At 36.2% G+C, this 105,154-nt stretch overlaps 1 protein-coding gene across 2 annotated transcripts; it reads right to left on the bottom strand.

Moving 5' to 3' along the window:
• Positions 1-4,674: 4,674 nt before the first annotated feature.
• Positions 4,675-99,714, bottom strand: TTC27 (tetratricopeptide repeat domain 27). 2 transcript variants are annotated; one of them, XM_072333146.1, is made up of 20 exons: positions 99,452-99,714; positions 96,887-97,064; positions 92,515-92,644; positions 91,058-91,198; positions 88,346-88,448; positions 85,037-85,201; positions 80,991-81,127; positions 78,454-78,566; positions 73,808-73,874; positions 54,318-54,431; positions 37,151-37,246; positions 34,852-34,974; positions 27,748-27,975; positions 23,859-23,957; positions 22,734-22,786; positions 18,762-18,927; positions 13,104-13,301; positions 9,216-9,327; positions 8,457-8,557; positions 4,675-5,385 (listed from the first exon to the last, which is right to left on the bottom strand). In XM_072333146.1, the coding sequence occupies exons 1-20, from the start codon at positions 99,537-99,539 to the stop codon at positions 5,263-5,265; spliced, it is 2,535 nt and encodes an 844-aa protein (XP_072189247.1). In that variant the 5' UTR covers positions 99,540-99,714; the 3' UTR covers positions 4,675-5,262. The 2 variants fall into 2 exon arrangements, with proteins under 2 accessions (XP_072189247.1, XP_072189246.1); XM_072333145.1 differs by having other exon boundaries at positions 99,122-99,500.
• Between the last annotated feature and the right edge of the window lie 5,440 nt (positions 99,715-105,154).

Below are 105,154 nucleotides of genomic sequence, written 5' to 3'. Positions count from 1 at the left end.
GACAAGTGGCTCAGAGGTGGATGAAAGGACAGCACTTAAGATGGAAAGAGCATGCTGCTCATTTAGGGATGGCAGAGAAAATGATCTGAATTGTAGAGTTAACTTCTAAATGTGACTTGCAAAACTTTTTGCTTCAGCAAATTTGCTTCAGCAGTGATGTCACAAACAAGCTAACTTTCCATCCTGAAGAATCTCATGCCGTTAATCCCAATTTTCTACTGCATAGCTCTTGGCTTGTATCATGATGTGTTAATTAAATTCATTTTTGGCCAGGAACTGTTGCAGTTGACTCACAGGTCACTGGGGTTTAAAATAAACAGACGAGGAAAAAAAGAAAATAAGAAGAAAAAGGGATATGTGACATCACTGGTGACTAAAAGGTTCTTGGTGTGTTCTGTAAAAACAGTCTGAGCAGAGTAAGCTGGAAACAGACAAAAGGACTTTCATGCTTGTGTCACCTTGGAAAACAGCACTACGCACAAAGCAGTTAATCACCACAGCTTTCCAAACCCAAGCCTTCCTGTTGTTGCAGAGACCCAGCTTAGGTTTGAATCAGTACTAGTGGGTTAAAATTGTAATTGGTCTTTTATTTGCCCCAGTAGGGCAGAGCCCTGACTCCCTCATGTGTCTCATCCCTACCCAGCATTCTCCTCTTGCTCAGTGAAGCCAGAACTCACTTTCATTGCCTTAAACAATGAAATCCAAAGTGTGGAAGAAGTGAGTAAAAGGGCAAACGGTATGAAGATAATAGAAACAAACAAGAACACCCAAGCCCATGTTGGGCTTTTTTGTTTGTTTTTTTGAAGAAACAAATGTGCTGAATATGCAACAAATGTTATCAACTGTTCCTAAGAGTAAGAGCGACTCCATTTTCAGCAGGCAAATCTAACTAAAAATGCTCCCAGGGTAACAAAGTTTCTATTTATTTGCAGAAAACCAAACACGGTCACTAATAATGATCTCTCCATTGATGAATGTTAACAGTTAAAAGAAAAACCAACAAAAAAACCCCACACAACCTCTGCCACTGCTTTCAGCCTATAAAGGATTACTCTTTTATTAGTGTAGCTGAGGGATTAGTAGAAATATTTAATGAATGCAGCTACTATATTTGAGCACATCCCTGACTAAGCTACTTGTTGACTGAAACCTATCTATTTATAAGTGCTTCTGAACGATGCAATAAAAACCATCAGTATTGCAGTACTACAACAGCTTACAGCATAACAGTAAATATTCTCTTGCCATTCGCACTGTGCAAGTCATAAACAAATCAAGCCAGTTTTATTTCAGAGTCCAATCATGTAAAATGTATCAGATGGGCTTGCCTACATCTGGCTTGATTTGTTTATGACTTCTGACCTCAAAAGAAGTAACTGTTAGTGGTCTGGCAGCTCTCAGCAGGGTACTGGCACACCTTTCAGATGCACCTGTGTATGCAGAAGACCCTCAGGGAACATCAATCAAAGCTATCCTTAAATTAATCGCTATCCGTGTCTGTGTTAATCCATAGTAACCACCAGTTTTTTACCATTAAAAAACCGACTGATTTATAATGTTCCAACCTGCCCTTTCTTGAGCTCTGATACAAAGTCCATTCTATTAACATTTGCATTTGAATGATCCATAACTGGACAAAACCAGTTTTGCAACAGCAATGGAAACCTCTACTGTGAACATAAAAATAAAAACAACACTAGTTAAATTATGTTTGTTTACATATTTTAAACCTACCCATGAGGGCAGCAACAGAAGGCTTTACAGAAATCAGAGGCGAAACAAAGACATCAGCCAAGTTCAGATTTAAGGCTTATAGTGTTAAATGCATCAAATTTATGACAGCAAAGCTTTTTATCACTGCATTACAGGAAACATTTACAAATTCTCTAGTTATTGTCCATTAATAACCAATTCAGATGAGCCATATTCAGACTGACATTAAAGCCTACCTCTGTCAGATTTGAATAGGGACTTTGTAAGGGGAATCTATGTACATTTAACGGAGAAACAGAAATGCACTGATTTTCTGAGAGCGCTTAGCACACGCTTCAAAGGTCAAACGCCTTTAAGTGCTTCTTCAACAACACGAGCAAACAAGTAGTCATTTCTGAACATGAAGAATATAAGTGCCATGTAGCCATCCCTTAGACTAGTGACAAGCATCTATTAATACAGAGGTGGGAGGCTGACCTACGTTCCTGTCTCTGTATTGAATACTACTTTCAAGAGACTTACCTTCCTGTAAAGGTGCGTTGCTCTCACATCTTCAGAATCAACATCTGCATGACACATGCATGCAATATAAATGTGTGGCTTTGGGTATGTATACATTCTTAAATATAAACAAAAATCACCAAATTGGTTTTACAAAAGCAATTCTGAAACATGAGCCACTTAAACTTAAGTAATCACAGAAAAAGTAATTATATAGATTTTCCTCCAAGCTCCAATTCAAGCACAGAGACCTCAAGCTGTACACTATTAACTGGAAGAAAAGTTAAATACTCATATACTATTTCAATTATCATTAATATGGAAATAGCAGGGTGGTTGTGGTTTTTCTTTTTCTTTTTTTTTGTTCCTTTGGGCAGTAATGTTCCAAAGCAGGATGAAATTAATACCTATTTTCCTACCATATTTATTTTGGTAATAACTGTAAGAACAGTTTTAACCAAATGTACATACATAGTCTGAAGATAACTTTGTGAATGCACCCTCTCTATTTGCATACAGGTTGTACACCATTTTTAGACACAAAAAAATATTCCAGGCCCTGTTTCATTTCAAGGGATGTTTGGTAAAGAGCTCTGCATGAATGCTGGGATGAAAGCCACTCACCCTTCTGAACAGACAGTTCAGTGTGGCAGAAGGAAAATGGAGGACAATGGGACATGGCACACATCTCTGACTCATTCAGGGAGACCTGTCTGACTCAGCATGGCCTCACTGGCCCTAAAAGAACATTCCTGTTGCTCATGAGTAGTGATATCTCAGCCCATGAAAAGCTTTTAGCACCACACCCTACTGCAATACTCTGTGCTGACACAGCCCTCTGAATGAATCAGATCATCCCTGGTTTCGGAATACCAGTGGTTGAAAATACATTGTAGGTTGAGCCATGTTAGTTCAAAGAGACGTAAAACAAACCCTCTTCAGCCATGCAAGTAAATTCTCCTTCATACATCACAGTTCTTTCATGCTTTACCAGCTTTATACTCAGCTTCAAAACCCTGAGACAGTTTCTTCTTGGGTAGGCAGAAGATGAAAAATTCTACACTTGCTCTTTTTCCCTCTGCTTCACACCAGATCAGCTCTAATGGCAGATAAATGACAAGGAGAAAAAACGAGACTGAGAGTACATGAAGTTCTAATATATAAGCAACTCCTGTGAAATACTGCTTAATCTGGTACATGCTAAACTATGTAATTTTTCTCAGTTGGCTGTGAACAGAACACTTGAAAAATAACAGACATTAGAGGTGTTTGTAGGTATGACTGCTACATTGGGAAAGGTCTATACAGCTTTGCTAAACCCACAAGGATTCCTTCCTCAGTTGTCATGGGACTGGTTTAAGTGAAAAATCATTTCCATGTTACAAGACAGATGCTCCTTGTGGGATGAAGATCTGGAAAGACTATATTGTGCTTGGGAAATGTTCTTTTTTCTTTCCATACTAAAAAGCTTTTTGACAGCAAGAGCTTTTGCAGTAACAGTCATTCTTGGTCTCACAGAGCTAAATGCTCTTGGCATGAGTGCAGAACATGAGTATCATACAATACACTGAGGTGGCTTTTATTTCAAACGTCCTCTGTGACAAACTTCTTCTCAAAGTAATCTCTAACCTTGCATCTGAGAGAGATGAAAACATCACTAATATAATATATTAGTAATAATATAAAGTAAGAGGTAGCAAGAATGTACCTGGAAAGACTTACATCTGGTGTTTGGTCTCATGGATGAAGTGACTGAGATCTCCTGAGATGGTGATCTGTTTTGAAGAGCCAGTGTCTCCTGAAATGGTGATCCAGCTCCTGCTTGTCCATCCTCCACTACATTTATGCTGTCTGTACATATTTAAGTTGTATTTCTCCACTTTTTTTTTTCTAAGTCTGTACAGACACTGCCCTTGCAAGCCACTAAATATGACAGTACAAACTGGTGTGCTGCCATGACACTATCCATTCCACTCTTCAGCTACGTACCATGAATAGCAGGCTTTCCCTGTATTAGATGAAAGACAAAGTTGTTTGTAATCCACAGAGCAGCAAGGAGAGGAATGCTCAAATGAGGAAAAATCTGTGCTGATAAAACATGAAATACCACAGAAGAGATGCTCTAGAGGAGCAGAATGACTTCCTCATATGACCACTTGCTTAAGAATTGGATATAATTGCTGCTTAAATTTTGCTGTAAGATCTAGGGAGGACTGGGATGGTTTCTGCCACCAAATCATTCCACGCCTAAACCCTTCCCAAGAAAAATTAACCCTGGGAGCAATAAATTCGTTTTGAAGATTTTTCATCTCTGTGAGTAAGCAAAGTCATATGGAAACATCATTATCAAACAACAGCAGAGCCGCGATTCCCTCAAAAGCAATGGTCCATTTTGTGTTTAATTCATGGAGGCCTTTCACTACATAAGTATGAGAAAAATGGAAATATCTCCGGCAAATTCATTCTGTGAAAACTTTAATGTCTCTCCCTTAATGGGTCATTTCTACAAAACAAGCGTTGTGGCCCCTCACAAGCAGGTTCACCCTTTGTAAAAACAATAATTTTGTGGGAGCCTCACATAGTAATCCTGGCAAGTAAACAATTTATTCTCCATTCTCAGCATCTTTACAAGGATACAAAGCTTTACAAAGATGTCAAGACGCATTCACCTTTAAACACTGATAGGTGGGAGGTGTCAGCTCCTGCCTCCTCCGGGTGGTCTTCCAGCTCCTCCACCTTGGTACCTTTTGCGTGCCGAAGTTCATATTACTTATGAATACAATCAGAGCTTGCTGCCAGAAAATCTGGGCTCGAGGAGGCAGATGCACAACTTCGTAACGCTGTGAGAACAGATAAGGATCTTAAGAGGACTATTATCTGTAAGCGGACTGTTATCTGAAGAAAGCCGACCACAAGAATAGCGTTGCTCAGAAAAAAATATTTATTGAGGCTGTAGTTGCTTGAGAATTGTTACCATTTCATCAGTAAAAGTTGTAACAAAACAAATATGTCATCCTTGTTCCCCAGTCACGAAATCTGGTCTGTGTTTCAGCCCTGGTCCCTCAGCTGGTTGCTCAGTTCCTGGAGTTCAGCGATCAAGTTGTCCATAGTTGTCACCTCATCAGCGATCTCACTGCAAATCTCATGGCTTCCTACATCTACAAAGCGTTGCTGTGTGACAGAGAGAAACGTTAGTTTAAACCACATTTAAAGTTCCTCTATTTCGGGGGAATGAGCTCAGGAGCCTCCCCACCACTACTCTGCTGCCTTTCATACCGTTAGCACTCACAGTTGTCTCCTCGTAGTCCACCACGTGACTAACAAACTGAAGGTGTGTCAAAGGGACCGAATCCCTGAGAGGAAGGGAAGGTTGGGTCTCTGCTCTGACTGCACTGCACACACTGCCTCCCGACTGCATGGAGTGCTATGGACTTTGCTGTGAAACTCAAAACTGAAACAACATCTCATACTGACAACTACAGCTTACCGATTCGCCTGCTGATAAAATACTAGCTGTGGATTTTAGTGGCCATCTTCTCAGTGTCTCATACTGTTGTGTCAAGTTCTCCAAAACCCAAATAAAACTTGTGCATTTGGTGTCAAGGCACGTGTGGGCTGAGATGTGCATCTGTGCATAATTATGTCATGTAATAGAAGACAAAATACTGAAACAATGAAAACAGTTTGTTCTTAAACTGAGACAATAACAAACACAAACAGCACCTAACTCAGAAGCAATCATAAAATTCACATCTTTAAAGGAAAACCAAGGGGAAGGTAGTCTGAAGCCTTGAGACACATAAGGTATGAATGAAGATAGACCAGAACAAGTTGCTATTGCAAGACCAGGATCTGTCACTTGAGCAATATGGAGGCTTTGAGAGATATTGCCCAAACATATGTTTCTCCCTTACTATGTAAAAGGGAAGTGAATCACACTTCATCTGTCATAAGAAGTCAACATGTAGAGACAAAAAACAAACCCAGAAAACAAAAGTTGTTGTGGAGTACATCTGTCATCGCTGTAACATCAAAACATAATGGAACAATACAGATATATATTTATATAAGTGCTTTAGAAGCCTGAACCAAAGTTGCCAGTGTGTTTCAGAACGTTTCTTGGTTCAGCGACAGGACTATCTTCCACAAAAATAGGAAGTTTCTGATACAAGAACAGAGGCTTTCAGCCCCCAAACCTCATGTGACAAAGAAGTTCGGTTCTTTCTGGCTAAAATAGAACAGAATGATATAATTATTTATTCTTTTTTCCCCATGCAGTTAAAGAGTTCTATTCAGATAGATGCAGCCTGGGGAGAGTTCATGCACCACTGCTCTTTGGGCTTGTGCCTCATGTTTTCCCGCAACAGTACCCACATTTCATGCATTTACAATACAGCTCCAGGACCTCTCTCCTGTTGGAAGACCCCACCTGACAGATCTGAATGACACATGGCGCCAAGGAGCAGAAGAGGGCCCACTGTGCTATACATCAGAGCATGCGACTGCCCAGACAGCTCTGTTCAGAAAGGAGCCTGTTAACAACACATTTTTCTAGGGGCAGCCTTTTGCAGAGTCTGGCTACGTTATGGGAGTGGCATTAAGCTGGGACTAGTTCCTCCAAGGTGGAAATCTAAGTAGAGGTGGGAAATCTGAGAAGCAGTGTTGTTTCACCAGTCTAAAACTTGCTAATATCATCTGCATGTCCTTACAACAGAATTTTGGACTGTAATTGTTTAAAACCTACTTTCACTGCTCCTTTATTCCTTCTGAAATTATAACAACCGAGTCAGCCCTTAGCCTTTTTTTTTGTGTGTTTTTCTCTCTTGAAAGAAAAAATTAACCACAAAGCAATCACACACTGATGAGGCAGCAACAGACGACTCTGTAGTTGAGTTTGAACACTCCTAAACACTTGCTGAACAGTTCATCTTGCAGAAGATGGCTGAGTTCTCAAACCACAATCAACACACTTTAGAAACTCAATTAGACTTCAGGTTAAAAATGACACATCAGAAAGTATGCAAACACAATTAAGTCATGCCAACGGCCTTATCCTTAACATGGCAGCTTTCTGCAAAATGACATAAAACTCAGAGACACCATTACCTGCCAACAACATAGAAGCACCTTCAGGAATTAAGAAAACAGTGCATTAGATTCAACTGTTCTTCATCTTTCAAGACTGTGTTATTGTAAGATAAACCACCAAAACATGTTTATATCATCTCTGTCAAGTAAACTTGTTTTTTCTACAGTCATCTTCAGGCTCCTTTTTTCTTTTTTTAATAATGTTGTGAATCACAACACAACATAAGAATTGTGACTTTTTTCACTACATTCCTATGACTTACATATGTTAGTATCTGTAAGCACAGTTAGTTATGGATCTCAACTAATGCCTGCTTTACATAGCTTTCTTAGGCTCTTATCCTTAAAATTGCAGGATTTAAAAGAAAGCAAAAGTACAGTTTAACACACTGGTGATGGATCAACACTTTGTAATCCAAGCACATGTTATAAAATTTACACTCTTGTAATTCCCATTTACAAAACCCCACACACAGCCAGGAAGAATAAGATGTTAAGTGCACTTTGAACAAAAACGTATCCTGTATCAGCCCTCAGTTAAAGAACGGCAGTGTCTCATGCTGTGAGATACGCTGTAAAATTAAGATAATAATGGTGGCAGAAACAGGCTCAGGTCTTTGTGTGACTGTCTGTGGAGGCACAAACAACAGCTAGAAAACAGAATGTAATTCAAATACAATAACTTTTTCCAAATAATTACTATCTGAATTGATAAAATATCCATAAAAACCCAATTAAATGAGTTTCTCCCTTAATAAATAACTGTGATGCAAAGTAGTCTGAACACATTTCTCTCCCTCTTACAAGCCATTCCTTCTCAGGCTGCTCCACTCCTCCCCATGATTACTCACACTAAGGGATAAGTCTTCAAAATGACTGATTTCTTCCAAACATTTCCGCCCAACACTAAATAAAATTCTAACTCAGTCTGAAAGATAGCACTGAAATTTTGTAACAGTAGGTTTATTTCAGTTAAATACTTGTGGGAAGAAGGTTAGTAAAAGTCTATGTACAACTGGAATCCTTAGAGTAGAGGTGAACACTTTTCTGATGATTCACCAAGACAGGAAGATATTATTTTGTCTTTAAATGACATAAAACTGAAAACTGGGTGCCAATAACTTAATAAAGATACGTAATTCAAACATTCCTACCTTTGCTTTGGATGACAAGCCACGTAAGTTAAGCCGAGCTGAAGAAAGTATCTGCAAAGCCTCCTGATGACTGGATTTGTTCTTACTGCATTTTATAGCCACTAGAATCCAAACACAGAGGAGAAGGACCCCAAAACAAAAACACATTACCTCAACAGTAATCCTTAAGCAACAGCAGTTGATTAAAAGTACTTTTTTATCAACTATAGTTAATGTTATACTTAATGTTTGAATGCAGTATTGCTTTTTGGGATATTCAAAAAGAATGCCAAGTACTTTTGGGAAAATTCCTCTAAAACCAGTAAGTCTATGACTGATAGAATTCTTCTTAAACACATACTATTGCACAGTTAGTAGTCTTATTGAGTAAAGCATACATACAACTACCTGCCTGGAGATGCTAGCATGGCATTGGCAAATCAAATGCCACAATTAGAGAACTGAAATGAATAACTGATGCATTTACACTTAACTATGAAATTACTGTAAGACCATGAAATACACTGGAAAACATTCAATTACCATTTTACCATTCATGTTTGCTGACATGCCTAACACAATTTCTACCTTACTCCAAGTTTGGAATGTTCTGTGTTAGAAGACTCCAAATAGTAGTAATAAACATAATGAACGAGGCAAAATTTTATTACTTTCCTTAATAAATGTTGTATTATCATGTACATTATTACAATGTACATTGTATTATCATGTACATTATCATGTATCATCACGTATAAGCACTTTTCAGGTAGGACATACCATGTGCAATCTCTATAGCTCCTTGTGCTACTTCCTTAAAAGCAGAAACATCTTTCTCCCAGTCATTTGATTGAATTTCACATTTATGTGCCTTAGTAAGACACTGCAGTGACTGCAAGGAAGGAAAGAAAGGAAGATCAGTATTCATGAAAACCAACTAGGAGACTGATTTAGTTTTAAATGGCTACAAATTTGGTGGTCAGTCAAGAAAATAAACATATCTTTACAGTGCTTGATATTCTGCAAGTTGAAGTAGCAATGGTAAGCACCAGCTGTAACACAGATGTTATTCACCAATACTGCATCTCAAGAATGACAGGCATATAAAGTAACATGTATCTCATTTTTATCTTTTAAAAATCCGTCTAGACTGATGGATGTGACCCATATTTGCTAAGGCATCATAATTGAATGCACATGAAAGGGAAAAATACTTGTACTCACACTGAATAGTAATTTTGTAGCTATTAAATGCAGAACTGAATACATGAAAAGCTTTCTTTCTATATATGTATTATTGGTTCGTACTTTACAGACACAACTATTAGTTGTCATACTGCACTGGTTCTCAGTGTAAATAAAATAAACTGAGAAAGTAAACAATATTACAGGAGGGTTCTCTATTAAGAAAAAGCATCTGACAAGGAGCAGGAAGATGCATGGAGAATAAAAGAAAACAATTGTTTTTTCTGGTGTGAGGACAAGAAAAAAATCCTTCAGTTCATCTCATTATTGTAACCTCTGTTAACTTTGGATAACAAGAGAACAAATCTAGTAACTCTGCACTAGAATTAGTACTTCAGTAGCCAGAAGAGGAAACGACCAGTTCATGAAGTTATATTTGAATGTAGGGAGGTTATAAATCGAACTGAAGTTAGGACATACAGCTACCCCAAAACAATAAGCATAGAGTATTCATAGAAAAATCTAAAACAATTTATTACATTTCTGAGCTTATTTCATAAACACCTACTTAACTAAACTAAAGCACATCAGCAAGAGAAAAAGGTAAGAAACAAATTAATTTTTGCTTTCTTATTTTGCTTTCTTTCTGTAGCGAAAGAAGTACGAGAGACAAATGCATGTGAAAAGATGCATGGCTTAGTTCAGTAACAACTCTTGAATCACTTATTTTTAAAAACTTTAAGTATTATCCAAAGGAAGAAGAAGTTGTCAGTGCAGTACATGTTCCAGAGCACAACAAAGCCTTCTGACTGCTGAACAAGGATGGATGAAATCTGAGGACTGTCAGCCCAGAAGCTTCTGCTTTCTCTCTCCCAGCAAGAGTTCCAACCACTACTGCCCAGGTGACTGAACTGCTCATGCCAAATGGCTGCAAGTGGTAGTAAAGGTGTCTAAAGTCAAATCAGAGCTGATTATTTCTTACTTGGAATAATGTAGGTTACAACTGTTGGTAACAGTAGGCAGCAGAAGGAAAAACTTCCAAGAGAACAGTTTTTACAGTAGCCTGATTTTAATCTTAATGTGTCTCAGTCAGAGCAACAAGCTAGGGCATTTTGTTGTCAGAGAGGGGAAAGAATTCAAAACTTTGTTGGTTCGTTGGTTGCACTTCTGGAACCTAAATTTATCCTGGAAGGAAAAGGCTATGATCTGGGGAAAGTTCAAGGAACAAAAAGTTTTCAGAATCCAAGTAAGCTTCTTAAAGGCTGGAAAGAGTCCTTGGTAGGAAAGGTATGGACTGGGTTTAGGGCAGCAAAGAAAGGAGTTCTCAATGAAGCGGCAAGTCCGCTACAAAAGTCAAGTACTTACAAAGTATAAGACTAAATATATTCCAGGTTAAAAACAAAAATTAATATTTTTCACTCCTAATGCCCATCTAACTGATTCAGCGTATATAAATCACTGCTGTAGACTCAAGTGATTCATGGTGTCAGATATGACAGCAGAACAGAAAGGTAAGCAAACAAACAAAAACCAACAACAACAAAATCTCTACAATAGCCAGACATTTGACATTAGACAGATATTATTTCAAATTAGGTTCTAGGGAAAACATGGGCTAGATATAATTAAATCTGAACTAAATAAGGTATTATGTTATGGAATAAAGTCAAACCCTACATTTGTAAGACAGAACACAATCCTATAATATATATATGATTATAATATATTTTCCCATTGCTCTGTCCTGTGATGCTACAAAATAGTAAATAATACCCTTTCAGAATCGATTGACCTTTTGAACAATAAAAATGGGTTGAAAACTGCAACAATATATCTGGAATTGTTCTACAGATAACTACATTCACTTAATAGCTGACACCACATGATACTTCTGGCAAATAAATATCCATGTTTTTCAAATTTAGATTTCATAATTTGATATCCAAGAAGATACCAGTGACTATATAGTGTATTTAAATTGATTTTTATATTTGCTTGTGCTGTGACTGTAGACCGTTCTGCTCTTTCATGATTCATCTCTGTGCATCACACTAGGAGACTTGGATATACATGGAAACATATCATAAGTATTTATAAACATGACTGCATTTTGTAGGGCAAGCTAGGCCGTATGTTCCATAACAAGTCTGATTAGGAAACTCAGTTAAAGTCATGTCTACTCCACAAATTGAAACCATGTTTATAAGTGGGTTAGTGAAAAATACTGTGATGTAACCAGATTCTGAAGTGATTACATTTATAGTATAGACAGAGCCTCTCCTAGTTTGCATGTCTGAGTAAGAATCTGTGGATATGTTACAGGATATTGCAGAGTCTGTATTTCTGAATTCTGAATAGGCCAAATCCCTTTTATTTTTCAGTAGTAAAGAAAAATTGGGGGGGGGGGGGGGGGGAGTGGGAAAGAAAGAAATGAAGTTATAATGGACTTGAGAAAGGACTAAACAAGGCATTTCACAGGGCGAAACCTGAAAAGAAACACACTGAACAAGGCCCAAATAATTCCAATTTTAACTGCAAAGACATACAACTTGTGGGCCCAACCATATGCGTAATAGACTTAACATCAAGTGACATGCAACCTTTGGGACAGACATTTTTGCCCTGGCCAAAGGCATACCCCGTTAGGAAACAAATACTGACTGCTGACCTGGTGTATTTTCAGCTTCAGTGAAGATCTGATAACCTGTAAATATCTTTGGAGTATGCAAGGCTATTTGAATTTTGGAAATTCAACACCAAATGCAAAGTACTTTCTAGCATACACAAAAGTAAACACTTGGAGCAGCACTGAGTGGTTAATTTTGGAAATGTACACATCTCAATGTTCTGGGAAGTGATAGGAAAAAAAGATGGAAGTTAACACAGCTAAACCACAAAGAGGTAATGAGGGATCCAACAGTTTAACATGTTAAGAATTACAATGCTATATTAATTCCATTTTAAGCTACGTAAGCACAAAGCGCTCTAATGCTGGAGACTGAGTAACAGATGTTCTTAATTTTTTTCTTTGTGGATCCAAAGAAGAATTTAGATGGCTTACAATGCCACTGGATCATGCCATTATGATTTTTTCTTTTTTTTTCCAGAAGGTACCATTATTTCTTTTCAGAATCCAAGATTTCTATTAAAAATAAAAATATAATATATCTATTAGATTGCTGCCAAGAAAAAATTCAGAATATGAATCCAGGACAATGAATGTGTATTGTGTTAGGATGCTTTACAACTAAACCTTGATAAAAGAGATAAATTTTTAAATTAAAAAATGATGTAAAATATCTTGCATTTGTTGGATAATAAAAATGCATGCTGCAGAAATATGAAAAACAAGATAAGCTTATTGAAACACTATAGCAAAACACATCTGGAACAATGGCATGTCTTATTATAGTACTTAACTTGCTGGAAAACAGAAAGTTTGTACAGTGTGTATCCATAGCATAGAAATCAGAATACATTCACCTTTTCCATATCTTCACTGCTATCATTCTGTCCATTTCCATAAAGTTGGGCATAAAGTCTCCAGATTTCCCCATCATTTGTCACCCGCGAAGTCACTCTCCCCAACAGCTCTTTCAGTTTCCCCTTCAATCCACTTGCTGCTTCTCCAGTGCGATCTGCTATTCCATCCACTGCTGCCCTGACCAGAATAGCCAAAACCTTAAATTAAAAGCAACAGGAAAAATGGTTTATTTCAACTCAAATCAACATAAGCATCAGTATAAAAAAACAAATGTAGCACCATATAGCAAATACAGTATTTATTAGGGGAATAAACCAACTAATTTAAACTTCATTTACAAGATTCTACGGTTGGAAAAGATAAGAGGGTGAAAGATCTAAGACACAAATGTCAGGTTACCCTGACAGGCCAGCGTGAAAGAGAATGGCACAGAAAATTATGGCAGCATTACAAAGATGTTTTCACCTTGTAATACGACTGTAAAAAGATCAGTAAACACTCTGAACAGAGTAATGAGGTAATGGAAGACACTGTTCTTCACAGGACCTCTGTGTTTAGTTGCCGTTATAGATATATACCAAATGAGATTGGAAACTGGAAAGCAACTCATGCTGCCCTGGAAATTCTGTTTAATGCATTTCCAATGAAGTCAGTCAGTTCAATGAAGCTTTTTACAAGCACTCATTTAATGACACTACTTTCTGAGTCACTGACTTGAGAATGTGGGCTCTGACCTGAAGAACTGAACACTTGCACCTGCTGGTGAACTGGATGGGAGCTGTGCTTTGCATGTATGAAATGTTGCAGTGTCCCAGAAACAGAAAAATAACAAATCTTTGTGTTTTGAAGAGGTGGACACTCAGAAGACAGTTTCACTGAACTTTAGTTCTCAGGAAAACTGAAACAAGCATGAAGGCACTGAATTAAATCAGAAGAAAATAAAACCCAAGTAAGCTGTGACTTACTGAGAGATACCTTTCTTGTGCAGCCCACAAGAGAGATCAACGAATAAAAATAAATGGAAGTCTCTTAATGCTGGCACTGATAAAAGGTAGGTAAAAAAAAACCACTCATTTCCCAACTTCAATGCTCCAGGATTTTTGTCCACAAATTCATATTTACTATAAAATCACATTAGTAGTAACGTTAATATTAATCAACCAATTTCAAGTCTAAAGCTGGTTTGTGAATAACCTCAAACCACACAAATATACTGCTGCACTAAAAGAAGTAGGGCAGAGGTGCATCCCTGTGAACCAAGACGTAGCTCATTGGCAGAAAGTAAAATAAAAATTAGCTCATCAAAGTATATTACACTTGAAATAAAAACATGTGAAGTTTAATAACTATGATACTTTGTTTTCCTAACACATCTTTTCTTAGAATTACTCAGTTAACACGTATCCTAAGAAATAATTACTGACTATGAAAAACAAACAAGAAAAACATCCTTATCAAATTGAAATAGTTGATAATGTTATGAAATAGATATCTATAACAGAAAGTAAAAAAGCAAAACAAAACAAAAAACCTACAATCACCCCACATATTTCCACAGTTTTTTTTCACAGGCACCAGAAACATCAGAACATCACCTAAATGCAACCCTCGTCCCCAAAACAAAACAGTGTATTCTTCGTAAATAAAGTTTTGAAAATAATATTGCATTTGTGTTTTAGAAAAGAAAGGAATAAAACCTATCATTAAATGAATCTGGTCTTGCTTAAATATTTGCTAGGGAAACACCAGAAAGCATTGATATTTCCATTATTATAACATAGAAGAGGTGTAAGAAGAAACATTAAACTGTGATCTGTTTTGAAAAGGAAGTAAATCTGGCCCTGAGGATTCATATATGTATGTATGACTTCTCAATCATTTTCTCAGTCTACAGTATCAGAATTGTTCTTCTAAATTGTGAAAGTTCAGGTATACATCACCTATAGTTATCAAGAGTTCTATAGACAATAATTTATTTATACATGAAAAAAGTTTCCCCAGTCAGTAGGATTTAGCAACTGAAAAGTAACTCTTATTCCCATAGAGTTCATTATTTGCTTTCTCTTTAATCATAATAATCTTTTTTCTTTTTTTAATTCAGCATACAAGCATTAGCATTACAGCAGTTAAAATAAAGCCAGGGTGAAACACCAAATTAAAGGGTCCATTAAATACTAATTAATGATTAACACTACTTGGCTGTGCCCTATTGTTAAATGAAGCTGTTTAGAATAGCAAGTGAATTGTGCTAATTGTCAAGAAGTATTAGCAGACCAACAGAGCTTTCTATTTTAGACACTAGGCTTAAATGTAAGATGTTAATTTATACCTTTGAGAGAGTTAAACTTCCATATGCACCGAACTAATGAAGCAATACTCTGCTGCCCAGGATCCTACACAAGTAGTACGGTTTGTTTCTTTTGCCTTTGTTAATAAACTATGCTACGCAGGATCAACCATGCAGAATATCTGTGTTTAATATGTCACACTTGTATTCTTCTTGCTCCTTTTCTTTTGTGAATGCTAAAGACCCCATCTGGGCATAGTAACAAATACAATTGTTTTTAAATGCTGAGGCTGGTATCAGTCTTATTTCAAAACTGTTCTCCAAGCTGTTCCATTCATATAAAAAAAATCACTTCATCCAACTACTTCTAGCTTAACTAATGCAAATAAAGATTGACAGCTCTCAATAAGAAAGGAACTCTCAGATATCAGATCCAAAATGACAACTCTGCAGTCACTGAGCTTTCCCCTGTGCCCTCCCAGTCCCCAAACGGAAGATTAATTATAAAGGACAAAGCATCAACTCTTGTTCTCTCTTCTCAGAATCCACCTGGAACACGCTCTTGCAGACTCTTATTAAAAACAGTCTGGCAATATGAACCACTGAAATGAAGACAATATTTGATGGAAAGAGTAACAGAAAAACTTTTTGTCAGTTTCTCAAGAATACGGAGCTGTGGAGAAACCACTTCTCCATACTTCTGAACTCTTTTTTATTTTTTTTTTCACAGTGCAGGACGGATATCTGGTTTCTGCAAGCAATGTAGCAAAACAGCTTTCCCACCTGCAAAACAACTTGGTTATTCACAGAACTTTCCAAGTAATAAATAAATAAATAAATAAAAAAGAAATACTCTTGGCTCTGAGAAAGGGCATGTGGTACAAAGCAATGTCATTAGCAGTTGCAGAAATCTCTCAGCTGTTTTTACAGCCTCTGACTAATAATTCAGAGGTTTAATTGACAGTTACAGCAGGTAAGGCTTTTTCATCAGGTATTTTTCAGTGACTGATCCTCCTCTGCTGAAGCTGCAAATAATTCAGCAGGTCTGTACAGTTTATTGCATAACAATAAAAGTGAAGTCTTTAAGTTATATTTCTCAGTAAGTTCATGAATAAAAAAAAAGTTAAAGAAATTCAAGGAATTTTAAGAACTAACAGGAAAGGAAGGTAAAAAAGCATGCTTTTAATATTATAATGGATTATGAGGAAAAGGGGACTTTTGAAAGTACTTCCTTTGCCATAATCTTTTATTGTATTGGTCATCATTTATATAAATAATGCTTAAGCTTTTCCTTATTAAATTTTGTCTGCAGAATCTGAACACACATACATTTGCTTTCATGATATCCCAATCTTAGAATCTTTGCCACAGCGATAACATTGTTATGAAATAATTACAATAACTTAAAAGTAAAAATTCTTAAAGTTCCTTTCTGAATTCAGAAATTTGGTGGAAAAAAAGAGAGCAATGACCCAACAGAAACCACACAGAAAGACAGAAATGCATTACTTTTAATAAAAGAAATCAGTGATTTACAAATATGATTGCTTTAACTGCACTAACCAAGGACATTTCAAATTATAAATTCAATTGCACACTCTTATTTGATGCATTATGAGTTCAAGAGGAAACCAGTTGAATAAGAGTATTTATGCACTTTCTTTCCAAATTCCAACCTTCTAGTTTACCACTATATAGCTTAATAGCCTCTCACTTAAAATCTATGACTACCATAAATAAGAAGTATAACCCAAGAGAAGACTGTGCCTGTGTTGCATGGAAATTGAAGTGCATGCTTCCACTTACTGAAGTCCCCGATTCTGCTTCATTAAAATACAATTGCACAAGAGAGTGACAACGTATCTCTACTTAGAAAAGGCTAGTTGACAAATGGGAGAGGTTCATAAATTGAGCTTAGTAAACAATCTCAACAGTTTTATGTGCTTCATTTTTGATGTTGCTTTGTTATGGAAACATTCTTCTCTTCCTTGTAAAGGCCACTGATTAAAGCCTTTCTAAAATTCCTTAATCAAGCTGAGCTTTTCCTTGGCCAACAGTAAAATACTTCTACGTGAGTAAAGTGTATTAGGAGTTATGCTGAGAGCCATAAAATGTATTGCGTAACACAAAGTTAAAAACAGGTTGTAACTAAAATATTGTGGTATACATAGCATATTTATAATTCTGGGTAAAAATAATAATGCAAGATTAAAAGTTTTAAGGGAACAAGATGAAAAAGTTATAGAGTAAAACCAGAAATTTACTGGAGGCAATATCCCCAAATACTTTAATACCCAACATAAAACTTGTCAGTAACCAATTTAATCGGAGCATGTATCATTTCCAAATATCTACAATGAGCAGAAACAGGATGTTTGATTCCTACTCAGACATCAATCAGAATAAAGATATAGTAGACCATCTCTAAAAATATTTTTAAATTAGCACATAAGAAAACAAGCCATCTCCCTGAGGCCTCCCAAGCCCATGAACAAATGACACGTTTCCACAACCATAACTAATCTGTTCCCTCTTCTCAACACTGAACTCAACCACCCAAGATTTACAAATGCTCCTTTAAATCATTTTATGGAATAAGAAGAGAGACATACCCCTGATTTCAAAGACCAGCTACAGCTGGATCCCCTCACCGTGGCACTACAGACAAAATCCCTAAGCGCTCATACGCAGTTCGCTGATAATTCTGCTGAAGGGACTCTCCAGGTTTCAGATGCACCTTGCTATTTTCACTGATTGCACAGTGAAACCTGCTTAGATCAGAATCCAGTTTTAGGCAAGGTAATATCTCATTAGCAACTGTTAAATAGGCTTTCTGGATTTTACCTAAAGCATTCATTTACAAACAGAGAAATTAACTGAACTAAAAGTGAAAGATGAGCAAATTGCTTCCAGTGTTTTCCTTTGTTCCACATTATTAAGAATCAATGTTCTAACTAACGCATTCAATCCATGAAACATAACTCATTTTTCAAGAGATCTTCTGTGGAATTTTCAGACACGTGGGAAAAGCTTGCCTTTTTGTAAGCTTAATAATGTATGCTGTTTTTGATACCATCATATGCAAGAACAATGTGGAAAGATGATGCCTTTTGTTTAGAAATAGACCTGAAAACTGCCAGTTTCATAGTTATCCTTCTGTAAAACCTGAGGCAGTCTGAGGATGAAAAGGCTTGCCTGTTCATTTTTATTTTAAATACTTAAGTCTTATAGTGCAGATAAAATAAAATGGCTTGGCTACATAACTTCACTGGTATGTGCACTATCATTACTGATACCAGTATCAGCAGTAATCTCTCTCTGTCTCACAAGAAAAAACATACAGAATGACTTAGCATGAAAACTTCCCCACCTGTGTGTCCTTGTACTTTTCTCTCAAGTCCATGAGCCGATGATAAGCTTTAATTGCTTCTGAAAACTCTCCAACATCTGTACTTGTGAGAAGATAATTCTCCCAAATCTGCCAGTGCTCATAGTTGCACTTGAGCGCTTCCTGGAGGGTTCGAAATGCTTTGATTCTAAATAAAAAAAGAAGAATGAATACAAATATATTAACAACAGCTGGCATTGCATCAACTAAAAGGCTGTCTATTTTTAAGAAAAACCTGTATAAAACCCAGTGTAAAAGTTAGAATGAATAATTTATGATATTGATACTTCCTCGTTTTCTCTTACCAATTACCTCCTGTCCTTACACTCCTCAGTATGCTGAAGTTATCTTTATGTCAGCTCTCAATTACATTTTGGCAAAGTTACATATTACATAACACAAAAACTTAGTAAAATCATGCCATCTAAATCAATTTTATTGTATTTTTTTTCTGAATTTTTAACTGGGGACCATGACTAAATAACCCCCAAACAGTGGCAGAATGCATTACAAAGAATTTGAAAAGCCAACTTCAGTATTTTTCTTTTCACAACTGAATTTGAAGCAAGTACAGAATGATACGGACCCATTTCATCATATAAACGCTACTTAAAAACAATAGCTTTTATTTTTTGCACATGGCAAATATAAGTTACTCACCACACAGAATCCCAGTGTTTTTAATTATCTTTTCTTACATTAGCTGGAAGCTATACTTACGTGCACTGTTTCCTTATGCTGCTAAATGCAGCTGTGACAGTGGCCCCCAAACACTATTAGTATCCTTCACCAAAGGTGCTGCTCTGCTGCTCACAGTAGACTATTTTATAGAGGCAGCACAAACCACTGTGGAATAAAAGTGACCAGAATATTTCATGAAAAGCCAGTGTCAAGTCAGGAAGCATCTTCTGTACGGTTTTTTCCATATGGATCCACTCTAGGCAACTCTTTACCATTCCCCACTCAAGGAGAGAGAAATGACATTTTCTGCTGAGTAAAATAAGGCAGTTTGGCCAAATCAAGTGTCCCAGCAGAAAGCTGCTGACATGCAGTTTACAGAGGTCATGACCTCCTGCAGTACATGTGGCCAATGCTGACAGAGGAGGCAGGAGGAGCTGTAGTACAACCTGCAGCATATGTCAGTATGGTATGTGTGCCCACTGTTCAAGCTTTATATGTATTGCCAAAAGTTTCAATAAATTTGAGATTTTAACAAAACCTCTGCTAGAGACACAGAATGATATGGTTCTTATGCTCTTAACAGATTGAAGCCTTCCAGCTGGGCTGTTGTGAAAAGCAGAGAAAGCACAAAGGAATAATATTCCTGAAATGAAAACCTGAAACAGAGTGAAAAATCTTTGAGGAGGTATGATAGAAATCTCTTCTTAATAAAGATCACATAAAGCTGGCTTATTACCAAAATTTGCCATTTGCTTGTGGTATCAATTAAGTTGCTAAAAGCACTTTCTCTGAAGAAAGACAACTCTGGGCAGCCTGGTCTGGTGGTTGCTGACCCAGCCTGTGGTGTGATGATCATTGTGGTCCTTTTCAACCCAGGCCATTCAATGATTCTATGAAAGAAACTGTTGGATGAGTTTCAAAATGAAGGTCCAGCGAAGTGTAAATATCCCAACCAGGAAAATAGAGCTAACTAATAAGTGGATCATGAAAAGTCTGGAATGGCTGGATCAGGGAAAATTCTAAGTGACAATCTATGAAAAGACTAACTACATAGACCCAAAGAGAGCTGAGTGATAGAGTTGAAGGAAAACAGGTCAATTGGAACAGTTGAGGCAAATTAGTCCACAGGCCAATAAAGTCCTCTATGTTCTGTGCTTAACATAACATATAAGAATGGAATATCTTATATCATATATCTTATATCTTATATAATGGAATATCTTATATCTTATATATCTTATATCAGTGCATCACCTGAACTAGTTCACATCCAAACCAGAGCCAGTAGACAGCACCAGTTACTTGGAAACTGGAAATCTTTCACCCAAATGGCAGAGGGGTAAAACCATTCTGCTTTAAGAAGCATGAGATCTAAATTTCAGAGACCTCCGAGCACTCAGAAAATTTTCTGACGAACTGAATAGTAAAGCCTGCTTTCATCACAATTTTTTTTTCTTCAGGAAATTCAGAATACAGAAAACTTGTGAACTCTTAAAAAGTAAAGAAAACCGAAACACAACAAACCCCCATTCATTTAGGAGTCAGCAACTTGTTTGCATACAGTCTTCAAAAAGACATTTACATTTTATATTTCTCTGTTATATGAGACTCTCTTAAGCCTTACCCAAATGCACAACTCTTGGGTGAGAGTGATACTGACTTAAGAGCCTGGCTGCAGCAAAATAAAGCAATTTGGGTATCTTTGCTCCCCCCCCCCCCCCCCCTCCCCTTTTCTCAGTCTTCTCCTTCACCATATATTTTTTGTTGGTTAGCAGGTTTGAACTATAAAAATCTAAGCTTTTGCCACTACTTGCCCCCTCCAAAACAGATCATACAACAAAAATCCTCTGCTCTCCAATTGGATTAAACTAAATCACGCAGTCTTTATCTGCAAATGATTACACAGTAAGTTTGGCAATGCTACTGCACGGCAAATACAGGCTACACTTCTCTATTAGCATATAATGCTGACTTTACGCATACTTCTCTCCCACATGATTAATGGGAAAAACAAGCTCAAAAGTTACCCTCCTTTACCATTTTAGATAAAATATCAAATAGTTCACAATTTTTTAATGCATTTCTCATGCTAAATCACAAGTAGATTCACAATTATAAGATCAAATTGAAACCAATCTCTCATTAGTTTTATCAACCTCATAGTTGATGAACAGGCAGAAAAGCAATTTGGATTTTATGTACATACTTATTTTATGTATAAGCCAATAACACTTAGCACTTAATTTATCCTTTTGAACTTTATGGGGAAAAAAAAGAAGAAAAAAGAGGAGCAATCTACTACATTCACTCTTAAGAAGCAGCAGCTTTCAGTGAGGAGAGATATTTTGAACTAAGTCATCTTATTTTTATAATCATCTTTTATGTCATCTTATTTTTACGAGGCTACAGATAAATTAAAAAAGGAGACAGTATGATTTAATCCCTCATTCTCTTAAAGCAGAGCTGAAGATGTGAGGAACTACTGAAAAGGTAAAACAAGTTATTGATTTCTACAACTCTTTCTAGTCTTAAGCAGTCATTTAACCTTCACTTTCTCCTCCTTCCTGTTCCATTTACATCTTGAATCATTCACTGAACTTATTCACAATATTAGTTCCTCCGCATGTCCCTTCTATGAAAAATTACTATTCTTTGTTGCTTTCCTATTTTTCCTCATGACTGCATAACTGTATAAACTGTCACCAGCGAGTAAGCTTTTTATCATTTCACTTTTTATTACTTCATTCTCTGGGGATGAGTGTGAAAACTTTTCTTAAATGCTAAGTTATTTCAGGTATTCTGTGTTTATGAGCAACATTAACTATACTGAGTTGAAATACAAAATAAGAAAGGCAGTCCTTTTAGGTAAAAGCTTCTTGTACTAATGGTTGAATTAGCAGGAAAAGAACAAGTGAGCTTTCATGTGTGTAGATCTCCATCTGCTTTCACTACATCAAACTGCCTTTTTCCTTTAACTCCCCTGAGATTAATGTAGTATGAACTGACACATGTATGAATAGATGACCTGTCTGAAATGGATACATCTTCTTAAAACAGGCAAATTAGCTTCCAAATTTAATATAAATGTTTTGCTTTGGTTATAATTACTACATCAGAATACACTGAACAGGAAAAAAAGTGTAAGCTGAGAAGTTGCTACTTTTATAAGGTTTATGGAAGTGCACTTCCTGCAAAATAAACTTATTAATGATTCGACCCAGAATACAGAACTGAAGGGAGAAGAATTATGAAGAATGAGTTTGAAGTACTCACTTCTGCTTTAACCTGATATAAGCAGTTGATAAATTGTTCCAGGCCTCAGCATTCTATAATAAAAAAAAAGAGAAAAAATACCATACTTAACAAATATATGTAAATGAAGTACTTCAAAGTATCAGGCATATTATCATACATTAATGTACCATATGTAATACATGGCAAGAGGCAAATACATTCCTTAAAATAATCATTACATTAAGATGAATAAATAAAACCGATTATCAAATGCTTTGGCTGAAAAGGATTACACAAAGTTCAGTCTTTCTTCTGGTAAGACCAGCAAAGCCACATGCTGATAAATACCTGCCCATCACCTTTCAGTGCTGCCAGTTTAAAGCTGCACTATTGAATTCCAAGAGTAGAATCCAGGTACTGCAGTGAAATGTACTTGTGTTCAAAGGCCATCCTCAGGATTAGGGAGCATTTAAATCATCTTGAGAATGAAAATGGTCATGACGTTGTTGCAGATAACTGTATAGAGATAGGTTTCATCCCCTGTAACTAAGTGCCACCTGAGCATCCTTTAGTCACAAAACCAGCACAAAAGTCAGTAGGCCTCCTCATATCAATGCAATCAAGTACAGGCCCCAGTGACATAACTGAACACAATTAAGGAGTAAATCTATTGTATCGAAACAAAAATGTCAATATATGAAAAAGGCAAATTTCCAGTTTGATACAAGGTTATCTGTTTGCCATTTATTTACTCTCAAGTTCTTCCAATTTTATTAATAACCTACTCTGTCATCATCTGTTGCTCTTTCATTTTTTCCCCCAAGAAAAAAGAATGCCTGCCATATAACCACTTATTTGACTTTTTTTTCTCCCCACAAGAGCATTTGAACACTTATAGGACTGAGTATTTCTATTCAGTATTTTATCTCTTTTCACCTCTCCTTGTGTTCCATTCTCTCCTCTTCTTTAAAAAGAAGGACAAAGTTAAGTATGAGGCAAGAATTTTTATGATGCCTAATGACAAAAATACATCCTTTACGCACATGTTTCTTCAGAGGGCTAAAGTTTAAAGAAGTTTCTCATTATTGCTCTGCTTGTTTATAACGCAAACATCCTTGTTGCTTTTAGATAAGCCATCTGAATTGCTTGTTGAAATGTACATACATCTGGTTCCAATGTCACACAGCGCTGAAATGCTTTGGCAGCACCTTCATAGCCTTCTAAAGCAATGTATGCACAGCCCAAGGAAAACCATACACCTAGCTGGAGAGAAAAATGGATGATTACATATACACGTATTTCTGCACGAAATGAAACACATTGCCTTGATGCCCCAAACCACACTATTCTTGTTGGTTTTACCTGATTTTCAGTTACAGTATGCTACATCGGAATAAATAACATCCCATACAGAGAATATAGGAAAACCTGAGGTTCCAGCTTTTAATAAATACTGATAAACAAAAATGTTGACTACACTGAGTCCACTTAACCATACATGAAGTGCTTTTTAACAACATATCTGCATTTTAGAGAAGAAAGGAACAGTTATTCAACGGTTTGAATATTTTGCTTTAACTTGTGAAAAATTCCTGATCACATTATAGCATTACTAAGTCAAATGGTAAATACTAGGAAACTTATTTTGAGGAAACCGTATTTTACAAGAAACACTTTGGATGTTTCTGATCAAGCTGTTAGCTCATATGATGGAACAAGGGGGAATGGTTTTAAACTGTGACAAGGGAGGTTTAGGTTGGATATCAGAAGGATGTTTTTCACTTAGAGGGTGGTGACACACTGGAACAGGTTGCCCAAGGAGTTTGGATGCCCCATCCCTGGAGGCATTCAAAGCCAGGCGGGATGTGGCTCTGGGCAGCCTGGTCTGGTGGTTGGCAACCCTGAAAATAGCATTGGGGTTGAAATCAGATGACCGTTGTGGTCCTTTTCAACCCAGGCCATTCTAAGATTCTATGTCTTAAACAGCAAGTCACTGTTTACTTTTACAGACATTTTATGCAACTCTCTCCAAATCTGTCCAATTTTACTGTCTTTCAGCCCCAAGTTAAAATCAGTAAGAACGTCTGATCCAGCTGAATTAATCTGAGTTACCTGCTATGGAATTTATTCTTAATCTGGTTCAATACCTAGCTGAGATCCCGGCATACACATGTATTACATTCATCTGCGCCATGTCTGGCACCCAGCCAGGCAATCTTCAACACATCAAAAAATGAACAAGCCTAGCATTAAACATATTTTTGTATTTGGGAGTATATGTGGGATAGCTGATCCTTGGGTCATGTGGATGCAGAGATGGTTCTGCCAATTATATCTGCTCTGTGCAATCAGGAATATCTACTTTTCAGCGTAGTCTGCCTGTTACTTTTTTTCCACAATCCTTAAACTCATCATTCTGAGAAGAAACTGCATATGGATAAAAAACAAACTGTTTCTCAAATCTTAGGGGGCAAAATAAGCAGGAAATAAAATTAGTCCAACCTCAGTTTTTAGTCTCTTATCAACCCAGTTTCCAAGAGACAGCACTCTCAATAGATGCTACCTGGTTAACTCCCCTCTCTTCTTTCTAGACTGATAACTCTCCGGGCATGAAAAGCAGAGTAAGAGAATAGAATGATCAAAGCAAGGGAGACTAAGGGAAACTTCATCCAAAGATTAAAAAAAAAAAAAAAGTTTTGTCAAGACTTAGGAACTAGGTTAATGTTCTTTTTTGGAATTAAAAAGAAAGTGCTGGCAAAAGGTTCAAATCTCACTTCTGATTGAAAAAACACATGGAAATGATCTGTGAAATTTTCTCCTTTTCAAGGCAGAAGACAGTGACCAGCAGAGGAAGGAAATTTTAGGCTTAGACTCTGTTAAAAGCAGTTACCAGGAACTTCCAGATAAGTTTTTATCAAGTCTGTATGATTATGAAATTAAGTCTCAATACTTCTCTTATATTAGTGGGAACATGGTTCCAAAATAATTAGTTAAAAGTATAACTGAATACTTAAAATACAAAAGCCATTTCTACTATTTAGATAAGGAAAAATACATGCTTTTGTTTTGTTTTGTTTAGAATCTAGTAAGCTCTTTATTGTAATACTTGTGTGTTGATCTTAGTGTTAATTCAGAAACCATTTATCACCTGTAGAGTGAAATCAGTCTTTGGAATTAGTAATTAACATTTTAAGAACTTTACTTGAGCGAAAACCTACCTGAGTACCTTCTTAATTACTCAATTTTGGAACAGTTTATCTGCCTTGTAATTTAGATTGCTTTGAATGCATCATACTGACAGGACATATTACAGTTTAAGAAAGTACAGAGATTTGATTTTATCTTTTCCAATTAGAGATTCTAGCCAACTCTTCTTTATGTTACTTTTAATATTAGAAGAGGAATGAGAAAGAAACTTGTTGTGATTAAGGCTCAGTTTATTGTCCAAAGCTTTAAATACCAGACATAGTTGATGGTAAGCTAATTTCTGAAATACTACTATCTTCCCAAAACTGAGAGAAATCTCTTCTTTTGTCTCGCACCCAGGAAAATTATCCTGAGAATTTATGAGCCAAATAGTCTAAAATAGAATATGATTATTCTCTACATCCAGACTGGAATATAGTGGAAAATAGCATGGGCATAAAAAAGGCACCATGAACATGATTTCCAGAAAATTCAAGAATGAATTGACCTATACAGAAAACCATACATCGTTTATTACAAAATCTAACAAATGTGTAGTTTAACTATTTGTAAGAGTTGTTTTACACAGTCTTTCTTTCACATGTGGAGAACTCACTGCATGAGCTTTTTTATCTCCTTTCCCTTCTCCTTCACTAACCCATTGTCTCAGACCATCCTTGAAAGATGCTCTTAGTGAAAGTGTAAGTGAAATGCAGATGTCACCTATTAGGCACACAGAAACAAATCATTCTGTGAGCAGTAGTGCTAATGAAGATTGGTTTCAGATATATTTGAACAGTGATATTTTAATCCCTTTGTTGATTCTCCAAAGTCTAACATGATAGTTGGCTTACATTGCAGAGACCTACCTCAGAGACCTCCACCAATTTTGGTTATATGAGTCTAAAGGAAGTCTCACAAATTGGTTTTATCCATCAGATATTCCAGGGAATTACTTGCTACAGTTTAAAATGATTTTTTCCAAACAGGTTTCTGATAGCCACTCAAAAGAAAAAGAGTCTTTGTGACACAGAGTCCTTATTTACCTTATAAAGTATTCCCAATTCATTAAACAAATAATGAATGAATTTTCCTAGTGTTTCCTTGTAATGAAGTTCCTGAATTTAGAGTCACCTGCCTTTCTGTTCTTTGTGTATAAAGACATTCCAGAACAGGAATCAACAATTCAAATCTCCAGTGACAGAATATAAACAGACTTTAGAAGACGGTGATATGCCAATTCACACTACTCATTTACTCAACCTATTTGTCTGAAACAATTAATCTGAATCTTCCTGAGTAACAAGAGTACAAAATGTACACTTTTTTTTAATGGACTGGACTATTTGTCTTGCACTGCCTTTCACTTAAAATTTCCTTTGGATAAGACATAAAATTGCATCTCGGCAGAATATTTCTCAGTTTTGAGCCCTGTAGGCCAAATTCTGCAGCCCTTCATTCTCTGGAAGTCATCCTGATTTCAATACGGCTTTTATCTGAGTAATAGCACAGATTTGGTCGGCTTTTGCATTTCTTGAGATATTAAGGGAACTGGAAGATAAAGGAAGAATTTATGTTCATTTTGATATCCATTCTAAAGGTGATTTTGTTATCTGGAGTTCATTGAATACGAACAAGACTGAGACTTATGTGAAGAAAACGTGGAATTTAAATACCAAACAGATTCTGGATATAAAAACTGACTGAAAACCTTTAAAATTTTTCTAAAGTGGGAGTGTAATAATTATGAGGATTACAAAACAGTCACTGTAACATTTCTGCACAGAACTGACTATTTAAAAAAGTGTCATCCTTCAAAACTTAACACACCAACTACAATATAGCCACATTTGTATCATTCCCTGACCTGCATAGGGTTGATCTGCACTGAACGTTCGAAGCACTCTATACATTCCCTGAATTCCCGGTTGCGGAGATGGAGGAGGCCTTTAGAGCGCTGTGCACGGGCACTGCGGTGCCTGGAGAGCTCCCAGGCTTTGTCATAGCATTGGTGGTCTTTAAGAACATCACCAAGCAAACAATATAATCCTGGTGTTTCTTTCTTCTCTAGCTCTCGCCTCAATATTTCTTCTGCCTGTTAAAGAACAAAGATAAATCAGTTAATTGCTGGAGAAATTTATTTTCAGTTAATCACTTATCATAACACATTCTATTTTAGTACCTTGTAATCATTAATTAAAAATTAAGAAATGGGAAAAATTAGGGTACCTTGATTCAACATGGCATTAGAGGAAAAGTCTAGAGAGTATCAAGTTCCAAGCTGTCCTTCAAAAAATATATAACAAACAAAACCACAAACACGAGACTCCTGTATCAACACGATATAGAGGCCTTTGGTTTAATGATAACTCCTAATTTTCTACTTTCTGTATGTATTCTCTCTCAAGACCAAATACCAGTCCAGAGCATCAGATCTATACTCACTTATGACAATGTAGTATCATCATTATTAAAGTACGTGCAATTCTGTTAGTTCATCATTTGCAATTGTCATTGCAGTTTATAATCTGCAAATGTTAATTTCTTAATCTATAATTACTCTTTTCTGAATACAGCTGTTTCCATTCTGCAAGGACTGTTCCAAAAGTAATGCCTCTTTTTTTGTTATGTTGGCCCACACCATCAGGGGCAGATGTTGGTGTTAAGGCAGTAGAAGTTGAAACTTCCAGCCAATACTTCATTATGTTTTATTGTTGATGTAACGGATGGCAGCAGAGAGGTGATCTGACAAAACAGTGTCTGACACTGAATTGCATACAAAGCAAAGATATGGAATTGAATTCCTCCATGAAGAAAAATGGCACTCGTTGACATTCATCCATACTTGCTGAAGGTTCATGGAGCCTAAACAGTGGATGTGAGCGCAATGAGGTGGTGGAGCTTTTCAGCAGAGTTGACAGCAACAGTGAGTCACTTGTCCTAGTACAGATTTTTCTGAGTGTGGCATGCAGGCTTTTGTTCATCACTGCTGAAAATACAGAACTAATGGTGGTGACTGTGTTTAAAAACAGTGTTTTGTAGCTGAGAATTTGCTCTATGAGATAGCATTATTGTGCCCTTTGTATCTGTTGAGTTTCCATGGAAATAAAAGGTGTTACATTTAGGGCAACCTACATATTATGTCTAAAGACGCATCTAACTTTCATACTCTTATATAAATGCTTGAGTTTAAGTATATTCAAAATATGTACAGTATCACTGAACACACAAGCTAGATCTCCCAGACAATTTATTATGGGTCTGTAACAAATTTTCAAAAGCTCTTTATCTCAGTGTTGCTATCTCGCTCTAACAATAAAATTATTGTTTCTCTTTTAAGCAAGAGATAGTATTCTTTCTGTGGCTTTTTGAAACGATAAATATGCTAGACAGATGATCTCTTGTTCAGGCCAACTCTTACCTCACTGCAAAAATGTCACATCCAGCTCAATACAGATTTTCTATTTGAAAAGATCTCTTTGAACCCTCTGAACCAAGAGTTTCAATACAGCCTGTCACTGAATTAGAGTTTGACTTCGTAACATTTGTTATTTTCTATTTATCTAAAAGGAAAACAGTCTTCACCTCTGCATGAAAATTACTCCTTTTCTTGCTTTTATGAGAACTGTTTTATTTCCCACTCAAAGGATATGTCATGACCCAACTAAACGTCTGCTATAGTCTATTACTCCCTCTCCTCCTATCACTAAATAAATTGATCCTGTCTGAAAAATCATCTTTAGAAAAATGACTTCTTCAAACATTTTGTTTTTGAACACTTTAATATATATTAGTGGTAACAACTTCATTGTTACTATATTTTTTATTAACTAGTTCATTAGGAAGAGGCTGCAAATATTTGAAGTGTACAAAAGAAGGATTTGTAAAGGGATCTTTTGCTTGTATTCCATTAAAAAAAAAAATGGAATCACATTAAGAAGATTTTTTTTTTAATGACTTTGGAACAGTTTTCCCAAGAAAAGGAAATTTGATTACTCAAAATTTAGAATTAGCATTAGCAATAGCATTAGACAACCTACCCTTACAGAACTGCACTTGCAGAGAATCTGGTTAAAAGCCAGTTTGCTCCCCCCTCTCTGCCTCCATTAATTGCCATGACAAGAATTAAGGAACTAACAACAGATCTTTAAGACCACCTTTTTCTAGAGTAAACCAGTTTGTTATTTATCATATATTTTGTTATACAGTAATCACATTAAACACCAAAAGGTAAGGGTTTTTATTTCTTCAAATAAAGAAAAAAGATTCCAATTCTACTGTGCGAACAGCAGCTGTGAGGTGAAAAGTGCACTGCACGCTGTTGCTTCAGTAGGGCACTCCCAAATTTAGATTGTTATTCTGTGGCCGTGCCTTGTACTAATCACACACTAGGCTAGTGAGCCAGCCATGCACTAATTGCATTTCACATTTAAGAGCACAAAGACATCGTGTTCTGGTCTAAGCTTACAAGAATTCATTGCCAATGTAAATATTTCAGCGCACAGATAAAACAGAGAATTAAATAAGCAGAAGTCTGATTTTGTCTTCATCTGATTAGCTATCTGATCATCCCTCTGGCACATCACAAACCTTTTTATTACTAAAATCTTTGAAAGCTTATAAAAAGGCTCATAACTGAAAACTAAAAGTACCATATTCTCACAACATTTATCATTTCTCTTCTACAAAAACAGACAATACTTCACGATTTCTCATTTTACAAAGAAAAAATATTCTTTTCTTCTACCTTCATAGTAAACTATTGCAAAAAATGCACTTCTAATCTCTGATAAGACCTCTGCTTTTACAAAGAGCAAGCTTTGTCTTAACAGTGAAGACATGATCAAGGAACCTTCTTCATTGAGAACATGCAACATACGTGAAAGAAATGTAGCCATGAGAGATTCATTTTTACCCATTAAACAGACATAAAGTACTAAATGAGATGCTTAATAATTGAATACCTAAGAAAAAAAAGATCAATTAAAAGTTACTAAAAAAAAAAAAATCAAAAAAGTAAAGCTGCATAGCCCTTGCCAACTGGAAGAGATTTAATTATAATAGCACTGCTGTTTGCAGAACGGTCTACACTGCAATGCATGGAAATGAAAACTTAGTTCTAAAGTCAGAGGATTTACAGATGAGAAAGAGTTATGTTGTTATCTTACTTTCTGGTACTTCAGTATATACAGGAGTTAAATAGGAAATGCTTAAATACAAATCCACAATTAATAAAGAGTGCTCTTGTAAACAAAATATTTGTATCTCTCACTACAGAGTTGCCTGGAAATCAATTTCAAGATTATTCCTACATTTTGCCACCCAACCCTAAACTTCCACATGCCATACCTTCCAGATGTTCCCATTCTTTTTTTTTGTTTGTTTCCTAAGAGCCTCTATTAAGCCTCATTCACTACAAGGATCTACTAGTTCCATTATTTGACAATTCATTCCAAGTACAAATTATGTCTTGTAATGCTTTCATCTTTGCTGCTTGCACAGTCTTTACTAGGCTACCAGAGAAGAAGCATGAAGAGAGAGAACAGATAAGCATGGAAATGAATGGGAAAAGGACTCCTGAGTTTTTATTTTGTCTTTACCGGTAACTTTATGGATGACCTTGAGTGAGCCATTTTTTCCTCTGTTTTGCAGCTACATAGGAGGAACGCTTACCTGCCTTCGAGTTCTGCTATGATACATAATGAAAATCAGTCAGGTTCTTGAACTGTTCTTATGCACTAATCAGCATAGCACTACTTACCTTTGGAAATGGTAAGCATTTCCTGAATTTAAAAGTAAACTTCTAATATTGTATATTGTATAAATATGAAATATTGCATATTTCCTTGCTCGAATGTTTTTAGAAATCTTTCTCATGTTGCGACAAGAAAAATGGCTTTCTGGAAGGTGGATTTCTGGGTATGTTGGTCTCGAAAAAGGCTGGGTACTGCACTGTTTATTCTGATGAGATGATGGGGACAAGGCTGAAAGTGGGGCTGGAAGAACAACAGCTCTCTTGGTTTCATCAAGGGGCAGCAGCTACAGCCCTCTAGAGCTCCTGCAAGGCAGAAAGGCCTCAATTCTACTGAAAGAACTGAAAATTTGCATCTCGAGCTCATCTTTTTCTTTTAGCAGAGATATGAAGCCACTTTTACTGCATTATTCCAGGTGATACTGAAGAGAACTCACCTAGACCAAATAAATTTGTCCAATGTAATACTTTTGAGACTTCCGATTCCCTCTCAGGATAGAGAAAAGAGAGAGAGAAAAAGAAAGAGAGAGGGAGAGAGACAGAGAGAGGTTTTTCAACATCAGTTTTCACTACAAACATGGAGAGTAGTGCCTGATTTTAAGTAGGTTTCTTAAAGGAATACAAGTGAAATTGTAGAAAGACAAGGCTAAAGCAGCCATCAGTGTACACTGCATTTAGATCTTTTAATACCTTTTTTCATTTGTTTTGTTCCCTGCTTTGCTCACAACTTGGCACTCTTTTGACTCATGTTATATATATGTATTTTTTTAAACTAATTATGGAACAAGTGAATATAGAGCCGTATCTAAGAACAATAAAGGATCCACAAAGAAGTTTGCAAAATGTTAGTGAGATTTTTCTCTGCAAAGTTTGTACTGCTCTATTATTCTGTTATAACTCTGAACTATGTATTTCCCCAGTGCATACTGTGCTGCTGTGTATACCCTATCTACATGCTTTACTTGGTTGGGTTTTTTCTTCTTTCAGTGCAAAATTCTGAAGTAGAAGGAAGGAACACACTACATTCAATGCCCAAGTCCTCAGACTTATTGACATTGCTGATTTCTGGCTGTTTTGTTAGGTTTTCCAGTATTTAAAGCTTTCTCTATGAAAGCAGTTGTGAGTGAAAAACATTTGTCTATTTGCATGCCTACATGACTACTTAACAGTTTATTCTTTTAGGCACCTGTTGTTAAAGGACTTAATCATAGAATCATAGAATTACTCAGGTTGGAAAAGACCTTGAAGATCTTTAAGTCCAACCGCAGCCTAATCAGTAGCCTATCTCTTAAAAAACAACCACAAAACAATACCACAACAACAAACCTCTGCTAAATCATATCCCTGAGTACCACATCCAAACGGCTCTTAAACACATCCAGGGATGGCGATTCAACCACCTCCTTGGGGAGCCCATTCCAGTACCTAACCACCCTTTCTGTAAAGAAGTTCTTTCTAATATCCAACCTAAACTTGCCCTGGCGCAACTTGAGGCCATTTCCCCTCGTCCTGTCACAAGTCAGTAGTGAGAAGAGACCTGCCCCACTCTCACTGTAAGAACCTTTCAGGTACTGGAAGACGGCAATAATATACATGTACATCTACTGAATATCTTGCCTCAGTGGATTAACATACATTTCTAAAAGAAAAATTAAGATGTTTAAAAACATAACTGTTTGTATTGATAAATACAAGCAGTTTACACAAAGAAAGCTTTCTAATAAGCAGCACAAATAGTTATTCTCCTTGATGTACATGTAATGTTTCTAAATTTCCAGGTTTTTTTAATCTGAAGCTTTCTTCCTATCACTACTCTTAGAACTTGCATAAGATTTTTTCAAAGCACTGCACAAACCCTCTTTCTGAAAGCATTTCTAAGCAGTTTCCTGTGTCAGATATCCTGTCCTATTCTCCGAGTGCCATTTTCATAACTCCCTAAGGGCAGTTTGTGAATGCAACTGGAACAGAATGCATTTCCAGGAAATGGAAAGTATTGACCTCTACTTCTCCACTGTACTGAAAAAACTGTGATATTAGCATGCTACCCTCAAGGCATGCATAATGTGACATAGAACTGACAGCAAAACATATCTCTTAGTTTATAATGAATGACATTTGGCATTGGTGAATGACAATTGAAAAAAAAAAAAAAACCCACAAAAAAAGTAAATTTGAAAAATTCTGGTTTTTTTTGTTTGTTTGTTTGTTTTGTTAAATTATAGCTCTCTATCCAGTAAGCTTAATTAGTGTAAGCACACATCTTTATAAAGGCATACATACATTTATATATTTAATAATACAATGTGCTAAACAGAAAGAGAACAGAAAGGAAAAGAAACAAGAAAACATTTTGGTTCTCAAGGTGAATATTTCTGAAAGCTATATAAATCCTTAGAACAACACTTGATATTCACAATAGATACAACACTTCCTTTTAATTACAGTTGCTCTGCCCAAGAGATTGTACCAGAAAAAGAATATAGCTAAATTTCCATAAAAATAGGCATTGTTTCCAGGAATCGCTAAAATCTTCCTACCATAGATCCAACTGTAATAGTAAAGCATTCAAAAATAGGAAGGCTGCTAGAGTTCGCATTTTTAAACAATTCTGTCATCTATACATTGAGATGATGGCTTTAAAGTTGTCTTTCCCAGGAGCTGACTCCACGTAGCTGAAGCAGTTTTAAAGAAATGACAGAGAAGTTCAAGAAAATATTAATGTAGACTTAAAAAACATAAGATAAAGCTGTTTAATTTATGTCATGTCTGAGATTCCATCCAGATACAGCCCCCAAAGTCCATTGCAATCGCAGTTATCCTACGTTGTTTTTTTTCCATACCCACATGGCATATTGCTGTGTATCTGTAGTTCTTAACTTAATTTTCCTTTAGTATTTTCAAAAATCACTCTCACAATCTTCTCTCTGAATCTAGACAAGAAACTTTCTTGGCAATTCTTTTAACATGACAGACTTCTTCCTTCCTAAGTTATTTTTTATTCATCCATTTCTATTTCATGTAGTCATTCTCCCAGATCTTCCATTTTAGCAGTCAGAGATAATAACAGATCTGCATATCCTGTGTCCTAAATGGACTTTCCTCACAATACTCCTATAGAAATGCATGTCATCAGTGAATTTACAGGTAAAGTCAGTCTTTCATATTTCAGATCTTACTGTAAGACTAAGGATGCCAGCTGTGAAAAACTGTTTTTCTTACCTTCCCATGCTGTCCTGCTCTTTCATAGCAGATTACTGCATCTTCCCACATTTCCAGCTCCTCATATATCTGTAAGGCAGAGCTGGTGCACCCAAGCTCGAAGAGTAAGCTTGCAAGCTGACGCTGGAAAAATAAGAAATGCCAAAACTGAAAATAGGTGCTTAGTACCCTTTTACGCTTTTATAAGATGTTAGAAGAATTTCTGACACCAACAAGTAGCAGAGAGAACATGAAATTACCCTCTTGAAACCTCTCACTGGAGTCTCAGAAAATTTATGTACCTCAAAAAATAAAAATAAAAAAAATCAATAGAAAAATAATTGCTTTGATTTGCCTCCAGCTCATGCCAGTAACTCAGCTACTTTGAACTGGTTTACAATAATATAAAAATTGAAACACACATGTGAAGGATGAATTGAGAGAGGAGAACTTCCACTCCTTAAGTGAAGCACATGGCCTGTGTGGCTGCAGAGCAGCTGCAGCAGATTGCTGTGAACACTGAGAGTGGAAACAAGGCTAAAGGAAGACATTAAATCTGCATCTAGCAATGCTTGCTATAGTAATCTGTATCTCTGTAAATACAGAGAGGAAAGTTCTAAAACAACTTTGCTACTGGAGATCAGTTCCCCAAAGAGCCACTGCAAATGGGTATTCATTTTCAGTCAAATCAATAATGGATTTTAGTTAGTTGAATTTTTAGTTGAATTTTCCTCACTGATAACCCAGCCTCTTTGTTATTTCAAATCCAGCTATTATTTCAGTGTAGTTATGAAAATACACGAGCAATTCCTTCAACTGAAAAATAAACTAGGTGTGTTTTCGCAACTTTGAAAGTTGCCTTTGGTCTTTCATTTATTTATTTATTTTTAAGAGGAGATTAAGTTTGCATATAGCTTTTCATCTTTGAAGAAAGAATTAATCATTTACTGTGTTGTGTGAGAAAGATACTACTTGGTTTGCAAAAACTAATGGCAGGGTTCTATATAAGGATGCTTGATAATGCTGCGAGATCCCATACAGTGAACCACTGCAGTGCTTTTGGTGACCCTGAATAGATTCCCTTAAGTTGTGCATAGATGTCACAGACTTCTCTTTATATAATTGGTCTCAGTGTCTGTTGCGAATCTGAGGAATAATCCATATGTAAATAAGTTAGTTGTGGGGAAAAAACAAACAAACAAACAAAACTGTTGGCTACAGTTTTTTACAAATAGGTGCATAAACTGTGAAAATTTGAAACAAGGTGATTACGTGTTCACTTGATGCTTCCTACTTTGAAAAATGTTACATTTCCCTCTGCCTGAAATTAAGAATCAGTTTTTATTGAATTTATAAAGAGTAAGACTTGGTAAAAGTTTATACAGATATATACATAGACAATGTCTCTTCTTAACTTAAACTAGAAGATGACAGCCAACTTCCAATCCAAGCCCCTATTTTAATATTTCTATCTTTGGCTTGGAAGATTGGCTTGGGTTGAAAAGTGCCACTTTGACAAGTGGAAATGAGAACCACATTTGCTAGTTTTATTGCAAGTGCTTGTTGAAAGATTGCATGGAATAATTTGAAAATATTAGAAGAAAATATATTTGGTAAGAACAGGATGTGTTTAGATTAGACGTCAAAGTGAAAGCAATAAAATATCATTAAAAATAAAACATGCACACCTTTGAAGATTTGTGATAGTGAATTTAATAACTTAAGAAAACATATGCATCACCAAATAAGACTGGTGTGGGGAATTCTATTCTAGAAAGGAGTTTACTTTCAAGATAAACATTTTAGTTTTGGGGGAAAAAAAAAAAAAAGTCCTTTCAACACTAGTATAAAAGGGCATATCAAGAAAATAAAGACTTTGTCAGCACTTTTGACTCTTATTTGGCTGCTTTGACTAGTCTGCTTCCTGAAAACAACTCAAAGATAATGATCATTACAAGGCAAACAAAGACGCAAGTAATAGTGATCTAAGAGTAATAAATAGTAACACAGTAGAAAACTATTTTTACTTGAAAAATGCTGGAAGCATGAAAATTTGTCCATATTTTAAGGAAGTAAAAATGAAAAAGATGAAGCACGCTACAAGCAATTACTTTCATGCCTGACAGAATAAGATATATGAAAGCAAAATAAAGCAGGACTTGATTTGTTTCCAGAAGAAGCGTTGTTAGGTTATGTCTTATTTCTATCATGTCTCAATGCAAAGTCATAGTATTCTATTCTTGATTTCAAGTCAGGCAGTATCAAAAAACTTAAGAACCACAGACTTTAAAGTAAAGCTTCAAATTAAGTTACTTCACACCTGTATGGCCCAATGTGGAGACACCTGACAACAGTAGAAAATCTTCATACGTTCAGATACTGAAGTATTTGCATCCTCAAATTGGTCTGCAAGTGCCTGTAAATAAAAAGCACATTCGCATTTAGTATTTACTGAAATTCAATCAACCCAAAAAAGATAAATTCAAAGCTCTGAGGAGATTTAAAGTAAACATGAGAGGAATAAGAATCAAATTTACAATTTCAACCTCATCAGTGCACATGAAAATTGTGCCACATGTTAGTGACCTTGCCTAATACATTTAAATTATTTGGCTCTATTTTCATGTTAAACATTGCATTGGTGTGCTTTAAATGTGAAATTTCTTATTAAAAGAGAAAGGAAAACATACTGGGCCATGCTTTTGGAAAGACTTGGAGTGCAATAGAATTTAGGCTTTTCTGTTCTGGTGGAGCTTTAGATTTATGAGGAAGAAATGTTTTCTTCTGAAACCCTTTGAAACATCTTGTATAGCAAAAGTGCAGTAACTTCAGCACGAACTTTTGCTCTGTAAATGCGCTAAGAATTTAATTAAACTAAAATTCAATAGCAAGAAAAAAATGTTAAAACCAGCTGAGGCCAGAAAGTTGGGTAGAAATTTTAAGATAAGCGTAAAGCTCTTTTTCAAAAGCCAGTCATCACAAAAACAGTAAATTTAATGCAAAAAATACAAATAAGGGCATATTTAATCACTTACATCTGTGTGACTCATGCACACAAATCTTGCATATAACTCAAAAATTTATACGAAGACAAATTCTTAGAATTTTCTCATCTTAGAAAGTGGACACAAAAATTATCAAACAAAAGGAAAAATGGGATTGGATATCTCTAAATCAAATCTCTATGAATTCAACCTATATAAGGAATGCAAATAGTAGTCGTGAAAAATTAAAACAATCAGCTATGTGAAATAAAATGCTAAGAATTTTCTAACTGCTATCATTAGCAACATGATTTATTAGGTATTTTCATTGTTTTAGTAAGAAAAATAACAACAGGCATCAGCAATTTAAGGTTTTAAATCTATGCTTAATCTCCCAGTTTTAAATAGGATTATTTTTAATATTTAAACTTATTCACAACGTCTCTCATAGAGTTACCTCCAGAGATCTACCTGTTCCTAGAGATTACACAGATTCCTATCCTAAGAAAACTGGGGGAAGCATATTTGTAAAGAATGGGACAGACTAATAAAAATCACAGTTCTGAGCAGTTGAAAAGGAATCAGACTCAATAAAGCCTTTAAAGAAATGATTCAATTATACCATTTTCTTGACTACGAACTATATAAAAAACAGATTTGTATAAACAAGTTTTCCTATGCACCACTGCAACAAAAATTAAACTGAAAAATTTCTCAGCTAATTATTTTATAAAATCAGACAAAATAGTAAATTACAGTTTAAAATCTTTAAAACAGTAATCATCCCAAGTCTGAACAAAGCCAGAAAATCATGCGACCTGTAAAATAACCTCTTTGAGGAGAACAGGAGATTGAAGGTAAAATATGTTCTAACTCAATCAGAATGTTTTGTTCTTGTTTGAGCTTCTACCCCTCCCCCATTTCCATTGCTCCAGCAAAAATTCAAAGAGAAAGTTTTCAAAAGCAATTGGTTTGGAAAATGTAGCTGTTTCTTCTTTCTAAGCAGAAACACCTAACGTAAATCTGCTCAGAATGCCTACGAAACCTAAAAATATAGAATATAGAGCATAGGAAGACTATATATTCCTTAATAATTAATGAATGCTGAGAATTTAAAATCCATGTTTCATGCATTCATATGCTAAAAGAAAAAAAAAAAAGCTTTGATAATTGTACTTCTTGGTGAAACACAAGAAATCAGTTATTCAAAAATTGCTGAATGTTATGCTTCTGAAATATGCTTGGAAAAAATTAGTTGCGTAACTGCGAGAAAATAAGAAACCCAAGTTTATAGAACAGCTGATGTTTCATCACAGGACTACATATTAAAAAATGAACAAGACACCACCGTCAAGTGAGAATTCTTTCTCATCCATTATCTGTGTGAGCACAGAATCTTTGCAACATAGTAAAAAAAAAAAAAAAGACATAAAACTTAGTGACTTAGTTTGAGGAAAGCATCAAATTCCTGCCCTAAAAGTTTCTAAATAGAACTAAGGCAGAAACCATCTAAAATTCATGTCTCAATGATGTCTTAATTCTTCTATGTGCATCATCTCAAAACCCTAAGCTCAACAGACCAATCCCCATACTATAAAACATACACTTTTACCAAGTCAAAAGACATGGTACAGAAAGATACGCTAATCCAGCCTGCAGACAACAAAAACACAGATGCTTTTGATGGGTTTTTATTTCACTAGAAAAGATTACACCATAGCCACGTGAAAGCAGGACAACACGGCTCTAGTTATCTAGCTCACACCATTTTCATGAGATTTTCTTAATCAAGAGATTAAGAAAGAAGCATCATTGGTAGCCTGTGTCAGATGTGGCCTTGTGACTTCAAAATGATCAAGAGAAGAGTTTTTAATCTGTTTACTAAATCTCAGCCTAATCACTTGAATGATCTTGACTAATTAGAGGGCTGAGAAATCATCAACCAAATTAAGTTTAATGAGATCAAGTGCTGGATTCTACATCTGGGACAAGGCTAGCCTGCATCTCTGTAGACTGGGAGACAAGAAGCTGAAGAGCAGTAATGTGGAAAGGGAGGTTTGGGTTGACAGCTAGTTGAATCTGAGTCAGCAGTGGGTCCTGCTAGCCAAAGCAGCCCACTGTACGCTGGAGTGGAGCAGGCCAGCATTGCTGCCAAGGCTGCTGGTGCGGCCTTACCTCAAGTGCTACGTGCAGATTTGGGCACCATGATGTTAAGATGGACCTCTCTACTAGAGAACATCCAGAGGAAGGCTATAAAGATGGTGAAGTGTCCAGATGGCAAGACATATGAGGAGCAGCTGAGGCCATTAAAAATATTCTTCTTTAGTTCATTGCCACAGCACTCTGTCACACAGAGAAGCAGTTTTTACTACGTAGTGTGTAAAAAAAAGTGGTCTTTTTTTTTTTTTTTTTTTAAAGCAAGTCCTTATGAACTTTCAAAGATTCATCAATAAATTAATTCAAACCTTAATGCAACACCCTCAAGTAACCATTTCAAATAATCTAAAATTCAGTAATCCTATACACATTGAAAAGCAGGTGACAAATCCAAAGAACTAAATATACTGAATTACTACTGCTTTCCATATTTTCTGTCCTGTGAATTAAATAACACACTAAAAAACTTGGAAGAAGTACTTTAGTAGCTTATGGATCCTAATTTCACTGAGTTGTTTTCTTCTTGGTAAACACGCTCTACAAAAGCAACAAAGCAGGTTCACAGTCCAGACAGCAACCTTGATACAACAGCTGGGTGCCAAGCCAAGAGCTCTTGAAACCAAGACCACTGGGACAAACTGAGACATAACCAAACTTCTGAAATTGAATGGTCAAAATAACTTAGTCATTTAGTGAAGTAATGCCAGAAACTATGAAGCAATAAAAACAGATTTCATTTAACAATGCAATGTAGTTCTGTTTAATGGGAGAGACTAATTTCTTGTTGATAAATATGAAAATAACGTGGCAAAAATTCAAACAGTTGATCTTAGACAAAACCTAGAGATGGAGACAATGACCAAATTATTATTATTTTATTGATTGCCAGTTTTATCACTAGATAAAAAGTCATAAGAGCAGTACATATTTACTTACTACTGCATACAGCCATAATTCAGAACAGCACTTTGACATTTAAGACAACATTTTTTTTTGCTTACAAGCTAAAATGACTTAGAGGAAACAACAAGCTATTCTTTCAAAAAAGCTCACAGATTTTTGAATGATATATTTCTGTTAGATGATGGAAATCACTGAACAGTGAAGAACTAACGAAACCGAACACAAAGGGAAAGCTGTTAAGCAAGGATGTATTTCAACATCAGGAAAGAACTCCTCCCCTTATTTATCTAATTTTCTCAAAGGAATTATGACATTACAAACTTAAGGCAAATGTATTACAGGGAATGGTTATAAATTGAGTTATGATTCATGGGAACTCAAAAGACATTCTTAATTGTGTAGAGATGACAAGATCTTCAAACAGAACCACTTAATGGAGCTTTTACATTATTCAAAATTTGCAGAAGAATGAGTACAATCTGTGAGAATTCTACAGAAGATAAATTCCTAAAAAGGCAAGGATCTTACCATATTTTTTGTTCTCCTTCAAATAGAATCATTACAATATGGTAGCTGTAACGACTTTACCATGTCATCCTTTCAACCATTCTTTCAATGCAACTATTGGACTGATCTCATAAACCTCACGCAGAACATGCATTTATGCTGACTGGAAGACTACCCATCAAACTTCTCTGTCATAATGACATTATCTGACAGCTGCTTTAAAATTTCTTAAAGCTAACTTTAAAATGTCTGAAGCTAACCTGAGAATAATGCAGTCCTCTTTCTGAGATCGACCATGCCGGGTTGTTTTTCCCTAAAATGTTTTAAATTTGATGCATTTGACACATCTGCTGTTACTCCCTCTAAAAGCACGAGCAAATGAACTTTTTCTTTTTTAAAGTAAAGCTTGTGTCCAGTTTTCAGAAAAGAAAAATCTTGCCTGTAGCAAGTAAGAAGGGTCTGACTGACTTGAAGCCACATAACATTTATTGTTGTACTATGATTTTTTTCCCCACTGTGTCAGGTATTAAAATAAATTGCTACACAAAATAAACGATGCCAAATGTTTGTGGTTTGTAATGCAGAATAGGTATATTCTTTAACAGATGTAGCTCTTCCATAGCAAAGCCACAAACATAAGATAGCCAAGCAGAACCCTTCAGCTTAATAATGTTTATATGCAGTATTTCATTGTTTATCTATGATACTCAAAAACATACATGCCTCTTCATGAGCCATTTAAACCTACTCTGTCTTCCAATTGGAACGCCCTGTTCAAGAAGAATAATCTACTGGAAACACCCTGTACTTTTTCTCTTGCTGGAAGACTTGAGTTTACCTAACATATACCACACATTTGCTTTTCACTTACCGTAAGTTGCACAAGCAATACAAAAAATAAGTTATTAGTCTGAAGGCAGCAGAAGCCTCATTCAACCTTAAACATAAAATAAGCTATAGCACTTCAAAATAAGCATTTATGTATGTCACAAAAGTTAGAACTTTAATTAAAAAGTTTAGTTAGAACTTAAAAATTGCATGGTAATCTTTGGAGAATGTAAACAACAAATACTCCAAATAAAGCAAGGACTTCCAGGCCAAAACTTAATATGACAATGTTATCAAGTCCAAACATGTAAATATTTTCAGTTTACTTCTACCTAAGGCAGAGACTGTATTCTGTTACACAAGTACAAATCTTGAGGGAAAAAACACACAATTTAATAAAAAAACAAACAAACAAAAACTTGCCACTGTCTATAAATTATTCCATGCAGTTTTTACACTCAGTCTATACAGGTGTAATTCTTTCATATTACTTAAATGTCCTTAGATGTCTGTAACAAGGAAAAAAATATTGTGTCTTATTTTGATATCTAGAACCTATAGATATATTTTTTTAAACCATAAACTGCTCTCTTGCTGAAATCTTTTTCATTTTTTTGTCATTCAGTTGCAAATCTGGAGAACATCTTTAGTTCTTTGGTGAGGGAGGGAGACAGGAATATGACAAGAAACTGATGTTCAGTATCTTCTGTGACAAACTTTATAGAACATTTCACATAACACCTCAGAAAGCTCACTATTTTTCCTTCTTAAATAAAAAAAAAATAAATAAAAAAATCATCTTCCTCAGAAAAGTTTCCCTATAGAATGAAACCTTGACTGATGATACTCAGTAGTTTCTGCTGAAAAACTACTTGGCAGGAAAAACACATTCTTCCAGTAGTTGAGCCTGACCCAGCAACCATAGAGTATATGATGGTAAGTACATTAGAAATATGACACATGGGCAAAGTGTTTAAACTTCAGCTCTCCCAAAGAAATGCAATCACATAAAGAAGTCTGTTTTCAATATATATGTTTTCTTGAAAGACGACCAATCCAGTTTTTCACATATTCCTGGAAAGCTCTCTACACATCAGGGAAAAACAAACAAAACGCCTATCGTTCTGTGTTAATGATTGATCTACTCAACAAAGAGAAAAATAAGCATCCTCAGCAACTGTTGGCTTGAACTCAATTCCATTTCAAGCAAAAATGGAAACACTCTCAGTGCATTAAATATTCCATGCCTGACTGTATGACGCTTTCAAACAGAAGCACATCAAGCTCCCCACAAAAATACAGTTCTTCCCAGAATCATAAAGCAGGGCTGGGCACAGTCTGTTTTGTATGTAATCAATTAAGAAATGAAACCAAAGCAACATTTTCTTTCACCTGGGCAAAGTTTTATGGTCTGTGCTGGTCACTTGCACCAAACAGGTTGAGGGACTGACAGACTGGACACCAACACTTTTGCTGCTGCGGATTCACAGAGCAGCAATAAGAACTAAACGTGGGTTTGAGATACTGCAAACCTTGCCCAATAGAACCAAGGGCTGCAGAAACAGAATGACAACCAGTCAGCACTCTTCATTCTGTTAGTGGCCTTCACGTGCTTAATTAAGGGTAATCACCTGTCAGTTCTAATGGTACTGATCTCACATAGGAGAATTTGTGTTTATGATTTTCAGGAGGAACTAGTGTACTGCTGCCAGAGAGAAGTTAATACACTTTGCTTTCAGCTGCCCCCTTTTACATGAGATACTCTAGGCAGGGCCAGAGGGAGAGGACAGGAGGACAAAAGGGACTTCCTCCAGCAGGTTGCTACTGCCAACTTTCTGGGCAAATAGTGGATGCTCTGTCCCCGGAAACATTCAAGGTCAGGCTGGACATGGCTCTGTGAAACCCAATATAGCTGTGGATGTTCACTGCAGAGGAGTTGGACTAGACCTTGAAGGATCCTTCCCATTAAAACAATCCAATGAAAAACCCAAGAGCAGGAGGCTCCCCTAGCCCTCAGCCTGCACCTTTATCTTGGAACCAAAAGAAGGAAGACAAACTTCGGACCAGGGCAATTATACTGGCAACAAACAGGTCAAGGGTTCCTTAAATGGTTTGGCATTTTCTAACTTCTCAGTGCCTGAATTTGCAACATTAATCCTGACCTTTACTTGTACACATTTTACGCAGGGAAAGATGGGATAAAGGACAGACAGAGTTCTGTGGTAGAATCATTCACTACATTTCTATTTCTGGACAACTTCAGTGTCTGCACAGATTTACATCTGGAAAAATCAGCAGGTATAGCACAGCAATGCACATAATTGTCACAAAGAATATTACTTACACCATTTAAAATCTAGTTTAGGCATGGTAGGTCATATCTCTTACAAAAACAGCTCCACATGTGTCAAAACATACAAATCTTATCACAAAAACACAGTGGTCTAATTTACAATGATCAGACAGTTACAAAGTAATACCATGAAGGAACTGAGAAGCTGCAAAAGCAAATGGAAATGAGGAAACAAGCCAATATCATATCTTCATAGAAATCTCCATATACCAATCCAAATAAGAAAGCCCCTGATATGCTGGAAATTAGTTTTTGGTAGAAACAACTACCTGAAAAAGTACTCATCTCTCTCCACTAGAGAAACACAGTTACAAACTAATTTAAAAGCATGATTATTTTCATTTTGGAGTTACCTCACCTTTTTGTAAATAGCATAACCACCTAAAAAGTTATCATTTTACCTCATTAATTACATAGTAGTCAATCCTTTCTCTGCTTTCTCTTTGTATAGTTTCCTGGAATTATTATATTTTTTCATTATTTCTAAATATATCTCACAAAGATCTGTCACCAGTTCAATAACCTTTCTCAAAAGTCGGTTTCCCCCACTTACTGTCCAATCAGTACTCTCGGTCAGTGATCTCCACTCTGAGATTTACACTGCAGTTTTGCTGCAGAAACTGATCTGCAAAGATCTTACTCTTAAGTGGTGGTTAAGAGCCAAACTGCCTAGAGCATTCTCTGTGATGATCTGTGGTGTTGACCTACATAATAAAAACAAAATGCTTCCAATATAATATTCTAAAATCCTACCCCTGCTTGGCCATACAACTACTATCAGATCTTTGCTTTAAAATTTGAGAGTAATTATTTTCAGCTTTTCTCAGATTTCCTACTGAAAATCTCCTCTGACAATAAATGCATTGGTTTCTATTGAAATTACAGCTTGCGTGCTCTGATGAACCAATAAAGTAAAACATTCTTTTTTCCCACCTTAAATCTTCCCCAAAATAAAAACAGCCTCTTGTCTCTCATTTCCCAAAACAGTTAAAGCTGCAGTAAAATACCTTCTAATGGAAGACATTTTGAGAACAATGCTGGATCGGTTTCAAAAAAGACACAAGCATTTGTCTCATTCTTATTGTTCTTATTCCCCAGCGACACTTTTTGTAGGTCTTAGCTTCATTTCAGTAAATTAATATTTTAAGACTGAATTAATCTTTACGATACTGAAGAACAAAGTTCCCAAATAGTAGCCTATGCTTTAAAGGACTTCGAATCACAGCAAAAACACTCATTCACATGGCAATTTTAGCAGGGGAAGACTGAAGGTATTTTCCTTAGGGAAAGTTTTAGCAGGGCAAAGAGAAATGCCTTATGTATGTTGCTCCAAAAGTAATGCTTCCTATGTCATTCCATGGAAACTACAACAGCTACAAAGAACACAACAACACTATTAGAAACAGCAAGTTCTTAGCTACGTAACTCTACTTTTCAACACAGCACATTAGCTCTGCGTTTTCACCAGCAATGAACAAGAGCCTGCATGCCACAATTGTAAATATCTGCATGGCTGTCCAGAACACCACTTGTCTTTCATATCACTGTCCCACTGTTGAAACGAACCACCCACTGCACTCACATCCACTGTTTGGTCTCAAGAAACATTCAGCAAGTGCTGATGTCAGAGGGTGCTATTTTTCCTGCATGAAGGTATTCAATTCCACCCCTTTGCTCCATATACACTTCTATGCTAGATGTCATTGTGCCAGACATCCCCTCTACTCCCAGTGAATTTCTCTTTAAACTTCAATATCAAATATGTGCTGATAGTATAACAAATACTGATTATAAATGGAAGATTAGTATATTTTGTAATAACAGATCTAAAAATCAATTGGATTTATTAGTTTTCCTCTATCCCTACCTTATGACACAACTATAGGATTTTTAAATGTTGTTTTACAGGTAGTGACTGCATCAAAAGATACCGCATGCATAAAGATTTTAACACTAAATACTCAGCATAGAACAACGCAGCTAAATCTTCAATGTTCAGTAATTGCCCTATACTTCCTACTCCAAAATAGTTTTATCACTTCATGTTATAATTTTATTCCAGAAAACTAGACAGAGCATTTTGATATATTCTGCCACTTACCTTTAGAAGATCTCCTGTCTGTCTAATTCTATGTTCCTTTGAAAGGAATCTATGCAAAATTAGTGTGTAGAACTAAAGGACAACCAATAAGACTTTTTTTTTTTTTTTTTCCCCCCTCACATTAATTCAAATGAACTTTTAAGATACAGGAAGATGTTTACAGTTGTAAGGCAAAGAAATAAGCTGGGGTGGGATTAGGATGCTGGAACTCTGCATGTCTATTTTTCCTAAGATGACTCATATATTAGATCCCTATTATGTTGTGGGTTGTTTTTTTTTTGTTTGTTTTTTGTTTTTTTTTATTCTACCAGAAACAAAACAGTAACTGAAGTTCTCAGTATCAGTCTACTAAAAAAAAATAAAATTCAGGTTCTTTGTAATAGGGTGGGGAGGAAAAGCAGACAAGAGGAAATGAGTCCAACAATCCCAAATGAAATATAAAGCATTTGGTTATCAAAATTAATACAAAAGAGGTCAAGGTCATGAGTAGAAGATAATTGGATTCATAAACATCTGACGTATTATTTCCTTTTTGCTGAATAGTACGCTATGCAATTTAGAGCACCCCCTATGCAACTGTCATATGGGATGTTCTGTTGTAGTCAAATAATACCACCTAAGGAAGTACAGTGAAATCGACGAGGTATTCAATACCACAGTAGCATCACTCACTATCAAAATACAAGCTTATTGGTCTGGACAAATACCGAGCCTAAAGTTGCTGACTGCCAATGCTTAGGGTACAGGTTTCAGTCTTAAAGTCCATCAGTGATTTATGATTCCAGACAAATCCACTTACAGAGGACACAAATGCTTTAGAAAAGTACTACTGGTATTTTTATGTGTATGGCATTTACTTGTAACATCTATAATTTCATAGTTATTTTGCAGTCGTTATCATACAAGGGTGGCTTCTTAAAAGGGATTTTTCCACCTGCCACTAATGTTATTTATTTTTATGACATATTACAAATTTTAAGCAGGACTTCCCCTAAAATCTCTAGAAGTAGATAGACTTGTAAGCTTATTTGTGAAGAATGAATTTACAGTACAGGAGGTGTTGCAATCACAAGTACTCATCCTGCTGGGGGACTATAACCACCCATATATCTGCTAGAAAATTAGCAGTAGGTCCAGGTGAATCTTATGAATCCAAATGCAAGATCTTGCACTTGGGTTGAGGCAACCCTCACTACCAGTACAAGATGGGGGATGAAAGGATTGAGCGCAGCCCTACCAAAAAAGACCTGGAACTACTGGTGGCAGGAAGTTGGACATGAGCCAGCAATGTGGCCTTGCAGCCCAGAAAGCCAACTGCATCCCAGGTTGCATCAAAAGAAGCATGGCCAGCAGGCAGAGGGAGGTGATCCTGCCCCTTCATCCTGTACTGGTGAAGCCTCACCTGGTGTACTGTGTCCAGATGTGAAGTCCTCAGTTCAGGAGAGACACAGACCTGTTGGAGCTCATCCAGAGGATGAGCAAAAGCTTAAGCAGAAAACTGCAAATGCTGTGTGTCCTAGAATCTGTCAATACTGGTATTTTTCTTTGCAACCTGCTGTCATCATTTGGACAATTAAAAAAAAAAAAAAAATTAAAAAAAACATAGTTTTACTCTTCAATATAGCTCAAGGACTATCCTATTTAGCATTATTACTCCTAATACCATCAAGTCATCAGGACAATACGTGAAGAGACCGTAAAGGGAAAAAGGTAAATGCTTTCAGAGCTACAGTTCAGGGGGAAACTTTTCAAAAAATGGGACACTTACAGTTTTTGGCATCGTTTTAGAAAATGGGCAACACAGCAGTAGAACAGTTCAAGATTGAACATAATTCTTAAAGGAGCAAAAAAACTTGTTTTTCAAAGTAGTAACCGAGAAAAATATGAAGAAATTTTAGCACAGAAAGAATAGTTACATTCTTTTCCCCGTACTAGTGAATGCCACCAACCCAAACTGGCAAATACAACAGTATAGTAAATAATTTATAGCCAGAAATCAGTACCTGGAAAATTATACTATTTAATATTCTCTTTTATGCCAGTGCTACAAAAAGAAAAGCTTCAGTTATTCCTGAATAACTCTTGGCAGACTGGGTATGACTTTTGTTCGTCGTTGTTGTTGTTTTTCCAGCAGAAACCATAATTGCACAGTAGAAGAAAAACAGAGAGTGTCAAGCATCACTATGCTAATTATTCTGAAGCATGTTAATGTGCTCAGTGTATCCCCAGGACCACTTGTGCCACGAAACATCTTCAATCTGTCAAATCTGTCATCTGCTTAAGCAAAATAAAATATGATTTGAAAATGTGTGATTTGAAATTGAAATCATAACTATCACCAAGAGGTCAGTCTTCCTTGCAATTGCCTTCTGAAATAATAACATTTATTTCTAGAGTTCTGGAGACTTTCTGATCTTGTCTGGAGCTCATTAAGGAAAGGTTTTACAAGGCACCTGGCTTTTCTCCTCTTTCTAAAAACTTTTTGAAATGTGTTCTGTTAATAAATACAATTCAAAAGAGCTGAGAACAATTAGGATACCCATGTGGGATCACAGGATAGAAGAGAAGGTGTCCCTTCCACTTATTACTCTCCTGAAGAGAGTGAGCTAAATCTCTCTCAGGTCACCAGTGTATTTCTCAAATTCCATGAACTATTGGGTATAAATTTCAACTTTCCATAAAACAAATTTACTGGCTACATTTATCATTCATTTTTTTCCTTTTTCCTCCCTTCTCCCATTCAGAAGACAATGCAATCATTAAAATCTTATGTAATAGAGTACAAGACAGAGCTTGAAGAGGAACTATTAGTATAGTGGGAATAGTTAAACTGAACAGACAAGTGTTGTCTGTCAGACAACCTCAGTCAGACTTAGAAGTCTCCACACCACTCCAACCTTGGTTTTGAGATGTTTGAACAGAAAGATACAGAGATGGGAAAAATCTGAGCCTCAAATCCCTCTAGATTAGACACCTAGAGGGAGTAAGACTACTCCCCTCTCTTTTTTGAACTCTTCCCTTGAAATGCTGAATTGATTCAATGTTAAACAACAGCCAAATAAAGCAAAGCACAGGGAGCAAGTTGGCAAGGAAGGGACAGTTTTGTTTTGAAAGTAAAGAGAATATATTTATATGATAAATCACACAGCGTTCTTGCTAAACTATTTCAAGACCATCAGCGTGAAAGTAATGAAACAGCAAAGTTCTTCCATTTAGGCAGGCTATACCTCACAAAGCACAAAATGCCAGTACTAGATCCATGCTGGCCTTCCTTTCTATAAAGGTACGCTAAAGTCTTTTCAGATTTGAAAATTGAACACCAACTACAACATGCTTCTCATAAGAACAATTTAAACCAAAAACTCACGATTTCTCCTTTTGATACATACAGAAAAACATTAGTTGCTGGAGAAAATGACACTCTGAAGTACTATTTAAGTGAAAACTACAGGGCAGCTGACAGGGAATTCCCAACCACATACATCTGTGTATGACTAAGGATATAAAACAAGCTCTCATGTGACCTTTCAATCTTAGACAAAATGATTGGCCTATAATATTGCTAGTCTGCTCCCTGCACTCCTGAAGTCTTATTAAAAACACCCTTTTCAAGACACATTTCTCTCCCACTAACAGGCAAATTCCTTTGCTGCCAAGAAAAGCAAGAGAACCAGATGAAATATCACCGACATCGTATTGCATGTTGGGAAAACCAAGCCATTGGCTTATGGGCATGTTATCGCCAGGTGCAGCCAGCAGTAGAAAATACAATCAGAAAAGGGGCATGTAACAAGCTGACAAAAGCTCCAGGCATCTAGGTAGCCTGTGTAACCACACAGATTAAGCAGCAGGAAGCAGCTGTAACAAGTCACTGTGGGATAGGCTTTAGTAGGCTACTGGTACACCAGGCACACAGCAGTTTAACCTCTTCTGCTGCCTGAGTAACAAGGCTCTTACTTGCACACCCACCACCCTCTGCATTCAAGCACAGCACTTTAATTCATTTTGCTTCATTCTTAGAAATATTTTAAAATTCATTGAGATGGAAGAGCACTCTTGTTTCAAATATCAAGACACTACAATGGGATATTCTCCTTTACATGGGCTAAGCTTCTTTTTCTTTAAAAATCATCCTCGCTTTTTTCTCCATAACCTCTAGACCACTCAAAACTCCCTTATTCTCCCTCATTCTGTTACTTGAGCTCTGGCTGCACTTTCAGCAGTAATTTGTGGTTTAGCAGCTTATTCCAACCCATTTTCCATTATTAATAGTTTCTGAGTTACTTCCTTACAACAGAAGGTAGCTGAAGATCCCAATGCTGACGCAGATGATGCAGAAATGGCAGAGTCCTACTTATGCAAAGAGCTATTTATCACAACCTAACAGTTTTTCCTTTTGTTTTCTCTTCAGCACCCTTGATCTAGACTTCAATAAGCACCATATTTGTCGTGATTAAATGTTCAAGTGGAATGTAAAAGTACTGTCTAGCTCTTCAATACTGTTCCCTTTTCTTAGAAAAATGGTTGAAAAAAGTACTGACTTGAAAAACTTTTAGCCTTATTTTTGAGGGTATAAGGTTCATTTAGGCAAAAAAAAAAAATTGACAGAGATGACCAATATACCCTCCTTTCAAAAATATCTGCAATTATTTTGAAGTAATTAAAATAAATTAGACAAACATAGCCAGGCCCATGAAACACACACAAAACAAACAAATAAATAAATAATTATTTGGCACATCAACAAATGATGCCTGGCTTGCTTTATGGCTGAGAAGTTGCATATGTCTTACCAGTGATATACACATAAAGATTCATTAGAACAACGCGTAAATCCAGCACAAACAAGAGCTAAAGTAGATGTATGAGGGGCAAAGGGGACAGATGGAAATGAAGAGGGAAAGGAGAATTATGGCAGAAGAGGCCAAGAGGACAGTCCCAGCATCAACAGACAGAGAATATAATGGTCTACACACTCTTTACATGACTCCAACGTTACTAAGAGGACTTTGTTTACCACTTCTTACTGAATCTGTCTTAAAACAACTGCAATAATTATTTCAAAAGATAGATATTTCAAAGAATGAATGAAATGCCAAACTCATGAAGTTCAACACATCCAAGGTGCAAGATCCTGCACCTGGGACAGGGCAGTCCCAAGTACAGATATGCAAAGAGCAGCCCCGAGGAGAAGAAACTATGGGTGCTGGTTGATGAATGACTCACTGTGAGCTGGCAATGAGTGCTTGCAGCCCAGAAGGCCAACTGTATCCCGGTTTGCATCAAGAGAAGCGTGACCAGCAGGTTGATGAAGGTGAGTCCGCCCTTCTACTCTACTCTTTTGAGACCCCACTTGGAGTCCAGTTCTGGAGCCCCAAAACAAGAAGGACGTGGAGCTGTTGGAGTGGGTCCAGAGGAGTTCCATGAAGATGATCAGAGGGCTGGAGCACCTCCCCTATGAGGACAGGTTGAGAGAGTTGGGTCTATTCAGCCTGTAGAAGAAAAGGCTCCAGGGATGGGGTGCAACTGGGACACAACCTTATAGCAACCTGCCAGTACCTGAAGGGGATCTACAGGAAAGCTGGGGAGAGGCTTTTTATAAGGTCATGCAGCAACATGCTATGGGAAAATGGCTTTAAACTGGAACGGGGTAGATATAGATTTAGATTAGATATTAGGAATCAGTTCTTTACTGTGCAGGTGATGAGACACTGAACAGGTTGCCCAGAGAGGCTGTGGATGACCCCTCCCTGGAGGTCTTCTTAAGGCCAGGTGAGATGGTGCTGTGAGCAACCTAATCTTGAGGGAGGTATCCCTGCCTAGAGCAGGGGGTTGGAACTACATGATTTTAAAGGCCCCTTCCAACCCAAATCATTCTATGATTCTATACTCTTAAAAGTAACAGTGTATATGAAATTCCCATGGTTTTAAAACACATATTGCACTGATAAATAGATGCAGAACTGGCAAGCTCCTCAGGCACAACTTATGCATATTTATTAAAATGATGTGTCAAAAAACTTTTGCATTATGAATGAAGAATTCATTCAATAAGAGAATTCAATGGGAATTTCATCAAGCATTAAGCCTATGTTTTTTGATTTCTTAAAAATTCTTTGAACCATTAAAAACTACGATATTAAAGTATTCCAGTCTTACAGAACTCAAGAATGAAAACCATAAATGGAAAGTTATTCAAGTTATTTGATTAATTTAGCACAGATCAATTCTATACAATTTTAACTATTTTTGGATACTGAGCTAAACAGCTTGATATGTTATCAAATAAACACAAATATGTCATGATATTTCAAATATGTAGAAAACTCAGTGAAAGAAATTAAAAACATTGAGATTAAATATGATATTTTAAATCATATATTCAGTGTCTATAGTGAGGTTGCCTTCCAGAATGTCGCAGCGCATGCTAATATAATCTGCATTATGGTGGTTACAACAATGAATATAGATAAATATACATAAATTGATAAGCCCTTCATGAGATTTCCATCATGAGTGTCAAACTGTACTGCATAACAGCATCCAGGACTCAGGTTTATCAAGCTAGACAAAAATGTTGGAATTGCTCCAAATGCTTTACAGATTAGGGCATTGAGAATCCTGAGATCATTTCCCAAATGCCACCAGATGCTACATCTTCTCCCAGACTTGGAATCCTGGCTTCCTTGACATCTCCTATTGACCCTAGGAAATTCCAATACACGAATTCTATGACCTCCTTCAGCAGATGATAAATGCAGCAACACATCCAAACTGTACTTCTTCTAATATTCATGCATTAATAATGATTTGAAATGAAACATCAGCTTCTCAGGATTTAATTGTGGATGACTATAATCATCAATTTTGTACATTCCTGGCTGCTTTAGTCATCAGGATTGCTGCCTGACAGACACAAAGTATTGCCTGCTGTTCATACGACAACAAGACTAAACAGGATGAAGATGACAGATGGCTAACAAAATTCCATCATACGAAGAAAAAGATATCTTTTATAAAGCCTACAGAGTTTTGCTTTGAATTTTTTTTGTCTTAAATAAATCCCACTAACTGATAAATTTCAGATGGATTTTTTTATTGTTAATATTTTTATTTGAAAACTGATGTACACTTGGAGCAAGACTGTTTAATCACTACCTCAAACTTAGGGTGCAAATACTAATCACTGAGTACCACGTGAAAACAGTAAATAAGAAGTGCAGTTTTATTCATAAATGTATTTTCCTGTTCTCAACGCTAGTTACCATTTGCAAGCTTCAGTTTTTTCTACAAATGATTTGTTTCAGTTAAAAATATTTTTAAATAGCAGTAGCAGCTTTACATTCATGAATCCTCACATGAAAAAGCTCCTCAGATATCAAATGCATCCGAAACTAGAGATAAGAAAATGGATTTTTATTTCAATCTTCCAAAGCATTAGTATTTTGGACAAAAAATAACCATTCATTGGTTTACACATATGTGAGTTAGTCCAAGGATCGGCAGGAATGCATCTAATCGAGACATAACTAAAAACTTTGGTTCCCTACAGTTCAGAGAGGAAGATGCTAACTCCTGCTTGTCTCCATTCTATACATAAAGAACCCATATTCATAACTCAGACATCCACATCATGTCAAGGCAGAAACCTTACCTGTGTCTGCTTCATTGCTCGTTCCATTCTACGAGTGCTTCCTTTCTCAATCTTGGTCCGAAGAAGTAAGGCTGAAGTTTGAATGGCCCAGAACTTTGGCTGAGAGAGCAAACACTGTAGAAAAAACAGCAGTTTAAACGATATGAATGTCAAGTTTTTAACACCATTCTCAAGCACAAATTTGGTCTCCTGTTCTGAAAGTAAAATATATGGTTGTATTATTTATTTGATAAAACCAAGGCTGTAAAGAGCACATTTATTAATTTTCAATAGAAAATTAGACCATCAAATCAATTTTCTTCTGCCGCAGCACTCTGTGAACAGGGTATCCACATGGTGCACAATGAACATAAGTATGGATTTAATTGCATAAAGCGGCTATGCACAATTAAAGAAATATAAAGAACTTCATACTGAGAAGTCTGGCTCAGTCTTCTCCACAGCTCACTACTGGAGAGTGTAAGACAGCAGTGAGTCTTCTCCTTAGCTTTTCCTATCTTAAAGTTGAGCAAAACCATTCTCTCAGCCTCTCCTCATACTCCAGGTATTTCAACATTTGCATTAACAGCATCGCTATGTTAAATTAGCTGAACTTGCTTGGAATCTCAAAATTATTAATAAACTTCGAGTTTGCCATGACTTGAGAATAAGAGCAAGCTTTTGATGTGATAGATATACAGTCTAGATAAAAGCTTTGCTAAATATATGGCAAGTTATATCTTTGAATACCCTGCCTTGATGCTCAGAACTTATTATAGTAGTAAATACCCAAAGGCTTCCACAGCATTCTAACTGTGCTAAGGACCTGAAAATACAAGGCAAATGTAATTACAGTATTCTATAATACACAGAATTTAAAGTGCCCTTCTAGAAATTATGATAATATATCTGTTGACTGCTCCAAATCCCTCCTATCTCATCCACAGAAGTCCAAACTCATATTTTGTTTGGTCTTGAGCCAAATCCTCCACTGCGGGAAGCAAGCAAAGCATTCTGACACAGGACTCGGGTTTCTGAACTTATTTTTCAGTGGGTCATTACAGGCAGCTGCTAAAATGAACCTTAAGGGGTTGTTTGGCCAAAGACTTGAACAATGCTTATTTTAACTTTAAAAAAAAAAAAAAAAAAAAAAAAAAGAAAAAAAAAAAAAAAGCTACTTTTGTGAGAAAGCTTAACTTTTCTCCAATACTGATTAATAATTTTGTCAAATTATTGTGTTTTTCACTTAAAGTTTTCCTCTGCTAAATGGTGGTTAGAGCACTGTGTCCTGCCTGCCGAAAGGGTTAACTGCATCCTGGTGTGCAGCAGGGCCCAGCACTGCCACCAGGAGGGGAGGAGTTGCCCTGCTCTGTTCTGTGCAGCCTTATAGTCATTCCTATCCTGACTAAGGATCCAAGGTTGTAAAAGGTATTTATAAAATGAAATGCAAGGTATACCTGCTGTACAATTATGAATGAATGAAATACAGAAAATCTCTAACAATTTTATTATATAAAAAAAGCCTCTGCAATTGCCTATGACAATGAGAAACGAGACTAATTTTCAGTTTTAAAAACCTTGTAATTATACCCACATTAAGTCTGGTCTTACGTCAGAACTCAAATGCTCACATTTTCACAGCATAACTATAAGGTTTAAAACAGCACAGGCACAAAAAAAAAAACAAACAACAAACACCCATACATGTAACAGATACAGAGTATTTATATTTGAGGACTTTCAAAGGATAATTTCAGAACCTGTACCATTAATTAATGAGTTTTCATTTTCCATCCAAGGTCTCCACATTTTCTAGACCACAAATGATTTCCTGACAGTCGCAAAGCTTCATATTTCCACTTAAATCTAAACCTAGACTTTATACTTTTTAAAACACAAGGCAGACAATAACAAAAGCAAGTTTTGTCAACAAATTGAAGTTTATGGTCTCGTATCAAAAACGGATATGAAAATAAATAATAAAAAAATACTACCGAGAATCCTCAAAAGTAGATTTGTTCTTATTTTAAGCAAAATGCAGTGAAATAAAGAAAAGCAACAGCAGAAAAAAATACATGAAGTGAGAAAATAGGAAAGATTTTCTGCACTGAATGGAATGTTTTCACATGGGAAAATTCATAATTCCAATCCTTCCCCACATGTTTTTTCCTACTAAAAAAGAACACATTTACCTTCCTCCCCTGTCATTTCAATGTGTAGAAAGGAGATACTACCAAAATATCATAAAAATCTCTTTCATTCAATGTATCACTCTTATGTGATAAGTGAATGAAACAATACAAACTTCAAAGTCTTATTAACAAAGTAGTTAGCAGTCTATTACTGCATCATCACCTTCCTAATATCCTGATTACCGTGTAAGCAAAAAAACAGCAAGCAGTATCTGAATTGTGAGATAGGTGATAATTACAAATGACATTCAGTTCAAACTCAGTTACAACAGCTTTGCAAAACCTGGGCTAACTCACAGGTACCATTATTTAGCCTCATCCATATTCAGAGTTTAATCTAGGTATGATGCACTCCCTGATAGCTCCCAGAGCTTTCTGTTAAAGAGAAAGAATGGTTGTGGAAATTGCAATATCTGTACAAAACTGAGAGCAAGCTAGCAAGAATCTTCAAGGGAGATTGTGTCACTAGTATGTCATATATATAATATCATATTTAGGCCCTGGAACGCAACCAGAAAAGGGCAACGAAACTGGTGAGGGGTCTGGAAAACAAGTCTTATGAGGAGTGGCTGAGGAAGTTGGGATTGTTTAGTCTGGAGAAGAGAAAGCTTAGGGGAGACTGCATTGCACTCTACAACTTCCTAAAGGGAGGTTGTGATGAGTAGGGTCTTGGCCTCTTCTCCTAGGCAACTAACAGGACCTGAGGAAATGGCCACAAGCCATACCAGAGGAGATTTAGATTAGACATACGGAAGAACTTTTTCTCTCAGAGTGGTCAGGCCTGCTGAGAGAATGGCTTGCCCAGGGAGAAGGTGGAATCACCATCCCTGGCAGTGCTCAAGAGGCGTCTCGATGAGGAGCTACAAGATATAGTTTAGTGTCTTGTGGTAGCAACAGTAATGGGAGGACAGTTGGACTAGATGATCTTGTAGGTCCTTTCCAACCCTGTGATTCTATGATTCTAGAAACAAATGCACACTAGTAATAATTGGAAAGTTAAAATGTTTGATTTTAAGGAAGCTAAAAACAGAGAAAGCCACTTAAAGCTGAAAACCAAGAAAGTAACATGCTTAAGGTGAAACAGAAAAGTAAACCTAAAAACCCTGAGAAAAAGGGGACACACCAAGGAATATCAGTTGTCCATAATACTGTGTGGTCTGTAGTTGACAACCAAACAAAAACAGTCTTTTGACAGGCAGACATCTGTATTAGCCAGTCATAATATACAGAAGATCCAAGTTTTTCAGAGGGACACTTCTGCACGATTCCTCTATTTACAAACACGGGATTTCCTGCAGGAATTCGTTCTGACATCCAAGCCAGGAACAGGCTACATGAGCTTAATAGAAATGTTAGACAAGAAGCTGAAACAACTGAAGTTGATTACTTTGGAACTGCAGTTCTAAACTCTTTAAATAACTTCTGATTTTTCTCATTATTACGAATCTACGCTTTAAGTAAGCCCATTCTACTAGCATTGTAACTTGCTGATAAAACACTGATAAACACCGATAAAAAAATCAGTAGCTTAACAAACTATCACGGTTGCTATGACAGAGCTGTAATTTGAAAACTGGACTTTCAAACTCCAAACACTTAATTGCAACCAGTTGTGGAATTCTCAAGAGTCTGCACACCAGTCCACTGAAGAATCAAAAGCATTCTGCTTATTGCTCAAATTGCGAGGACACATTGAAATAACTTAGTTGAAAGCATAGGTATGAGGCACCCTGTGGGTTACTCCATTTCTTTGCCTTGTCATCTCCTCCAAAGAAATAGCCTCTAGTTTAGATTCACTCGGGTATTTGCTATGATATTTAAAATTACAAGCAAACAGAAAACACTAGGATGGATTTAGAAAAAAAAAAAAAAAAGAAAATGAATCTAATTTCTTTCATTACCCATTTCAGATAACATAACTTGTGAGCTTTATTGATTGCCTTCCCCATACATAGGTTAATTTCCAAATATCTTACATGGAATTAATAATTATTATCAGTAATTTATCCTGTTTCATATACTCAAGGATATTGTTATATCATAATTTTCAAGAAATCATCCGGATAATTAACATTGAAATACTAATCCTGGAATAGAACTAAAGGCAACACAACTTCAAAACTCATTTTATGATTTCCTGGAAGAATAGAAAATATTGTGGTAAGAAGGTTCAGCCTCTACTGCTGTACCACCAACATCCACATCTGATTATGTGGGCCAACATAATACAATAGGGGGCATTACTTTTAGAGCAACACTCATATATAATAATTGAGTGTGTATGTCACATATTATCAAAGACCTGAATTTTCCTCTAGTAGGTCTTCCATTGATTTTACTGAGTTACATCAAAAGAGCATGTTACAGAGTCAACCGTGAGACCACTTCTGATTTTCTTTCTTTTTTTTTTTTTTTTAACGTCTATTAAAATTATCACAGTTTGAATGTTATTTTTGTATACATACTGTGTTTGACATCAGCGAGGTAAATTACAGAGACAGGAAGAAATCCCAAAAGTATTCAAGTGACGGAGGGGACGATTTACTTTCCTGTACTGGCCAAGACATCAACATATGCCCAGTGCCACTTTCCAGCATTACTTTAATATTCCATATATATTTCAGTTGGTTTAGACCACACATTCAATGTATTTTTTCCAAAGTCTAAAGCTCCAGTGCATGACAAGGGTTTATTTTGGTCTACAAAACTAATCCTGGGACTGCACGACTAAAATAGCTTTTCACCAAAACAGGTGTTAGCTGATCATGAGCAGAGCTGGGCTTACAGCTCTTAGCTGCAGCCATTAGAAATACTTTTCAATGTTTAAAAGTCAAGAGCAAGGCCAAAACACCATCACTGATCCATACCAAAGGATCAGTTTAATTAGAACATTATTTTTAACATTTGCTTTGTCTAGTCTTGTCTGGTAGCCTCCACACTAAAGCTGTAACATTATATCACTATAAATACAGAGTACCTTTTGTTTAATTTGACCGACTCCCCCTGAAATTTATCATACCTGAAGGTAGACAGAATAAACACTCCAATACTCCAACATTGTAGAAGGCTAACAATTTCACTCTAACTGCTTATGATTTTTTTACCCTACCTCTACTATAACACTGTTCCGTTGCAAATAGGGAAGATCCTGATAGCATTTACCCAAAGGAATCCTCACATTCCATCCTTCCAGTACTCTAAATATATTTCTCCTTGATGACACTGATTTTAAGCGATAACTTCACCCCTTCTGATATCTACCTTGCAAACAACAGCTATTCTTCTTCTCTCCCTCTGCCCCTTAAACTGATTGGAGGTCAGCTTCTTAACTCTGCTGGTTTTTGTGCCATTTCTGAGGCACATGAATTCATGCAGGAAAGCCTTGAATTTAGCTCTACTAAGTATTTTACATAAGTTTTGGTAAGAGGAAGATTCCTTTAGAAGATCATTTTGAACAAGCATCATTAGGGGCACCCTGAGAAAGCCTCTTACTATGAACAGTGCACAATGCAAGTGTTTACAGACACTGGAAGATCAATTTCAGTATTAAGCAAGTAACAGATTTAAGTGAATATTATTTACTAACCCCATTATTGAAATGAAATGTCTCCTTAAAAAGAGCAAACATCCTAACTGCATACAATCCTTCTTCATTCTGTTAGTAAGACAATCATATTCCTGTAGTCAGACAAAAAAAACCTGAGAGTATTTGCTATGAAAAGACTATACATTGCTGTATAATACATACTGATAATGGAAAGGGATACTGAGAACAGTCATTCCATAAATTTTTTTCTTCAAAATAAACGGATCTGCTACTTGCAGCAAACACTAACAGCTCAGCTCTGCAAAAACACGGCGAAGACTATCATTTGTTAACTGCTCAAAATACTGTTACTTACTCATCAGAAATATCAAGAAATTTCAGCACTTTTCTTCATCTATTTCTCATACGTACCCTTGAAAGAAAGTAATAACAAAGCAAAACACCACAGCTTCTTCCAAGCTATAAAATCAGGCTATTTCTTTTCTTTTGTTAAGTCAATACACAAACATTGCATACTCAAGTTGACAAAACCTCTGGAAGTCCTGATAAGGAAGAAGAATGCTTTCCCAAAAGAGAATATCCCCAAACTTCCAGCTTCATTTTGTTCATCTTGTTTTTCTCTGGAAAAGGGAATATTCAAGTAAAATAAGGCTGTCTTACCTGGTCTTGGTTCTTGCAAGAATCATTAAAGAAAACAACCAACTTCCATTCTGCATGGATCACAGATTCACAGAATGACCCGGGTTGGAAGGGACCTCAAAGATCATGAAGCTCCAACTTCCCTGCCTGGCAGGGACACCAAACTTCCACATTTACTAGATCAGGTTGCCCAGGGCCCCAGCCAACCTGGTCTTGAACACCTCCCAGGACAGGGCATCCACAACCTCCCTGGACAGACTACTCTCATAGTAAAGAACTTCAACTACCATTCAACCTAAATCTTCCCTCTTTTGTTGTATATTTCCCCATGGAAATGGATGTCCCATTTCAACCTGAAGTCATCCCTGGGCTAGCTGAATTTTAATTTTGAACAAAAAGCAACATACAAAAAGCCTTTATCCTCTGTTTTTCCTACCAGATATACATTTAATTCTCTAAAAGGCTGCATCTTTCTTTTTCCCCTCTTGCTTCCACATACACTTATTCAAATGGAGGAATAATATCAAAGAGACTTTCCTCTCAAAATCACTTTTCAGTAGTGTGCAGGGAAATAGTTTAGCACTTGATAGAACAATGTTTACATCCCAAGTTCAGTCCGTACATTTCTTCTTCTTCTCGGTTTCTTTACATCTTCTAATTACACATCAAAAATTTCCTGAGCTTTCTCAGAAGCCAAATGTTTCTATTATTTTTCTTGGAAAATCTCCTGTCTCACTTCATAACCCAGAGACTCAAACATGCAAATATTGTCTGTATTGAGAAAATGAAATTAAGAGAGCTGTTTGATGTAGGCATAGAATCCAATGCATCTAGTCAGAAACAGAAGAAATACAAGGATGTGATGAATGCCATTCTAGCTAGCAGTGAATGCAATTAACAGAACTCATCTGATAAGGCACCAGGCAGAAAGGATTTATGCTACATTCGTGCAGTTAACACTCAGATGGAGTCCCACTATGTTAGAGACTACACTGAAGAAAATGTCAAAGCAAATGAGCATTATAGAAACACTGGCTTGCAAGGGATGCTTCATATGTTCCACAGAAAAAGTTACATGAAAGGAGTACAAGGATTTACACTGAGTGAAGAATTTTCAATGGAAATACTATAAGAATCAAAGTTTTGTCTGAATTTAAATGCAGCAAATATAGGAAAGCAAGCTCAGATTAGCTTGTGGGGATTAAAAGTAAATTGGGAAACACCTGATGAGCTATAACATGCTTCTTAAATCCTGTGTAACAGTCTGACATTGAACTCGTACGCATACAAGTAGTAACATTCAGAAGAGTTTATGGAAGGAACAAAAACCACTCTTTAAAGTCATTTTAGCTATCTGAAAAATCAACTCAAACTGGGTTCTGCCAGAAAAATGTTTTAATGTTTTCATTCTTTTAGGGCCTTCTAATAACAGTTTAGTGTTATTAGCTGAATTCTACTTACACATCCAAGCTACAAGATCATCTATCCCAGGTGACAAGAATTGTTTTAATTTTCTTCTATATTAATAGGCATCAGTGGGCTGATATTTATCAAGTCACCATGAGCTTAACATGTGATTTCCATATTCTAAGCTCTTGCAAAAATTTTAGGCAATCTTTTTTTACACTGTTGCTTAAGCTGTTTTTTGGTTTGCCTTTTGGTCCTTTACGCTTTGAGATACACATTCAAGTTCAGAAAAAAGTTTTCCTTGGAGGATCTTGATTTTATTTAAAAAAAGGAAGGAACTAGGAAAGGAAACATCATGAAGAAAGAAGATACTATTTTATTTAATAGAAACTCCTTGCAATGACTACTGGAGGGTAAGCCACATAAGATGAGGCTCCTAATTTCACTTAGAATGAAGTCCAGCCGTTTTACTGATACTTGCTGTACTGCGCCAAACCTATCACTTACGCTGAAAATAACTTCAGCCAGATTTGACTGTAGTAGCATTGTCTTTTTCAGGTCTGTGGTTTGGACCTACTCCTGAAAAAGCACAAGTACAGACTTCCATGCCACATCATAGTACTGCATTTATTTCCTAAGGCCCAATCTCAATAGCAATAAATTAGGCGCTTGGATTTAAATGGCTAGACCTTTAACTCTTTGGTACCAATGATAAGGGTTTCCTTACATTTAAACAACAGTGAATTGCCCTTATCTATTCGGTTTCTTCTTATTATTATTATTTGCCTCTTTGAGCTGTTCAGGGGAAAAGTTGGCAGTGCTCTGGACCACCAGCAAATCCCTCAGGCTTGACAGAACCTACATCCACCTTATGCAACTGCCCAGAGCAGTGGGACTTGTCTATGCTCCCCCCCACCTACTCATATTCATGAGCTCACCATTCTTCTTTCCATAGCCTGTCAATCATAACTCCTGTTTATTTGGCACTGAAGACCTGGAAGACTACTGCTTTATAAACAACATACATATTCAAACTTTTACCTTTACTTTTTGCAGAGGCAACTTCAGGACAAATATTAATTTGCTACAATTATCCTTAAAATATCCTTGAAAATAAAATACTCAGAAAGTGAGTATCTTTTGCCAGATGGGAAGGTGGGGGTAGGCAAAACTCTAGTTCTCAGATCTCTAGTACAATCATAAAAATGATACAATGCAAGGCAGCCTTAGAAGTTCTTTAGATCCCTCAGTAAAAGGCATACAGTTATCATCATGTAAAGAACAAACTTCCACTATTTCAAAACTTTCAGATTAGCCGATGGCACAGCAGGAATACTTTGATAGTTGCATACAGCTTCTACATTCCAAAAATGTCATTTGTTAAATCACCCTATAATGATAGTAACAAGTCAAAAATCAGCTATTACTTTTTCTCCCTGTGACACAGACAAGAAAACTTAGTAATAATGACTTATTTAATCAGTGATTTACAGTAAGTCTTACACTGACTTTACTATTAAACTATGGCAGAACATTATAAAAAATGTTATATACACACGTGCGTGTATATATATGTATAATCAGTTTGGAAAAACAGCTGTGTGTAGAAGATTGGTGAGGCACAGCAGAGGAAAATCCACATACTGCCAGGTTGGATTCTACAGAGAGCATGCCATATCTGGTTTTCCCATTTTGAATGCCAGCATCCACCACAGGAATTTTGTCTACAACAACCTCTGTAATTCACAGGTCTATGTATCGCAATACTTGGTGTTCACAAATAAGCATAATGTTGAATGCAAGAGGCATGCCTCAATTACTGTTTGGTGGGTTACATGGCTATAGATGAGTCTGGAAGTGACAATTTCAGTGGGTGTTCCAGGTCAGTCTCAGCAGTTTCCCAGAAAAAGAGAATGTTAACAAGTCTCCACATCCATTAAAAATATTTGGGTTCTGATTCCTTCCAGTTCCTGACTTCACCACTAGAAGTGTTCTGTCTCATTAAAGAACTACTGTTCATGTTATGTGCTGTAGGATCAAGCTGCTGGAGGTCATTGGCAGTCTGGCATTAAACTTTATGTGCAAAAATTGGGTATCCCAAAGCAAAGCAAAGTTGCAGCCAACTTCCCCTTTTTGAGTCTGAAGACAAAATGACCCTGAAAATAGACTGACACTTTAAGCAGCAAGAAGAATGAAGGAGAAATAGGGACACGTGAGAAGGAAAGGAATTAGGAATGATGAGAGGAAATGTGAAGGTCAGATAAACAAATGGAAAGTGAGAGCTGACAAAGCTCAACTGAGGGGAATATGGCCTGCTGAAGAAAGTACAGCTAAAGAAAGTGGGAAATTGCCAGTAGCAAACATTAATATGGGAAAAAATGAGTGAGACTGTTGGAAGCATGAAAGAAAAACCTGTCTTAGTGTGTAAAAGTCAGTAACATTCCTAAATCTGACAAGGTTATGTAGGGAGTAGTTGTACTCTAAATATATTTATCTAGAGACCAATGGTAAAGACCACGTCTGGGTTAAGTTTAGACTTGAAAGAAGTAAAAAGCATGAGCTGTAATGGACTGAGATGCAAACGAAGCCTAGTATCTGTTCAGCTGTATTATGCATATAAAACAGTAGTTTATTAAAATAACTCTGATAAGCAAATGAAGAAGCTATGAATGCTTTCTTCAATATGTAAGTCACACCCTTTTCAGTTCAGCACCCCTAAGCTTTGCATTTTCACAGTTCTGTCAAACGTTCAACAGACATAAACATATGACCACTGCTAAGTAGGAGAAAGACAGAAAACAAATGCACTCAATGCAATTCCCAGAGAATAAGCTGCAAGATAAGAAAAAGTCTTATTCCAGCAATTAACCACCTTCCTTGCTTTCTGAGCCTTACTAATGAGCTACTCAACAGCTTAAAATCACTAAAAACAATTTGCTAAGTATTTTTCTTCCCTTTATTCTGAAAGTGGAAGTTCATACTGACACGTATTAAAATAACAAACAAGTGTTCAGTTTTAGCCAATAATAAATACAAACTGAATACAATATTAATTTGGGGGAACGCAAATACATGTGCTGTTTCTCTGTGAATGTTTTAGTTCTGAAATCAAACACCTCATTTGACAGAGCTTCTAGCAGTGAGGGAGCAGAAAGATCTTTCACAGTCCATTTTTAGCTATCTGTAAAAGTTCCCTCTCATCTTTTGTCTAGACTATGATAGAAGTCATTACTGAATGTGTTGGCCAACATAAACTGACAAATGTACTTAAAATCCAACTGACAAGATATGAAGCCTTTCAGGAAAAAATGCCAAAGATCCAACTTAACTAATGCAATAGATGTTTGGGGATTATATAGGCAAGGCAGTGAAGCTTTCCCAAACACATCAGAAACATACCAACTAATATCCAGCTCCATGATTTTTATTTCAGTTCAGAAAAGGTCTCAAATCTCAACTTCACAGATAAAAAGTGTAAATAAGTGATGCATTTAAACATTTTACTGGCACTTATTTGAATAGTCTTCATAACTAACAGCCCCACTTGCCACAATCAAGGCGGCCAATCCAAGCACTTCAGAATTTGTCATAGAATCATATATGCTACTCATATCAACTTTACAGAGTACTTTTTTACAGAGTAAAGTACTTTACACAGTAATAATCAGCAATTCATGAAATACATTGACACTGTTTTTATTTCCTGATGCAATGATCTAATAGGCACTTTATGCAAACTACCTTCTGAAATCTTATTCTTGCATGTGTGCTGTCACAAATCATTTTTCTAAATAACAATTTGCTTATCAGTATGACAGTTACTCTAGTAAAATACATTTGCATTAGAGAAAAAGGGTAGCGAAGCATACTGACAGAGTACAGGCTTTTTTTTTTTCTCCACATAGATTTAAAAGTTCTACTAAATCTAAGCTGTAAGAATTTGTTTAGGAACTTTTTCCTAAAATATATATATAAAAAAAAAGGAGCCTTCCCCTTTAATTCTCCTCTCTTCAACAGACCAATGGACTTGGAACTTAAACATTTTCTTCCCCACAAAATTATTAAATTGCTTCATGAATCCTCACAAGAAGATGCCACCTAAAAATCTTTTCCTGGCACTTGGCTACCTAAAACCTTAGAATATTGAAAGAAAAACAAAAAGGAAAAAACATTCTAGTCATTTTCATACAGAAGCAGACACAGATAGATTTATGCCTTATCTAGTTCTTTTTTTTTTTTTCCCTGAAGCAGTTAAGATGGAAAAATGCATTGACCATATATATATATATATATATATATATATATATATACATACACACACACACACACACACATTGATTTATTTCTCATGGTTAAAACATAACTTATATATATATATATATATATATAAAAAACCAGATCTACACACTCTGGGGGGAAAGAAAAAAAACATATACTTCATGACTGCTATTAAGGGCTATGACTTTCAAATCAAACTTATCCTAAATTGGCTAATATACAAAAAAAATCTGTTACTCTTTCAAGATTTCATTTTAATACAGAACAAAGACTGTCTGCGCATTAATACAAGATGTGTTCTAGCTCAAACTACAGACATGATAGGATCAGAGTAAATTAAACTCTGTTGCTTAGACACAGCAATAACTGTTCAGTGAACAAGAACTCAGACACTGATTTTTCAGATGTTACCAGAACAAGGAAGGTTAGACACATTTGATGTGTTGGGTTAGGAGCAGAACAAAAAACGGGACAATGCCAGAAACAAAGGCAGAGGAGATAAGGGCAAGACACAGGAAAAACTAACAAAGCTTTAAGAATAATTCTTCCTCATACAGCAGAAGAACAAAACCAGGTTTACTTTCAAAAAACAAAGACATGGATTACTCTTTATTTGGTTTCCCTCTTCGCTCTCATTCCAAGCAGGCAGGTCTGTACAGTATACAACATCACCTCAGAAAGAGAAATGAATACCAGCATTGATAACCTCTGAATTGAACTGATTACCAGAATGCTGTCATCAAGGGAAGATAAACTGAACAGAGCAGCAAGAATGTCGCATTCCCTTCAGATAATACACCAAACAGCATTTTCTTGAATGAGGGGTGTAATTTCATAGAATCATAGAATCATAGTTTGGGTTGGGATGGACCTCAGGGATCGTCAAGTTTCAACTTCAGTGCCACAGGGAGGGTTGCCAGCCACCAGATCAAGTACTAGATCAGATCACCCAGGCCACATCCAGCCTGGCCTTGAACACTTCCAGAGATGGGCCATCCTCAGCTTCTCTGGGCAGTCTGTTTCAGTGTCTCACCACCCTCTCAGTGAAAAACTTCCCCTCAATGCCTAACTTCATCTTCTGGATGCAATTAACTCCAAAACCTTTTTTTTTTTTTTTTTTTTTAAAACTAAATTCTAATAGTTACAACTGTTGAAGCACACGAGAGGGGGAAGGGAAGCCTGCAAGACGTCAAACAGCTGTCAGAAGCTGCTAGAAATAATAAGTGAGCTGCTGATAGATAAAGATGAAGGAGAAGAGAGAGAAGAAAGGCTGCTATGGGAAAAAATGTTACTAACTGTCATCAAATTTGCCTGCTTAACTTTGCAAACTCTGAGACAAGCAAATAATCCATTAATATTTAAACATGATTTTCATGTTCTTTTTCTACTGCAGTTTCAGTGAGACAACTGAAATCTATTGCTTGAATAGATCCGTACAAATTGCACAAAAGAGCAGACTATTCTAAAAAGGAAGGACTATTCCAAGTTTCTTCCTGCTCAGAGATGCACAAAATAAATCAGGAATCATCTCCTGTAAGAGATGATGCAAGCAGAGCTGTAGATTCCATGGATTCAGCAAAGAATGCAGACCACAGAGGAGAACAAAGTTGAAGGAGATGAAAGTGTCAATTACGTTGAAATCTGATACTTAGTAAAATAAAACAACTTCAAACAGACTGTCACATAATCCCAGTTTTGGGATGGAATGCAGACTTCCCCCTTGCCCTAGAACACATGCACTACAGCTCCTAGCTATTTCACCCTACAATACCTAAACACACACAATTGAACACAACAAAAATAACTAATAACACTGGGTTATTTTCCTATTCACAGCACATTGTAAACAAAGCACCAGATGCTTTGTGACTCAGCATCCAACAAATCGAGTTGAGCCTCTGCACATGATGCTTTCATGGAAAGGAGCAACTCTCTTTTACTTTATTCAGTCAGATTTCCCAGTAATGCACAATGGATCTGAAAACATACATGCATTAAATTAACAGCATTTGGATCGTGACATTCCTAGAAAATGATTCAGACTTTTGAATAAGAGAGCTTAGAAAACAAAGCAAAACCTAAAGAAAAAGAGTACAATAGCTTTTAGTTCATTAACCTGAAGAAAAGAAGTCTTACTAGCGCTACTACCAAGGCTTTGCAGAGAGAAAGTCTTTGCAGTGAGCGTAATAAACTTGTAACCAACAGAGCCTATTCAAAATGAGCAGCGCTGCTTAGAAAAGAAGTGAAAGAGACTTTTTATAAAGCCACAAAAATTACAGCAGTAGAGACACATGGCAATCTTAATGAGCTTTTCAATACTCTTGCTGGTTATAAAACAAAGAAAACTGCAGCCATTTTCTCAGCAGAGAAAAATGCACTGCTTTTATTTAAGCTATATAAACAACTTCTCTTTAGAAACCAAATTGGCATGTTAGTTTTATAGGGATTTTAATAGGAAGACTTAACGTTAAAAATCTCATGTGCTGTGATTTGATTGCTCCCTAGTTTCACATTAATATTGCAAGTGCAATACAAAAGATGACACAAACAAAGCACTTCCATTTCTAACCTCTCTCCTCCCAAAACTTCTTTCTTAGTGAAAAGCAGAAAAAATATTCATATACACACTCAAGAGTGCACTATTATTCTTAGCCATGATTTTCAAAGGTACCATACACCAACAGTTTCTATTCCACTCAATAAAGGCCCACCTTTGAAAAAAAAAAAAAATCCATCCAACTGTTTCAAATTTCTTAGTTAAAAAAAAATAAAGGCATTCCTTATGGAATTAGTTGCTCAACACAGTGGAAAAACAAAGGAAATTAAGCATTTCCCTCTGGCCCATCTTTGGAATACACTGTATTGCTTGCATTTTGACAGACTACTCCACATTCTTTAGGTCCTTAATCAGACATTCATATTCTTTATGGCATTAAAGGAATAATTTTAGAATGCTCAGGTATTTTTGTTAATTTATGATCTCAGAGTGAAGTAAAAACCATTACACTACCTTTTATTCCTCCTTAAGAAAGACATCCTTGCCTGTTGCAAAACACACAGAAGAGCTGTCAGAACTTCTGACCAGTTTTCAGCATATTAAAAAGAAACCCAGTATTCTACTCTTCATAAACAACAAATCTCAGGAGAATAACAAACTAACACAACTAATTTTTCCATGATCCCCATTCTTTCCCTTCTCGTCTCATATAAAGAACACAAATATGGGGCTAAGACATGAGAAGCATAATGCAAGAGGCTTCTTTCTGCCAGCTTTTCCTCCTCTGTTCCCAATAGCTTAACATGCTGCTACCACACCAAATCACTTGATCATAACACTGAGAAAAAAAAGCCGTATTTTAGTACAATGGGCTAAGCTCATTTCACATTTGCCACACAGCACATCACCCCTGGACAAGGCAAGGTCCAGGACAGATGACAATGGCAATGATAAGGACCAGCTGCAGCTTGTTCATCATGGATGTTCTGCTGGAGCATTTTATCAGATGATGAAACACTAAACTGCTTCTCTTATGTAAACTATAAGCTGTGGTATAAGCTTTATGAACTTGTACTACAGAGTACAGTCTTAAACACTAGGGTTTTGGTTTTTTGAACACTTTTCTCCTTTGTAAGAAAAAAAGAAAAAAGCAACACCAGCTCATAGTTACTCCTTCCCAGAATTGCCAGTGTTCTACAAATAAAATAAGCCAGAAAATCTAAATGTGAAAACATAGGCTTATTATTATTTCTTTGATTACTAGAATCAGATTCTTCCCATTTCCTACACAGAGGGCTCTCGGAAAAGAACAAAAAAAGTTACTGTAAGTAAGACACCAGTAAATCTAACAGAGCAGCACTGGGTTTCAGAACCAAGATAGCGTTTTCCTTTTCCTTCCTCGAAAATTACTTTTTGCGACAACATTCAGTGAACTAAACAGAAATTTTGCCGAGCATCATATGCAAAACTGTGTCTCTGAGTCAGTCATTGTGTGGTATTTGATCTCTAAATACAATTTTTGCTTTCTTCAAAATTCAAGTGCATTATCTCAATTATCTTATTTCATTAAAATCACTATAAATCTTTCTCTAAACCCTTAAATATGAGAACAGTAATTCTCTTTAAAATCCAACATTTAATTGTGTTTATTCTTATGTATGCAAGAGCTCGATTTCTTTTATTGTAAAGATATCAAATTAATGGTTTAAACAGGAAAAAAAAAAAAAAAACACCCTAAATTTAACTAATGCAGATACAGCTTAATGGCTTCAAGCTAAAATGTTAAGCTGATGATGGATGAACAGATTTGAGTAGAACACATCAAGCACTGAAGTTCAAATTGTTTAACTAAAAGCTATCCCAGCAAAAGAGTTTACATATAGAATTAAACAGGTTTTGACACATTCCTATACCTCCTTGTAAAAGTTAGTAACAATAATTCTTAGTTACAGAAGTCAGTTCTGTAGGACATAGCTCCTAAGTGACTTCAACAAAAAAACTGCATTAATGTCATCCTTTTTGTATTTGACTGCAGTCACCAAGCAGCTCTCAATAGCATTATTTTTAAGTCTTCATGTAGTTCAAAGTACATGTATATCTTTAAGGATCTAGTCATTTTCAACTGGTGCTGATATAAAAGGGAGTTCAGAATGCCTGCTTGCTAAACTGCACTGAATATGAGGTAGGAATATATCATCTACTAGAATTCACTTTTACTATCGTTTCCCCCTCGTACTACCTGGAAATTAAATCTCCCTGCTAGAAGGAGTCTGAAGATCACATGCATTTGTTTTGCAATATCCAAAGGAACATGATCTCCTGATGATCCACTGATCTGTTGTAAGTGCCTTAAAATTTCTCAAGAGTCCTAAGTTATCTTGAAATGACTTCCTTTCTTCAGGAAATATAAATTTCAGCAGTTATCAGATGAATGCATGACAACCATCTAACCAGCCTGCAGATTTAGGAATCCACATGTAGGCTGAGAAGATGCCTGCTCACACACGCACAGCAGCTTAAATGATGCTAAAGAAATTACTGTGGGCAGCACTGATATAGGGCTCATTTGCCTGTTTCACTAGGTAATACCAAAGCTAGAAAAATACCTTAAATTCTTCACTGGCACTTATTCAGCTAGCAGACACCACAACAACCAACCTTGTGTTAACACAGATATACATGCAATTATCAAAAAGAACTTACATAAGGTCATATCTGATTTCAGTTCATAGGAAAGATTTGGTGTAACAGTGTTAGAATTCACACATGCTACCTGCATTTAGTAGCACAGACCAGATCAAGAGAAAACTTAAGATTGAACTGCACCACTACAGCTAGATAATGAGCAAAATTTAAGAACAAGATTAAAAGAATGTTATTCTGACACTGAAGTTCATTATTAACTCTAAATTTTTTAGGTTACTAGCTACATCTTTAAGTCACTGCTTTACACTGAATTCTCTGCTATTACAGATCTACATTCTTGTTTATTTTATTTTACAGTTCTTTTTTTGTTGTCGTTGTTGTTTTTTGCTGATCAGAGCACAAAGTGATAGGGAGACCTACAAATATTTCTTGCCTGTGCATCTCTGTAGCTCTGTCCTGACTGCAGTAATTACTAAAGGAATTAATTCATCAGCTCTCCTGATTTTTGAGTAATCAGCCGCTAGATGGCAGAAAAATGCAGTTTAATTTTCTTATTATGGATAATGCACCCAACAAATCTCTTATATCTCATGTGTCAGATAAAAGATCTGAATAAAGCTGATTATCTTTACCTAGTATATGTGCTACCTTGACTTTTGTCCTCTGCTGTAAAACCTGAAGTGTTTTAAATGCTTGAAACACTTAAATTGCGTCAAAGCAAATAGAACTCCTGAATCTCATTATCTTGGAATGTGCATGAGGAGAATAAGAACAATCTTGTTAAATATATTCTGTTATCACAATATCACCCCATTTACTATTAAAAGGATAGATTATGTGAAGAAGTTAATTTAGTGTTCAAGTGTTTTGTGGCCACTTTTCTATTCAAGAGTTAAGCAGTTAAACAGTGGGAAGAATGAAGCAGAGTGTATATATGAAAATTCTAGAGACTTTGGCAGGAAATAAAAAGTCAGAAGTAAAATTTTTAGTTTTCACAGATGACCGACCCTCAACTAAAATCATACATTAAGAAAAGAAAAATCAGCAAGGATTGCCGTAACAAGACTATCTGCAGATTTGGAAAATGTATGCATATGGATAACTTTATTTTTGTTTCAAAATAAATTCACAAAAATTTGCAATAATAGCTTAACCAGTTTTCTCCATTCCCACCATCTTTCCTTTGTATTTCCTAATCTATTTTTTTTTTGAGCTATTTCCATCTTTCTAAAAACTAAAATAAAATGGTTTAAAAATAAAACAGATCAGAAAGTATATTATCAGTAAGTATAATAATTACTGTAGGAAAATATAGAGAAATAATACAAACCAAACTGTTTTACAGTCATTCACTTTGTTTCCTCATTCTGATCTTACATGTTCTATATTTGTATGCGTACCCCTAAACAAGCATTAATTTCAAAATCAACCTAATAAAGATATAAGGATTTTTTTTTCAGACTTATTTTTCGGACCTTAAAAACATTAACATGGTTAAACTTATTTTAGCGTCCTTAATCATTTTACATAACTACGATTTCTAGTCATAAAATTCTAACTCAATTGAAATCTATGGGATTTTTGTTGAGATCCTATTTGCCAACTCTAGCAAGAACTCACTCTTTCAGATGGCACTACTGGAGAAAAAAAGTATAAGACTACAAACTCTGGATAGGAGAAAAAGCACCATATATTCTACATATTGTACAAAAGCTGAAGTCTAGCATAGCACAAAGAAACTAAATAAAGGCAATACAATTACTAGTCTTTTCCCCTCTGTCTCTCAATTAAATTGCTGTTGAAAAACTCAGAAAAACAGAAGAACTGGAGAAAGGAAGGCTTGGTGTATTTTTGTCTTGACACAAAAAATACATTTTAAAAATAGGGAGCTAGAAATCTCAAGTCTTCTTTGGAAATTACAGAATTGTTCTGCAGCAACAGGCAAATTAGCCATCGATCTGGGAAGAAACATGTTTGTGTGGAATATTTGATTCTTAAACTGAATAAATCTGGTAGAAGAAATTTGCAGCTTCTTTGCAACTCCCCTTAAAAAAAAACACTGTTAAAGGAAGAGATCAAGTTTTGAGATGCCAGTCTTGCTCCACATGAGGATGAATCAAAATGGAGTAGAATTTTAGCATCTCTTTAGTTTCTTGAAATAAGAAAAACAAAATATCAAAACAATTGAATACTAAAACAAATTTGCTTCACAGTTTCACAATTAATGTGATAGTCAAGTTACTTCTTGGTACATAATACGTAAGTGAAAACATGCTTAGGAGAAAGCTTCAGATAAGTTACTTACTGAAGTAAAAGCCAAAAGTTCCTCTTCAGTTAATTTGTGCATTGGATTGTTCTTTTGGAAGTCTATACTGCAAAGAAAAGGGAAAAGAATATAAAATAATGCTGATTTATTCTTTAGCACACAACTATGTGGAATACATCTCTCAAACTTGCGGGAATCTAAAGGGTGTTCTAGAAAAGAGTTACAAACAGTAGTGCGTAGTTGTAATGCTATAATGTGATGGAAAGCACAGTAATAATAGCAGAGTAGCAAAGTCCTAGGCTACAGTTAGTGAGAACAAGCCCAAATGCAGCAGCCATAGATATAGAAACAATGGAAAAAAGCTGCTTACTCTTAGAAGGCCTCAAGTAGGCAGAGATCTCCAGCAATATAGCCTTACTTCCACTGCCAACCCTTAAATGAGGCCTGGAAAGGGGAGAATGCTGGCTGCAATCCTTTCCATCATTCAGGTACATTGCATACACCTGAGCTGCCCTGGGTTGGCCCTGCCTTCTCAGCAGGTGCTCAATCACTGGTTCAAGCCATGGCTTAGCATTCCCCCTACAGTACTGTACACATACAGAAGGTGGCCAAGACTTCAGAGCAGTCACAGAAGAAAAGAATCATTCCTTAGGACAAGGATACTTAGTGATGCCTTTCCCAGGCCATATTAACCCGAAATGTCTTACTACATTCACATTTACAGGACTAAATTTTATGTATTCTAAACAGTTTTAAATCCATTCCCTATTTTTTTTATTATTTTTTATTATTATTTTTTTTACAGAGATCTGTTTTCAGTTAAAATTCTATGGCTAACTGAACACAGGCTCTGCAAAGCAAAAACACACTAATGCTCAAAAAGTGATGAAGGGTAATCTCAAACATACACTCCCTGGTCATTCGAGGAGTATAACCACAGGAGTACACCTCTCAACTAACTGACATTACTACTCACTTCTTGTATACCAAGGGGAACCCAGAAGAATACAGAGATGAGAATCAAAATTATTTTTTTCCCCACAGTTGGACATTACTGTATTGATAATAAAGAAATTCAGTTTACAACTCTATATATGCACTGTCTTCTTTGACAGCAGCCCATTAATGTCTACAAATATACCAGGAGACAACTGCCAGTGGTGGAAAGAGAAGCACCAAGGTTACAATTCAAGTTCCTTGTGAAAACAAAAGATGCAAAGTGAAAATACATCCTAAATCGTACTACAGAGTATATGTAATCACCAAACCTATAAAACGGCTACGTACACATGCTTAAAATCAGGATGCTGTTCCTCGTGATACGAAGCTGTTGTGAAGTTTAAGTAAAAATTACCAATGCAGTGTACTAATCGTGATGATGTGTCACAAATTATTCTCCCTTGTTTACATTTTTTGTAGAGAAGACTTTGCTACAATCTAACTTTATTCTTGCTATACAGTTAGTTCTTTATAGATAATTACCACTGCTTACTAATGAGTTTACTCAGTCTCTATACTTAAATATATTTAGCAAGATTATATATAAGTGAGAAAAGAAGACTGGACTGCTCAATGTATTTTATTTATTCCTCTAAAGAAAACGTATGATAAAGTAGTAAGAAGTAATTCTAAGAGAACAAAGTGAAGCATTCGAGATAGAAAAACAATTGATGTCATCCAAGTACTCATATTTTTACCTTCACACGTCTAGAAGAAGAAAATTAATCATATGTGTAGCAGAGAGCCAAAACTGCTTCCTGATGGTATGAGTCTCTTGCACATTTCACCTCCATTTAATGGAGGAGAAAGGAAAAAGTAAAGTACTCATGAAAGTGCTGCTTCAGAATTTCTGAAACTGCTATTCTTTAGGTACCACTAATATACATCCAACTAGAGCAACCTAGAAATGAGTGCAGATGAAGCATCCAGGAAATTAAGCTATCTGAATGAAATACATTTCATTCTGATGAAGTAAATGGCCATTTGTTCATTAGGACTTCAGCCAAATAAAGGTATGCTGACAGACTGCAAAATCATGATTACACCCACTTTGGAGATTCAATTTCCTATTTCTATTAGAAGACAAGACCCTTCTTCTCTCCATCCCTTGCAACTCATTAAATCTATCATTCAGTAGTTCTTTTCTTTTCTTCATGTTTTGTTACTGAACTTAAGCTTGAAAGGGGAGAAGACACAAAATCCTAAAGCAAACTGAAATACATGCTCCACTTTCAAGTTTTTTTTTTAATTTTTTTTTTTTTAATTATTATTATTTTTTTTTTTTTTAATTAGCTATCACAGAATCTAGGTTCTCATTTTGTGGATTAAAACACTAACATCTAAAAGCATTATATAAACTAAAATAGAGAATCTAGAAGGATACCAGGTTTAGAGCTGCTAATTATTCACTCCAGCATGAGCCAAAAGAATGAGCCACTCAAGCTCAAACTGTAATTATCTAACTGCAGTCCTTTAGAGTTGATGATTTCATTAAAATTTCTTTTCTTCTTAGAAACAACAATAGACCTCTGATCAATCAACCAAACAGCTCAATCCTATAACAACACAAGCACCTAATAAAGCACACTGTGTGGAATAGTGAGAGTGAATAGTGAGAGGATGCAGACAGGAAGGTTTCCTTACTCTAGAACAGATTTTTGTCACAGTTTTTGAAGCATATAGTTGGACACCTTCCAGCTCAAAGACAATATCAAATGGTTTTATTTCCATTTCTGCCACACTCATGTTCAATTCTTTAAGACACCCAAGTACAACAGAGCAACCTTGAAAGATATTGTTCTAATGATTTTCCATACCAAATCAAATCTTAAGCTATATTTTACATCTGAATTTATATAGAGTAGAAACATAGTTATGATTTAAGCATTTATGATAATAAGAAATGAACACTCTTTAGGCAGATAAAGAATAACCTTAGAGTAAGTTCTGATCCACAGCAGGAAAAGTATTTGCTCAGCAAATCAGTAAAAGCTAGACTGTCAGTAGTTTGGAGCTTACAACCAATTATTTAATCTGATTAGTCAGATCTACAATAGCAGTATAATGGATAAAATTGAGAAGGTGAGATACTACAGTTTGAATACAAGACAATACTGTGTTAGAAAATGAACTGCACAGGAAAATGTTTTTCATGAAGGAGATTGTTCATCATCTCACTCTTTACCCCTCTTCCTTTTCTCTCCAAATTGGATCTAGATGTGGCTTTGAATAGAAAGAAAGCTTACATCTCTGGAAATAAAGAAAATGGAAATAAAGAAAGTACAAAGTCACAGTACATACTATTGATTTTTTCACTGTAGCGAGTGGGCTGAATGGTTAAAGGGCATAGCTGAAACCAGAGATGCAGAACTTCATGCTTCACTTGAACCTAGCCAAGCAAATGTCTGGGCCTTCATAAAGCTGCCATTTGAGAAATGGGTATAAAAAAGAAAACAACTTCCTCTCCTCTAATAATTTTCACCACACTTTATGAAACAAGAAGGGAAGAAACAGCCAGAAACACTGATAAGTTAGTGAGGAAAGTTGGACAGGCTGGGAAGGTATGAAGATTATAACTTGAGCTACAGAACAAGCAAGAGCCACACACTACAAAGGAAAAGTCTTCAATTTCTGGGTTGCTAGCTTAAGCCACTGAATTCCCTCACTTCCCTTTGGCTTGCCTGTTATTGCTGTCACCTATAACAAAGAACTATATTAAAACATCCATATGCACAGAGAAAACAGGTTTGTCTGAGACTTAGGAGCTTGAAATCTCTCACTGTTCTACTTCCAGCCTTCTTTGGGGCTTGACAAGCTATTTCAGCAGCACTGCAGATTCTATTGTTTTGCAAGTTACAGATTGGAAAATTGCTCTTAGTGGAAAGAATGATGAATACTGTAACTAAGTGACTGTTCTTATTTTGCCACACAAATACTTCTGAAACAATTACACAGAAAGAATATGATAAAAATTTTCTTCAACTTAGCAGACACTTGTTTTTTTTTTTTTTACGGATAAACAACAGGGTATTCACTGACAGCTAGCTTCCTATTTTCAAAGCTCAGATTGCTTTTATTCTTCTGGGTCACTTCTAAAACCACACAATGAAGAACACCTTTAAACCAGGTGAAGAAAATGCCTGTGCAAAACCAGAGGGACTTTGTATTACAGCTTGTAACTAGCAGTAAACATTCTGAATCTGTACATGTACTCCCAGTGCAATGAAAAGAGGGGCAGAGTTCTTCTTGAAAGATACAGATGATTTTCACAGCAAGATAAGCATTACAGACTCCGAAAGATATCTTCAAAATTTAACAAATGTCATCACAATATTTGAAAGATGATTAAGCTCAGGCACAAAGGAAAAAAGACTTTCTCTAGAATAAAAGAATCATAGAATCACAAGGTTGGAAAGGACCTACAAGATCAGCTAGTATTATCTTGTATGAATACAATGATACAGATATAATATAATGATATAGACATTAATGAAACACTGATGAAAATCTGTTCTGGACTATACTGTTTACACTGAAGAAATTGAAAATGTCTCTTTACCCTCTACAAAGAATGGAAAAATAAAAAAAATCCCAGTTCATTATTTCCTTACCACAAAGATTCGTGTGAAGGGAGGCTGGGAGTTATATTTATTTGTTTTTAACATGTAATTAAAGAATTAACTTACCAAATTCCAAGGATTACAGCAAGCTCTTCTGCACACAAATCAGGTACCTGGTACCGATCTGCATCCGCTAATTTTATCTCATTAAGCACTGTATCATCATTTAAATCACAATTCTGTTGAAGGAGAAAAATATTTTTTATACTAAAACCAGTTGTGAAATATGATAAAAAGTAGCATTAAATAAACATGTGCCTTTAAAATGTGAAAAAATAAAAAGGTTTTTGGAAAAATGTAACACAAACATCAGAAAATTACTTAAATAGAAGGCAATTTGTAATCATCTTGAATCCTGCCCCATCATGATTATCCTTCTGACTGAGACAATGGAAGAAAGATTCTTGCTAAATAACAGCTGCAGGAGAATTCACATTTCAAATGATTGCACACAGTATTATTTAGAATCACCTTCTTCTCTATTATACATAATCAGTTCTGTCTTGTCTGTGTGACATTAAAGAATTTCTTAACACACAGGTTTTCAGGCTAGCATTCACAGACTGCACTCTAGGATTCATGGATTTATTTTTAAGTCTCAGCAAACTATAACCAAGTAAAGCACGCCTATTGACAGTAGAATGGAATTCCTTACACAGGGAGCAGTTTCTCCTTTCTTTTTGTTTTTGAAAGAGTATCAAAAATGCAAGAAACACAGACCAAAAAGAAACAACCAACCAACCCACAGAACTAGCACCTTCAGAACCTCCACCTTCTGCTAGTGAGGTCAAAATGAGTCTCCATAGACTATAAGTGAACAGAAAAGTTTTGAAGTGGATTACTTGCATTCAACACCAGGATTTTTATCACTGTATAGATGCAACTAAATCATGATTTGACAGAGAATGGGCAGAAAGTCACTGTTTTATTTATTTTTATCTGCTCCTAGATTAAAAAATGATAATAATTAAAAAATTCTTATCCTAAAAACAATGACAAATCTGAGTAGGGTAAAACTAATCAAATGCTTTTTGTTATTTAAGTACTATCTCATATGAAGCGTCCTTATGCAATACACCTCAAGCCTGAGGTTTTCCTTACACAAAGACACTGTCAGTTTAACTGGATATGCACTTTCAGATCTTAAGAAAGCTGATTTGTGAGCCAAACCTTGAATTTATCATCTCAAGTATTTATTCTGCAACACAATAGTTTTCCTTCTAGTACAGTATGAGATATTTTAGCTGCTTAGCACCAGAGGCAAGAAGAAATTCTTGGACAGACAAGAGTCCAGTAAGTGGTCACATTGCTCTAGTGGTTGCATTTTTGGAGTGCAATTACTGACATTTCAATAGCAAAATAACCTGTTTAGTCATATTCCTGAACATTAACAGAGGAAAAGCTCTATAACAAAGAACTCCATGACAGGAGATAAAAATTAGAAGGTGTGAGCAGCCTCAGTTTGGCCCTTATACAAACTGGCAGGAACAATTCTATAAGGAAATTCTCCACTAATGCAATTCCTATTTTGTAGAAAAATACAATATTTTGCTTTATCCGCAAACAGCACATGTAAATTAAGATTAGTGAAAAGGGAAAGAAAATTCCAATAATTTTTCAGCATTCTACACATCTTCCATAAGCTTTTAAAAGAAAGTCTACAGGGTACACTGAACAACTAGGCTAAAACTGAAGCATGTTGTTGTCACTAGCTTTTGGCAAACACAAAACAGTATCAACTCCAGTTTAGCCAAACAAGACTCCACAGTACTTCCAGAGCAACTAATTTGCAACCAGACAAAAGAAAGGCTAGGGCTCACTGTTATAAAATACTGACAGATTACATGACGTCATACTCTGATACTGAGTTATCAGTAAATACAAGGTAGAAAATGGAAAAGCAAAAACATAAGTTAGTAATTCAAGGCACATATGAACTGGAAAGTCAAGCCTGGTTTCATAGTTCTGACATGACAATGTGTGATATTAATGAAATGCATGAACTTGAAATAACTTAGGTTTTCTTCAAAGCAACACATGGTTCCACTAATGCTACTCTGTAGGACTTTTACAACGTAAACATGCACATAAAAGGTATTGAAAATTTTTTAAAGTAAACTGCAGGAATGGAACATTTACCTTCTTAACAGGCAGCGCAAGTACCTTAAGAGAAAACTTCATGATAGTTTCTCAGATTTGCACAAACTCAACTCCCTTCCAGCAGCCAAGACCACTCAAGTAACATTTAGTGCTGCATTTCTACTTTTCAGAAAGAGAAGATGCACCTAATTAACCTATCTTTTTTTTTTGAACTTCATGTTTTCAGTTTACAAATAGAGACACTGTTAAATCCTTCTGCTTAAGTTTCATGGAAGTCTGTCACGGCATAACCTCTATTTATAAAGACTCTGCAGCTTGAAGAATATAGACACTGTCTCTCATCTTCTTCCAAAAACTTGCAGAAACTGCACATTTCTTCTAGGCACCATTCACTTTCCTCTTGTAAACATCCAAGAAAAGCATAAAAACATTTTCATTTAAAAAGTTCAAAATTCTGAACACATTTTAAGAAATAAGAAAAGCAATTCCTCTCAAATACGTACCATAACTAAGTTTTCTAGAGGAGTAGGTGCTGGGGTTAGCTCACTGTGAGGAGGGATAAATTCATCTGATCTCTGCACATCCAGTATAAGCTGTGCTACATATTTTTCCTGAAATCGTGTTCTCTTTCCCAAAGCACCTACAGAAAATTAATAATAGTTTATAATAGTGACCACTAAAATAAACAGTAATCCCACTGTATCCCCCAAAAAGAAACATATTGTGAACCTGTAATATTTACCAGTGTTTTAAGTCTGCATGATTTGTTTGCAATAAATCATGTGTTCTCACTACTACCCATGATGTATAAAAATACAAGAAATTACAAATATATTAATAAATCTAGATGTGTCCTGCAAATCCAATTTTAGGTAAAGTCTCTGCAACCCACCATGCTAACTCTTGAAAACCCATAGTCATCCAATTTCACCAGTTCCCTACTCTAAAATACTAGCAGTAAACGGCAGACAATTGTTCAATTTGCCTGATAAACATTGCTGACAACACGGAAATATTAAGGAAAATAAAACTCTTGTAACATCTTACAAAAGGACAACATTTCCAAATGGAAACAGTTTAATAGAGTCTGACTGCCTCTGTTGATTTGGAGAACCTTTGGAAAAAATGATCTCAAACTGTATTTTCCAAAGCCCATTAATTTTGTTTCTAGGTCTATGTCAACATTTAAGGACAACACTTAGATGCTTGAACCACATATGATGGACAGAAGAATAAGAGGGAAGGAATCAAACTTAGATTTCTTCTTCAGTTTTGCATCTTTTCCATGTACTTTCCTATCCTTTTCATCTAATGCACTAAAATGTGTCTGGCAAATTTGAGAATAAAATTATTCTGGGAGTTATTGAAAGCAATGAGTTTGAATTTCAGGTGGTACTGTGTGGAGCCAGAAGTTGAACTTGATGATCACTGTGGGTACCTTCTAACACAGGTAGCTTTAGGATAGCTTACAATTTTTTCTTAAGAATTTACATTAGTTGATGTTGTTCACATATCATTTAGAGATACGAATGTAGTTCGGATGGCATTTTCTAAATTAAGCTTTACAGCCACTGGTCATCATTTTAAATATTTCAAATGCACTCTATGAAGGACATCTTAATATATTGATTCTTCAGTTCTTTATTAGACACTCAGGCAACTTTTACTAGCTTTTAGGATGGCAAATGACATTTAATCCAAGTTGAAAAAAAACAACAACAAAACACAGCTGCTCCTCCATTAGAAACCTGCTTCCAAGCTGCAATCAGAGAACTTAAAATCACAAAATCATACACAGAGCTAAAACCTACAAAAATTGGAAGTTTGCTTGTTGACTATTTTACACTGGTCAGGTAATGCAAAACATAAGAAAAGGAGAAGTGAACACTGTCCCACTGTTCTCTTTACAGAGCTGAGTGAGATCAAACTCAAGTTTTAAGTTTCATTACAGTTCTGAAAATTTGCAGAATATTAAAAAGATAATTTACTGTTCATCTGTTTAGTGGATAAAGGCCAGGAGATGAGACCATCATCTGTGAGAATGATCTGGCACAAATGCTGTAATAGCAGTCATCCCTTTTTCTTCCTTGAGGTGAAAAGAGAGCATTAGGGAAATTAGTAATTAAACAGATTACTCCTTTTCTGCCAAAGACTCCTTTTAATGGAAAGCGCTGTGTTAAAAGTTCATGAAGTAATGGAAAAGGTCCAAAAAATATCACCTCCTAATCACATTGTGGGGGGACCAGATGGAAATAGAGAGGCTAGCCAGGAACTCATATTGTTTTTATACAGTAGCACTCAATTCACAATTTTAATAATGCTTGTAAGATATTATGCTGTAATTCACTTCCTATCGTGCCTTACTGTCTAAACCACTAAATAAAACACTCACAAAGCTAGCCATGTTACTATTAAACTTATCACCACCCAGAAGTTGTGATTTTTTAAAATGTTTTTGAGACAGCTACCCCTCCATGTCTTTTTTTTTTTTCTCCCCAAGCAAAGAATTCTTCATTATCACAGGAAAAACATCTATTTTCCAGATTAAAATACCACATATATTTAAGTTGAGGGGAAAAAAAATGTGTTTTCTTTATACTGCCAGACAGAATCAGAAAAAAGAGGGAATTCAAATATGGGACAGTAAAATCTCTGATACTAGATATTCCCACAGATGCATTATAGGGCATGAAAACAACACATGGATTTCAGGCTCTAACACTGTCAGTTTTTCATATTGAATGATCTTCAATTTAATTTGGATTACCAGTCTTCATTTTAGTAAGATTATATGTGAGAAGGATCACAGCCTTCTTTTACTAGGAACATTTTCATGGAGTTATTGATGATAGTGACTGGTGAGGGACAGAAAGATGCTTTTTAATAAATGATGAATATAGGACAGACCTGGATTAATGGTACCAAAAAATACACAAGCCAAAACAAGTCTGATTTCACACATTTTTAAAATAATGTTGGAAAAATATCAATTCTAAATTTTTTAAGAACAGCACAAGTTTCCATGATGTAATAAAATATTACATCCATTAAAGAATAAAATACTCAAAATCTTTTCCTAAAAAGCAAGTTCCTTCCAAAACTCTTAAAGACATCTTTACTATAGGTTTAATTTTCACATTAAAGCAAAGTCTTTTTTTGATGATGTCATATCCCATGCGCTTAGCCAAAACATGCACATCAAATTAATTTGTCTTGAATGCCAGCAATTCCCACATGTTCAGCTCATTTCATTTGCCTTCAGGTTAAACATCCTTCATAATAATTCTAATAGCTTTATGGAGGTAAACCATAGAACTTTTAGGAGTTTCAGAATATTTTTTCCACGACTTGATATCATTGCAATCTTGGTAGAGATATCAAAAATAAAAACATATCCACAGGACTCAGACTTGTTCTTCCCCCCCTAACTCTTCAAACAACAGCTTTTTTTTCCCCCTAGGTTAGATTTAGGGAGATTACTCACCAATAAACTAATTATCTCATTTGAAGAATATATAACTGCAAGTTGAGGAATATCAGTTAATAACCATCTGGCACTTTTACTTTACCTGTTCTTAGTTAACTAAATTTTTATGGTTTGAATATCATGAAAGGCACTGATGTTTTTAATAAAAGTCAAGGAAAATGTGGCTGGTTTTTTTTTTTTTATTTTTCAAGAAATGCTTTATAATATCAATCTTGTAGTACTTGTCACACATGCAGTACATGTTGCATATTGTAAAGAATAGGATCGACTGAAATGGAATTCATTTGAACAACGAGGTGGAAATTACTCCTATATTTTAGGCAGATACCATGAAATATAATCAATTCAATCACAGTTGCACAAAAACAATGTCAGAAGATTTTCATTACAGGTTTTTCAACATTAACCTTTAAGATCTTAGAATAAAAGAACATAAAGTTCTACAACAATTATAATATATGTATTTTTAATTAAAAGTATTAAATTGACAAAAGATCTACACAAGGCTAGGAACAGCCCTAATCTGAGTATGAAGGAACAGTTAGCTTTGTGGTTCAGAAGCCTTGAATTTCAGTTCCTCCTATTAACAAGCCCATTGAACAAGAAAAAAAATGGATACAAAGGTTTTTCCATTTCTTCCCACAAACAGTTGAAGGCCCTCACACCAAAAAATGGTGTGCACTGTGACATTTTGGTTACTTCACAGAACCAGGTAGAACAAACCATCTCTTAGATCTAAGTCATTTTAAATGAAGTTACAAGTGCAGCAATCTAATCTTCTTGACTCCAAATAAGCAATTCCAAAAGGATGATTATTTGGTCCCTATAGTGATACAGCCATATATCTGTTTGTGAGTAACTTGAGTTTTTCTTTCAGGACTGTCGCTATTGCAGGAAATAAGTAGAAACTTTTAAATGTTACTTACACGGAGGTCTAGACGAGTGGCATGGAAGGTGAATGATAGCATCATATCATCATACAGAGGTATTTAAAACCACTTTAAAATCAACAGTAAGTTACATTGGTCCAACCACTTTGATAAACTGCACATACAAACTTACCTGTAAGATTAATCTCCAGTTTTGCTATGTCTTTAGCTGTACTGAAACACTGCTTAGCCTTTTTGTACTCGTAGTAATACAAAAACGTATAGGCACACTCGAGATTGAACTGAACTGCTAAGTGCCAGCTTTCATCACCTGCAAACAAAGCTTCTGCTTCAGTCACTACAAATCAAGAAGAAAAAAAAAAAACAAACTATCAGGACACAAATCCTAGGGAATGATATTTTAAAATTACATTGAAAATTCTTGGAGAGGAAGTCTGTCATGATTAAAGTTAACCTTCATACATTTAAAGATACAGTGTATAAAAGCATGCCCATTAAAAGCATTTTTAAATATCTTGTAAGAAATGAATCTGAAAACCTCAGGAAAGCTAACTTCATGTTTTTTTATCCCTCATAGAATGTAAACACATTAAAAACACACCTAAGTAATGCATCTTCATTAAGAAATCATCTGAGTCTTTAATGGTTTTGTCCATATTTTTTTCTTTGAAGAGATAATGCCCAAGGGACCATAATTCTTTTCCAGGAAAAGCTTTTTTCACTCTTTTAATAAACATATATATTTATTTTATGTATATATAATATATATATATTTCAGTAAATGATTTAGGACATCAGCCATCTTTACATGCTTCCCACACTCTCAAAACACACAGTACCACTCTGATGGTTCTGGTGGAAAAAATAAGTTGTTTTCTATGAGATTTTATAACAAAAAAGCAAAAACAACAACTATGCCATGACAACTAAGACCCAAGAATTCTAACAGCAAAAAATCCACAACCTTACAAACTGTTCAACCTTATTTATCGGTATTTATGATTTTGTATTAAAGTAATGCATTGAGAAGAGGTCTTACACTCCTGATGTAAATACCATGTATTTAGAATGGTAACCAGAAAGCTTGATAGGTTTAGGCATTTAAAACTTCAAAGACCTCTGTAGAAAGCTTCACACCATTACTAAGCTCAAAAGACCGATGTTTCAAACACAGACATCTCTTTGTCATCCCACACCATATTTTCGTAAGGAACACTGATGAACAGAAAGCAGCATTAAGCCCTCCAGGTTTTGCACAACAAATGCTTCAGAACAGGAGGGAATCACCACAGCTGTCTTACATTTAGGTGATGATGCTGAACTTACAGTTGAGAGCAACATCTTAAATAGCTTTCCTCACAAATTTGAACTGTTCTTTTTAAAAAATGAACAAAGTTTCTCAGTCAAGTTGATTCAGCAAATAAGTTTATCAAGCCATAATCAAAGACTATTTTGAAGGCTTCGTAAATTATTTTATGGAATATATAGGCACTTGTTTGAAACCTCGGATGAATTTAATGAATTAGAATGTTAATAAACTGTATCTAGAGGCTATGGGCAGCAAAGCCAGCCTGGAAAACTCACTATACACCCAAATGTACTTTGCATCATCATTCCAGAAAATCAGACACTGGTCACCAGAAACAGCCATCCAGTATTTACGCAGTCTGTATACATATGCAGCATCCTCTACACAGATCAAAGCTGCACTATTTTATTGCTCTACTCTAGCCAGTACTATCTAATCAGGGAATTTAAAGCAACTTTAAGATTATTTATTTTAGTTTCAAGTCTTTCAGTACTCCCAAGAAGGAAACGTAACAATCAAATAACTACCACTGATTAGCCTATGACAGATTCCATTTAATCTGCCACTTAACAGAACCAGAAAATATTTTCACTTCAGCGAAGTTAACGTAAGAAAACAAATGTCTTTGATGCTGGACATCTGAGGACAACAACAACAAAAAAAACTTCTCTGGAAATGAGTAGGATGAGACTATATACAGTCTCTTTGTTAATGTTACAAACATATCTCCTTACTCTTCTTTATCTGAATGAAGCTCATCAGCACCATTTGCTTCATAGTATAGAGTTTATAGATAATTCTATGTAGCTATTCAAAAAATATACATTCTGAACATACCAAGTGATCAAGCCTCAATACAAGAAAACTGATCAACAATTTTGTCTCACCCAGCTCACTCCTAGCCATCCACATAATGTTCTCTGGAACAGTTAACCATCATGATGTAATTACAACTATTGATTATTTTTTAATATATGCATCAACAACACTCCCAGCCTTCCATGAATAAAAATCCCGAAGTTTGACTAAAAAAATTAAGCAGAATTTCATCTCAGATTCTCATACCTATGCTAGATAACACTAGGCATTAGTTCAATATTCTTTAGTTAAGTATAACCAATAAAAAACAAAACAAAAACACAGTTAACATCAACTGAAACAAAACCCTTCCATTCCAGTACTTTCATCATCCACCAAGAGAACTAAGTCAATCCATTCTTTGCTACAAAGGATCCAATAAAACCCACTGCTCCATTCCATTACTGCACCAACAACATTTTAGTTACTTATTTGGAAGTTTTCCAAGGGCTAAAAACCACTTCATATTTTTCGATGTCCATTACACATCTTGAGCCTACGTGTGGTTCAGATGAAAAAAAAGGTGTGGTAGAAGCAGGGAGACATGAAATTTTAGCAATTAAACTTCTTTGCTGAAAGTAAATATATATGGCAACTCATTTCTAAATGCAAAAAATATTTCTCAAAACGCTCTTGGTTGGAAATCTCAGGTTTAGACAGTTAAATTAAAATTTTCAGCTAACAAATTAACTGTTGAGGGGCAAACAAGCAAAAAGCTTTATCATCTGCTGTAGGAAATGATATTAACCTGCCTATACAAGAGTTTGTCCCTCTTAGAAAAACAAGAGTCAAGTGCATATAATTACATTTTACATTTTTATATTCTATTTAATGCATTTGTAAACATCAATATTTATTAGCTAATTTAGTTTTGACATTGTCTGTTTTCTCTACATACAATGACGCATAGTAATAAACCTCCAAATTTAGGTTGAGATGCAGTGAACTGGAAAAAGAATTCTCATGAAAATGCAGAAGAATTAAGGCCTTTCAAAACCAAGTAAGATCAGTTATATAAAGCCATCCCATGCAGTTTTCATTCCTGAAGTTAGTTTGTGAAAAGTTAACAGTGCTGAGCATGGGGAAGGAAAACCTTTGTCTGGAATCTCATATTCATCATAGTCTCAAAATCAGCACGTGCCATACAAATACTTGTCAATTCAAGTAAATTCTTGTCCATCTCTACACTCTGTAGTCATGTACTCAGCCCACCAGCTTCATATTGCAAGAGTTATGCCTAAAAATTCCTAATAATTCCAAGACATCTTACAACTAATGCTGTAAAGTCAACAAACCAAGTAATCAGAGACATACTTTGTCTTATACACATCTGGGCAAGAGTAAATAGCTGGGGTGATCTCTCCTCTAACAACTGCTGGTGAATATTCACACATCTTAGAGTCCACCAAGGTAGGGTCTGAAAGAAAATAAGGATACTTCAAGTGAAGAAATCTTTTTAAAATGAAAGAAATAAATGGCTTTCAAATATAAACTATCTACTAGGTTGTTATATCTGAGCATATATACACACAAAAAAGTGAGCACAGGCCTAGCATAAGGATGATTATATAAGCAGCTCTTCAATACTCTAACAGAATTTGATGGGCTCTCCTTCTATTAATTTCTTGAACCACTCCTTGAATCCGGCAAATCTTTAGGACTACATAGGAAACTCTGAAATAGGAGATAGAAGAATTTTTTTGGACCATCCACTTGCTACTCTGATACTCCTAGCTCTTGTAACAGAAAAAGACAATACGTAAACAAAAAGCTGTATCCTACTTCTTTCGTGTCATATTCATGATTTTAATAGACAGCAATGATCTCACTCTTCAGTAATCTTTCCAGTCTCAAGACTCCTTAGTCACATTTTATGTGGAAGCCACTGAATATATCTGGCCATCCAGCAATGCCTTTGTACGTACCTCTTTTCTACCTAATCTCATATTTCTTTAGGTGGGGGTAGAAAGGAGACTAAGACAGAACTGCAGTTAAACAAACATTTCGCAATCACAATTGAAATTATTCATGTTTGTATGTAGGATTTGAGAAAGACAAATACAACACTGAGCTCCACATGGAACTGTACCTAGAACATAGCTCAAGAAATAGCTGATTTTAGGATGCTGTGTACACAAAACAAATTCCCCAGCTTTTCCCTTTCTCTCTGCACCAGATAGAAATATGCGAAAAAGCTTACTGATAATATAAAGTATAATTACGAGAACAGAACATAAAATAATCATCTGTAAATGTCCACATCTGTGAACAATCCACACAGGTTCTAGTGATTACTATCAAATCATCTACTGAACTTTTTATCCAGATATGCTTACATCACTGGTCAGTCCTGAGTGATGAAGAGTATTCAAGGAAAGTCATCTAGACCAATCACATACAGTTGACTGTAATGTCCATAGAAAGGAACCATCAAAAAGAATAACAGTGTCTATTTTAAAAAGGAATGAAAGATGAGTTTTGATATCAAACAGAACAGAGTGAGGAACAAAAAGAGGCTTTGTGGGAAAAAAAAAAGTCACAGCCCAATATTTCATCACTTACTCAAAAGCTTAAAAGCAATTTTAAAAGTTTCAAACTACTTCAGTTAACATTTATATAATGAAATACTTGTTTCCCATGCAACTGAGTGCTCAGTTCAATGATACAATTTCCTGAGGACAAGGGCTGGCCACTCAAAAATTTTAGAATCATGGAGAATGTGCAAGCAAGTCATCTGAACTCTTTCCAATATTCTATTAGCAATGTTATTTTGGGGGAGCCGCATTAAGAATATTTTTATGAGTTACATATATTTAATTATTTATATATATATATATTGTCTATATCTAAGGTACTAACAAAGGCTAGGTTTGATAAAACAGATTTTAGAGTATTTTATCCTACTTTAAATTTAATGTGAACTAACGTGAACTAAGAATAAAAGGTATTAAGAAGCTTTTCTCTGAATGAGGATGAAATGAGAAAGATTGGCAAACTTCAGTTGTTACACTGACCTGTTGAAGAATGCAATTTTTAATCAGCTGCTGTCACTGGATTACTAGTCAAACCTGTAGCCAGAAATAATTGAATGCCCACTGAGTAGGAGGAAGCCCATAATTACATCAGACTGAGGGGAGGCAATATGGGAATTCTCTAAACAAAGTACATCTTCTCCCTCTCTGACTGATTCAGTTGCTGAAATTTAACAGCATTCATCTGTGAATAACAGGGAAAACGAAGGAAGAGCTTGGCTTCCAGAAATGCTGTACAGTCAACATCTCCCAGACAGTTTAAATCATCATTCATACAAAGACCCAGCTGGGAATGGATGTTGTCAGCCAAGCATAAAGGGGGACCATGTGGCATTTTGTTCTCCAGCCAAATTCTGTTCAACCAGAATGCAATACAGAGAAGCTGTTGTCAACTTCCAAAGGCTACCAACCTGCCTACTGCCTAACTACAAGGAATGCAACGCCAAAAACCCTCTCAAGAAGAGATTTAAAAATCTCTCTTTTTTAAAAATATATGAATACAAGAGAATTAAGGTAATTCCCACATGGATGCCTGTGAAAGTTATTGAGGACAATGAGAAAAATTACAACTACATCTAGAATTCATGGCTTAGAATTTATGTGGTAGTAGTTAACAGTATCCCAAATCTTGTCAAAAAGGCCATAGAGTATGTATGCTTTGTTGGACATTTGTTGTTTTTCCCCCTTCTTCAATACTGACAGAAAGTAAATGCCTGTTCAAGAGGTTGTTTTCTATTCAATTTTCTATTAATTTTTTTTTTCCAGATAATGCATGGATCTTTCTTTTTTGAAAACTACAGTGAGATAATAGGTCATCTTTAAGAAGATACTTCTGTTAAACTGCAATGATTCTCAATTACTTCTTAGAAGAACAGCCCTCAGAGTAGCAGAAAAAGAACTGTAAGTCATACTGACTTAATGAGGCATGGAAAATAAAGAATGAAAAAATTAATGAGTGCCACACAGTCATAATCATCTGTCACTTATTTCTTACCTGAAGAGATGAGAGTTTGTGTCTTAAATTCACAAGGATTACTCTAGCTATGAGCAGCAAGACTGGATGAGAAGTCAAGGTATAAACTGATTCAGCATCTAGAACCAACACCTTCAGAATTGATGCATGCAGCATTTTTGGCTGAAAAAAAAAACCCCAAACACATGAGAAAAGTGACAAGGAAATAAAACTTAAGTTTATGAACAAACTCATAGAATTAGGGAAAATAACAATCTACATGCTCAAGGAGGAAAAAGTCTGCTCAAAAGTATCACTGTGTTTGGAATTCCAGCTGCTTCTTACGTTATGATAAATTCTGCCTTTCCTCTTGCTAGACAGACAGATTGTATTAATGGGATCTGAAACACTCAGATTCCTTCCAACTGAAATGCATATACCTATTTAATGTTATTCCCATTAAACACATTCCAGTACATAACCCTTCCCATAACCAAAGGAGAAAAACTTCTGACAAATAGAAGCCACTTAGCCTGACATCTCAGAAATATGTTAATTTGTTATTTAACTAAATCCCAACATACTCAAATACACGACATATTTCTCCAAGCGACATCAATGCGTGTTAACTTTCTCTCTCACCAGAAAGAACTGGTGAGTGACATCAGGGTAGCAATATTTTTCTATTTGTCCAAACAACAAAGACCTCTCTGTTTTGGATGCCTTTATACATGCTGTTCTCTACAGTAATTCTTTTTCTAATGGGCTTGAGGTAGCTCTCCAGGGAACATGTTTCTTGGTGATAACCGTTAGACAACAATCACATATTCTTCTCTCCCTTTTAATGTAATGAAAGCATTCTAGCAGTTAATCTTCAGATTTAGGCAGATGTCAGTTTATCACAAGACATTTGGCTCTCATATGTGCAGGTTTCCTTTGCAAACTAAATAAAGTATGGCTTTTGTTGTCAAATGGCATGAAAGGGGAAAGAAAAAGGAATGGAACAAAAGAGAAAAAAAGAAGGTTAAGTGACACATTACACTGAAGCCACTCGTCTGAGAAAGATTTTTATTCTGTCTACACAAACAGGACAGAAGTTATCCGAACCACATTTCAGCTTTTTAAACTATACTGGTAATGTAATTCCTAAGTTCTCTGAAACTCTTCTCAGCACCTTTACCAACAGACTACTCTTAATAAATACACTGTTAAACCACACATTATTGCCTTAGTTCACTTTGTAATAATCACTGCTTCTCCTTACAGTGATTTTCAGGCCTTTTTTTCTTTTTTTTCTGATTTGCTTAAGTTTTAATGTTGTTAAGCATGTACTATCATTTAAGAAAAACATAGAGTTGATGATGTAATAGCAGCCAGCACAATCAACAAAGGCAATTAATTCTAGCCCTGCATCTCATTGATGTGTCTTCTTTGGGTATATGGGTTATTAATGAATAAAAGTCACTGTAGAAGGGCAGCTTATTAAAACTCAAGTATACCTCAAAACATTTCTGCAACAATGCAGATGGCAAAATGTCCTGCAGCTGTAACTGAACGGGAGGCCCAGTCCAATTGCTTTGAACGAAGAGCTGCAGACTGCCCACACCAAGTAGAAACATCAGCCTCTGCCTGCAATATAGATAAAAGAAACACTTAACAATAGATCAAATTTGTAATTAAGATTACAAGAGCTGATTCATTCCCCCACTAATTCAAAAGCTTAAAGCCTTAAAAATTACCTTATTGTTAAGAAAATATAATTAACATAGTATTTAAAATACTCATGGGGAACTAAAAGGTTTGGAAACATGTTCGCTTATAAAATGTTTCTTATTTCTTGGAACTGTTATAAACAGACTGCACATAGACTTACAGCTGTATCTAACTATCAGGTATCGATAGGAGATAAGCATAAGACGAAGACTATCACATATTTGCCTAATGCACTGTTGTGCTTTTTTATTTGACATCTAAGCCTCAGCATCTTCAGAGAAAATATACTGCATTAGCACACATTCCAAAACAGCATTCATATTGTTTCTTTGATACAGCTATTTAATTAGCTGTACAAAATTAAAACAAAAGAACAAAACGAGCACCAAAAAAGTTTAGAAGCATCATTCTAGAGCTGATTTGTATAACATGGCAGCAAATGTCATCTCAATCAATCATGCTTTTGGTTTTCAATCATAACATTTTATTCAAAAATAGAATTATGAGAGTGTTGCCTTCCTGGAACTGAGTATGGCGAAATTTTCTTACTTACAAGACTATACTGAGCTAACACCATTATGATATTACTTCTTTATGCACCTATAGTAAGAAATAACCTACATGGTCTGTAGAAGACTGGGAAGAATCCCTCAGAATTTAATAGCTGTTTTAACAGATGAAGACTTTCTGGAGACTTGCACAAATTTTTTGGTTTGTTTTAGAATTTCCTCTGGAATTAGAAACTGCAAGGGCAGTTCCAAAATGGAAACAGAGGCATAAAGCATTACACAATCCTTAAAAAAAAAAACAACAAATTCAAACTGAAAAGTCAAACAAAATTAGCAGCTGGTGGGCAAGAATGTGACAGAAGATGTAAAACAATGGTGAGGAATGCATGATTACCAAAGGAAAAAAAAAAAAAAAAAGGAACCCTTCAGGGACTTCAGGACAGCAAGGACAGCCATGAAGACTCTTCTCAAACCAATTTAGTCATTGACATTTCTCAGTTGGTAACTACCCACTAGCAAATAGTATTAGAATGTATATCTCAGACGGCCATTAAAATCCCAATCAACTCAAAGAAAGAGGTCTTACAACTACTGTACATTGTTAACAATCTCACAACACTTTCTATTTGTCGACAACAATGTTTCAAAAGTTTCTAAAAGGATTATATCCAGAATAATCAGTCATCGCTGTACTGTGATTCAGCAGCACTTCAGACTTTCAGTTTCACCTTCATTTACTAAATTTCTATTATTATTACACACACACACACACAAAAAAAAATATATATATATGTATATATATATATATATATATATAATTAAACATCACTATCTAGACTTCAAACAACTTCCTACTGCAGGAAGATGTTACATCTATATCCACACATCAAGGATCTGCAAAAAGTGAAACCTAAATGATTCCATTACTTTGGCTGTGATGCTCTTTTCATTGGTTGTTTTTCCACTGGTTTGGGATTGCTTTTTTTTTTTTCCTTCTTCCCCATTTTCATCTTTGTGACTAACCTCCAAGTGCCCTTACCATTCAGTCACTGTGCAAAAGAACGCTAATTCCAAGGTCTAGCTCCTGCAAATAAGGCTAACTCCCATTTCCTAACACTTTCTTCCCCCCTAAGGGATTCCTTCAGTCTTCAACAGCCCTTCACACTTAAGATACAGAACTGCAAATGCTTACCTCCCAAATACTGCCTGAAAACTGCTCTTCTACACTACCTGAAAAGCAACAGAGGTGCAGCTGCCAGTGTCCCATTTATTATGGTGACCTACATAGTTTCATTTCCTTCTTCTATTTCCTTAGTTACAAGGGCTTATATCTATCCATCTTGCTCATTCTCACTCTAAGCCTTTTTTTAAACACACTAAGCCCAGATCCATGACATAAAGTAAAATGCTTAGATATGTTCCACTGTAATATACAATACATACTGTTTTACCCATAACTGCTCAAATTTAGAATAAAAATGCAATATATTTTCGAATACAAATGCTCTATTTGTATATAATGCTAGAATTTACAAATTAAAAAGTGAGAAATATGAATAGCCAGACTATGCTTTAGATAAAATTACATTGCAGATGTGGGTTATTATTATTATAATCTTCTTTTTAAACGTGAAACCAAAAATTAAAGAAGTCAAAGCAAAATCACAGTCACCAAACAGTTATTCTTTCAATTCAAATGCATCAAAGCAAGTTGCAGAAGCAGCAAGAATTTCTACACTTTTATTTATCAATCCATATTTTACAGTTAACAACCATCAGTTGCCCCAAGAAAAGCATCAGAAATACAAGTTCAGAAACCAAAACAAGTCATTGAGGAGAGTATTAAAGACAACTGGCCCTACAAAGGAATGCCACAGAATTCCACCAGTGACAGATTAGATGTATCGGAAACTTAAAAAAAGCCAAATGATTCTTTTTCCTAAGTCAATTGTAAAAGTAAAGTCTTCCAGTATTCTTTTAAGACATTAAAACCACCATCCTGAAAAAACATCTGGGACAGAGGAAGGATGAAAGCAGAACAGAAAAAGTTGCAGCAAGCTTTAAAATACTGTTAAATATTTCTCCTACAGAACCCATGTATTTCCAAGTAGAAAAGTAGACAGGCTATTTCCAAACAAATTATATCCTAGATTTTAATTTTGAGTTGTTTGGCCCTCAAGCATCTCCCTTTTAGCTAATGTAAAACCATACTTTGTAAAGTATTCGTATTGTGTTAAAAGAATAAGGTTAGCATTATCCAACTTTTTGTTTCCAACTGAATTCAACTCCCACTGAGTTGTTTTAATCTCCAGAATTACAGCTTTCAGTTCAGCAAAAAACAAAACAAAAAAAACCCAACCAAAACCACGTATTTGAAGTAAAACCAATTTACTAAAAGTCACAAGAAAGACAAAGTCTTACTGAATTATCTGAGCTAGAACTTCCTTTGAATCATTCAATAAGAAATAAAATCCCACCTCCAAATTAATAAATAAAACATTTTTACCATAGACAGCAAAAGGTCAACTGTGCAAAACTTGTATTAACTCCTTCCATTAAGCAGAAAACTATCTCTCTAACATAGAAAGCCTTCTGCAATCAGGAAGCATCACACAGATTTAAGTGCTATCAGCTGTGCCTACATTTTAAGTAAGAAGTGATCTTTTAGTTTCTGTTAGGATTAACTTGATTCTTTTTTCCTAATATACAATGATACATTTTGAAAAGTACAGCTTTTTAGTTTTGAATAAAAATCTAGCTCGTAACTTTGAGAAGAAAACTCTTCTTCTGAAAGGCTGAACATAGTTCTGCCTCCTTATCTTCAAGCAAAGAAGCTTCTAACACTGCCTACAGCTGCAGAGGGAACAAGGAAAACTGTTACTGTTCTTGCCTCTCATACCAAGACACAGTCACTTGGATTGATAATAAGAAGGTAATGTACTGAGCCACGCTTACCTCATTAAAAAAAAGTTCCCTTACCTTTGGCTAAAACTTGCTCCCACACTCATCTTTAGAATATAAACAGCTACATAATGCACAGCTTTCTGCTTCTACCCTTCCTAATTTCTGTTTCTACTATCCCTAGATTTTAGCTTAGTCTTATTTACTTTGAGAACTGTAAATACTAAAGTCAGATGCACTAAGAGCAAGAACTATCATACACAGTGCACTTCAACTATCTGCCAGCCTTATGAAGTAAATAATTAATCCACAAATACAGGCCAGTTATCAAGATCAGAATAACCTTAATATGAACCAGACTTGAAAATGTACACATTGTTTGTACAGTAACATTACTTGGTACTTCAATTATTAATACATTAACGTAACACAGTGTTTCACAGAGAAAACCGTTAATAAACAGAAATGTACAGTGAAACCACCAAATGTATATTTAAGTCTTTATACCAGCAGCTTCAGATGTGCTCACCACAAATAAGGTCAGTATTTTCAACAACCTCTCATTAAAACAGTATCCAGTAAGAAAAACAATGATAACCAACAAATGCAACAGGAAGACACAAAACAACTTGGGAAACGTCTTCTACTGTGGAGGCCCTGTGTCCCACGTTACAAATATTAAAAATACCCTTGGTAAAATCAAACATTGCTTCTACTCATCTTCCATATGGTAAATAACCATTCTCACCTTTCCAGGTTATCAACCTCCATAGAACCGTCCAGGTACATAAGAATCTGCTTTTCCAAGTAACTCTCAATGTCCTCCTCCACCACAGAAGATGCACTGAAAACATTCCGGATGGCTGAATTTGAAAATATTGCCTCATATTTCCCATCAAAAATCAACTGCAATATTGATCCACTTTCTGAAAAATGAAAAAAAATAAAAATGAAAAAATCAATGTTAACTTGGAAACAAATCCATCTTAAAAGATATTCCAACCAAAACATATACCTCTCCCCTTCCAAATAATAGATCTCCATTTATGTTGCAGGATGCAGGATAAGTGCAGCTGCACTGAAACACATGAACGGTAGTAGTCACCCTATCCAAAACAAACTTAACTTGTATTAATGTCACAATGAAACACAAACTGACAGGTGAATGTAAAGAACGAAACTTGCACAGAAATTTCAATGGAAACGTTGATAGCCTTTAAAACATGTATGTTACAGTTACTGAAGAATATAATTTTTGAAGTTTCTCTTCCTCCCTTTTATATTACTTTGCCATAGTAATGCCCTACAGACAAGACAGTAAATTCAAATGACTTGAGAGCCATTTTATGGACATTACAACAAACAATTGGCCAATACTTAAGAGTTCAATGAATACCGTGTATAACAACATAAATTACTCAGTCTTTCCCTTAAATGCTTAGAATATTCATGAAGAATGGGCAATACAATTTTATCTTCAGAAAATACTTATTTTCCCTTAAGTTTATTGCCTTAATGAGAGGCAGTCATTCAGAGGATGCACTACTAAGGAAGAGAAGGGATGTTTCTCCAGTTAATCCTTTCAAGAGAAACAGAATCAGGGACAAGGGGAAATGGATTCATGTCGCACCAGGGTAAGGTTAGGTTGGATATCAGGAAAAACTTATTTACAGAAAGGGTCGTTAAGCACTGGAATAGTCTCCCAAAGGAGGTGGTTGAGTCACCATCCCTGGATGTGTTTAAAAACCATTTGGATATGGTGCTCAGGGACATGATTTAGTGGAGGGTTATTAGAGTTAGGGTACTATGGTAGGTTGTGGTTGCACTCAATGATCTTAAGGTCTTTTCCAAGCTGAGTGACCTTATGATTCTATGAAGTATTTAAATTCTAAGAAGCTTTTAACTCATACAGCATTCTAGACACCAGCTTTGTTCACAAAGGTATTTTTACCTCTTTCCTCAAACATACCACAGAGCAAAAAAAATCCTCCATTGGTTAGTAATATCAATACCTGTCAACACCCCAAGAGCAGCTCATGTAGATGTACCAGCTAGTCTAAAACCAGCTAATGCAGATATTGATAATGATGCACCTGAGGAAATGCAGAGGATGTGTGTCTTAATATTAACTTGCAATTAACTTGTCATTCCACCTGGGGACTACAGCTCTTGTGCACTCAGTGTTACCATAGCTACCCTAATATTAGTACAAAAGCTAGCTGATTTAATGCTAACACAGGTATATACGCACACAAGTTACAGCCATGCAAGGAAGTGAACCAAACACCAACCCCAAGCTCATCCAGCAAGAACTACAGTACTCCTAACTTTGAATATATCTGAAGACTGAGTGCAGAACTTCAGTAGCAGCGATGGATGATTTGGTCAGAAAGGATGATAGACATTCAATCCTTATCTCTACAGACCATGTTGCTGACCACAATATACTTTTGTTCATCGCAACAGCGATCAGCCATCCAATACAAGAAATCCTTGCCAAATGAGTTACAAATCCTTTAAGCAGTATGTGGAAAGGCATATGCAAAAGAACATTTATGCTGTTGGAGCCCTACTGACACGATACTGTCACAGAGGGCATAAATAACAAGAACAAAACCTCCCACCTATGCCTTGGGCTTTAGGGAGAACTTCTTCCACACACAAGAAAAAGATGACTTAATTATATTTGCTTACAGCTGACCAAGTGAGCATTTTGTAGAATAACCATTGGATCTAAGGACACCAATGGAGAATACTGAAGCTCTTTCTTCATGTAATACAGCAACATAACTGTCTGTAAACATGTAAAATCTGCTCTTAATTCACTGTTCAACTTCTAATACGCGACAGCACCCAAATCCAAGGTCTTCGACCTCAGAGAAGCACAGGATTTGTTGGGAGGGATCTTCAAGTCCATCTGGCTCCAACCAAACATTGAGATCACTAGCAGGTAGGGCCCACCTGAGTGACGACTAGCACATACCTCACGTTGCTCCCTTGAGCATCCACAAGCAATAAGCACACCGAAGGGTTCGTTCCCGCCATGCTTTCTCCACAGCGACTTCACAGCGCGTGGAAGCCGAGGAAAGCACCGCGTCGTCGGGTGTCCCAGAGCACCGACACCGACAGCTCACGTCCGCAGCGGAGGCGACAGCAGACGCAGCGCCAGCCCAGGCAGCGGGACACGCAGGAGAGGCCCCGGCCACCCCTTCTGCTCCGGGCTGATGAGCGCAAGGGACCTCCCCAGCCCCGGACGCGACCGCTCTCGGAGCGGGGAACCGCCACCGCGGCCTCAGCTCGTCCCACCCCTCACCTGTCGCCGAGATTTCGCCCTGCTTCCACTCCTGAGACTCCGCCGCGCTGAGGAAGCCCCGCAGCAGGGAGCGCTCGAGGGCCAGCATAGCGCTGCCGCGCTCCCCGCGCTCCGCCTCACTCGCGCCAAAGGCCACGCGCTGCCGGTGTCCCCTCAGCCCATGTGCGGGAAGCGGCTGCAGGAAGCCGCCATGACAGTCCCGCCGAGCACGCCGGGAGGACGTACGGCGCAGGCGCGTGGTGAGGGAGCGCGCGCCGAGGAGCTGGCGGACTCGAGCCCACATGAGGAGGGGCGGGAGGAGGAGCTCGCAGCCCCGCCCCCTCCCGGCGCCCCGCCCCCTGCAGGTGCTGCACCCTCGCGCTGTCCGGGCGGGCGCTGCCGTTAAAGTCGGTTCGTGTCGGACTTTCTCTCAGGCCGCTTCTGCACTGAGTCAGGAGGTCCGAAAGTACAAGAAACAGTGTTACTGTGTTGGCTGCCCAGGTGAGAGCGGGGCCTTATTTGCTGCGCCTCCGGCGCTGTGTGCAGTTCTGCCGCCCCCTCCCTCCTCCTCACCGCTGCAAGAAAGGCGCTGAGACCCTAAAGAGTGTCCAGAGATGGGCAACGGAGCTGTGAGGGGTCTGGAGGACAAGCCTTGTGGGGGTGGTTGAGGGAGCTGGGATTGTGCAGTCTGAAGAGGGGGCTCAGTGAGACCTTATTGCTCTCCACATCTGCCTGAAGGGAGGCTGTGGTGAGGTGGTAACAGCAATAGGATGAGAGGCGATGGTCTCAAGTCGCGCCATGGGAGGTGCGGGTTGAATTCAGGAAGGATTTCTTTTCAGAAAGAGCAGTGAGGCAGTGGCATAGGCTGCACAGGGAGGTGGTGCAGGCACCGTCCCTGGAGGTGTTGAAGAGCCATGCTAGATACCTTGCTGAGGGACATGGCCAGTGGGCATGGTAGGGGTGGACTGGCCATTGGATGAGGCAATCCTAGACATCTCTTCCAACCTTAATGTTCTATGAAATAGATTCTAGAGAAAGTATTAAATGCAGTGAGTAAGCAGGCAGGTTCATTTGCTTGTCATATAGGTGTGCCCGTCCTTTCAAAAATAAACATCTTTCCTACCTAACAATGAAAATTTGAGACCGTTTATTTATTTCTTTAAAAGGCTTTAATATAGGCTCTAATATACAGACTTCAATTTTATCAGATTTCATAGAATGCTAGAATATTCCACATTGGAAGTGACCCACAGGGATTGCAGTATCCAGCTCCTGGCTCCACACAGGGCCACACTAAAATAACAATAGATGAGCAAAAGCAGAATGTGGTTAAATAAAAATGTGTTGGTTTTCATCTTATTTTTTGACTTGGAACTATGCACTTAATATCAGTTTCGACACAAGAAATAAAAACATATCGATGTAGTGAATAGAAGAAATAGTGGACTACAGAAGTTAGTAAAATACAGCAAACTATTAGGTTTCCATGCACTGTGTTAGGAAAGATCATGACATTCATAAAGTTCATTTTATGAAACAGACCATTAAAAAAATAACTGCCTGCAATTGAAATGTTGCTTGCTTTCTCTTAGTATCTGTAGCAACACAGTTATTCTGAGCATACTGATTTCTATTTGACAGCTGGTTTGTATGTCACATGTGAGGTTTTACTGATACAGTAGGACTTGTTTCCCTAAATGATTTGAAGTGGGCGTATATATGTGTGTAGTGTCTGTGTATCTGTCTTTTTTGCTATCCACTTTGTATTAATACATTGCCTCTGTTAGTTGGCCCTAAGGGGAAGCCATCCTCTTGCAGTATTGTGAACTGCAGACTTCTGTATCTTCCTGCTTATTATTTCTAAGCAAGAAGCAGGTAATCAAACCTTCAGATAACAAAGGTTTTCAGTGAATATCTTTTATCTTTTCCAAGACTGAGGGGAAAATGGCATGATGTGTTGTGCTGTGTTATCTGAAATAGAATGTTTAAAGTCAAGTTGCAAATTATCTGTGTTATTGTGTCGATAAAATGTTTATCTTCTGTTGCAGGGTTCTTTTCTGAGGAATTTTGAAGCACATTATCTCTTGTGGACAACAAAATCTACATGATCTCTCAAAGCCATTACCTGTGGGGGGCGGGAGGGGAAAGGTTTGGTAAGTTTAAATTTCTTATCAGATAGACATTTATTATGATGTTTTGCAGTGAGCTGCTGTTTGTAAAAGCTGCTATTACATGAATTTAAAATTCTTTTTCAATATGCCACATCTTTGGTATTGGTGAAGAACAATGCAACTGTGTCGTATACCACTTTTGGAGAGCAGTTCATTTTCTGTCTATGGAGATGAGGAGGGAGCTGCTATTACCAAGGAGAAAAGGCACTTTGTATATCAGGATGAACACTTACATGGTTGTCTGTCCACTCTTCTGTGATTTTTAGGAAGGCATTCAATGTCTCTGCTGAGAGAAGAACTGCAAGGTTTGTATTGGGGAATCCAATCGGTTTTTCTTTGGCTCAATTAGTTCAGTTAAGCTGCCTCTTAGTAGCCAGTTATTCTTTTTCGATAACCATATTTGACACTACAATGTCAGAAACGCACTTCAAGCTTGTTGAAAGATCAGCAGCCCCCAAAACACATCAGCTAAGTGTTCAAACTATATTCTTCAAAATAACTTCTTGAATATTAAAGGCAAACTATTACCCTGAGGTATGGGAAACTGACTACAAATGTTAGAAGCTGCACATGAGAAGATTTTAGTAAAATAAATGACCACGTTATCATGGAGGAAAGTGGAGAGAATATTCATAGTTAAAACACAGTTAGTTCCAACTGGTCTCTAGCAGCCTAAAACTTGCATTAAATGACTTTTCATATTCTCCTTGGTTACTTTTGCCCTAAATCTTTGAAAGTATCAACTTCTTTTGCTTTTTCTCCTGGGAGGAATAAAAAACAAGGTATACATTCTCTTTGAAAACCTTCCTCAAAATGCCTGTCAATGTTTACTATATATTAGGAATGTGACATAGTGAAGGACTAATGTGATCATTAACAGTGAAGTAGGATGACTCATTTCCCTGCCCTTCATGACTGCTTCTGCTGAGCCTTTTGTTTCCTATGGCTGCCTGAAGGAGAAATTCTGACAATGCTGGCATGTTCTGAACAGACTTCCATGGAGATGGAGGAAACTGGCCCCTTCATTTACAGTCTGCCAAAGTGACCAAAGGATCTTCACATCTCATATATTTTCTGTGTAGTAACAGTACCTGTGACACTCTCAAGATGTTTTCATTCCTTTTGCACTGTTGTACATTCATGTCATCCTCAACCTGTTCACTTGACACAGCAGCTGCTTTATAATTATGTCGCATTTTCGAGGAAGATGTTAAACTGTTCAGCTTTATAAATGAAAAATGATTAAAGGCAAAAGGCAAAGCAAGAAGGTTTTTTCTTAGTTTCTTGCTGTTTTATCCCTATATAGCCTTGTGTCTTGATTTTAGGAATTTTGTCTGAATTGCCTAGGGTTGTATTTGGCTAAGTAATACCCATAGCTTTGCTGATAAAGAGTGGAAACAAATATGGATACCTTACTAATAATCAGGTGCTGGCTAAAATAGATATAGAAGTGATGTAATGAATTGGGGGGAGAAAGGGGAGGAAATCAAAAAAGCTCTAATCAGGAAGTTATTAGACATATGGAAGCCTATTAAGACCTGGAGAATACTTTCTGGTTTTGTGTGGATTCACACAGAGCAAAAAATATGTTGGTGGTCTGACATCTCAAAGTAGCTTTGAATTGTCTGAATCACAGAGCTACATCATAGTGACTCATTCTCATTGCAGGCTGACATCCCTGCTGGGAAAGAACTGCTGTATCTATCTCCCTGTTAGCAGCTCCACTTTGCTCATTTCTACTTTCTTCTCACACTGAAGTTTTTGTTTCTTCAGTTGCAGTATGTCATTTATTTCTGCATTCGAAGCAAGTACTTACTCCTCCACATGGAAAAGGAATATAAAATCCTCTGTAGACTCCCTAGGATTTTTGACAGAACTGAAGTCCCTCCCATGTCTATACACAAGATAACAAAACATGCATCAGTTTCAGATTTACAGTTTGCATACAACTTACCTTCATATGCTTAACACCTAAGCCCTTCATGAAGATGCTCATCTTTACAAAGCAAGTAAGTGAGCAGCCAGTGAAATAAAAGCATTTCTAAAATTAGATAATCAAGTAGTGACATGAACTTATTGCTGTCATTCTCACCCTACTCAGAACTATCTTACCAAGGATGAAATGGTACACGCTCATTGATTTTCCCCCTTTGTAGATCAGTCCTAGAAGGAGTAAAGTAAGGAATGGCACCCAGAGAGTAGATGTTTCGCTAACCATATGTTCTTCTGGCCTCATTGGTTGTAGATGAGACACTGAGTTTTCAGGGCAGACTTTCAAATCTATGTGTATGGAGGGAATGGATGAGGAAAACAAAACATCCTTTTCTCCAGAAATTTTGATTCCCCCTCACAAGTGCACTCTTCTGTAACTTTGGTGACACAGTGAATGATCTGTCCTTCTACTAAGTCATAAGAATTGTCACTCATTGCATTTTTCATAAGGATTTTTCAGGTATATTTTCGTTTAACGGCCAAATTCTTGTCAGCACACTCAGGCTAAGAGCACATGACTCTTCATCTCTGGAAAAAGTCCACCAGGATTTGCTTCAAAAATTGAAAAGCTTGCCCAAGATGAGAAGAGATTAGGCCAAAGAAACACAGTGATGGCATTCTCCTGAATAAAACATTATTAGGATTTCCAGGGAATATCCTTTGGGTCTCTGCTCCCATCTATGTCTTGATAATAATTCTCAGATCTTCTTGTCCAGAATTCTTTTTAAAGCTTTATGAACCAATGCATTGCTTTTTCTTATCAAGGAAATTGAGGCTTAAGTTATGCGATGCAAGTTCTCCTCTGGAATTGTCATTAAATGTAAGGCTGGGGGCCAATTCCCATGCTGCATGCTCTCATTTCAACCTCTAGTGCAGCTAAACTTTGTGAAACAGTATAGCTAGCTTTTTCCTTATTGGCAAATAATCCTTCTTAGAATCTATCTACAAATTCTTCAGTAAGAGGTTTTTGGAGAGGTGAAAATGCATTTAAACTTTACATTTAAATAAAAATAAATGCTATTATAGAAATCAAGGGTGACAACCTACAATTTTCTCTATGAAATTAAATGAGCATGGTATCTCAGGGTCTCTGAGCGCTCAGAGATAAATTAAGATTTCTTGACACTTCGGGACAGAGTTTTTTGTTTGATTTTGGTAATTTGTGTGTGTGTTCCTGGTTTTGTTTGTTTTCTGACAGTGGCCAAAGAGTTAGGAAGCCAGAAGATTACATGGCAGTTTTGATTGATTTTTTCCATTAATCAGCAATTTTCAACTTGTCTCTTGTTTCTTTCTCAAGTTTTACTCTTTCTGCATCAACTAGCGTATGAGAAATGATAGAATAGTATTTTGTCACAACAAACAAACATGAAAAACCCTAGGCAGTTCATGACAGTTTTCTCATACAGAAAAGCTGTAATAAAGGATAAACGTTCAGGCTTTTGTGGCCTTCTGAGGGTAGGAATTTCGACTGTGCCTTGATTAAGCTTTCTCCTTGTAATGTTGTCTTCTCTTGAGTTTTAATCTGACCCTGTATGGGTATCTAATGATTGCATTCACATTT

Source organism: Excalfactoria chinensis, chromosome 3 (genome assembly GCF_039878825.1).
Source record: "Excalfactoria chinensis isolate bCotChi1 chromosome 3, bCotChi1.hap2, whole genome shotgun sequence".
NCBI lineage: Eukaryota > Metazoa > Chordata > Aves > Galliformes > Phasianidae > Excalfactoria > Excalfactoria chinensis.
The sequence above is the reverse complement of the archived record's forward strand: the minus strand, read 5'-3'. Positions and strand labels throughout refer to the sequence as shown.

Coding starts and splice junctions, on each gene's coding strand:
- TTC27 (XM_072333146.1), bottom strand. CDS start 99,539: ATGCTGGCCCTCGAGCGCTCCCTGCTGCGGGGCTTCCTCAGCGCGGCG. Junction 92,645..96,886: donor GAGGTTGATAACCTGGAAAG/GTGAGAATGGTT, acceptor TCTATATTGCAG/GCAGAGGCTGATGTTTCTAC. Junction 91,199..92,514: donor TGTTGCAGAAATGTTTTGAG/GTATACTTGAGT, acceptor TTTTTTTTTCAG/CCAAAAATGCTGCATGCATC.